We start from the raw sequence: 144,179 nt of genomic DNA, 5'->3' as shown, positions 1-144,179 counted from the left end.
ACTGGGGAAGGCCCCTCCTGGCTCTGTCACCCCTTGGTGCCCTCTGGCACTGGGCTACCCGGGTCCGTCCTCCGGATCCTCAGGCCCCATCCACAACAACTACTACCGGCTCCCAGAGCCCACCTGCGGCCTCACCTGGCCGACATCCTCACAGTGGTGGAGTGCCCAAACCAACTACACACACTAACAGGCTACACGCCCAGCCATTTCCACAACACTAATGCACCCATCCAAACATCATTCTTCCACCCGCACCACAGATGCCAATATCCAACCACAATTTACCTATACCCTCTACCTAACACTTACACTACCCGCCCCGGGTATTCGTGATGGGGGTCCACTCTTCCCCCATTCACACCTTCGCACCATCCACTCCACTCCATAGTTTCCACCATACTCACTCCACGACCATCCATTCCAATACTCCATATACTCCACACTCCATGTCTTCCACACAACCATTTATTCCATTCACCTTTTGGTGCACACCTGTGCACTCACACCTGGTGCCACCTGCACCCTCCTTCCTTCCTGGACCATTTGGTCAACACAACACACATCACCATTACCATCACTCAAACACTGCTCCATACACCTGTTCAGTTGCACACCTGTGCAATCACACCTGTTCAATCACGCCTGTTCAATCCTCACACACTGCTCAATACACTTGAATACACCTCCAACACTCACACGGCATCATCTGAACTACCTGTTGCCCTGCTAACTTAGTGCTCCCCGTCTTCCCTTTAAACTAAGCACATACCACGTCATTATAATCCACACTAATCTACCTGCGTCCCCACTACAGGTATCAGTCACTAACTAATCTTATCGTCACCTAAGGTCAATCTCTAGGGCCCTACACATTATATCCTAACCCTCCCGGGCTAGTTTTCACTGCTATACACCCCATAAGCCTAGTGCTCCTTTGCCCCCCCCCCCCGTCTGTGAGGGATAGTGGATTGGCCATCCCATCACATCGGGGGCGTTCCACTACCAATTTTGCACATCAAATTTCAACAAATCAAAAATTTGCCAATCACTACCCATCATCTGCCAATCATCACTGCCAATCCTTTGCCAATCATCAAATTTTGCTTTTTTCTAATTTTGGGGCCAAAACACTATCCTCATCACCCGTCTACTTACTAGATCCTCTCGGTGCGCCAATTCACTTCTAAAGCTCAGCTTCATACAGCCGAGCAATGAATGCGGGTTCTTTGGTGCCGGCGGCTGGATGCGTCCGACACTCGGCGCAGGGAAGGAGGTTTACCAGGGCCGAGATCCCACACACCACCTCAGCGCGGAGCCATCCAATTGCCCGATCTCGACCTGCTGGAACGCGTCAACAAAAAGGGGTCGCCATGACGACCCTTCCTATCGGGCTGCCCGTTCCGCCTAGCAGAGCACGGACGCGGCCGTTCCAAGCGCGGCCCAGCGTGGATCACGTACGGCGGTCCTTTCGGACCCGCCGTGGTTCGGATCCCCGCTGGTCCTCGCGGCACGCGAAGCTGCCCGACGCGCACCGAGGGCCCGATTCGGCTAAAAGTCGCTCTAACCGCTAACCCGGTTACCGTCGATGCGTCGCCTGCATGCTTACACGCATACGCTACCCCTTTCTTGCTCATACCTCCAGCTGTTCCCATGCTCCTCGTACCTTTACTTACACACCTCGGTACACTCATTCCGCTCACAGACTTGGTCACACACCTGACCACCGAACACCTTGGCACACATTCGTCGCTCGGACACCTTACCAACACACCTCTTCGCGCCCCCTCCTCGGTCACCTCCTCTGTGACAACCACAGGTGTGCTCTCACTCGCACACCCAACCACGTGCCTCACCACCAACTCAAGTGTGCATTCCCACACACGCTCTACCATTCCAGGTGTGCATCCTTCCATTCCAGGTGTACATCCTCGCTCACCTGTCACAACCAACTCACACTCCGTGTCACTCTCACTACTTTCACCTCCATTCTTGACAGCGCACTCACCCTTATTCTCGACAGCGCACTCTTTCCTCATGCACCCGTCCGTTACACACTTTTCTCGCGCACTCTCTTGCGCACACTCTCCCGTTACACCCTCTGTAACACTCACCACAGGTGTGCATTCTTCCTTACTTTTGACAGCGCACTCTTTCCTCATGCACCCGTCCGTTACACACCTTTCTCGCGCATCCTCTTGCGCACACTCTTTCGTTACTTCCTCCGTAACACTCACCACAGGCGTGCATGCTTCCGTTACATCCTCTGTAACACTCCTCACTACGCGCTTCCATGTGCTCCCTCGCACACGCGCTACGACCGACTCACTCTCGACAGCACACTCAATCCTTGGCGCGCACTTTTTCCTCACACACCCCATGGTCGGACATTCTCGCACACCTCTTTTTTCGCACACCGTACCTGTCGCACACTTCACCAACAGCCTCTCACGAACACCCGGGTCCACAACAACCCCCAAGCCGACTGAAGCTCCCCTCACATCATGTACATTTCCAATTATATCGCCACTCACCTTGGCACCTCGTCTCCGCACCTCCTTCGCCACCTGCAAACTCTTTATTTGGTTAGCGAGCACATCATTATGAGTTGAGCACCGACCTTGCACATATTCCATCACCTCCTCCTGGATTTCTCTTTTAGTTTCTGTCCGGCTCTTCTTAATTTCACTCACCTCGTCCTCCACTTCCTCTAATTTTTGCTTCACCTCTTTTATTTCCCGGTGCGTCTCCTCAAGTTCGTCCTCTAAGGCTACCTTGACCGTCTCTATGTGCGTCCTCACCTGCCGGTCCTTCGTCTCCATTACCTCTGTCACCTCTTCCAACCTCGTTGTCAGTCCCTCACGTACCATCTGACATTGCCTCTGTGTCGCTATCAAGTCCTTTTTTATGTCGTTTTGTGTCGCTTTTAACCCTCCTAGTACCGCAGTGTTCCTTTGAACCTGCTCCACTAACTCCGTTTGTCCCTCTGTCAGCTGTTCTACTCCCTTCGTCAGATCTTCTATTCCCCCTTGTAACTTTGCCGTCCCATTTCTCACCTCTTTTTCTATACGCTTTTCGCCTCGCTTTACCTCCTCGCGTACCCCCGAGACCTCCTCACTTACACCTCGTCGTATCTCCTCTTTCATCTCCTCCCTCTCTTTTGTAGATGCCACCCTCATCTGTCCCAATTCGTCCCTCTGAGCATCCAGTTTGGTTTCTACCCCGATTCTCACCTCCTCTATCTGGTTCCCCATCTGTTCGATTTCCCGGGCGGATTGCTCCCCTATTTCCCGCAATTTGTCTTCCATCCTATTTTCTAACCCCATTAACCCATTTTTCACCCCCTCTAACTGATTCTCCTGGGCAGCCATTATATTTTCCACCCCCGTTAACCCATTCTTTACCTCTTTTATCCCGTTGTCTAACCCCTCAAATTTAGCTTCTAGCCGTTCCCCCATTTCTCCCATTTTTCCCCCCATTTCGCCCATTTTGCCCCCCATTTCGCCCCTCATTGCCCCCAATTGCTCACTCTGAGCCCTCATTTGCTCACCATTAGCCCTCATTTTGTCCCTCATTTGTTCCATACTGTCGTTTTTTTCTGCATTTCCACCATGAATTGGGCCATGAAGGCTTGCATTTGGGCCGCGCTCATTGGTTCCACGGCCGTGGCCCCCTCAACCACGTGCGCGAGAGCGCCATTTTGTGCTCCTGATACCCCCTCAACCACACCTTCTTTACTCTCCTCCACCATTTTCCCCACTTCTTCCCTGGGGTCCTGGGTCGATTCTATCCCGTTTATCTATATCTCTCCCACCGGCATCCCGTCGCCTTGACCAGCCATGGCACGATTTCAAAATTCGGGTTTTTCTTTACAACACAAATTTCCAACAGCTCGTAATTTTGAGCGCGTTAAGCGCGCTTCGGGCCTCGTATCTCACTCCCCGACACCAATTTGTTATGGACGCGGTTAAAGATGTTATATTTGCCGAGCGGAGGCTCCGCGACCGAACAGTTATTCCCCGTTTCTAAAACCCGATTTACCCCAAACTTTTGCCGGATCGCGCCACCGCTATTCAATCGGGAAAACTCTAAAGCGACCGAATGCAAAGAGGAAGAAGACGTACAGAAGAGTAACTGGGTTTATTATTTACACATATAAGCAAGAAGAAAGCAGTCACGTTTATTTACAGGCACATGAGACGCAGGTGACACAGTGAAATCTTTAGCTTATACAAGCTTAATTACCTACCCAGGACAGAACAAACAAAGACGACTCACACGGGGAATGATGATAGGAATTGGCTGGAAGGAGAGGAAAGTCCACTGGGTCCGGCAGCACGATCCGCACGTTGGGCAGCCGCCGTTCCTTCGCGGCCCTGCTCCGAACTGCCGTCCAGGTCCCTAAGCGGTTGGCGAGCGTTGTTGCTGCTGCTGCTGTAGACGCTGCCGCTCGCGAGCAAGGTGACGAATAGCAGGCTTGGTGCTTCCTTGGATGATCTCTGCTTGTTGGACCTCACAACTCAGCTCTTTCTTGGACCCTCTCTCTTCTCAGCTCATCTGCCTTGGACCTTTTTGCGACTCTCTTAAAAGCTCCTCTCCTTTCTCAGCCCATCTCATGTCTCTCCCTCCTTGTCTCAACGGCTTGGACTCCCTCTCGTCTCACTTGGGAACGCCCCGCCGGCGGGTTATATACGCCCCGCCCCTCAACCTTTTCGAACCTCCCCCAAACGTTCTCTCTCCGCCCTCTCAAGCCAAACCCCTGGCTCATGGTTGGTCGAGTGGGGCTGGCTCACTCCTCCCCTCTATGACGAGGTGGAGACACGCCTTTCTTCTCCGACCCTGCCTCGTGGTCAATGGCGGCAATTGGAGGGGAGGTAATTGACAATCGACGAAAGGGGGAATGGAGGTTTTGGGAATGGGAATGAAGGGAATCTATCTCTTTCACTGGTGCAATGGAGTATTTCAATTAATGGGAGACACAGCCTTACCCTAAAACACATAATAAGATATAACTATCGAACAGGGGTATTCTATGATTGGCTGACGTGTATGCTTTTGGACTAATTATGGGACGCCCTTTGACCTTTACACAACTCCGGAGGCAGGAGGCGCAGAATAAACAATAATAATAATAAAGCACACAATGAAAAAAATACAGTCCTCATATCCGCAACAATATATATATATATATATATATGTTTGCCTTTTATATGTACAGATGACATAACCTGGGTGAGAAAGCTGAAAGTAAGGAAAATAAACTGTCAGAACACAAGAAAGTCAGGGATAATATTTCTCACAATGGTATCATGTATGACAGCTTGCCAGATAAGGTGATATAACTTGGAACTGTGACAACGTAGAATCAGAAAGAAAGTGAAAAGTACAGAGATGGATAAGAAATACAGTAAAAGCAGATAGGATGTGTATGACATAGTATGGGTGCATGGTGTTCTTCCTCTCTTCCATCACTTGAACTACATTCCTTGTTAAGTTATCCACTGCCTCCTCCATAAAAAACAATCTTCCAAATGTTTGTTTGCTTATCTGCCTGTATATGTCAGCTATTTTGCCACTCATTGTAACAGTCACATATCAAGTTGTGATTGTCGCGTTGTCATGACAATAATTGTGACAAACAGTAATAGCATGAAAGCAAAACTTATGCACAGATAAAATGACAAGAAGCTGTTTCTACAAGCCGAGAAACATTTGACTGATGGATTTCCAAAATGATGAAACAAAATCTGCAACATTCTTTAAACGCCAAGCATTTTATCTGCAATATGTGATCCGCCATTTTATAGACGTCATTTTAAAGAGGTTGGTCACATGTATATTCATCAGATAGGTTTTGGTTGAGCAAGTAAGCAGATTATGGTGGGCTGTGAAGTTCAGTGGGCAGGTTTTGTGGCATTACTGAATAGACAGATACCTACCCTGGGGTAGAATCAACCAGGAAACAAAAAGGTCAATTGGATAAAAATGGAGGATTTTAGAAATTTGAGAATAGTGGTTGACATTAGGCCTATGTTGACCTATTGGCCTATGTTGACCTCAAAATAGTTGGTGGTTGGTTTCAGTAAGCTGATATGAAAATCCTATTCAAATTTCAAGTCAATCGGATGAAAATTGGAGATTTAAAAAATTAGAAAAAAGTAGTTGACCTTTGGCCTATGTTGACCCTATGACCTATGTAGACCTCAAAAATAGTTGTTGGTTGAATTGAGTTAGGTGATATAAAAATCCTATTTAAATTTAAAGTCAATTGGATGAAAATGGAGGATTTTAGTAATTTGATAAAAGTGGTTGACCTTTGGCCTATGTTGACCTTTTGACCTCAAATATATATAGGATTTTGTCATACCATGAACACTACCATTTGTTAAAGTTTCGTGTCGATCGGTTTCAAATTGTGACCTGTAGGCAAGTATCAGTGAGCGGACAGACAAACGAACACACACAAACCGGAGTGATCAACATACCTGTCCCAAAATTTTTTTTGGCCAAGTAACAAACTAGAACGTCACTCAGTAGCGAGCACACCTCCGCCTGTTTGGCCATATCACTCAATGGTGAAGAATCACTTTATAAATTCTACTAACTGGATCCGGAACCGGATCTTCACCAAAATTGAATCGATTCTTCCTTGTCACACACAGAACATGTGCAACAAGTTTTGTCCAAATCCGTCCATAACTTTATGAGATATCCTGCAATGTATCGTTTTTGGCCATATCTCCCAATGGTGAAGAATCACTTTAAAAATTAAATTATTCCCATATCTGAATCCATATTCAGATCGTCACCAAAATCGAATCGAATCGTCCTTGGACCTGGTCCACCAAGTTTCGTCCAAATCCGTCCACAACTTTTTGAGATATCCTGCTATGTATAGTTTTTGGCCCCATCTCCCAATAGTGAAGAATCACTTTAAAAATTCTAGTAGCCGGATCCGAATCCGGATGTTCACCAAAATCTAATAATTTCGTCGTAGTCACATACGCTACCTCTCTGCCAAATTTCGGCCGAATCCGTCCACAACTTTTTGAGATATTTTGTTCACAAACTGACAGACGGACAGACAAACGGCCAGACAGACAGGGGTGACAACATAACCTCCATCCACCTTTGGTGGCGGAGGTAACAAACATTTGTCAATTTCAATTTTAAATTAATAAATAATTTTAAATTAATTAATACATTTTGAATTTTCGTCATAACAAACAGACAGGGGTGAAAACATAACCTCCATCGACCTTCGGTGGCGGAGGTAATAAATCACGAATAGCACAATGTTAATTTCACATGTTACCTAGTTTGTTATTACTCTCGCCTGTGCAGAAGAAAATTGAACAAAATACAATTTACGCTTGACCACCCATATTGCATTTTGGGCTCAGCCATTATTGTTGTTTCGCATGCAATGATGTTTTGAACATTACAATCTGAAGGGTCCAGGGTCATTACAAAGGTCACATTTAGAATAAACAGGCAAACAGGAAAATGAAAGGGAAACTGCCACAAGCAAATAGTTTCTACGAAACTGTTTGTTGTCGTGAAAATAATTTCAAAGAAAAACATAAGTATGAAGAATGATATTTAGGGTGATCTGTTTAGGGGTGATCATCAACAAAACAAAACTAAAATGGCAACCAAGGTAGTCACCAGAAAAAATATATAAAAGTCGGTATAAAATTTTGAAATAATAAAATAGAAAAAAAAAAAAAAAGCAACATGGTTTCTGAATCCCTGAATTAAAAAAAGATGTGCAGCTCTTACCTGACGAAGGAAACATAACCTGATGTATACCTTTTTCTTTGACATGAAGTTATGTCATTTTTTCATGAAGTCATTTTTCTTTGATTTCAAGTGCATCGCATGCATTCATTCAAGTACGGGGTACAGTATGTGCAGCACCTATTGCCCCTGGTTTTATCATTTTCAGGAGGTCCCTCATTTTCAAGGGGTTCCTCATTTTCAGGTGCTGAAGTTGGATCCACCCCTATCCCCACCGTCACCTTTATCATAGATCAGCTCAGGGATTTAGAATTTAACCATGTACATTGCCTTCAGAAAGTATTCACACCCCTTGACATTTTCACATTTTGTTGTGTTACAGCCTCAATTTAAAATGGTTTAAAGTGAGATTTTTTTGTCACTGATCCAAACAAAATACCCCATAATGGCAAAGTGAAAACATGTTTTTAGAAACCTTTACAAAACTAGGAAGAGTACCCATCCCAAGTGATGGGAAAAGCTGGCAAAAGTGGTCCCCCTCCTCTCTCTCCCTCCCCTTCTCCTCCTCCTCTTCCTCCCTCCAGCACTCTCTCCCTCCCTCCCCACTCCCCTGTCCCTCCCCTACTCCTCTGTCCCTCCTCTATCTGCCCCATTGCTCCCTCCCCTCTCACTACCACTCTCATTTCCCTTCCCTGTATCCAACATTCCTCTCTCATCCCATGTCTCCACCACTCCCCTGTCTCGCCACTCCTTCCCCACTACTCTCCCTCCCCAACTCTCTCTCTCTCTCTCTCTCTCTCTCTCTCTCTCTCTCTCTCTCTCTCTCTCTCTCTCTCTCTCTCTCTCTCTCTGTCTCTGTCTCTCTCTCTCTCTGTCTCTCTTTTTTGTATACAAGGTCGAAGCTCGTGTAAGAGCAAACATTGATCACAAAAAGACAAACTGACACATAAAACATAAAACATATGATAAAGGGAGTGGGAGAACACGATGGAGAGCAGAGACATCAGGAGATCTGAGGGAGGGAGAGGGCTTGGGGGGAGGAGGCATGGGAAAGGGGAGGGGTGGAGGGGGAGGGGTGGGAGAGGTAAAAAAAAAAACAACACATGGACACTGCTAGGACTTCTAGGAAAGAAGTCGGCATTTCAAAAAAGTGGATCTGGGGTGAATTAACGGGGGTAGAAAAGATCAAGGTTTTGGATGGGGGATGTGTGGTGGACAGCTGTTTTAAAGACCCGGAGGGAGGAGTGGGATTGAAGAGAGTGAGGGAGTTTGTTCCAGAGGCAGGAGAAAAGAGAAATGAAAGAGTGAAGGTGAATAGAGAGTCTTGATTTTGACAGTTTAACCATAAGAGGGTTGCTGGCAGATCTTGTGTGACCTGTAGGAATATTTGGGGGACAGAGCACAGAGAGAGAGCTGGGGGAGCAAGGCCGGAGAGGAGTTTGTCGAAAACAGAAAGACCACCAACCTGCCTGCGGTGAGTGAGTGAAAGGCCCTCAGAGTTAGCTTCATCGTGGGAGATTCCAACGATTCTGAAAGCTTTGGTTTCAACAGCGTGAAGACGAGCTAGGTGTGAGGCAGGAGCACCGGCCCAGAGGGGAGAACAGTATTCCATTGAGCTGCGGATGAAAGCCTTGTATGTGGTGAGGAGCTCAGGTGTGCCAAGGAAGGACTTCGCACGCCGGAGGATGCCTAGTCGGCGACTGGCTTTGGAGGCCAGCTTGGAAATGTGGTTTTCCCAGGAAAGATCATGGTGGATAGTGAGACCCAAAAGCTTGAGTGACAGAACTTCTTGAAGAGGCTTGTTGAGAAAGTAGATGGGAGGGTTGTCCAGTCGGTCTTTTCGGAGAGACATCGTAAGAGTGTGTGATTTGTCAGGATTGAAAGACATGTGCCACTTGTTTGACCAGTCTGTTATTTTGTCCATGTCTGCAGAGAGTGAGGAGGCAGCAGACTGCCGATCTGAGGGATGAGGTATGGAGCGGCAGAGAGTGGATTCATCAGCAAAGAGATAGAGAGGATTTTCCAGAGAGTCGGAAAGATCATTAATGAAGACCAGAAAAAGCACAGGGCCCAGAACACTGCCTTTGGGAACTCCAGCATGAACAGCAAGGGGAGATGGGAGAAATCCATTCAAGGCCACACGTTGACTACGACCAGAGAGTAAGTCCGCAAGCCATGCGTGGAGATTTCCATATATACCATAAGAGGAGAGTTTGTTGAGCAGAGCGGGGTGCCAGACCGTATCGAAGGCACGTGATATGTCAAGGGAGACCGCTGGGATTTCCTGTTTGGCATTAAGGACCTCCATCCATTGTTGAGACAGCAGAAGCAGCATGTCCAGAGTAGAGTGACCTGGTCTGACTCCAAATTGATGATCCGAGATCAAGCCATTTGAGAAGAGGAAGGATTTGATGTCAGAGGCAATGATGGATTCCATGACCTTGCTAATTATTGGGAGCTAGCTGATTGGTCTGTAGTTGCAAGGATCTGTTTTAGCATCTTTTTTGTGTAAAGTGATAATGTTGGCTGTTTTCCAAGCAGATGACAGATGACCTTGAGCAAAAGAGAGGGTGAAGAGAATAGAGAGAGGGTGAGATAGAGCGGAAGAGCAGGATTTTAGGACCCGTGGGCTGATGCCGTCTGGTCCAGTTGCAGAATCAGAGTCGAGGATTGACAGAAACTTCTCCACCTTGTCAGGAGAGAAAGACACAGAGTCCAGGAGCAGCTGGGTACGACTGGGTAAGGTGCGTACAGAAATCAATACACACCTTTTTAAACGGCTCCATCTCTCCCCACTCCCCTGTCTCTCCCTCATTCCCCTCTTCCTCCTCTCACATCCCTCTCCCTCCTCCACCCCTCTCACTTACTTTCCTCTCCTCTCTACATGTTTGTTCCCTATCCTTTTTAAACAGCCTTAATTTCCTTTTCAGTTTTTTTGCTGACGCTATTCAGTTGTTACTTATACATGTTACTTATACAAACATAGCGACATATTTGATATCTGATGTACCATACTCATTAGAGCGTCTGTGCCGCCAAAGCAGCATCCTGAGCAAGGGTTATACTGGGTGGTTTGCCATTGCCTTCCCAGCAGTAGTTCAGTCAGGAATTTGTAATTTGGCCAGGGTGTCAGTGATAGCTTGCCCACTCTTCATGAAGGACACTGTGGTGATATTTAACATCCATCAACTAATGTTGGAAGACGGGACTCCAGTTTAATGTCCATTGGAGGGATGACACATATGTGAAACACCGTGATGACAGTTTAAAGCTGGGTTGGGATTTAAACCCAGGCTATACAGCTTAGAGGAGTGTGTGGGTACCTCGAGGTCATCCTGTCAACAGAGATCGTACCTTAACGCACTGTTAATGAACAAACTGCGATTCCACGTTGTATGTATCACAACACTTTTTTTTTTTTTTTTTTTTTTGGGATACAAAGTCGAGGCTCATGTAAGAGCTAACACATAAACCACATAAAATCAAAAACAGATACAAATGAAACATATAATAAAGGGAGCGGGAGACAAGATAGGGGGGCGGGGGATGAAGAGGAAAGTCCAACAACAGTGGAGAACAGGGACATCAGGAGATCTGTGGAAGGGAGAGGGATGGGGCAGGGTACATGGGATAAACACGATGGGCACTCCTAGAAATTTCAGGAAAGAAAAACAGCATTTGAAAAGGTGGATTTGGGGTGTATTAATGGGGGTAGAAAAGATCATGGTTTTGGATGGGGGAAATAAATCAAGCAAGGAAATAAGGAGAGAGGAAGGGGGGAACCTACTGCTTTGGGATAGGTTGGGTTGGATATGAGGGTTGATTAGTTCGCCAAAGCAATGGATTGAATAAATAACCAGGAAAAGAGGGAAGAGAGAGAGAGGGATCGGGAGAAGGAAGGAGAGAGAACACACGAACATGCCAGTAATAAGTTTGGTTTAAGTACAGATGATGGGGGTATCTAAAGATCATGGTTATGGATGGGGATCACATGACAAGGTGGTGTAACCCCTGCTTGAAGCTCTGACCGGAAGAGTGGGATTGAACATCCTTTGGAAGGAGGAGGCTCCATGGACGGGATAAAAGTAGTGAGATGCGCTGTCACTGAATTCTCATATCTACACGAATCCTCAAAAAAAAAAAAAAGTATAATAAAATTAGAATCCGAATCCAAAAAGATCGCGAACATTGTCCCTGGATGGTGTAAAATAAAATTGGACGTACAATAATTAACTTTAAAGGAGTGAAAAAAAAGAATGTTGGAGCCTACATAGACTGTTATTTAATTATTTAAATAAATAAAAAAGGGTTTTTCATAATTTTGTTCCGATTTCACTCTAGATTTCGACATAATTATTTAGGCCATGAGTTCCGATCGTGAAATATGGAATCAGATTTCGAATATCAGCTTTTAATAAGCCTATACGATACATTATTCAATCTTGTCAGGAGCCAATCACATTGCATTTAGCCTCACACCAGCCAATCAGCGTAACCGTGAACATACGAACCGACAGCCATCTCTGTTTTATATACTAGCGTGACTCGGCGCGCTCCGCACGCCTCACCCACCACACGTCGTTTCAGAAGGGTAGGCATCTTTGACCATTTCGGTGTCTTTTGGGTCTTCATGGTGTTTTGGGTCTTCAGGGCCATTTGGGTCTTCAGGGTCTTTTTGATCCTCTAGGCCTTTAAGGGTATTTTGGGTCTTTGAGGTGTTTTGGGTCTTCAGGGTCTTTTGGGTCTTTGGTGTCTTCATAGGCTTTTGGGCCTTATGGGTCTTCGGGGTGTCTTTTGGGTCTTCGGGGTATTTTGGGTCTTCGGGGTATTTTTGGTCTTCAGGGTCTTTTGGGTCTTCGGGGTCTTTTTGGTCTTCAGGGTCTTTTGGGTCTTTGGTGTCTTTTGGGTCTTCTGGGTGTTTTGGGTCTTTGTGGTGTTTTGGATCTTCGGGGTGTTTTGGGTCTTCGGGGTGTTTTGGGTCTTCGGGGTGTTTTGGGTCTTTGGGGTGTTTTGGGTCTTCAGGGTGTTTTGGGTCTTCGGGGTGTTTTGGGTCTTCGGGGTGTTTTGGGTCTTCGGGGTGTTTTGGGTCTTCGGGGTGTTTTGGGTTTTTGGGTATTCAGGGTCTTTTTGAGCCTCAGGACTTTGAAGGGTGTTTTGGGTCTCTGGGGGTGTTTTGGGTCTTTGGGGTCATTGGGGTCTTCAGGGTATTTTGGGTCTTCAGGGGTCTTGGTGGTCTGAAGGGTCTTGGGGGAATATAAGTGTTGTCAAAGGTCTGATGGGTCTCAGCAGTCTTAACGCAATTAAGAGGGTTAATTCAGAGGGTGGTAATTTTTTTTTTGAAGAAGAAGACGTTTACGTCGCATATAAACATAACGACAAACATAGCGACATAACCATGTACGTTTGCTCTATTATAATAAGATTTAGATGATATACAGAAATATCTAATTACAATAAGTATTGAGCCACCTGAGTCAAAACTTTGTAAAAGCGCCTTTGGCAGTGATACAGCTTCGAGTCTTCTTGGGTATGTCTGAATCATACTTAAACACCTGGATTTGGAGAGTTTCTCCCATTCTTCCTTGCAGGTTTGCTCAAGCTTCTGACAATTTGGATTGGGAGTGTCAGTGAACAGTAATCTTCAAGACTTTGCATGGATTCTCAATTGGATTCAAGGGCCACTCAAGGACTTTCACATTCTTGTTCTGAAGCCATTCCAGTGTTGCTTTGGCTGTATACTTGGGGTCATTGTTCTCTTGAAATGTAAATATTCGCCACAGTCGAAGGTCTTTTGCATTTTGAAGCAGGTTCTCCTCAAGGATTTGCCTGTATTTGGCTCCATTAATTGTTCCCTTTATCCTTACAAGTCTCACATTCCCTGCCACTGAAAAGCATCCCCAGAGCATGATGCTGCCACCACTATGCTTCACGGTAGGGATGGTTTTAGATGGGTGATGAGCTGTGCTTGGTTTCCGCCAGATGTAGCACTTTGCATTCAGGCCAAGTAATTCAATTTCCATCTCATCAGACCACAAAATATTTTGCCTCATGCTCTCAGAGACTTTCACGTGCCCTTTTGAAAACTCCAGACATGCATTCATGTGCCTTTTTCTCAGGGTTGGTTTTCGTCTGGCCACTCTCCCCTAAAGCCGAGATTTGTGAAGTTCTGCAGAGACTGATGTCCTTCCGGCAGGTTCTCCCCTCTCAACCAAGGAACTCTGTAGTTCTTTCAGATTGGTGATTGGGTTCTTTACTGGACCTTGACTGCGTCTATTAATGACAGACTACTGGAACATACCTTTTAGATATGTAGAGGATAATAGATACTATTTAGACTCCTTTAGACCATATTAGACATTTCCAACCCTTTAAACCCCTTGTCCCTTTGGACCCTTTGACCATATTTAGATGCTTTAGACGACACCTTGTCTAAAGACCTTTGCACCCTTGAGATCACTCAGTCCCCTTGACCCTTAGACCCATTAGTCCCTTTTTGGACACTCTTGACCACTCAGACCTGTAATTATTGTTGAAACTTACCCTTTAGAGTCAACCTTTAGACCCCTTAGACCTTTCGTACACCTTTAGAACTTTTAGAAACTCTTCAATCCATTGACCTTATTCTTAGAGGCCTTGATACTTTTCACTTTTCAGACCACTAAAACCCTTTGAGATGCCTAAGAACATGTAGACCCCATTAGACCCTTAGACCTCCTAAAATCCCATCAGAACCCACACAACACCAATCATCTATAGTCCTGCAAAACAGACTATACTTTTTTCAGTAAGTAATGCACAAACTCTACCCACCCTGAAGGTCAGTACTCTGTTATCTATCTATATAGAGTGGTGTATAATGGAGCAAATGCATGTCCAGCCACTAATCCATGTGACTATATGTCTCTTAATGACATGTACAGTACTGTTTGAATGTCAGTTGCACCATGACAACGTCTATTAATTACGTACTATTGGAATGTACCTTTTAAACATTTAGACCCTGCATTTAGACTCTGACACCCCTGCGACCTTTGAAGGCCATTTAGACATTGTAGACCCTTTCGTTGGACATTTACATAATTTAGACCCCTACATACCTTTAGACCCCTTGAGACCCGATCAATCCCAAAGGTCCTTTAAGACTCCTTAGACCCTTTTTACATTTTAGACACATTTAGTCTCTATAGACCGTCTATACCCTTAAGACATCCAGATCATTTAGACCTTTACACCCCTTAAATCGCTTGACTCCCTTTAGACCCCTTAGACCAGGGACTTCGACCCGAGGACCGGATCCGGTCTGCAGATATTCCGTCCGACCTACATAGACGCATTCAGTTCGGACTTCAGACTCGATGAACGCTCGGCTTTCACTTCCTTTGTAATGCGCTTGAAGCACCACATACAAAAATGCAGATACAGCTCGCACTGACAGAGACCACCATGGACACCATACCATTCCAGGTTTAAACTGTACTAGCAACGGTACCCGCCCTACGGGTGGGGCTTCAATTGGGAGGCCCAAATGAAAAGGTAAAATATCAGAAATTGAAGGCTTAAAAAAAAACACTTTATATAAACATCCTTTAAATCATATCACACGCAAATCATCAAAATCTAAATAGTATTTGTAGAATTTCAATAAAAGCCACATCACTGTTCATATCGGTAAATATTATTCCATCGTGTTTGGAAAAAGTGGAAAATTGGAAAAATTGGAAAAAATTGGAAAAACAATATAGCCTATTTTACTCCAGGGGGTCCCAGGATTACCCACCCAAAATTTCGTTGCGATCAGTTCAGCCGTTTCTACGGTACCTGGGAACAGACAGACAGACATTTGGTGAATTATAGTAAGATACAGACCTCACTTTTGGCAATTGGAGATGGGGATGGTATGATCAATTCAAAATAAGTGGGGATGGTATGAAGCCTTGAGGTTGGCGGTGTGGTTGAAGACTTGGGGGTTGGTTTGGGGACGGGGGAGGGATTTAGGACTTGAAGTCACATTTTACATTATGTGGAATTCACCTGTTTCAAAATAAGCTCCTGATAAATAAAGTGGGATATCCGACATCCGACACCATATACGATCTGAGAAAAAGGGTTTTAAAGTTCGGACTCCCATTTACAATCCCATTAAACTCCCATTGAATGAACAACATTAACATCCTGAAACATTTTCTCGAAATTTCCATTATCACCAAAGGTGGTGTACCTTCACACACTTAACTCAGTTTGGCCCTAAATACGTGATACCTGGTTTATTTCTCGCAAACTGGATACATTTTCTCTCGGGGAGCAACGAAACGTATGTGGACGTCTCTGCAGTTAAAAATGGTGTTGCTGCGATTGAGCTTCGGTAGAGCAGGGAAAGCACGTTTAGTTTGACATGATAACGTTTAGGAATGCTGTCTGATTTCTCATCACAGTAACAGTCATATATACATATCTCGGAACATTGAGTGTTGGATTATCTGTAAAACACACCACGTAGCAAACTGTTTAGCGGAGGATCATCTATTTTTACATTGACTCATGCTGGTGAAAACGTCGAGTGGTGAAGAATCACTTAAAAAATTATTGTATCCAGATCCGGATTCGGATCTTCACCAAAATCTAATCATGGTGTTCTTGTCGCACACCCAACATGTCCACCAAATTTCGGCCGAATCCACAACCTTTTGAGATAGCCTGCTTACAAACAAGGACGAATACGTAACCTCCATGGTGGTGGAGGTAAAAGGTGAAAGAAAACCATAACCTGATCAGTTCATCATCATCATCATCATCATCATCAGACCTTACATAAATTATCAGCACCATAAGCACCATTATCATCATCATCACCAGCACAATTATCATCATTACCAGCATCATTATCATCATCATCATCAGCACCATTATCATCATCATCAGCACCATTATCATCATCATCACCAGCACCATTATCATCATTGTCATTATCTCCATCATCATTATCTCCATCATTATCATCATCATCGCCAGCACCATTATCATCATTGTCATTATCTCCATCATCATTATCTCCATCATTATCATCATCATCATCATCAGCACCATTATCATCATCATCACCAGCACCATTAACATTATCATCATTGTCATTATCTCCATCATCATCAGCACCATTATTATCATCACCAGCACCATTATCATTATCAGCACCATTATCATCATCATCAGCACCACTAGCATCATCAGCACCATTATCATCATCATCATTGTCATTATCTCCATCATCATTATCTCCATCATTATCATCATCATCAGCACCATTATCATGATCATCACCAGCACCATTATCATCATTGTCATTATCTCCGTTCCGTTCCATTTTCAGGACCGAACTCTCTTATCTGTCTCCCTCTTCCAAATCCTGGTGGCGTCTGGTCAAATCTGTTTCTGGTGTTTGTTCCCCCTCCATCCCCTCCCTCACCTCAAATGGCCACACGGCTGACTCTGCACGTGAAAAAGCTGAATGCCTCAACTCTGTGTTTGCCTCTAAATCTTGTGTCCCAAACCCATCCCTCTCTGTACCCACCGTACCCAGTCGTACCCAGCTGCTCCTGGACTCTGTGTCCTTTCCTCCTGATAAGGTGGAAAAGTTTCTGTCAACCCTCGACTCGGATTCTGCAACTGGACCTGACGGCATCAGCCCAAGGGTCCTAAAATCCTGTTCTTCCGCTCTTTCACTCCCTCTCTCTGTTCTCTTCACCCTCTCTTTTGCTCAAGGTCATCTTGCATCTGCATGGAAATCTGCCAACATCACCGCTTTGCACAAAAAAGGTGCAAAAACAGATCCCAGCAACTACAGACCAATCAGCCTTCTCCCAATTATCAGCAAAGTCATGGAATCCATCATTGCTTCAGATATGAAATCTTTCCTCTTCTCCAATGGCTTGATCTCTGATCATCAATTTGGTTTCAGACCTGGACACTCTACTCTTGGACATGCTGCTTCTGCTTTCTCAACAATGGATGGAGGTCCTCAATGCCAAACAGGAAATTAGAGCAGTCTCCCTTGACATATCACGTGCCTTCGATACGTTCTGGCGCCCCGCTCTGCTCACCAAACTCTCCTCTTTTGGTATCCATGGAAATCTCCACGCATGGCTGGCGGACTTCCTCTCTAGTCGTAGTCAACGTGTGGCCCTGAATGGGGTTCTCTCATCTCCTCTTCCTGTTCAGGCTGGAGTTCCACAAGGCAGTGTTCTGGGCCCTGTGCTTTTTCTGGTCTTCATCAATGATCTCTCTGACTCTCTTGAAAATCCTCTGTATCTCTATGCTGATGACTCTACTCTCTGTTGCTCCATTCTTCATCCCTCAGATCGGCAGTCTGCAGACCTGGACAAAATCACAGACTGGGCAAACAAGTGGAACATGTCTTTCAATCCTGACAAATCTCACACTCTTACGATGTCTCTCCGAAAAGACCGACTGGACAACCCTCCCATCCACTTTCTGAATAATCCTCTCCAAGAAGTTCTGTCACTCAAGCTTTTGGGTCTCACTATCTGCCATGATCTTTCCTGGGAAAACCACATTTCAAATCTGGCCTCCAAAGCCAGTCGCCGACTGGGCATCCTCCGTCGTGCGAAGTCCTTCCTTGGCACACCTGAGCTCCTCACCACATACAAGGCTTTCATCCGCAGCTCAATGGAATACTGCTCTCACCTCTGGGCTTGTGCTCCTGCCTCACACCTAGCTCGTCTTCACGCTGTTGAAACCAAAGCATTCAGAATCATTGGAATCTCCCACGATGAAGCTAACTCCAAGGGCCTCTCACTCACTCACCGCAGGCAGGTTGGTGGTCTTTCCGTCTTCTACCGACTCCTCTCTGGCCTTGCCCCCCCCAGCTCTCTCTGGGCTCTGTCCCGCAAATATTCCTACAGGTCGCACAAGATCTGCCTGCAACCCTCTTATGGTCAAACTGCCAAAATCAAGACTCTCTGCTCACCTTCACTCCTTCATTCCTCTTTTCTCCCACCTCTGGAACAAACTCCCTCACTCTCTTCAATCCCACTCCACCCTCCAGGTCTTTAAAACAGCTGTTCACCACCATCTCTTATCTTCCCCCATCCAAAACCTTGATCTTTTCTACCCCCACTAATTTCACCCCAATTCCACTTTTTTGAAATACCAACTTTTGTCCTGGAAGTCCTTGGTGTCCTTGTGTTTTATACTGTTTTTGTTAATTTGTTAATTAATTAATTTGTTATTTGCATCTCAGTCGCCCGCGACCTCTCTAGCACGGGTGTCGAACCAGTTCATTTCCGGTGCGGCCGGGCCGAGTATCGACCTGGCCATGGCCGAAGCCGTTGGTTCCGCCGTAGCACGCTAACGCGTAGGCTCGCGCGTCCCTGGTCCGCCGGGGCTCCGCGGTGTCCTACCGTGCCTGGCACCGCTATTCTCTCGACTTCCGGGAGTAGGTGCCGGTGCCCGGGGATGGATTTCGCTGTCTAAACATGGTAGCGCTAGGCCAGTGGGACCGCCGGGACCCACGTGCACTCACACGTTGTAATGCGCATGGGCGGCAGTATCAGACCGGGGCGCCCAAACGCGCCTCGCGCCCAAAGGCTCCCCGGCTAAAGTTCATCCTGATGCGCCCACATTGTGCAGACAAACCCCACCAAGTCGAGGGCCACGTGGTCAGGAGAACCTCGTCCCTTCTGGTCACACTGTGCCTATCGGCTGGCCTCGAAGACCGAAATTGTGTCGGTTACCGATCCTTTGGGTTCGGAACTATGCCACCCTGAAAACTCGTCTATGTGGACTCGCGACCACGGACGTATGAAACCGGCACGACTCGATTCCGAGGAAATTTTGGTTTTATGGTGCACGGCTCCATTTCACAACGAATTTGAATTCTGTGTACAGTTTTGCCACGAAAATGAGATCCCCGCATCAAGTGTGGTATCTTATTTGGTGAAATTCGGTCGATTTGAAGTGGTGAAAATAAAATGTGATCGTGGAAAATCGTAGCGAGGGGCCATTTTGAATCGGTTTTCAGTGAATTGGTTTTCGATTATCACACCGGGTTACTTGTGGTGGATAGGAACACCACTAGGTAAGTAAGAACAACCTTTATTTAGCAAAGATTGGGCAAAAATTGACCGACTAATTCAAAATCTTAACTTATATCAAATAGGTCTTTTAAGGTGAAAACGCGATGACGTCACCACGTCACGCGGCACGAATGCGCGCCTGTGTCGTTGGAGGTATTGACTTCTACAGGGTTGGTTTTCTAAGGCTTATATCAAAATATTAACTGATATCAAATAAGTCTTTTAAGGTGAAAGCGCGATGACGTCCCCGCGGCACGAATGCGCGCCTGTGTCGTTGGAGGTATTGACTTATATAGGGTTGGTTTTCTAAGGCTTATATCAAAATATTAAATTATATCAAATAAGTCTTTCAAGGTGAAAGCGCGATGACGTCACGCGGCCTTGCCTAGATGTAGGCCGCACCTCATTTTGTCGAATAAAGTGGTATTCGGGTGGTTCCGGTATTTGGGACCGCAGGGACGGAAAGTGCAGGTACGGGGTGCCAGTCACTCCCCAGCCGGCCCGCTCTGAAGGTTCGGATCGGGACACCGGGATTCATTCCGGTCGCCCGGTCGGCCCGGAGGTGAGGGTGCGGGACCTGTCACGGAACGTCAAAACAAACGGCCTGCCGTGGCCGCCCAAAAGTCGGGCGTGAGGGGCTTGTCCACTAATGGAACGCCTCTCGCTTCCCAGATCGAGGGCCACGTGGTCACGAGAACCTCGTCCCTTCCGGTTGCCTTGCCGTCCCACCGTGAGCACCGGTCAGGGTGTACTTCAAACTAAGCTTAAGTGTCAAGTGTTAAGTTCCTCCTTGCCCTCGCAAGGGAAAGGCTAGGGTCGAGCTCTTCCAAATTTCCAAACACTACAAATCGGACGTTTCAAATTAATTAATTAATTTGTTAATACATCTCAGTCGCCCGCGACCTCTCCAGCGCGGGCGTCGAACCAGTTCATTTCCGGTGCGACCGGGCCGAGTTTTGGCCCGGCCGTGGCCGAAGCCGTTGATTCCGCTGTAGCACGCTAACGCGTAGGCTCGCGCGTCCCTGGTCCGCCGGGGCTCCGCGGGTGTCCTACCGTGCCTGGCGCCGCTATTCTCTCAACTTCCGGGAGTAGGTGTCGGTGCCCGGGGACGGATCTCGCTGTCTAAACATGGTAGCGCTAGGCCAGTGGGACCGCCGGGACCCACGTGCACTCACAAGTTGTTATGCACGTGGGCGGCAGTATCAGACCGGGGCACCCAAACACTCCCCGGCTAAAGTTCATCCTGATGCGCCCACATTGTGCGGACAAACCCCACCAAGTCGAGGGCCACGTGGTCAGGAGAACCTCGTCCTTTCTGGTCACACTGTGCCTATCGGCCGGCCTCGAAGACCGAAATTGTGTCGGTTACCGATCCTTCGGGTTCGGAACTATGCCACCCTGGCACCTACTCCCGGAAGTTTGAGAGAATAGTGGCGCCAGGCACGGTAGGACACCCGCGGAGCCCCGGCGGACCAGGGACGCGCGAGCCTACGCGTTAGCGTGCTACGGCGGAATCAACGGTTTCGGCCACTGTCGGGCCGATATTCGGCCCGGTCGCACCGGGAATGAACTGGTTCGACGCCCGCGCTGGAGAGGTCGCGGGCGACTGAGATGTATTAACAAATTAATTAATTAATTTGAGTCGTCCGATTTCTAGTGTTTGGAAATTTGGAAGAGCTTGACCCTAGCCTTTCCCTTGCGAGGGCAAGGAGGAACTTAACGCTTGACACTTAAGCTTAGTTTGAAGTACACCCTGACCGGCGCTCACGGTGGGACGGCAAGGCAACCAGAAGGGATGAGGTTCTCCTGACCACGTGGCCCTCGATCTGGGAAGCGAGAGGCTTTCCATTAGTGGACGCGCCCCTCACGCCAGACTTTTGGGCGGCCCCGGCAGGCCGTTTGTTTTGACGTTCCGTGACAGGCCCCCGCACCCCCACCTCCGGGCCGACCGGGCGACCGGAATGAATCCCGGTGTCCCGATCCGAACCTTCAGAGCGGGCCGGCTGGGGAGTGCCTGTCACCCCGTACCTGCACTTTCCGTCCCTGCGGTCCCAAATACCGGAACCACCCGAATACCACTTTATTCGACAAAATGAGGTGCGGCCTACATCTAGGCAAGGCCGCGTGACGTCATCGCGCTTTCACCTTAAAAGACTTATTTGATATAAGTTAATATTTTGATATAAGCCTTAGAAAACCAACCCTATGGAAGTCAATACCTCCAACGACACAGGCGCGCATTCGTGTCGCGTGACGTGGTGACGTCATCGCGCTTTCACCTTAAAAGACTTATTTGATATAAGTTAATATTTTGATATAAGCCTTAGAAAACCAACCCTATAGAAGTCAATACCTCCAACGACACAGGCGCGCATTCGTGCCGCGTGACGTGGTGACATCATCGCGCTTTCACCTTAAAAGACTTATTTGATATAAGTTAATATTTTGATATAAGCCTTAGAAAACCAACCCTATATAAGTCAATACCTCCAATGACACAGGTGCGCATTCGTGCCGCGTGACGTGGTGACGTCATAGTTTCTGGTCCGTGAGTTTTCATATGTCGTCATACGTATGGTCGCCTCCCCGCCCCCCCCCCCTTCCCACGCATCCTCCCCCCAAGCCCCTTCCACACATCTCCCTGCTCTCAAATGTTGTGTTTGTGTGCTTCCCCTTCTCTCCCCATCTTGTTTTCCGCTCCCTCTTTTTATATATTTTGTTTGTCTGGTTGATTTGTTTGTGAAGTAAATGTTAGCTCTTTCACGAGCCTTGATTCAGTATACAAAAAAAACAAAAAAACATCTCCATCATCATTATCTCCATCATTATCATAATCATCAGCATCATTATCATGATCATCATCAGCACCATTATCATCATCATCATCATCAGCACCATTATCGTCATCATCACCAGCACCATTATCATCATCATCACCAGGACCATTATCATCATTGTCATTATCGTAATCATCATTATCTCCATCATTATCATCATCATCAGTACCATTATCATCATCAGCATCATCATCATCATCAGCACCATTATCATCATCATCACCAGCACCAAATCATCATTGTCATTATCTCCATCATCCTTATCTCCATCATTATCATCATAATCAGCACCATTATCATCATCATCATCAGCACCATTATCATCATCATCACCAGCACCATTATCCTCATCACCAGGACCATTATCAGCATTGTCATTATCTTCATCATCATTATCTCCAGCATTATCATCATCATCAGCACCATTATCATCATCATCAGCAGCACCATTATCAGCATCAGCATCAGCACCATTATCATCATCATCACAAACACCATATCATCATTGTCATTATCTCCATCATCCTTATCTCCATCATTATCATCATCAGCACCATTATCATCATCATCATCATCAGCACCATTATCATCATCATCATCATCATCAGCACCATTATCATGATCATCAGCAGCATTATCATGATCATCATCAGCATCATTATCATCAGCAGCAGCAGCACCATTATCATCATCAGCAGCAGCACCATTATCATCATCATCAGCACCATTATCATGATCATCATCAGCACCATTATCATCAGCAGCAGCAGCACCATTATCATCATCATCATCAGCACCATTATCATCATCACCAGCACCATTGTCATTATCTCCATCATCATTATCTCCATCATTATCAGCATCATCCTCAGCACCATTATCATCATCAGCACCATTATCATCATCATCATCAGCACCATTATCATCATTTTCATCATATCCTTCATCAGTATATCTATCATTATCATCATCATCACCAGCACCGTTATAATCATTGTCATTATCTCCATCGTCATTATCTCCATCGTCATTATCTCCATCATCATGTACCATACTATATGCAGAGCGCTGGTACTGCCGAAGCAGTTGCTAGGCAACATTCCTGGTCGGATCACCACACCTTGGGCATTAGGAATTTGTTCATGGTGCCGGCGATAGCTCGCCTACTCTCTGCAAAGGACCCCGTGGGGTCTTTCACGTCCACAAACTAATACTGATAAGACAGACCACCCAGTTTAACGTCCATCCGAGGGACGACACACACATCGATGAATCACCATCCCTGTAAAACACCAGGATGACAGTTTATAGCTGGGTCGGGATTCGAACCCAGGCTAGAGGGCTTAGAGGCGAGTGTGCGTACCTTGACGGCTAGACCATTCTAGCAGCCCCTGCTTGGTTAGATCTGAACAACATGAGCGTCCTACCTTGCTGTTGGTCTGAATGACTTACCTTTAGTATCTCGGCAAGTGATCAGGATCAGCCAAATGTGTGGCAACCCGGCATTGTTACCTGATGGCCTGCATCACCATCGCACGAAAATGGCTGTTTTGATATGAACACCAGGTAATCCCAAATTCGCTGGTAAATTGCAATAAAATTAATCATATTGATGAAATATACTTTATCCACATTAATGAATCCTCATGTTTGCTTTTTGGGGTTTGTTTTCCCTTTATTTGTCATAGCACCATTGTGATTGGTCGTGTACATGTCATACCTATTCACCCAATACTCCTGCCTACCCATTCCCCGCCCCCTGACCCTCCCCAGCACACCTGTATCCACCTTATATGCTCGAGTCTGGACCTCCTGCTCCTCAGGGGGACGTACGTAATGGGTAGATGGCCTCAGGGGGACGTAGATCAATTGGTATTTTTAACTTTATTTTTTACGTCCAGAAATATGGCTGAATTGAGGTGCTCCCTTCCCATACATTATGGTCCAGACTTGTCCCTTTCTTTCCCTGCTCTTAATTCCCAACTCTTACCAAGTACCGATGTCAAGCATCTTCCTCTCCTCACCTTAATCTTCATTTACTCAAACATTCTTCTCTCTCTGTGCTCTCTGTACTTGCACTGCTGCCTTCCCATACCTATGCCAAGGTAATACATTACAAAGATGGAAATGGTTGTTCCGCAAAAACCTGTAGGAAAAGGTCATAGGTCGGTGAAATGAAATGCATCGATTAAAATAGTGCAAGCCGCAAGGAGATGTTGCAGTTATCGAGCCAGAACGCGAGGGGGTGGAGCTATGCAGTTGTCGAGTGAGAACGCGAGGGGGTGGAGCCAGGAGGATACAATCGAAGAGACGTGGCGTCAGGGGATGGAGGATTGATTGGAGGGGGCGTGGCGTCAGGGGATGGAGGGCAGAACAAAGGGGGCGTGGATTCACGAAAGGTGAGAGGAAAGGGGTGTTAACCAAAGGCGGTGTTGGTTCGGCCATTGTACGTGCTCTCGCCATGGCGGTCGGACGGGTTCTTGAGGCTGTGGTTTGTGCTCTTGCGATACTTGGTAAGGAGTGAATATACGTGCGCGTTTTCAGGTGCTTTTTGGGGATGGTGGTTAAAATGTAACGAAGACGTCAGGGTTCGATAAATCCCGGTGAGAGGAGAGATAGAGATAGAGATAGAGATAGAGATAGAGATATAGATATAGATATAGATATAGATATATAAATATATAAATATATAGGACGGGATCAAGTGGTGACAGAATTGGGAGGGATGATCGGGAGGGAATTGGGCGCCATGTTCCCCGGAACTGGTTCATCACCGTGCTGGGTCTCTCCCCTCGCCCCCAAACTTTATCAGTCATTCTCACGATTGATGTCGAGACCCCGCATTGCCCCCTTTCCCCCCCCCCTTGATTTGCTGGAGTGGTCGAACCCACCATGTCTTGCACCCATTGAACGTTTTGTAGTTTTTGTGGATCTTTTTGACGAGTTTTTTGCTGATTGGTAAACTGATCTTCGACGCCCTTCCTCCTCATCGGTTGACCAATCAAAGGTCGAGGTACCTTAGCACGCGAGCTAAGTTTATCGGCTTGGATTAGGTTGCTTACCTTGGGAAGGGTTAGTAAGAGTAGCTTATGAATTTGAAGCTGCATTACCTGTTTTACCTGACTTGGTTGGTTAAATTTTTAAGCAATATAGTGTTACGGGTTAGCTTCTGCTCCGAGTTTGGGAGGTCGGTTGTTCGAATCCCGTGATTTTTGGGGATTTTTTATTTATTTATCTCGCTATCCTATAAATCATCTTTTCCCGTTTGAACTTGACAGTTGAATGGCTATCTTGTCTGGAAATCGATTCCATAAACTTTGTTTATTTTGCTGTTACTGATTGTCAGGATACGTCACTGCGTGATGACGTCAGTGTGAAACGTCTCATACTGTGCCTGAAGTTTGTTCGTGTAATTCGTACTTACGTCATACCGTGGCGAAACTCATCCTTGTAAAAAAAAAAAAAAAATAACGTTCAATAAGTAAAAAAAAAAAAAATTGTTTAATCCGTGCGTGCTCTCAAATTGTACCACGTGATCTGTGCACATCGTTGGTGGACAATATGAAAGGTTGCACATGGTACCATTATACCAGCGAGGTACAAATGGCATGCTTTATGGTTATGTTATGGACATCCTGGTTATGCCAGACCAAATACCTTTGCAGTCTTCCCACAAATTGAAACGCATGGTCCCAGGTGGATTAAACTCGTCTTACGAAATACAACTTCTCAAACATGTCTGCTGTTGACATTTTGGATTTGGTCCGCAGTGACTTTTTCTGCGTGGACACAACATTCGTCATCCTCTTCCTCTCTTGTCTTGCACCACCTGCTGTCTGCATCTGTGGGTATGCAACACATTAACACCTTCCTTTTCTCTTTTTTTTTAGCCACATCCAGAAATTGAAGCTATTTTACTTCCACTTTTTTTTCTGTACCAACTTTTTTTTTTGGTTTTTTAAAAATAAATTAATTTATTTATTAATAATCCTTGTATTGTGTCGTTGGGCTCATTTTTCGCTGCATGTGCTTGTATAGTGTCGCTGGCTATTTGTGAGTTAATTGGCATTAATTAAGGGGCCATGGTTCTTACCTGTGTATTGGAACCCCTGCCGAGTTGCACCAAAGACTTTGTGCTGCCTCCTTGTTTGCCGCTCAGTAATTGAGGATTGAGCAAGGATGCTGGGAAAGCAATGGCAAACCACCCACTATAACCCTTGTCAAGAAATTGCTTTGGCAGCACCAACGATCTGTGCATGAGTATGGTTCAAAATTGTTTTTTTGGGGGGGAAAGAGATAGGGGTGCTCAGAATCACCATATTCGTGTAATACTTTTATGTGCCATAATTTTCATATGGTATTTCTGTGGGTTTGCTTACCTACTGCTGTAGCCAACAACTCTCTAAATATTATTTTAGGCCATTCTTGAGGTAAAGCTCTTTTTTTTAATTTTCTTTTTATTTATTTAAATAAATTGCTTTTGCAAGATCCACTACCTGGTTACCTGCACCACCAAAGGTGGGCAGAGGTTGTGTTCACCTGTTTGTCATTTGCTTGTCTCCTTGTTTGTCTGTCTGGTAGCAGGATATCTCCAGTTGTGACAGATTTGGACAAAACTTGGTGGACAGGTTGAGTGTTTGACAAAGACGAATTGATTCAATTTTGCTTAAGATCTGAATCCGGATAATATAATTTAAAAGATTCTTCACCATGGAGAGATGTGGCTAAAAACGATATATTGCATGATATCTGAAAAAGTTATGGAAAGATTCGGATGAATCTTGGTGGATTACTTCGGTCTGTGACAATAACAAAAAAAAAACCACCTTTAGAGGCCATTTTTCCCCGCAAAGCGGGGGTTGGCCTTTTTCGGGAACCATGGTTGTTGTTGTTTTTTGGTCCCCTTTTTGAAGCAATGTTTTACGGCCGGATGCCCTTCCTGACGCCAACCCTTTTTGCTGCCTTTAACGACAAACAGGGATTTACCAGTGAACTGGTACTCAATTTGCCGACCTCGGAAGGTCGTTAATTCAGCGTTAATTCAGGTCGTTAATTCAGTTAATTCAATTCAGAAGGTCGTTAATTCAACCCCCCTGGCGTTAATTCAGCGATCGACCGGGATTCGAACCCAGGATCCTAGGATCCTAAGCCGGCACCCTAGCCACTAGCCCAACACCAGGGTTGCACCAGTTGTGTTGCACCAGTTGCACAACACCAGTTGTGACAATAACAAGCCAATTCGATTTTGGTTCAGGTCGAATCCAGATCTGGCCTATCAGTGGGATACAAAACGTAAACTGGTCAGCCTGACAGGTATGAGTGTCGTAGTTAAAAAATGCAATTTTACTTGACAAACTTTGACAAATCATTTGGACCATAATGTATATGCCATATCCACAGCTGAGCACTCCCTCACTGTGCTAGCATGTCTATGGAGAGGTGGTGAGCCAATCTTGGTCTATGATGGCATTCTCAAACAATAGCAGATTCCTTGCGGCATACTCCTGTTTGTTTGTGGCATTTCAAGCCGAAGCGAGGGGGCAGCATTTCCCACTTTCATTGCAGATAAAGGTGCCAACAATGTCTTGCCCTGGGCTGTTCCATTGATCACACTTTACTTAGATGATGTTCTGCCTTTTCTCTTCAAACCGCTTTAAACAGATGTGGATAAAGCCACTCCAGGCTGTTTTGTCAGCAGCCATGTTTTCCCACATGTCGCAGTCACAATGACAAGTTTTCAAATTCCCTTTCAGTTTTTGAACCGCAAACATTGATCGCCAGGCAAGTGCTCGCCTTCTTTCAGTTGGAAGTTGTCCTGCCTGCCGATGGAGAATGTTATCGCAGATGGTGCATATGCAACCCATCGAGCTGCCCAATTTGCTTGTGATACAGGGAGTAGTTTTCTGCACCATACACCACAGTGTGCTCAAAACTACACGCTTAGTCGAGGATTTTTGTTGATTACTTCATGCCGCGTTTATTCCAGAGTTGATTACGACAACTTGCCAAGATGGCAGCTAGCGTTTTGCCACCCGGAAAGATGGTAGAGAAAGGTAGGAACTCAAAAAGCGTTTGGGTTTTATCCTGTCCAGTCTTTTTTTTTACCTCTGCCACCAAAGGTGGATGGAGGTTGTTTTCACCCCTGTCTTTGTTTGTCTGTCTGAACAAGATATCTAAAAAAAAAAAAGTTGTGGACGGATTCGGACGAAATTGGGCAGAGGTTGTGTATGTGACACGGATGAAATGATTAGATTTTGGTGAAAATCCGGATTCGGATCTGGCTTTGTGATTGTTCACCATTGGGAGATAGGGCTAAAACCGATATATGGAAGGATATCTCCAAAAGTTGTGGGTGGTTTTGGCCGAAACGTGGTGGAGAGGTTGGGTGCGTGACAAGGACGAATCTATTTGTTTTTGGTGAAGATTTAAATATGGATTCGGATACGAGAATTATTTAGCTTTTAAGTGATTCTTCACCATTGGGAGATTTAGCGAAAAAAGCGATACAACATATTAAAAAAAAAAAAAAAAAAAAAAAAGTTATGGAAGAGTTGAGAAAACTAAGTGAATGAGTTGGTTAGGTGACAAAGAACAAACGGATTAAATTTTGGTTCAGGTCTGAATCCAGATCTGGCCTATCATTGGGATACAAAACATAAACTGTTCAGTCTGGCAGAGGTATGTGCTCTTCCGAGTGCCGTCCTAGTTTGTAATGTACGTCATCGGGTTCAATACGAATTTTTTTTCTCTGAGAAAGCTATGTCTGTCTGTCTTTCAATATCAAAATGGCTAATAAACTTAATTGGTGCCAGTACTCAAAGCTTTATGAAATGGAAAGTGGACCTACTACTACCACTACCACTACCCAAATTATTCCCACCTTGTGGGGTTGATCGAGGAAAAGTTTTTGGCCCGAGTCTTTCACGAACCACCTGGCCAGGACTGAAGTTCGACCATGTATTAAAATTACTTGCTTTGTTCCTAAAGAGAAGAAGATAGCTATATTTTGTGCAGTACTTTCATTCAAACAATCAAATGTGTTTGATAATTTAAAGCTTGTTTAGATGGAGCAGCCATAGATAGGGTGTTTGCCGGTTGGCAAAATGGTGAACAAGGCCTGTGCGGATAAAAAAAAGGTACTAAGCAGGAACTACCAAACTGGTTTGTCCTGTATGGCACAAAGTAAAAACCTCATAGTATGATGTAATTGTACTTCCTGGTGCTGTGAATCGTTGCTCGAAGGATCATTGTTACTACCTTAGTCATAGATTCTGGGCTTTATTAAAAAAAAAAAATGTAAATCATGCATTATGGTTATGTTGGTCGTTCAAATCCTGGCTGAGTCATACCAAAGACTTTAAAAATGGTACGTGCTGCTTCCTTGCTTGACGCTCAGCATTTAAAAAAAGACAAAGCATAGATAATCCCCACCAATTGGCATCCATTGGGAGGGTGAAATTCCTCCTTGGTAAATACCCAGCTGAGTGTTGAGAAAAGCGCCGCCGTTGCAGTGACGTCCCTGATACCCAGAGTATTCTGGGAAATGACAACACTTCCTCCAAGCTCAGTTGCTGTGTTAAGTGTTTGTCTCGTCAGTATGTCCGTGTGTGTGTGTGGCAGCTCCAGTACGAGCCGTAGTCCTTGTATATTTAAAAATAAAAAAGTCTGAATAGTGTTGTCAAAATTGTGAAGAAAGGAGCAAAATTTTGGGGCACCGTGCATGGTCCTTGCATTTCCCCCTGTCACCCACAATCCGTCCCATCTCTTCCTAACCTGCTTTTCTTTTTCTGTCCTCACACCTCTTTTTCTTTTAAAGGGAATCGAGTTCGAGTTGTACTCCATGTCACACATTTGTATTTGGAGAAAAGAAGTATGTTGAACAAGTTATGGAATTGTGGAGTTATGGAATAGCTTGTCAGGAAGAGTAGTAGGAGCAAGGACACTTCAGTTTAAAAAGAAGTGAGATAGGTACATTGATGTAGCAAGAATGTATTAATATATTTGGTTGGAGGGCAAGGAGTCAGGTGGGAATGTGCTTGTTCGCTTGCCTTGGGAGCCAAAAGATGGAAGGCTGGGCCACTAACAAAAGGTGTCAGCCAACAAAGTTCAGGTTGTTGTGGCATAAATGAAACTGGTGAAAAAGTTACACTTTTTGGCTGGACATTTAAGGCTATTAGGTGCTGAAGGTATTTTGTGGAAAACAAAAGGAGAAGTCATTTTTCGTTTCAATATCTCAGGTACCAACTGTGAGCCTTTAATCGGAGGAGGGAACTGATTTCATGCTGTTGTGAAAGGGAGTCCCAGAATGGCAGGATTGTGGATTTCTCACCATCTTAAACCAGAAAACAACTGCTGTCAAATGTAAATTCTGTTCTGAAACTGAAATATTGAATCTGAGCATGGACGGTTGAACTTGAGGTATGTAACGCCTAATAAAAATACGTGTTATTCTTGCGGCTTTCTAAGATGTCACGATGAGCATAAGATCGACACTAATACAATTTCTCACACTAATACGATACTCGTATAACCACTAACGTCTTCAATTTCTACAAATTTCACTTGCAATTTGCTGTGGGATATTATTCTTTTTTCCTTAATGATTTTTTCTTCTTTACAAGAGCGAGGTTCATGGAAGAGCAAGGTATAACTGACAGTGGGACAAACATCAAGGGAATTGATGAATAGAAAAAGAGGGGAGGAAATGCCAAAACGAGAAAGTAAGATAGTTGTGTTGGGAAAGGTTTATGGGATAATAAAAGATCATGGATCAGAATTGGGGATGGTGGTTCGCGTGCAGCCACCTGGCTGCTGGTTGCATCATTTATGTGGGCGTGTCTGCCGCTGATGCAATGCCTCTCTATAACCAGTTATCTGGTACTCTTTTTGCTGACCTTGGCAGGATGACAGGCTGAGTTAATTCAACAGGATTCGAACTCAGGACCTTAGGATCCCAAGCCTGCCGCCCTAAACATTAGGCCAACACCAGGTGATATAATTGGGGATGACAAGATTGTTGTGCACTGCTTGCTTTTGTAGAAGTGAGACAGAACAGCCTTTGGAATGTGATTCCAAAAGAGTGTGGGGGAGGAAAAAAAAAAAAAATGCAGTAAACATAGATTTTTGGAAGTTTAATCAGGATTAATCATCATCTTTCTCGAGCCATTGGCTCCATGATGATCATTTTTATTGATTAATTTATCATGGTACTTTAATGTATTTCATTGCAATTTTAAAATCTACTCTGGGCAACCCAATACATGGATTTAGGTGCCCAAAAAAAATCTTATAAAGTTAATTTTTTTTAAACAAACAACAAAAAAAAAACATGAAATGAAATGTATTTGTATTGACGGAGGGGTTAAATACCTGGGACTATCTGGGCCCATAAAGCATCCAGTCTGGCTAAGATTGTAGCAGTCTGACAAAACTTGCATGGAAGCCATCTGCGGATTTTACGGGTGTAACTGTAAAACCGGAGTCTACGAACATAACAGGGCTTGTGCCGGAGGGAGACTTTTGATCGGACGTGTGCAAAAAAAAAAAAAAAATTTTTTTTTTTTGGTCTGGCATTTACAACAAGTCGTTCCTCATGCTGTATTTTGCTCTCCCTGGTCAAGGTTTTAGCACTGTTATGGGCGTGCCTGTAACTCTCCCAGCTGAGCTCTGAAGGTAAAAGCATGGAGGCTCTCCAAAGATTGTTGCTACATTTGAGAGCTCTCCTGACGTGACGTCGGGACCAAGGTGGTCTCAAGACTGGGTTTACACGGTGGAGGTAGACATAGATGTTTTCTAGCTGCAGACTGGTGGTCTTGAAAACATTCCACAATGCAGAGACCGATGTATTAGTAATAGAGTGAACACCCCAATGAAGACCAAGCTGCTTTAATAATTGCTGGCTTGTCCATTTTGGTGTATCTCTGCTTGAAACCCATCAATGGCCAGTTGTTTGATGGAGTCTCCATGGTGAAATGGATACAAACATGGCCACTGAGACAAAGGGGCAGAAGTGATCTGGTGTGAGAAAGAGTGATCATCAGTAAAATGAGGTCGAGAGTTAACGACTGCGTCCACGCTTAATCTCATTGGAAAAAGAGATGGTTCTCATTAAACGAGAGCAGCTGAAAGTCAAATTAAATCTGGGAAGAACATGAACCAGCTGACCAATTTGTGAGGGGCATTAAAGTCCCCAAGGAGATGGTGGCCAGGAATTTCGACGACAACATTTGCTATTAGGTGTGTTATAAGCAAATTTTCAGTTTGTGGAACTGTTTGGGGGGGGGGGAGGGGGGGTGTATACAGGTAATATGAAGGGGGATCACAAATTTCAATTGTGCATGTGTTGGATTCAAAGAGTGAAGGTTTTAATTGACAAGGAAGGAGAACTGGATTTTTCTAGAACTTATGTAAAGAAGGATGCCACCACCGATTTGACAATCAGTACGGTCTACTCGAAATGTATGGTACTCCCGGGATACTTAACTCGGCATCCTGGATGCCTGAATGATCCCATGTTTCTGTGATCGCAAGTACATCTGGTGATGTGAAAGTGGCAACTTCTCAAAGCTTGTCGATTTTATTGCAAAGACTTGACACATTTGTGAGCATGACTTGAAGGGAGGATGCCTCGCCAGCTGTAGTCCTGAGAGCGAATGAGGCGATACTCCATTTTTTTTTGAAAATTTGGTGTAATGGTGGTCCTTGGAACATTACTCGAACATTGGGGAGCAAGGTACTTGTGGGTGTGGATATAGTGGTGTTAACAAATAGAGGCTGACATCCAGTGCCAGGAGATGGTGTAGCCGAGTTGGTGGTGGCAGGGTCTCTCGGCAGTACCGGATACGGGATGCATCTCTGAGGAATAGGGCAGCAGTGTTGATGATCTTTGAAATTATTTTACCTGCATCGGCTCTGGGATGTTAGGAAATATATGCCAACCCGATATAGGTGGGATCGGCTGAGCATGTATGATCTTCTTGCTCCTTGGGTATCAAATTCAACCATCATCGGGCGAGGGTCATGATTTCCCAACCAGCGGCCAATCCAATGAAATAGGACAAGTGGAGCGCTTTTTGTGTCCTTTAAGATGGTCTACAGTACATCTGACTACTGACGTATCATGCATCCCCTGCTTTGTCCATCTTCCTCTACCAGTTCGGGGATATTGGTAAAAAATAAGATTCCTAGAAAAGGTCAAGAAGGCAGAGCAACCGGAAACTACAATTTGCATCTGCACCCAGCATTGTAGAACTGCTTCCGTGAGCACCACGATGTCTTCGCTCACCTTGGACAAGGTTGTTGAAAAACTCGACAATTTAGATGCAATGTTTGAAAGTCTGAGATCAAGCATGTCCACCTTTGTGCAAGGCATGTAAAACTAAAATCGGGTGACAGGTTAAGTCTGACAGCCTGTGAAAACACTTCCACTACTTTTACCGAGGAGGGCACATTCAGCTTTACAGGACAGCAGTTCTTCATGCAAGGTATCGTGTGTGGCTTGGGACGTCTTACAGCCAGGACATGACCACAAGAGCCTGAGGTTTAAGGAATGTCTAATATAATCAACTTTAACCGATTTGACACATCTTGGATAAACTGATATCTGATGTCAGCAAGCCCAGGTCTGTGCCCGATGTCGGTAGGCTCAGGGTAAAGTATGGTGGGAGAGACTAGCCAAGGAGGGTGGCCTCACTTTAATAATAATAATAATAATTCATTTATTTTGTATAGCGCTTTTCCAGAAGCCACCACCGGAAGGCCCTGCATGTGGAACTTTATTCACTCTGAACTAATTTGTGGTGGGTGGGAGGGAGCAGGAGCAGTGGTCGTAGGACTGGGAGAGAAAAACCGGAGAATATATGGTAGAAAACAGATCACCAACCAACCTGCAATGTGAGAGCGACAGACCTTGTGCTTTGGCAGTGTGAAATATTCCATTAATTTTGAGGCCTTAAGGGTCCACTGAATCCAGGACACAGATATGAAGCTGGGGTTCCTGCCCATAACGGAGAGCATTATTCCAATGAGCTACAGACAAAGGCCTTGTAGATTGTGTAGCTAATTTTCCAAGGAAAGACTTAAATCGACAAAGGATGCCCAGTATACGGCTTGATTTTGAGACCAGCTTTGCTACATGGTTGGTGTTGTTGATAAAGCATGGAGGAAGCAGGAGAAACGTCATAACTCCAGGGGACTCCAAGAGCAACCATTTAATTTCAAAACTGAAATACAGATTGGAAAATTTCCCACTTCGCAGTCACAATGGCAAGTTTTCAAGTTCCTTTTCAGATTGTCTTTTAACTGCAAACATTGATTGCCAGGCAAGTGCTTGCCTTCCTTGAGTTGGTAGTTGGTCATGCCATTGGTCATGCCTGTCAATGGAGAATGTTAGACTGTGCATATGCAACCCATCGAGCTGCCCGATTTGCTTGTGATACAGGGAGTAGTTTTCTGCACCACACAATCGTGTGCTCAAGACTACACCCTGGTGATTTCGGATTTTTGTTGATTACTAGATGCCACGCTTGTTCCGGAGTCTTTCCAAGAGGGCAGCTGGCGTATTTGCCACATGTAGATGGTAGACAAAGGTAGAAACTCAAAAAGCTTTGGAGTTTTATCCTGTCAATTTTTTATGCCTCCGCTGACAAATTCGACGGAGGCATCATGTTTTCGGGTTGTCCATCCGTCCGCCTGTGCATATGTCTGCCTGCCTGTCCCTCCGTGATGGGTTTCGTTACCGTGCTAAGTTGAGAACACCTGAAGGGATCTACGTCAAATTTTGTGCAGGTATGTATAATTAGGTAAAGATAGATTACATTTTGGGGCATGAGGTCAAGGGTCTCTCCCATCTGGGCTGGTGCTCCTGCCTAGGGCTGTCAACCGAGCCGAGACCGGGACGAAATCCCGGCGGTTTCGGCTTTCGAGACGGTCTCGGGACGGTCCCGAGATAAATTGATTGACGCAATTTCTCGGTAAAAAAATCCCGGTTAAAATTCCAACTTCTTGCAGATATTTTCCATAATAGAGGCATTTATTGAGCCTTGCTTTCATTACTCTGCTTCTGCACAAGCATCATTTTACGCAAGTGCAGCTGAACTGACACAAACGATAATAGATAAAGTAAACTCACTGTTCCAGGATTTTCCCCTCGTCAACAAACAATGCACTGCAAACGAAACCGGATCCGGATCTTCACCAACATCTAATCATGTCGTCCTTGTCACACACGCTGCATCTCCACAAAATTTCGTCCGAATCCGTCCACAACTTTTTGAGATATTGTGTTCACAAACAAACGGACAAACAGACAGGAGTGAAAACATAAACTCCATCCACCTTTGGTGGCGGAGGTAACGAAATCAGGATAAAGATCCCAATGAAAATCCCCCGCATCGCGGCTTTATTTAAACCGTTGAATCCTTCCGCTGTATCACTCCGCCTCGCCCTCACCCCGCTACGGTCACGTGTCCGTCCTTGGAGACGAGTTACGGAATGTGGTTGCTAGGGTCTTTAGCACATTAATATCGAGGGATTCGCTCGAGCCCCGTGAATGTAGGGACGATTTTAATTTAGATTAAAAACACGTTTATAACGGATTATTCTACACACAATGTATTAATACAAGTACAATACATTATGTAGTTTTATGAAATGAGTTTTTGATGAACGTTTATGTTTAATTGCAACGCTAAATCTATAAATTGTAAGAATCCCTCGGGGTTTGGTTTGACGGTTTGAATGTGAAAGTATTTTGGTTATCTTATCTCCACTTTAGGCCTGATACGTTGATTACGTTTACTTTAGTCACAGAGTCAAAATAAGGAGGGTGGGGGGGGGGGGGGTGTTCACTACACCGCCTGCTTTATAATTTACTAGCAGAAGTACCCGGCATTGCCGGGCGGGGGAGGGGAACAGGGGGGGGGGGGGGGGGAGCAAGCCCCTTGACAAAGCGAGCGATTTTTTTTTTTTTTTTTTTTTTTTTTTTTTTTTTCATAGCGTCATAGCGTCATCACGTGATCGCTCTGAGCGAATCAGCGCCCACCTGCTCTGATGCCGTTGATTCCGTGCGCTGAGGTAAATATGAATAAAAAATATTTCGTTGTGTGGCAGGAACTTCTGAAAATGTCTGCCGTCGTCCTGGTGGGGCTTCCCAGGAATTCAGGTAACGCAGTCGGGTTGATCAAAGCATGGGCTCGGATAACTTGGGTGCCTTATCAGTCGACAATTGTTAAAACACGTGAACATTCGATGAAAGGCGTTATTTAGCGGTATTAGTTTCAATTTCTGGAATAAGGGGTCGGTATATTCGATCCGTCCACCGAACGGCTATCAACGGGTTGAACAAAAAATTGTACATTCCGATTTGAGTTGAGGCACGCAACGCTGCGTCATTATAGCCCGCTTAACGGAACTATTAAAAAAAAAGTAACATGCACATGTGCGCAGCAGCAGGACGCGGCAACTATTGAACTATCATGAATATCGAACGGTCGTACGTGCACGCGCGCGAGCTACGAGAACGCTTGACATGCCCGATCACAACTCACAAAATGATAATGAAACTCCAACCGGGACTCGAATATGCCTGGGCAGAAACATTTTCTCCCTCTCTCTGACATTCCGAGCAAGAAATTACACGACAATACAAACTGTAATGAGACAACACCGGTCCCATCGGTGGCCGATCATCTGCATGTAGGCGGTGTATTTTATTTCATCCCGGTAAATGGAAGCTAAGTCGGAATTTAAGTACTCAACATCAGAAATGAATTTTTTTCATTGTTGTTTATATATTGTAATGAAATTCCATTATTTTTGAAGCCTTATTTATTTTTTTATTTTTTTATTTTTTCTATGTATTACTTTGTCAGGAACCGAGCCGATCCGAGATCCCGTTATGAAAATTGAAAATTTATCGAGACGGTTCCGAGACGGGATTTTGAATCTGGCTAACAGCACTACTCCTGCCTCACATCTAGCTCGTCTTCACGCTGTTGAAACCAAAGCATTCAGAATCATTGGAATCTCTCGCGATGAAGCTAACTCCAAGGGCCTCTCACTCACTCACCGCAGGCAGGTTGGTGGTCTTTCCGTCTTCTACCGACTCCTCTCTGGCCTTGCCCCCCCAGCTCTCTCTGGGCTCTGTCCCGCAAATATTCCTACAGGTCGCACAAGATCTGCCTGCAACCCTCTTATGGTTAAACTGCCAAAATCAAGACTCTCTGCTCACCTTCATTCCTTCATTCCTCTTTTCTCCCGCCTCTGGAACAAACTCCCTCACTCTCTTCAATCCCACTCCACCCTCCAGGTCTTTAAAACAGCTGTTCACCACCATCTCTTATCTTCCCCCATCCAAAACCTAGATCTTTTCTACCCCTGCTAATTTCACCCCAATTCCACTTTTTTGAAATACCAACTTCTGTCCTGGAAGTCCTTGGTGTCCTTGTGGTTTATACTTCTCCCACCCCCCACCCCCCTTCCCACGCCTCCTTCCCCCAAGCCCTCTCCCTCCCACACATCTCCCTGCTCTCAAATGTTGTGTTTGTGTGCTTCCCCTTCTCTCCCCATCTTGTCTTCCGCTCCCTCTTTTTATATATTTTGTTTGTCTGGTTGATTTGTTTGTGAAGTAAATGTTAGCTCTTTCACGAGCCTCGATTCAGTATACAAAAAAAAAAGTCAGATGTTAGGTAAAAATCTTGTCACCGCAATAACTTGTGAACCAAACATGGTAAATGTATATATTATGATGCAAAGATGAACTGATTACATTTTGGCATCAAGAGGTCAAAGGCCAGAAGTCCCATTAGGTAAAAATTATGTTACTGTGCTAAATTGTGAACCAGTGATGGGATTTTGACCAAACTTAGTGTAAGTATATATTGTTACGGACACGGCTTTTAGATGTTATATTGACCGAGCGGTGGTGTATTTAACCGCGTCCGAACAGTTACTCCCCGATTAGAACCCGATTCCAACCGAACGTTGACTAATCGCGCTACAGATATTCAATTGGGAAACCTCTAAAGCGACCGAAAGAGAAGAAGAGAGAAGAAAGACAGAGTTTGGAGGAAGAACAGATTTATTATACACACACAAGCAATATTTTAGAGCGACCAATATTATTTACAGCAATAGATGGAAAAGAGCAGTCACACAGTGCATTGTTAACTTATTCTATTTCATTTACTTAATCCCCAAGACAAACGAGTAGGACAGGACGTTCACACTCACACGGTGGATATTGCAGGCAGGTAATGGCTCGAGGTTGATTGCTTGAGAGAGGAAGGCAAGGTCGGAGGCCGCAGCTTTCAACCCCTCGCGGTTTTGGCGGGAAAACCTCCGTCGCGTATCCGCGGCCGTCACGCGCTGGCTCGGCACACCTGCTCCTCTTCCTGGGGTGGAGCCGTCTCCCTCCGTTCAGCGCGTCTCTCCAACGACAGGGGATATTGCAGGCAGGTAGGTAGGTAGGTAGGTAGGGCTTGCGGTGGATTGCGCTCCTCTTCCAGGTCATCCCCCAGCGTATCTCTCAAGGCCTCTTCGTCAAGCAGTTCCTTGCATTCGCTTTTATCACCTCCGGCGGAATTAAGCCGCCGGCTCCGAGGGCACGCCTACCGGGTCACTCACCGCGGTGTTGATTGGCTGTTAGGGCCGGTTCACTCCTGCCCTCTTCTGACGAGGTGGAGACACGCCTTTCTTCTCCAACCTTACCTCGTGGCCAATGGTGGTTGAAGAGAAAAACCGACCAAAATGCGGAAGGCAAATGGAAGGGAGGTTTTGGGGAAATTGGAAGGGCCTACGCTTATTTTGTTTGATACAATGCAAAGTCAATCTAGTGGAAAACACATACTTAGCCTACATGGAATAAGGAAATACACTATTTAAAAGATATATCGTGACCTGCGTGTATGTTCTATGAAATTAATTAGGAGGACGGCTGCGACCATTATTTACATTACCAGGATGTTACCATACCAAAACCATACTCTTCACATCCGTTACCCTTCCTCCAAAATTGTTACACTCCTCAAAACCCGTTACACTTCTCAAAACCCGTTACACTTCTCAAAATCGTTACACTGCACCCTCCTTTCTTCAGGCACGTCCTCGGGCCTACTAGACTTAACTGAGTGTGACATGTAGGTGTAATTCCCTCTACAATTAACCTGACCCTGAGTGTGACAATTTTAAAACACAAATAAGTATGTCCCCCTATTGCATTGCATCCTGTCTAACAGACTCAAGCCCACAGCTAACCGAATTACGGAATTATTCTGAAACTATACATTTACGGTGGGGAGCATTATTTACAATGACGTGATTTCTTATTTACAACGCAACCCAGGACCTGTGTGTTTTTTTCTTTTCTTTTTAGGGAACAAGAGAAAGAAATTCCTGTTGGGAGGGAGGAGACAGCACGCATTGCATCGATGCACCAGTACCAATACCACCAAAGCACCCAAAAGCACCCAAAAGCACCACAAGCACCACAAAGCACCACTCGGTGCGCAGTCACCATGGTTCATAATAAACACAACAAAACAACTGGTGGTGGTCTTCTCCTTGTCTGCTGGGCCGATGTTCTTCCTGACGTCTTCTGGCTTCATGCGGCCTATTTGGACATAATAAAAAGCACAACTTGTGTTCGTTTTTTATTATTATTTAGGGCCTCAGGGGCCAACTAAGGGTGGTCCACCTGTTTGGCATAGGTGCCACCTTACCGAGGTCCGCAAGCAAGATTCCCTGGCCACTATGGCCGGTCTCCAACAGAGGTGCTCTGCCCCAGAACCTGGGGTCCATCAAGTGGTACTTGGCCGCCGAACAGCGGTCCATAAAGTGGTACATCAACGCAATGCGTGCTGGTTCTGGGAATCTCGGGCGCACAATGGCCACCTCACGCACGCTCCCCTCGGCACCCAATGGCGCACAGGTCATGTGGGAGACAAAAGAAAGACAATTGAGCGAGGGGTAAGGTCACAAGGGTACACGTCAAACAAGGCAATGCAAGGTGAAATGCGTACGGAGGGCGAAGTGAGAAAGCTCGTCCCTACCGTACGTCACCCCCCTGTCACCTACACTACCCTTGCTCTTACCCCATATTTACAAAATCTACCCATTTACAAATTCGTCACTACTGTCACGTCTTCCCCATATTTCCCTTATACCAAATTCGTCACCACAATCCCTCTACTTCAAAATTTGCCATCATCAATTCATCATCAATCCTCAAAAGGAGGGAGAGATGGAATTACGCACAATGTCACACCCACGTCATGATGCGTCTCACAACCCAAACATTTGCATCATAAAAAATAATCAAAACATGGCATGGTGTGGAGTACCTGTCACCTCAGGTGAGTGGATGCAGATGGTGCGAGGAGATCCTTCATCCTACCTATCCTCTAAATGACTTTAACACACTTTACACTACCCGGGGTCTTTCCCTGCCAATCCATTGGCCAACTTACACTACGGGTTCTAATAACCAATTCCCATTGGCCAAACTGTGGTGCTCCTCAATTTTGGGGTCTCACTCCCCCGATTCATCTCCCGGTGCTCTAGCACAATTTCTGGGCTGCGACGTGTACCTCTCCCAACAGGTCTACCCACCTGCACACCTCCACCACTGTAGTTGCCACCCGAGCTTACCTAGCTCCTCACCCCAACCTAACTAACTGGGGACAGCCCCTCTCCTGGCTCTGTCACCCCTTAGTGCCCTCTGGCACTGGGCTACCCGGGTCCGTCCTCCGGATCCTCGGGCCCCATCCACACAACTACTACCGGCTCCCAGAGCCCACCTGCGGCCTCACCTGGCCGACATCCTTACAGTGGTGGAGTGCCCAAACCAACTACACACACTAACAGGCTACACGCCCAGCCATTTCCACAACACCAACGCACCCATCCACATACCATTCTGTCACCCGCACCACAGATGCCAATATCCAACCACAATTTACCTGTACCCTCTACCTAACACTTACACTACCCGCCCCGGGTATCCGCGATGGGGGTCCACTCTTCCCCCATTCACACCTTCGCACCATCCACTCCACTCCACAATTTCCACCATTCTCACTCCACGACCATCCATTTCACTACTCCATACCATTTATTCCATACAGCCACATACACCTGTTCTTCATTCACCTGTCGTTGCACACCTGTGCAATCATACCTGGTGCCACCTGCACCCTCCTTTCTTCCTGGACCATTTGGTCAACACAACACGCAATCACCACTACTCCCTCATACACTGCTCCACACACCTGTTCAGTTGCACACCTGTGCAATCACACCTGTTCCATTCTCACCTGTTCAATCCTCACACACACGGCATCATCTCCGCTAACTACTCCCCTCTGAAACTTGCGCTTCCCAGTCGTCCCTTTAAACTATTGCGCTCCCACGTCATTATCATCCATACTAATCTACCTGCGTCCCCACTACAGGTATCAGTCACTAACTAACCTTAACGTTACCTAATGTCATCTTCTAGATCCCTACACACAATATCCTAACCCACCCGGGCTAGTTTTCACTGCCATACACCCCATAATCTAGTGCTCCTTTGCCCCCACCTGTGAGGGATGGTGGATTTGCCATCCCACCACATCGGGGGTCTCTCACTACCAATTTCGCTCGTCCAAATCCAACAATTCAAAATTTTTCCATTTACTGCCAATTCTATTCACTTTTCTAAATTTCGTTTTAAATCACTATCACTATCACCATCACCCGTCTACTTATTACATCCTCTCGGTGCGCCAATTCACATCTACAGCCCGGCTTCGTACAGCCGAGCACTGAACGCGGATTCTTTTGTGCTGGCGGCTGGATGCGTCCCGCATTCGGGGCCGGGGCGGGGGCTTACCCGGGCCGAGATCCCACGCATCACCTCGGCGTGGAGCCATCCAATGTCCCGATCTCGACCTGCCGGCACGTCTCAACAAAACGTGGTCGCCATAGCGACCCTTCCTATCCAGCCGCCCGCTCCGCCTAGTGGAGCCCGGCCGCGGCCGTTCAAAGCGAGGCCCAGCGTGGATCGCGCACGGCGGTTCTTTCGAAACCGCCGTGGTTCGGATCCCCGCTGGTTCTCGCGACACGCGAAGCCCGGCACGCACCGAGGGCCCGATCCGGCTAAAAGTCGACCTAACCTTTAACCCGGTTACCGTCGACGCTTCACCTGCAGGCTTACATGCATACGCTACCTCTTTCTTGCTCATGCATGCAGCCGTTCCCATTCTCCTCGTACCTTTTCTTTCACACCTCGGTACACTCACTCCGCTCACCGACTTGGTCACACACCTGACCACCGAACACTTTGGCACACATTCGTTGCTCGCACACCTCACCAATACACCTCTTCGCGCCCCCTCCTCGGTCACTTCCTCTGTGACAATCACAGGTGTGCCCTCATTCGCACACCCAACCACGTGCCTCACTACCAACTCAAATGTGCCTTCCCACACACGCTCTACCATTCCAGGTGTGCATCCTTCCATCCCAGGTGTACATCCTCGCTCACCTGTCACAACCAGCTCACTCTCCTTGTCACTCTCACTACTCTCACCACCACTCTTGACAGCGCACTCACCCTTACTTTCGACGGCACACTCTTTCCTCATGCACCCGTCCGTTACACACCTTTCTCGCGCACACTCTCCCGTTACACCCTCTGTAACACTCACCACAGACGTACACTTTCTCGTTACATCCTCTGTAACACTCACCACAGGTGTACACTCTCTCGTTACTTCCTCCGTAACACTCACCACAGGTGTACACTCTCTCGTTACTTCCTCCGTAACACTCACCACAGGTGTACACTCTCTCGTTACTTCCTCCGTAACACTCACCACAGGTGTACACTCTCTCGTTACTTCCTCCGTAACACTCACCACACCGCGCTTCCATGTACCCCCTCGCACACGCGCTTCGACCGGCTCACTCCTGACGGCACACTCACTCCTCGGCGTGCACTTTTTCCTCACACACCCCATGGTCGGACATTCTCGCACACCTCTTTTTTCGCACACCTGTCCTGTCACACACTTCACCAACGGCCTTTCACGAACACCCGGATCCAAACCAATCCCCAAGCCGACTGAATCTCCCCTCACATCATGTACATTGCCACTCACCTCCGTACCTCGTCGCACCTCCTCCGCCACCTGCAAACTTTTTATTTGGTTAGTGAGCTTCACATCATGATTTGAACACAGACCTTGTACATATTCCATGACTTCCTCCTTTATCTCCTTCTTAGTTTCCCTCCGTCTCTTCTTAATTTCACTCACCCCCTCTTCCACCTCCTCTAATTTTTCCTTTACCTCTTTCAGCTCCCGGTGCGCCCCCTCGATTTCTTCCTCCATTGCTACTTTAACCGTTTCTATGTGCGTCCTTACCTCCCGGTCCTTCGTCTCCATTACTTCTGTCACCTCTTCCAACTTCTTCGTCAACCCCTCATGTACCATTTGACATTCCTTTTGTGTCGCTATTAATTCATTTTTTATGTCTTTTTGTGTCGCTTTTAAACCCCCGATGATTGCAGTGTTCTTTTCCACTTGGTCCGCTAGTTCCCTTTGTCCGACTGTCAGCTGTTCTACTCCCTTCGTCAGACTCTCTATTCCCCCCTGTAACCTAACCGTATTATTTCTCACCTCTTTCTCCATATGCTTTTCGCCTCGCTTTACCTCCTCGCGTAGCCCAGAGACCTCCTCACTTACACCTCGTCGTATCTCCTCCTTCACCTCCTCCATCTGGTTCCCCATCTGTTCGATTTCCCGGGCGGATTGTTCCCCTATTTCCCGCAATTTGTCCTCCATCCTATTTTCTAACCCCATTAGCCCATTTTTCACCCCCTCTAACTGATTCTCCTGGGCAGCCATTCTGTTTTCCACCCCCGTTAACCCATGTTTCACTCCTTCTATCCCATTGTCTAACCCCTCAAATTTCTTGTCTAACTCCTTAAAATTATTGTCTAACCCCTCAAATTTAGCTTCTAGCCGTTCCCCCATTTCCCCCATTTTTCCCCCCATTTTGCCCCCCATTGCCCCCATTTGGCCCTCTAATCGCTCACTATTAGCCCTCGCTTCGTCCCTCATTTTGTCCATAAGGGCCCCGATTTGTAGCAACAAAAGGTTTGAATCCACCAGGGGCGCTACCACGGTCGCGGGCGTGGCAAAATTTGGTGCCGCTACACCCACGTGCGCGAGGACGCCATTTTGCGCGTCTGACACCCCCTCAACCGCCTCCTCATTGCTCTCCTCCTCCCTTTCTTCCACATACATTTCCCCTGGTTCCTGGGTTACCCCTAACCCGTCTATCTCCCCCACCGACATCCGATCGCCTTGATTGTCCATGGCGCGATCTCAAAATTCGGGTTTTATAAAACAACACAATTTCGTCCGCTTTATAATTTTGAGCGCGTGCAGCGCGCTCCGGGTCGATCTCACTCCCCGACACCAATTGTTACGGACACGGCTTTTAGATGTTATATTGACCGAGCGGTGGTGTATTTAACCGCGTCCGAACAGTTACTCCCCGATTAGAACCCGATTCCAACCGAACGTTGACTAATCGCGCTACAGATATTCAATTGGGAAACCTCTAAAGCGACCGAAAGAGAAGAAGAGAGAAGAAAGACAGAGTTTGGAGGAAGAACAGATTTATTATACACACACAAGCAATATTTTAGAGCGACCAATATTATTTACAGCAATAGATGGAAAAGAGCAGTCACACAGTGCATTGTTAACTTATTCTATTTCATTTACTTAATCCCCAAGACAAACGAGTAGGACAGGACGTTCACACTCACACGGTGGATATTGCAGGCAGGTAATGGCTCGAGGTTGATTGCTTGAGAGAGGAAGGCAAGGTCGGAGGCCGCAGCTTTCAACCCCTCGCGGTTTTGGCGGGAAAACCTCCGTCGCGTATCCGCGGCCGTCACGCGCTGGCTCGGCACACCTGCTCCTCTTCCTGGGGTGGAGCCGTCTCCCTCCGTTCAGCGCGTCTCTCCAACGACAGGGGATATTGCAGGCAGGTAGGTAGGTAGGTAGGTAGGGCTTGCGGTGGATTGCGCTCCTCTTCCAGGTCATCCCCCAGCGTATCTCTCAAGGCCTCTTCGTCAAGCAGTTCCTTGCATTCGCTTTTATCACCTCCGGCGGAATTAAGCCGCCGGCTCCGAGGGCACGCCTACCGGGTCACTCACCGCGGTGTTGATTGGCTGTTAGGGCCGGTTCACTCCTGCCCTCTTCTGACGAGGTGGAGACACGCCTTTCTTCTCCAACCTTACCTCGTGGCCAATGGTGGTTGAAGAGAAAAACCGACCAAAATGCGGAAGGCAAATGGAAGGGAGGTTTTGGGGAAATTGGAAGGGCCTACGCTTATTTTGTTTGATACAATGCAAAGTCAATCTAGTGGAAAACACATACTTAGCCTACATGGAATAAGGAAATACACTATTTAAAAGATATATCGTGGCCTGCGTGTATGTTCTATGAAATTAATTAGGAGGACGGCTGCGACCATTATTTACATTACCAGGATGTTACCATACCAAAACCATACTCTTCACATCCGTTACCCTTCCTCCAAAATTGTTACACTCCTCAAAACCCGTTACACTTCTCAAAACCCGTTACACTTCTCAAAATCGTTACAATATTATGATGATAAGATCAACTGATTATATTTCTGCATCAAAGGTCAGAGGTCATGTCAGATAAAATTGTGATACATGAGAACAGCTGAAGGGATTTAAATTAAATTTGGTGTAAGTATGTATAATGATGTAACAATGTGGGTGGTGGCATATCGGTCGACATCGTGACATTGAAGAGTGCTGTTCTAGTTGTTGTTTGCAATGTATGTCATCGGGTTCAATATAAATTTCTGAGAAAGCCAAGTGAATGTCTGACATTTCAATATCAAAGTAGCAAATAAAATTAAATGGTGTCGGTGTTGAAAACTTTATGAAATGTGGAATACAGATTGCAAAATATAATGTGAAAGTACATTGAAGCACATCAAATAAGTAGTTAATTAAATGCAGAGATTACTACATTTATGGTCTCCTGGAGCATTGGATGTTTTTTTTTATTCATTCCAATGTCTGGAAGAAGACTTCCGACTTCCGATCCCTCGAGCGACGGGGCTTGCTTCGATCTCTCCACGGCATCAAAGTTTGAGTGTTTTCCCGTTCGTGTCTTTGTCAGGTTTCCGTTGGGTATTTTGTTGTGTATGTTATTGTGTGTTTCTATTTGGTTTTAGTTTTGTGGTTGTTGCAGATTTGTGTGTGATTAGTCGTTTTTTTGTTCACGCCTCGTGCGGCCTGGTCTCTCCAGGCTCCCTCCCCCCCCCCCCCCCCCCCGTCAGTGTTTTGTGAATATGGGTTCTTTCCTTCATAGTATTTGCTTGTTTCTATGATTTTCTTTTCTCCCCCTACCTCTCACGAACATCTTACCCTTTGTCCAGCGTTTTGAAGACAGAACAAACAAATAAACAAACAACAAAAAATTCTATATTAATTCTTTCTCCTCCCGGACACGTGCTTGTTCGCTCTCCTCCTCGTCTCGACTTGTGCCCCACCCCCTATATCTCGTTTTCTTCCACCTCTGCTCCTGCTTTCTCAAATCCACGTTCTCACTTAGACTTTTCCCAGATTGTTTTTCATGGTTTTGTTTAAATATTATTTAAATATGTTTAAACCGCAGCCGTGATGCTGACGACGCCGCCCCCCCCCCCCCCCCCATAATTTCCATGTTTTAAACGTTTCCCAGTGTACGCTGGATTAGAATAGGTACACCATATCCCTGCGTGTCGTAAGACGACTAAGAGAGTTGGCGTCAGGAAGGGCATCCGGCCATAAAAAAACATTGCCTCAAAAAGAGAATCATGACAATTACAACTACATATGGGCAGGGTACAACCCGAAGTGGAGATTGGTTTCTGAGGTTTGGGACATGGAATGTAGGGACAATGACAGGGAGATAAGGAGAAGTGGTGGAAGTATTGGTCAGAAGAAGAGTGGCCATATGTTGTGTGCAAGAGACGAGATGGAAGGGAAGTGGTGTGAGAATGGTGAAGGGTAGGTAGGGACAGAAATACAAGTTTGTGTGGCAAGGGTGCCTGGAGGGCATGAATGGTGTTGGTGTCATGTTTTCTGAGGAGTTTGTAGACAGTGTGACGAGAGTGAGTGATAGGTTGATGATGGTGAAAATGATGATTGGAAAGCTCTTGGTGAATGTCATCTCGGGATATGCTCTGCAGGTTGGTCGAAGCGATGAAGAGAAGGACAAGTTCTGGTGTGCGATAGAGAAGCTGATGGAAAACGTGAAAGATGAGGAAGTTGTTGTGGTAGGAGGAGACCTAAATGAACATGTGGGAAGGAGTATGGATGGTTTTGACGGAGTTCATGGGGGTTACGGATATGGTGTGAGAAATGGAGAAGGTGAAAGGATTTTGGAGTTTGCTGATGGAGCTGATTTGTTGATTTGTAATACTCGGTTCCAGAAAGAGGATAATAAGCTTGTTACATACACGTCAGGTGGGTCTACGACAACCGTTGACTACCTGATGGTGCATAGGCGAGATAGGGGGCACCTCCGGGACACAAAGGTGATCCCGGGGGAGGAGGCTGTTTCACAGCACCACTTGGTTGTCTGCGACATAAGGGTGAAAGGTGCGAGGAGAGCTCGGCGGGTGAAGTACCAACCGAGAATGGAGGTGTGGAGGTTGAAAGAGGTGACAGTAAGGGAGGCATTAAAATAGAGGCTGAATCGGGTAGAGGATGATGTGGTTGAGCTTGAAAGTGGTTGGATGTCAATGAAGGGTATTTTGTGCATATAAGATTGTTCACGGTTCTGTTTAAATATTATTTTAAATATGTTTAACCTTTCCCCTTCAGTGGTTTATTCAGTGGTATATTACAACACGCTGTTTTTCTTCCTATTTAAAAGGCTTTTCTCAATTTCCTCTCCAACTCATTCCACGTCAAAAAAAAGAAATTCAATATCTTATACGTCTCCCTCACTACATGGTCTAAATTCACATTCATTCCATCCCTCCTCCATCGTTCTGAATCGGATTGCTAACTTGAAAATCACAACAAACCCAATTTGTTATCAATGTTCGTCTTTCATTAATCATCCATTTTCTAAACTCCCATCTTGCCCCTCCCCTCCAAATCTCCCCCCTTGCACCTACACTCCTAAACTCCCCCCTTTCCCCTCCACTCTTAAACTCCCCCCTTGCCCCTCCACTCCTGAACTCCCCCCCTGCCCTTCCCCTCCTAAAGTCCCCCCTTGCCCCTCCCCTCCAAATCCCCCCCCTTGCCCCTCCACTCCTGAACTCCCCCCTTGCCCTTCCCCTCATAAACTCCTCCCTTGCCCCTCCCCTCCAAATCCCCCCCCCTTGCCCCTACACTCCTAAACTCCCCCCTTGCCCCTCCGCTACTAGACTCCCCCCTTGCCCCTCCCCTCCTAAACTCCCCCCTTGCCCCTCCCCTCCTAAACTCCCACCTCACTCCTCCCATTCAAATCTCCCCCCATACCATTCCTCTCAAATTCTCCCTCCTCCCCCCTCCTCAAAGTTGCCTCCTCCCCACCTCGTCTCCCTTCTATCTCATGCCTCCACCCCCCCCAACCTTCTACTGTCCCATGCCCCCCCTCAAACAACCCCTCACTCTGCCTCATCCCTTCACCACCAAACCTTTCATCCTCCTCATCCTTCCCTTTCTTGGAACTCTTCTGTAATCTCTGACACACTATCAACTGCTCTCCCTACCTCCCCCTCTCATCCTTCATCTTACCCTACTCCTCCCCTCCCCTGTCCTGTACCCGATGCTCCCCCTCTCTCTTCTTTAACGGTATGGACCTCAAACATCCGGGGCCTTCGCTCAAACCTGACTGATCTCTCCATACAGGTTGCTTCTGACAATCCAGACTTGATCTGCTTAACAGAGACTTTCCTCCTTCAAGATGTCTCTGATTCCTCAATATCTCTTCCTGGTTACTCCCTCTTCCGGTATGATAGACCTGAGCCTCGTCCTGGTGGTGGGGTGGCTATCTTTATCAAAAACTCTCTTCCTCATTCTCCTTGCACTGCCCTTTCTCCTCCTCACCCCCAGGAGTACCTCTGGCTACGGCTTCCTCTCCGCTCCCACCTTTTGTTCATATGTGTTCTGTACCGTCCCCCAAACAGTGATGACTCAATTTACATTTCACTCTCTGACGACATGGACCAACTTCTATCCACTCATCCCAACTCTCTCTTCCTCATATGTGGTGACTTCAACTGTCATCATGCCACCTGGTTGGGTGTGGGTTCCTCTCTCACCAGTCATGGCACCTCAGCAAAGGACTTCTGTGACTCACTGGGATTGACACAATCTGTCAATTTCCTGACCCGGATCTCAGCCAATGGAATTTCTTCTCTTCTAGATTTGGTTATGACAAACTTCCCTGCTAATGTCTGCTGCTCTTCTTCTGCTCCAATCGGTTCTTCTGATCATGTGCTTGTCAAAGTGGACATCTCTCTGGCCATTCTCAGAGAGCCTCCTCAGCGTCAGAGTCTGGCATTTCACTCAGGCCGACTGGGACGGGCTTCAAGCAGCCATCAATCGCCTGGATTGGTCTCCCATCTCCACTGCCTCTGACATCAATTCTTCCTGGGAATTCTTCCAAAGCAAACTGATCTCTCTCATGCACAGATTTATTCCATCTCGTCTTCAGTTGTCTTACCCTTCCTCCCGTCCATGGTACACCAAATCTTGTGGTGAGGCAGTTGCCCTGAAACAACTTGCCTTTGCCTCTTGGAAGGCTAATCCAACTGAACGCAATCTCAGTTCCTTCCACCAAGCTCGGAACAAGTGTGTCTACCCTCAGGAGTGCCAGGAAGCACTATCTCTCCTCACTCAAGAACGAACTCTCAAACCTGTCTCCTTCCTCCAAATCCTGGTGGCGTCTGGTCAAATCCGTTTCTGGTGTTTGTTCCCCCTCCATCCCCTCCCTTACCTCAAATGGCCACACAGTTGACACCGCACGTGACAAAGCCGAATGCCTCAACTCTGTGTTTGCCTCAAAATCTTTAGTCCCAAACCCATCTCTCTCTGTTCCCACCTTTCCCAGTCGAACCCAACTGCTCCTGGACTCTGTGTCCTTCTCTCCTGACAAGGTGGAGGAGTTTTTGTCTAACCTCGACTCTGATTCTGCAACTGGACCAGACGGCATCAGCCCACGGGTCCTAAAATCCTGCTCTGCTGCTCTATCTCACCCTCTCTCTGTTCTTTTCACCCTATCTTTTGCTCAAGGTCATCTGCCAGCATCCTGGAAATCAGCAAACATTACCGCTTTACACAAAAAAGGTGCAAAAACAGATCCTTTTAACTACAGACCAATCAGCCTGCTCCCAATTATCAGCAAAGTCATGGAATCCATCATTGCTTCGGATATGAAGTCTTTCCTCTTCTCCAATGGCTTGATCTCTGATCATCAATTTGGATTCAGACCAGGTCACTACTCTGGACATGCTGCTTCTCCTGCCTCAACAATGGATGGAGGTCCTCAATGCCAAACAGGAAATCAGAGCTGTCTCCCTCGACATATCACGTGCCTTCGATACGGTCTGGCACCCAGCTCTGCTCACCAAACTCTACTCCTATGGTATCCATGGAAATCTCCATGCATGGCTTGCGGACTTCCTCTCTGGTCGTAGTCAACGTGTGGCCCTAAATGGATTTCTCTCATCTCCTCTTCCTGTTCAGGCTGGAGTTCCCCAAGGCAGTGTGCTGGGCCTTGTGCTTTTTCTGGTCTTTATCAATGATCTCTCCGACTCTCTGGAAAATCCTCTCTATCTCTTTGCTGATGACTCTACTCTCTGCCGCTCCATTCCTCTTCCCTCAGATCGGCAGTCTGCAGCCTCATCACTCTCTGAAGACCTGGACAAAATCACAGACTGGTCAAACAAGTGGAACATGTCTTTCAATCCTGACAAATCTCACACTCTTACTATGTCTCTCCGAAAAGATCGACTGGACAACCCTCCCATCTACTTTCTCAACAATCCTCTCCAAGAAGTTCTGTCGCTCAAGCTTTTGGGTCTCACTATCTGCCATGATCTTTCTTGGGAAAACCACAATTCCAAGCTGGCCTGCAAAGCCAGTCGCCGACTGGGCATCCTCCGTCGTGCGAAGTCCTTCCTAGGCACACCTGAGCTCCTCACCACATACAAGGCTTTCATCCGCAGCTCAATGGAATACTGTTCTCACCTATGGGCTGGTGCTCCTGCCTCACACCTAGCTCGGCTTCACGCTGTTGAAACCAAAGCTTTCAGAATCATTGGAATCTCCCGCGATGAAGCTATCTCTGAGGGCCTTTCACTCACTCACCGCAGGCAGGTAGGTGGTCTTTCTGTCTTCTACCGACTGCTCTCCGGCCTTGCTCCCCCAGCTCTCTCTGTGCTCTGTCCCCCAAATGTTCCTACAGGTCACACAAGATCTGCCAGCAAGCCTCTGATGGTTAAACTGCCAAAATCTCGGCTCTCTGCTCACCTTCACTCCTTCATTCCTCTTTTCTCCCGCCTCTGGAACAAACTCCCACACTCCCTTCAATCCCACTCCTCCCTCCAGGTCTTTAAAACAGCTGTTCACCACCATCTCTTATCTTCCCCCATCCAAAACCTTGATCTTTTCTACCCCCACTAATTCACCCCAGATCCACCTTTTGTAATTCCAACTTCTTTCCTGGTAGTCCTGGCAGTGTCCATATGTTTTATGCCTCTCCCACCCCCTTTCCCATGCCTCCCCCCAAAGCCCTCTCCCTCCCACAGTTCTCTCGATGTCTCCATGTCTCTCGGTTCCTGCTCTCAAATGTTGTGTTTGTGTCCTTCCCCCTCTCTCCCCATCTTGTCTACCGCTCCCGATGCTTTTTGTTTTATGTGTCGGTTTGTCGGTTATGTGTCGGTTTGTCGGTTTGTCTTTCTGTGTGATAAATGTTCGCTCCTTCACGAGCCTCGATCTTGTATACAAAAAACAAAAACAAAAAGGTAGAAAAGCGGGAGGGCCGACAGGAGTTGTGGGAGATGTTGAAGGCAGCAGGAAGTTGGGGTGTGAAAAGAATGAGAGATCTGTAATCTGGTGGTGAAAGAAGGCCCCATTCCAGTGGATTGGGAACTGAGTACCCTCGTGCCTCTATACAAGGGGAAAGGTGACCCTCTGGAGGAAGAAAGGAAGGAGGAACGACGGACGCGCTTTTCATTGTGAGGCAGTTGCAGGAGAAGTCATGAAGAGGAAGAAGTTGTTTCTTGGGTTTGTTGATCTGGAGAAAGCATTCGATAGGGTTCCACGCAAAGTATTGACATGGGCATTGAGGAAGTTAGGAGTGGGGGAATGGTTGATCAGAGTAGTGATGGCAATGTACAAAAGAGCGCGCACAGCCGTAAGGACGAAGGACGGGAACAGTGGTGCTGGTGAGTTTGAGGTGAAGGTGGGAGTGCATCAGGGGTCGGTACTAAGTCAACTACTATTTGTAGCTGTGATGGAAGTGCTGGCTCAGAACGTAAAGGAGGGTTTACCGTGGGAGTTGTTGTATGCAGATGATCTGGTGTTAATTGCGGAAAGTATGGATGGACTGAAGGAAAAGATGAACAAGTGGAAGGAATGTATGGAGACGAAAGGTCTGAAGGTGAATATCGGAAAGACGAAGGTGATGGCAAGTGGTAAAGCATGTGGTGAGGTGGAAAGAACTGGGAAGTGGCCCTGTGCTGTGTGTAGGAAGGGTGTCGGAGTGAACTCCATTCAATGTACAATGTGCGCTGAGTGGGTTCATCAAAAATGTTGTGGTTTGAGAGGGTCATTAACCAGTGTGGCAGCTACATTCAAGTGTAAGGTGTGCACAGAGGGAGCTGCAGATGGAGGAAATGTTAAGTTGGATCTTGGAGACGGCGTGAAGCTGGAAGGTGTGAAAACATTTTGCTACTTCGGAGACATGCTGAATGGAGAAGGTGGATCAGACTCCAACGGTTGCTAGTGAGATGTGCATGGAAGAAGTTTCGGGAACTGAGTGGCGTGCTGATGATAAGGGGAGTGTCGTTGAAGCTGAAGGGAAAGGTGTATGCTGCATGTGTGAGAAATGTTATGATTTATGGGAGCGAGACATGGGTAATGAACGTAGAGCAGCAACGAAGGTTGGAAAGGGTGGAAATGCGAATGGTTCGACGGATGTGCGGAGTATCGTTGAGAGAGAGGAAGACAAATGATGAATTGCGAAAGATGATGGGAATAGAGCCTGTGATTGATGCTGTGAAGAGGAACAGGTTGAGATGGTTTGGTCATGTGTTGAGGAAGGATGAAAGTGACTGGTTGAGAAGAGTGATGGAAATAAATGTAGAAGGAAGTAGAGGACGGGGAAGACCGAGAAAGACTTGGCTAAATATGGTGGAAGAAGAAATGCAGGCAAGGGGGTTAACAAGGAGAGATGCAGAAAATAGGGCAAAATGGAGAAGATTGTCATGGGGACCGCAAGGCTAACCCCCGCTCTAGTAGGGAAAATGGCCCTTAAAATGCTTGTTGTTGTATTCCAATGTCTGGCCCTGGCATTGCTGTTTGCACAAGCTGGTATGGGACTTTTGCCCGTACCAGCTTTCAATATTTTCTCGTTGGCAGTATGGACAGATGGTGTATCAAGCCCTGCTTTAACCACGTTTGTAGGTTTCAGGAAGACATTGGTGATGGTGGTTCATATGCAGCCTGTGGCTGCTTGGCTGCATCATTATCTGGGGGTATGGCTATGCCACTGATTCAATGTCCCCATTACCAATCATTTGCTCCTTATTTCGACCTTGGAAGGATGACAGGCTGAGTCAACCCACCTAGTGTTAATTCGTCGACCGGGATTCAAACTCAGGAGTCAGAATCCTAGGATCCCAAGCCGGCACCCTAACCGCTAAGCAAACACCAGGAGGGAGAGGTGTACAATAATTGATTGATTAATTGCATAATTAAAATCAATAAAAGATTATCATGAAATATTTTCTTGATCTATTGGCAGGGACTCAGTCAGGGCCCAAAGGTCACCTTACCCATTAATTTAAGCCAACACCAGGCTTAGGAAACATTGATGTTTGCTTCTTTTGAAACCTGCTTCAAATAACGAAGAATCATACACATCAGACATTTTACATTGAATTGTGGATGCTGAATTACAGTACTGGAGTTGCGAATCGTGTAGACCTGCACTACATGTGCTGGCTGAGCACGTTGCTTGCTACTCACTATGGCAAGACTGGTAACCTGTATGCATAAGGCACTTGCATTTTTTTTGTGTGATCTGGTACTCTAATGTCTCAAAAAAAAGGCAAATATATTTATGCATTGTTAAATTCACACTTCTCTGTTGTAGTGCAAAATGCATGAAAATTTCCACTTCTATATTAGTTAATTTCATGCGACGGGAAAATTTGAGTTGAGAGCCAAACCTGGCTTGACTTGGACTCAGCTCTGAATAGCAACTCGCCGAGTTTGAGGTTCAGGTACAACAATGAGCCTGGATTTTGGGAAGTTCACATAAAGGGGCTTCCTGGCAGAACATGTGACATGCATGAAGTGGAGTAAATGGGGAGGGATAGAGCAGAGGGAGCAAAACTGGGGCGACGGTAGAAAACCAGTCTGTCAAGAGAGCAGCAAGCCCTGCACTTGTGCTTCTTTGTGGGAGAGACCAATGATGGTGAGAACTTTGGATTGTATCATATACGTCAAAGACAGGTGTGACGTGGGGGATCCCACCCATAAGGTCGAGCAGTACTCCAATGAGCTAAAAGTAAAACCAAAATAAAACTATGTCTAAATTTAATAATAACAATGTATTGTAGGGATGGAAAAATGAGTGTGATAAAAGTGGATTTGCAAGGCGAGTTGCAGGAATTTTGTGCCTTGTCGTGACTTGATCATATGCTCACCTTGTCTCCCACAGTGGTGGCTATTGAAGGCCTTTCGATCAATACAAATGATAAAAATCCCATTGTCGATGAGGGGCAACGTAAGTTTTTACTTTGTTGATGGTTTGTATGGGGAAATGAGTATTTGCTTGTGTTAAAACAGACAAGGATAGTAGGACTGGAATTTGTGACATTGAAACAAGTTTGTGTTAAGAAAAATGAACAAATTATACAGTGCCTTCAGAAAGTAGTCACACCCCTTGACGTTTTCACAATTTGTTGTTGCAGCCTGAATTTCACATTGGTTAAACTTAAAAAAAAAAAAAAAAAAAATTCTCAACAATCTACACAAATACCCCATAATGACAAAGTGAAAACATGTTTTTAGAAATTTTTACACAATAATTGAAAATGAAATACAGAAATATCTACTTTACATTTGTATGTATTCAGCCCCCTGAGTCAATACTTGGTAGAAGTGCCTTTGGCAGCAATTACAGCTTCGAGTATTTTTGGGTATGTCTATCAGCTTTGCACATTTGGATTTGGGGAGTTTCTCCCATTCTTCCATGCAGATTTCCTCAAGCTCTATCAAGTTGGATGGGGAGCATCGGTGGACAGCAATGTTCAAGTCTTTCCACTTTTCCACAGATTCTCAATGGGATTCTTGTCTGGGCTACTCAAGGACTTTCATGTTCTTGTTGAGAAACCATTCCAATGTTGCTTTGGTTGTATGCTTGGGGTCATTATCCTGAACTAGGGCATGCCCGTACTATATATATATCTAAAATTATATCCCCCCCCCCCTCTATTTACATGAAATGGTTTGGTCCATGAAATGTTTTGGTCCATTCGCAACGCCAAAGCGAACGGCGAACGCTTTACATGAAATGGTTTGGTCCATGAAATGTTTTGGTCCATTCGCAACGCCAAAGCGAACGGCGAACGGCTTGCGAGTACAGTGACAATCCCCCCCCCCCCTCTATTTACATGAAATGGTTTTAATTAGTTTTAAAACATAGTTTAACGCCAACATAGCGGCAACATAGTTTGCCAACGTGAAATAAATGAATACGCTCTCAAATGTGCCGTCCGAGGCAGAGTGTGTTCGCCACGTTTGGCACACGCGATAGCTCGCTGCTCTCTGATTGGTTGAATCGTTTTTTGGACATAGCTCGGTAACTACTTCTGCGATTAATTTAAAACCTTGAAAAGGCACATCCTCGGGTCCCCAGCAATATACCTGGCAAGTTTCAAGTATATCGGACCCGTGGTTGTCGAGAAACAGCGGTCACAGACAAACAAACACACACACAGACACACACACACACACACACACAGACACACACACACACACACACACACAGAGATTGCTGGAATTATAGATAGATGAATGTAAATCTTCACTATAGTCTAAAGATTTGCCTGTATTTGGCTCCCTTCATTGTTCTATCCTTACAAGTCTCCTCATCACTGCTGCTGAAAAGTATCCCCATAGCATGATGCTGCCATCACCATGCTTCATGGTAGGGATGGTGTGAGATGGGTGATGAGCTCTGCTCGGTTTCCACCAGATGTGGTCGTTGGGTTCTTGGTCACCTCCCTGACCAAGGTCCTTGCCCAGTTGCTGAGTTTGGTCAGATCACCAGATCTCGGAAGAGTCTGGTTAGTTCCATATTATTTCCACTTCCTAATTGCCACTTCCTGGAGCTCACGGTGCTCTTGGGAACTCTCAACACTAGAAATTGTTTTATACCTTCTCGCAGTTTTATATATCCTATCCTGCAGTTCTACGGACATTTCCTTGGACTTCATGGTGGAGTTTCAGCTCTGACATACACTGTCAACTGTGGGACCTTGTATAGAAAGGTTTTTTCCTCCCCCCTACTAAATCATGTCCAATCGATTGAATTGGCCATGGGTGGACTCCAATTAAGTTGTAGACATTTCAAGAATGATAAAAGGAAATCTGCACCTGAGCTCAATTTGAAGTGTCATAACCAAAGGGGTTGAATACTTGTTGACTCAAGACATTTGAGATTTTCATTTTTAATTGATTTGTAAAAAAAATTCGAAAAATAAATAAACAAAAAAACCCCCACTAACATTATGGGGATCGGTGACCAAAAACGACTCATTTTAATCCATTTTAAATTCGGTCTGTAACAAAACAAAATGTCAAAGGGCAGGGGGGGGGGGGGTTAAATACTTTCTGGAGGCACTGTACATACATACAACAACATGCATTTCAAGGCCATTTTCCCTGCTAGAGCGGGGGTTAGCCTTGCGGTCCCTATGACGATCTTCTCAATCTTGCCCTATTTTCTGCATCTCCTTGTTAACCCCCTTGCCCGAATTTCTTCTTCCACCATCTTTAGCCAAGTCTTTCTCGGTCTTCCCCATCCTCTACTTCCTTCTACATTCATTTCCATCACTCTTCTCAACCAGTCACTTTCATCCTTCCTCAACACATGACCAAACCATCTCAACCTGTTCCTCTTCACAGCATCAATCACAGATAGCATGCATACATACATATATATACTGTATATACATGCATGCATGCATGCATACATAGATAGTTGACAAACAAAAATGGAAACATCAATGTAAAGTCACTTAATAGGGCATTGGGCCACCACGTGCTGCCAATATGGAATTCTGAGGGAGGGTTGCACCACCATTCTTCCACGAGAAAGCCAATCAACTCACACCTGTTTGATGGAGGTGGAAAATGCTGTCTCGGGTGTCGTTTTAGAATATCCTATAAATGCTCGATTTGGTTCATCCATATTATAAAAGGAGCCGTGTCTGTCTGTTTGTCTGTTTGTCGTGTTATAACTTGAGAATGGATTAACGGATTGCAATAAATCCAATTACGTGGATTCGGGTAACTCCCGGGAGTTTGTGATACAATTTTTTTTATGGGTACATGGACACATGTTAACTGCAAATGCCAACACGTGATGTTGGTTATCCCTGTAGGATCTTCCAGGATTTTTTTCTTCTTCTTCCCCCTATAGATTAGCCATCGTAGCAAAGATTGGTATTTCCATCAGTGAAGCGACGGGTCTTATATTCTAGTATTTGGTGAATGAGAAGGCCATGACGTATGGATAACATCAGTGCCATGCTCATCAAACCATTGGGCAACCACACATGTTCTGTTGATGGGGGCATTGGGGGTCTCCTCTTGCAGCCATGCTAACCATAATTATAGGCAACCAGGCCTGTGCAGCATTTTTATACATGCCCCATAGCATGCTGGGATGTTATTTGCTTCATTAACATATGGGTCACACTTGTGTGGAAGCCATTGTTTGGTGCCCCTCATTTACCCAGGTGTTTCCATTTTTTGTCCACTACCTGTTGTACGTACATTCACACAGAGAAAAAAAAAAAAAACCTATGTCACCCACAGGGTGAACCGTATCTTGCCAAAATGTGAACATGAGTGACTTGCTTCAGGTCACACTGAGGTGAACAGAACTGCTATCCACTAGAAGCGACTCTTTGAGGAATGTCTGCCCACGAGATATTGAAAGATTTTGATGAGAACTGAGGAAATAATTTTTTCATGAAAATTCCGTTTTTTCGTCATGACGTCATCAAATGACGTCATAGCGTCAAACTGTTTACAGATCTGGGAAGCACTCATCAAGGGCATTCATATGAGGTATTACTCGATATGGTACCTACGATTTCAAAATTTGACCTTGGGGTCAATAATTTTCGACCTCCAGCGCTAACCATGAAGGTCAAGGCCGATCGCCACCAAAAACTAATCAGCTGAGCGCCGGACCATATACTAGATTCCCATGAAGTTTGGAGACGATCCGATCAAAGTTACTCAAAAAATAACGATTTCAACATTTGACCTTGGGGTCAATAATTTTCGACCTCCAGCGCTAACCATGAAGGTCAAGGCCGATCGCCACCAAAAACTAATCAGCTGAGCGCCGGACCATATACTAGATTCCCATGAAGTTTGGAGACGATCCGATCAAAGTTACTCAAAAAATAAGGGTTTCGTCGACCTCCATGATTGACCACAAAGTGACCTTGACCTTTGACCTTGACCTTCAAAATTTTGTGTGCTGAAGGTTATCTCTATAGGACTCTGATATGCGAAGTTACAGGAGTTTCCAATAATAACTGTGGTCTACAGAGTGATCTGAAGGTCAAGGTCAAAGGTCAAGGTCGACCTCCAGCGCTAACCATGAAGGTCAAGGCCGATCGCCACAAAAAACTAATCAGCTGAGCGCCGGACCATATACTAGATTCCCATGAAGTTTGGAGACGATCCGATCAAAGTTACTCAAAAAATAACGATTTCAACATTTGACCTTGGGGTCAATAATTTTCGACCTCCAGCGCTAACCATGAAGGTCAAGGCCGATCGCCACCAAAAACTAATCAGCTGAGCGCCGGACCATATACTAGATTCCCATGAAGTTTGGAGACGATCCGATCAAAGTTACTCAAAAAATAAGGGTTTCGTCGACCTCCATGATTGACCACAAAGTGACCTTGACCTTTGACCTTGACCTTCAAAATTTTGGGTGCTGAAGGGTATCTCTATAGGACTCTGATATGCGAAGTTACAGGAGTTTCCAATAATAACTGTGGTCTACAGAGTGATCTAAACGTGGAAAAAAAATGATTAACCACAAACAAAAAAACAAAAAAAAAAACAAACAAAAAAACAAACATACAAGCTGACTAATACATCTTGCAAAAACTTCGTTTTGGCAAGATAAAAACCACCACTTTGCACTGGAGGTCTAAATACCTCATGAATGACCGAACTGATGTTTGAATTTATCGTATACTGCATTCGTAACCATTTACGATCCCCGAAAGGATTGCCCAATAAATAAGCCAAAAGAAAATGGGGAAGAATGCAAAACACTAACTTGTGTACAAAAACAATACCCCAACGAAGATGTCCAACTACTCGACTCAAACCAGATACAAAGGGAACAGGTGAGGACTATTGCAGGCACAAGCTGGTTTTGGTTCGGAACGACCGTGGTCATGCAGTTGGTGTTGCATGGGGCGGGCTAGGAGAGGATGGCCTGATGGTGGGTAGATGGTGTGTGCATTTCTTGGTGTGAGACAGAGGTTTGTATTTTGAACGCCATTTTTTGCATTCAAAGCCACAGTATAATCCCTATTTACAAACAATACAGGAATAGAGGGAGAGAGGGGGGGGGGGGGGGGAATTAAAAAAAATAAAATAAAATAGAATAAAAACATTTTCAAGAAGAAAAGGAAAAATGCCAGTTTTAAGGAGATTATAAAGTTTTGAATTATTCACAGAACACAAAACATTGCCAATACACATGTTCTCTCAAAAAGTTTAACTTTGTCATTACTCAAGAAAAAAAAAATCGAATTCTAGGCTGATTTGTGTTGAGACAAACCCTTTGAAAATAGAAATAACATCAGCGCCATAACATTTCCCTGGATTTATATATTTCATATTTTGCAACAGCAACCATAAAATCGAGAACATCCATGTCTCTACATATGGGCCTAAAAGATACACCAAATATAAACATATGTAAATTAAAAGGAAAAGACAGTTGGTGAAAAAGATATTCAGGTAGAAGAAAAAGAGGTTGTTCTACCATACTGTTCATAAGCATGAAATGAGTCCTTCTGATCATAAAGGACAAGTGGTAAGATAGACGGATGTGAACCAATTGCTTAACCCTCATTTTCACTTCGTGTGTGTTACGTGTTCCTCCCCGACCTTCTGGGTTCTGTATACCCCCGAACCCCGAGAAGGGTCATGGCAGAAAGAATAGTTATTCAGTTTCAAAATCGATCTCTAATGAAACCATCCATGAAACCATCAGATGAAACGATCAAATCAATAAGGAAACCACACTCTTGGTTGTCAATGAACAAATAATATATTAAAAGCACACAAAAAGAACCATATAACAATGGTGGCAATCAACCATTCAATCAAGAATTTAAGAGGGTAACCTAGCTCAAACTCACGGTTCCCCCCCCCCCCCCCTCAGGGACTGAAACCGAGCCCTTCTCAATGTCTCTAACTCCACGGAGCTGAGGCGACGGGGTGATGGCGAGTAAGGAGGTCTAGGCAAGGCGTGGACTGTCACGTGATCCACACTAACAGCAAACGGGCAGTGGAAAGGGAACTCCAAAAGATGCGATCCAGACGTGCACCTGCACCGTTCAATCAGTGAACTGCAGGGCAATCTTCAGACGCCGCTGTATTGCACAGCCGTCCCCGGCAAACCACCGGAGGATAAGCCCAGCCGACGCGACAAACTTTTTCCGATGAAGGTTGTGCGCGGGGCAAAATGGCGGATGGCTCTCACTCGAGCCGCGGCCTCGAGACAAATATTCCTCGGAACCTCACGCCTGTACCTGGCTTTGCAGGCTTTTCCACCACTCCAGCGATAACACCGATCGCACAAGATTCCTTTCAAGGACTCAAAGTTCACTCGCCAGGTACGCTCGACCACGCTAGGTACGGAGCTCCGACGTCACCTTCTCTGACTTTGCTCGCGCCGCCTCTTCCGGGTCATGATCCCTGTATCATTTTCTGTTAACCTTTTTAACTTTAGATAGCTGTTCCTGAATACTAAACCTTTTGAAGATAATAATAGTACATAAGATCAGAACTACGTCAAGTGGGTGAAAACCACGAGTCCGTAACACTTCCCCCCCTCAAGAAAGAAAGTTTGAACACAGCGAAAACTTTCTTTGCATGCAAACTCTTTAGACAAACACAAATAAACTCACAACCCAAATCACCAATTCCCATGAGCAACAATTATCAACATCTCAAAAATAAAACAACAAAATTTCACCCAACCCACAGAGATTTCCAAAGTTAACTCACTCTGGACAAAGCATCAGCAACGACATTGTCCCTGCCCTTTACATGTTCAATTTCCAAGTTGAACTCATGCACAGCCAAACTCCATCTCATCAACCTCTGATTTTTATCTTTCATTTTTTTGAATGAAGGTTAAGGGGCTGTGATCAATATCCAAAGTCAAGCAAGTCTACCACTTTTCCCCGGGAGGCCGAGCTGAAAGCCAGGTTCCATGGTGGTGGGGTGGTGAGACCTGGAAGTATTCACTACATGGACGCCTTTAGGAACGTGGAGTTCACGGTTAATCCGTGTAGGGAAGTTCACTACATGGACGCCTTTAGGAACGTGGCGTTCATGGTTAATCCGTGTAGGAATCTTGGCTCGGCGGCTCCGCAGCATTCAGTGCTTCAACTTTTCCGGACTTTCATAATAATTACGGTGGGACCGCTTGTCACTGTGGTCACATGAATAGTGGTCTCCTTCTCGGCCACTACTCTGATAATCCTTCCTTCGGGAGCTGCCGTAACTCTGGGAGAATCAACCATTATATCGATTGCGTACACCACCAAAACGACTACTCTGTTGTCCTCTTCTGTAGCCCCCACGACACCTATGAAATGCCTTCCCTACTGTTATGGTCCGACCCTCCAACTCCTTGCTATTCAGATCCTTTTCTGCATCTCTGGCGTCCTTTGAGTTTTCAAACGTGACAAAGCCAAACCCTCTTGACTTTTGTGTCTCCCTGTCTTTTATCAGCAGCCTTTCCAAAAGCGGTCCATATTTGCTGAAGGCAGACTCCAGAACATCTTCCTTTGTTTTGAAGTTCAGTCCCCCTACAAAGAGCTTGCTAATATTGCCTCCATCCCTGACGTGCGTGTGCTGACACTTAGTTTCAGGGTATTTCCTCTTCTCTTCAGGGTGCTTCATACTAGGCTTTTCAACAAACATCGGGTTACCAGAAACTTGACCACTGGCCAAATCATTCCCGATGACAAAATATACTCCTTCTACAGGAAGAGTGGTTTGTAAACCGACGGTGACCGGTCCTGAGACCAAATCGGACTCCAAATGGATGACATGAAGTGGAGCACTAACACAGCCACCAATCCCCTGTAAACGAACACTATCACCAGTTGCCGTCTCCTCTGACAATGGCAAGATGCCTTCAAGCATTAAAGATTGATGTGCTCCTGTGTCCCTCGATACCCTAACAGGTCTCCGGTTAGTCGAGGCTCCATCCAGTGACACAAACCCCTCTGAAATAAATGGTTGGTAACCCTTTTGAGGGCGATTTCTCACAATGGCCATTGCATTTGGAGTTGTACTAGTCGAACTCCGCTCCTTATTTTCCCTTTTCAGGGCATAACATTGGGACATCACATGTCCAGGTTTCTTGCAAAAAGCGCAAGTAGGCCCGGAGGAAAAACTCGTGGTCTGCCTCGGGCCCCCCGGAGGATACGTCTGCCTTGGAACTGTTGTCTTCTGATTTCTGGAAGTCGTGGTATCAGAGTGGTCCTCATAGTCATCTCGAGGCCACCCCATGAATTTTCGTTCTCCGCCCCTGAGGTACCATAGCTCCCCTGGCTAGGTCTAGGTGAGAAGTTAGGCTTGTGGAACCCCCTCCTGTGGGTTAAGGCATAGTCATCTGCCATGGTTGCTGCCTCATACAACTTTGGTACTTTCCTTTCCTCCAGATGTACTTTAATGTCCTCGTGGACACACTGCTGGAATTCCTCCACCAGGATCAATTGTCGCAATAATTCGAAGTCTTTCCCAACCCCTTTTGAATCACACCACCTATCAAACATGGTTTCTTTCATTCTGGCAAACTCCACATGGGTCTCACTCTCCCTCTTCCTGGCATTCCGGAATTTTTGTCGGTAAGCTTCCGGGACCAATTCATCGGCTTTGAGAATGTTTTTCTTCAATACCTCATAATCTGCACATTAGTCGATCGGTAAAGCCGAATAAATATCTTGAGCTTTACCCACCAGAACACTTTGCAATAATATGGTCCAGGACTCCTCAGGCCAGTTTAGCAGTTGAGCCACCTTCTCAGTGTGAAAAAAAATAAATAAAATTGGCTACCTCCTTTTCATTGAAGGGTGGAACCAGCCTCACATGTCTGCCAACATCCCAGGTGTTCTGACTAGGTGTCGAACCAGTCGGCATGGATGGTACCTCTCCCCGTTCTTTCATTACATCCAGCTCCTTGGCTTTAATTTCCTGCTGAAGCACCATTTCGTGTGCCTTTAACTCCCTTTCAGCTTTTTTCTCCTCTGCTTCGAGTTCCCTTGCCACTCTCCTTTCCTTTGCTTTCATCCTTTCTAACCTTTCCTGGAGTTCTCTTTCCTGTGCTGCTCTTCTTTCCTCGAGTTCTCTTTCAACTCTCCTTTCCTCTGCTTGTTTCTCTTCTCTTCTCTCTTCTGCTTTCCTTTCCTCTGCTTTTAACCTTTCCTGGAGTTCTCGTTCCTGTTCTGCTCTTTCCTTTTCTGCTTTCCTTTACTCTGCTCTTTCCTTTTCTGCTTTCCTTTCCTCTGCTTTTAACCTTTCCTGGCTCAGTAATTGCATCTCCAGTTTCCGGAGCTCCATATCTTCTGGTTCCTCGGGTAACCAATCCCAGGCTACCTCTTCCCATGTTCCTAATCCCACCATAGATTGTATCACCACTGTCTGCATCTCTGCCTTCCTCATATTAGTTCGGACCTCCAAGCTAAAATGTTTGGCCAATTTCAAGAGGTCTGATTTTACTAACGCTTTGAACTGTGCTTCACTAGGGGTCACTGCAAACTTCTCTGCGTCAAACTCCATGGTGACTATTGTTAACACCTGTTAACCTTGGCACAATAAATTTTAAAAAATTATTTTTTTTTTTGGGAAAAATTTGCGAATGTTGGGGAATTCTTTCCCGGACTAAATTTAGGGAATTTTAGATCCTGGACGCAGACCCAATTTCGAGCCCACGAGTCAATTGGACGAGCCCCCAATTTCTGTTATGTGTTCCTCCCCGACCTTCTGGTTTCGGTATACCCCCGAACCCCAAGAGAGGTCACGGCAGAAAGAATAGTTATTCAGTTTCAAAATCAATCGCTAATGAAACCATCAATGAAACCATCAATGAAACCATCAATGAAACCATCAATGAAACGATAAAATCAATAAGGAAACCACACTCTTGGTTGTCAATGAACAAATAATATATTAAAAGCACACAAAAAGAACCATATAACAATGGTGGCAATCAACCATTCGATCAAGATCTTGAGGGTAACCTAGCTCAAACTCACGGTACCCCCCCAGGGACTGAAACCGAGCCCTTCTCAATGTCTCTAACTCCACGGAGCTGAGGTGACGGGGCGATGGCGAGTAAGGAGGTGTAGGCAAGGTGTGGACTGTCACATGATCCACACTAACAGCAAACGGGCAGTGGAAAGGGAACTCCCAAAGATGCGATCCAGACGTGCACCTGCACCGTTCAATCAGCGAACCGCAGGGCAATCTTCAGACGCCGCTGTATTGCACAGCCGTCCCCGGCAAACCACTGGAGGATAAGCCCAGCCGACGTGACAAAAACCTTTACCGATGAAGGTTGCACGCTGGGCGACCTTTTTAACTTTAGATAGCTGTTCCTGAATACTAAACCTTTTGAAGATAATAATAGTACATAAGATCAGAACTACGTCAAGTGGGTGAAAACCACAATAACGGAAGTTACGAATCCGTAACAGTGTGCATGGGTTTAAAAAAAAGAAGTGTTTTCCTACCTTCCTGCCTTCATGTGCGAGCATCCCCCAAATTTGGTGTATGTATTGGGCGATCGTAAATGGTAATGAATACAGTGTAAATTCAAATATCTTTTCGGTCATTCGTGGATATCTTTAGAACACCGGCGCAGAGAGTCTGCATTATCTGGACCTCTGATGTGACAATATTATGTACATTCTCCAGTGTCCTGTCTTTTTTTGCATTCTCTATTGTGTTGCTCTTCCATGGGCTTTGCTGTGGACCAAAAAAGCTTCCCTCTGCTATCAGCTTTCTCTGTCTGAAACCTTTAATGTACCAATCTTAATAAAGGAGAACATTAAATTCCATAATTGAGTTTAACCAGATTAAATATGAAGCATATTAGAAAGGTAAAATCTTTTGTTTTGCCTTCTCTGGTCCTTGTCAGAAAAATTAATATTTAAACAAGATGGTTAACCATTTTATAGTTTCTACTGCCCTGGCTGGCATACCTCTGTTTTATTTAATATTCTGCACATCTTTGTAAAACTGCTGCCTAAATTTCTCTCCGTTCTCCTCACTCCCATGCCTCAGCTGCGACACTTTCCTGTTCGTATACAGGCAATCCGACCATTTCATGGAAGAAGAAGGTTGGTGACAATTTGATGTTTGTCTTCCTGGATGGAAACCTCGTGGGTAAGATTAACCCTTGCTCACTCACATACCTCGTATATCTCAACCTCGTATTTTTATTAAAATCATGATGTGCGTTTTTGTAAATAATATAGGAACTGGACTTACTACAGCCACTATTTATATGTTGAATGCCCTCCTACTCTACTCGTACACAACCATGCATATATGTGGAGGTCTGAACTATCCCCTTCTTATCTGGTGCATTTTCATTCTTAAAACATTTTCCAACGATGCATCCCCAATTATTTAAATAGTGCTGCTTTTGAGATGTGAACTTCAGCCTTTTTATAGGTAGATAAAGCCCTAATATGTTAAGTCCGTAGTCGATGAAAACCAGGCTTGGACAGAGCCGAACAGTTAACTCCGAGGCATATTTCTAACTTGGCGGGATTATCTTTTCATGCACGCGAGAAAGGCCCGAAGCCTTATCTCGAACCTACAAACAAGTAAACGGACACGACTCAAAAGTCAAATGCAACAAATAATGAATTTAATGCAATAATTGTGAGACGATAAAAATGAATGTGAGGTAAAAAGTATTTCCTAATTTGAGAGGTCTCCACTCATTTACAAACAAGAGGAATGATTAAAGAAAATATAAGGAAAATCCCCCCTTTGATTTGGCACTCAGCTCTGTGGTCTTGACTTGTGCCCTGGTGGGATCGGTCTGAGAGGACCGTGCGGTGAAGCGCCCAAACAATGGCGCTGGTTAAGTGCACCCACACTGAGCCAGCAGCAGGCAGCCAAACGTCCCACTCCCCCACCCCTCCCCCCCGTTCGATCCCAAAGCCGCCACAAGAGAGGGCGAGTCTTCTGCCTCCTCCTCTCCACAATCGCACATGAGAGCTAGGAACAGCCAAGCCAGGAACAAAAGACTAGAGCGACTGCCCGATCCGATCGCCAGAACCAAGGAGAGTCAAAAAATGCACCCATTCGCCATGCACACCAGGACCAAGAGAGAGCGAAGGGGGTGGGGGGGGGTAGGGATGCATCCTCCTTTGTCCCTCGCTTACGTCACACCCCGACCAATCCTGACGTCCCATTACATCATCTCATGGCTCCTTAACCAGTCACGAAGCTCAGGGCGTGGTTTCTCCGTTAGGAGTCATCAAGGCAGAGTCTAGGTGCCGTTTGGAAATGTTTGGCTGGATGGGGTTTACTTGCCGACCGGCAAATGTTTGGATCTCTGTCGGCATGATGGTGTGATGGCCGTTGTTATAATTATTGTTGTAGCAATGGGGCCAATTGCATGGCTGGTCGACATTTTGTAAGAACATCAGGGGAAAAAAATCACAGGGGGCCAATTACGCACTGAGGTTTATTAATCTTACGCCAGAGAACTAGTTAACACAAAAGCCACGCCCCTTGTGGCGACATGCAAACACTTAACCTCAACGTTTACCCTGCTTACGAGGTGGGCTTCTTCTTTGTCACACGGTCCATGCTAATTTAGATAATCCTGACTTCAATAAGGTATTTCCTCTCTACCCCCACAAACGTAACTATCAGAGAGTACGCTAGTACTCTCTATGTAGTGATGGCGAGGAAAAGAATGTCGCCGGGTTGTTTGCAGTCGGTCCGCAGGCCCATCTGCTACATACAAAACTAAAGTTGGATTATCTTCTTTAACCCTTTGAGTACGGATGACGTCCAGTGCCGCAACCCGCGAAAAAGTTTTGTGTAAGGATGACGTTATTACACGTCATCGACTATACCTATAAATAGGTAGTCAGTACGTGGTTGCATTCCCGTACCAAAATGACAAATTAATCCCGTACCGGGGGTATTTTTATCAAAAAAAATCCTGTACTCAAAGGGTTAAAAACTCACTTAGGCTACACTACCGGTCAAAAGTTTTAGAACACCTCAATTTTTCCAGTTTTTATTGAAATTTAAGCAATTCAAGTCCAGTGAATAACTTGAAATGGTACAAAGAAAAGCAGTAAACTGCTCGAGGTAAAAAAAAAAAAAAAAAAAAAAAAGTTTAGGTTAGCAAAAACGGGAAAATAATGTAAATTACACAGTTATATTGTAAAAAAAAAAAAAAAAAAGAAGGCCTTCAGGGAACAAGTAATGGGTTAACAACTTACAGCTGTTCTGCAGCAATGTAAGTAAATTAAGCCTTGAAAGTTGATGCAAACAATTCCTACAGGTGTCCCAACCTCTGCTGATTACTTGATTACAAACCCCCTGTCTGTATAAAAGCAGTATTGGAACAGACTGTTAGTACTCCCTCTGAAGCATTATTTTGACAATATTGCACTGCAGGAAGTAGTATATTGCTATCATAATGGTGAGAAAAAGGCAATTAACAAAGGAAGACAGACCATTATAACCCTTAAGTGCAGGTCTCCTTTCGAGAAATTGCAAAGAAAGCCAAGGTGTCGGTGAGTACAGTTTCCTACACCATCAAAAGGCACTTGGAAACTGGAGGAAACTCTGAGGAAGAGGTCTGGCACACCCAAAGCCACAACAGAATCAGAAGACAAGTTTCTGAGAGTCAACAGCTTGCGTGATAGATGACTCACAGGACAACAGCTTTACACTCGTCGAAGTAAGCAAGTCTCAGTTTCAACTGTGAAGAGAAGACTTCGAGCTGCAGGTTTGACAGGTCAAGTGGCAGTAAGAAAGCCATTGCTAAGATGGCAAAATAGGAGAAAGGCTTGCCTGGGCAATGAAGCACCGCCAGTGGACTACTGAAGACAGGAAGAAGGTCTTATGGACCGATGAATCAAAATTTGAAATCTTTGGTTCATCACGCAGGGTTTTTGTACGCTGTCGAGTTGGTGAAAGGATGGTTCCTCAGTGTGTGACACCAACTGTCAAATGTGGAGGAGGAAGCATGATGGTCTGAGGCTCTTTTGCTGGATCCAGTTGGTGACTTGCACAGAGTGACTGGCACCCTGAACCAAAAGGGCGACCACAGCATTTTGCAGCGCAATGCATTACCCTCTGGTATACGCCTAGTTGGTCGGGGGTTCATCCTATAGCAAGATAATAACCCGAAACGCACCTCCAGGCGGTGTCAAAACTGCCTTCGAGGAAAAGGACAAGACGGTAGGCTTCAAATCATGGGATGGCCAGCACTGTCTCCAGACTTAAACCCCATCGAGCTGGTTTGGGATGAATTGGAGAGAAGGGTGAAAGCAAAGCAAACTTCAAGTGCAACACATTTGTGGGAACTTCTGCAACAGTGTTGGGAAGAAATTCCCGAACAATATTTGATTTCCATTGTAGAAAGAATGCCACGAGTGTGTTCGGCGGTTTTATCTGCAAAAGGTGGCTACTTTGCTGAGTCAAAATTTTAAATTAAATTTTGTTAAACAAAATGATTCTATGATTTCTTTATATCTCTAATTGTTTATTTGTTCTATGCTTAATTTCAGAGTACATTGAGACATTAAACTGCGTAAATTTCAATATAAACTGGAAAAATTGAGGTGTTCTAAAACTTTTGACCAGTCATATACATATGAGAGCCTGCCTGGTCTGTTCAGCTGATTGTCGAGATAGGGATCATTTTTCAGTTCTCCAGACCATGGCAAAAGCAAAATAAACCGAAAAAAAACGATCGGTCAAAACCGGGAGTTCATCTTCTTGTTCATAATAATAATAATAAATGAATAAAAAAAATGTATGCTAAATTATAACGGCAATGTAGGGATGACGAACTAGTCTTAAAAAAAAAAAGGTCCTAAACAAGTAAAGATACTTTCAAAGTACACCGCCCCCATGCCAAATAATTAAATATCTTCCATCGCGGCATTGCCGGGGCGCCTCCGGCACCCGGCAATACCGCAGTGCAGTTTGGAGAATCTGCATTGGGAGGGAGAGGTGTACAATAATTGATTGATTAATTGCATAATTAAAATCGACAAAAGATTATCATAAAATATTTTCTTAATCAATTGGCTAATAGCATGACTAAACCACTAGTGCTTCATCTGAAGATGTATCTTTCAGAACTTTAATTAGTCATTAATAAAAAATTAATTGATTAATCGATTAAATTATTAATCAATACATCAAAAATATCCTTTATAGTCATCACTTGGTCACTATCATGTCCAAATATTAGCTTCCTAGCTCAAAAAGTGCCTGAGATATTGCCCAGATGAGAAAGAAAATAGATTAATAATGAAAATAAATAAATATCATAAAAATATTAAATAGTTAATCAATTCACTAATAGAACACATAAACCACCACCATATCATCAAAATCTGAGTTGAAAAAAAACCAACAAATTTTAGTCATTAATCGAATAATTAAATAATTTATCGATTGATTAATCGATTAATCAATAAATCAAAATTAGCCTTTGCAGCCAAATCACTTGGTCATTGGCATGTCCAAATATCATCTTCCTAACTCAAAATGTGCCTGAGATAATGGCCAGAAGAGAAAGGAAATGTTTTTAACTACTTCATCGCTAATAATTAAATAACTCAATTAATTGATTGATCAAAAAACAAAAAATATCGTTTTGAAAAAGTACTTGCTCATTATTGTGCCGAAATTTCAGCTTCCAAGCTCATAGGATGGCTGAGATATTGCCCGGACAAACAAACAATGAAAACAAGAAAACAACCAGAGTGAAAACTGAGTACTCCCTTTCAGCGTGCGTCATTGCCAAGCCCCCTTCAGTGCCTGGCAATGATGATATGCAGCGCCTGGAGATGGCATAGGAAAGGAGTGGTGTACAACAAGTACAGATACATTCAAAGTACACCGCCCCCATGCCAGATAATTAAATATCCTACAGCGCGGCATTGCCGGGGCGCCACAGGCGCCCGGCAATACCGCAGTGCAGCTCATAGAGGCTGCATTGGAAGGGAGAGGTGTACACTAATTGATTGATTAATTGTGTAATTTAAATCAATAAAAGATTATCACAAAATATTTTCTTAATCAATAATTGGCTAATAGCATAACAAAACCACTAGTGCTTCATCCGAAGATGTATCTTTTATAAATTTAATTAAATAAGTCATTAATAAAAAATTAAATAATTAATTGATTAATCAATAAATAATTAATCAATTAATCAATAAATAATTAAATGATTAATCAATCAAAAATATCCTTGATAGCCACATCACTTGGTCACTGTCATGTCCAAATATTAGCTTCCCAGCTCAAAAGGTGCCCGAGATATTGGCCAAATGAGAGAGAAAATAAATAAATGATTAATAATGAAAAAAAAAAAAAAATCATTAAAAAAAAAATTACAAGTACAGATACATTCAAAGTACACTGCCCCCATGCCAAATAATGAAATATCCTACAGCGCGGCATTGCCGGGGTGCCTCCGGCACCCGGCAATATCGCAGTGCAGCTCATCGAGGCTGCATTGGGAAGGAGAGGTGTACGCTAATTGATTGATTAATTGTATAATTAAAATCAATAAAAGATTATCACAAAATATTTTCTTAATCAATTGGCTAATGGCATAACTAAACCACTAGTACTTCATCCAAAGATGAATTTTTTATAAATTTAATTAAATAAGTCATTAATAAAAAAATAAATAATGAATTGATTAATCAATAAATAAATTAATCAATTAATCAATAAATAATAAATCGATGAAATGATTAATAAATAAATCAAAAATATCCTTAGCCACATCACTTGGTCACTCATGTCCAAATATTAGCTTCCCAGCTCAAAAGGTGCCTGAGATATTGGCCAAATGAGAAAGAAAATAAATAAATGATTAATAATGAAAAATTAATAATCATTAAAAAATGAAATTATTAATCAATTCGGTCACAGAACACATAAACCACCACCATTTCATCAGAATCTGTAACTGATTTTTAAAGTTTTTTTTTAGTAATTAATTAAATAATTAAACAATTAATTGATTACTTGATTAATCAATAAATCAAAAATATCCTTGATAGCCACATCACTTGGTCACTCATGTCCAAATATTAGCTTCCGAGCTCCAAAGGTGCCTGAGATATTGGCCAAATGAGAAAGAAAATAAATAAATGATTAATAATGAAAATAAATAAATAATAATCATAAATTTTTTTAATTATTAATGAATTCGGTCAGAGAACACATAAACCACCACCATTTCATCAGAATCTAACTTTAAAAAAAAATTTTTTTTTGTCATTAATCGAATAATTAAATAATTAATCGATTAATTGATTAATTAACAAGTACACATACATTCAAAGTACACCGCCCCATGCCAAATAATTAAATATGCTGCAGCGCGGCATTGCCTGGGCGCCTCAGGCGCCCGGCAATACCGCAATGCAGCTCATTGAGGCTGCATTGGGAGGGAGAGGTGTATATAAATATATATTTATATTTTGGGAGATATTGGGAGGGAGAGGTGTACACTAATTGATTGATTAATTGTATAATTAAAATCAATAAAAGATTGTCACAAAATATTTTCATAATCAATTGGCTAATCGCATAACTAAAACACTAGTGCTTCATCCGAAGATGTATCTTTTAGAAATTTAATTAAATAAGTCATTTATAAAAAATTAAATAATTAATTGATTACTCAATAAATAATTAATCGATTAATCAATAAATAATTAATAGATTAAATGATTAATCAATAAATCAAAAATATCCTTGATAGCTACATCACTTGGTCACTCATGTCCAAATATTAGCTTCCCAGCTCAAAAGGTGCCTGAGATATTGGCCAAATGAGAAAGAAAATAAATAAATGATTAATAATGAAAATAAATAAATAATAATCATAAAAAAATTAAATTATTAATCAATTTGGTCAGAGAACACATAAACTACCACTATTTCATCAGAATCTGTAACTTAAAAAAAAAAAATTTGGGTCATTAATCTAATAATTAAATAATTAATCGATTAATTGATTAATTAATAAATCAAAAATATCCTTTGCAGCCAAATCACCTGGTCATTGGCATGTCCAAATATCAGCTTCCTAACTCAAAAGGTGCCTGAGTTAATGGTCAGAAGAGAAAGGAAATTTGATTAATTAAATAAGTACTTAATTAATCGCTAATAATTAAATAACTCCTCAATTTATTGATTATTCAAAAAATACCGTTTTTGAGAAAGGACTTGCTCACTCCTGTGCCGAAATTTCAGCTTCCTAGCTCAAAGGATGGCTGAGATATCATCCAGACAAACAAACAAGAAAGCAAGAAAACAACCAGAGTGAAAACTGAGTACTCTTTCAGCGTGCGTCACTGCCAAGCCCCCTTCGGTGCCCAGCAATGACGATTGGCAATGCCTGGAGATGGCATAGGAAAGGAGCGGTGTACAACAAGTACACATACATTCAAAGTACACCGCCCCCATGCCAAATAATTAAATATCCTACAGCGCGGCATTGCCGGGGCGCCTTTGGCGCCCGGCAATACCGCAGTGCACCTCATAGAGGCTGCATTGGGAGGGAGAGGTGTACGCTAATTGATTGATTAATTGTAGAATTAAAATCAATAAAAGATCACAAATTATTTTCTTAATCGATTGGCTAATAGCATAACTACACCACTCGTGCTTCATCCGAAGATGTATCTTTTAGAAATTTAATTAAAGAAGTCATTAATAAAAAATTAAATAATTAATTGATTCACCAATAAATAATTAATCGATTAAATGATTAATCAATAAATCAAAAATATCCTTGATAGCCACATCACCTGGTCACTGTCATGTCCAAATATTAGCTTCCCAGCTCAAAAGGTGCCTGAGATATTGGCCAAATGAGAAAGAAAATAAATAAATGATTAATAATGAAAATAAATAAATAATAATCATTAAAAAATTGCATTATCAATCAATTCGGTCACAGAACACATAAACTACCACCATTTCATCAGAATCTGTAACGGGGAAAAAAAAAAAATTGTCATTAATCAAATAATTAAATAATTAATCGATTAATTGATTAATTAATAATTGATTAATCAATAAATCAAAAATATCCTTGATAGCCACATCACTTGGTCACTCATGTCCAAATATTAGCTTCTGAGCTCAAAAGGTGCCTGAGATATTGGCCAAATGAGAAAAGATAAATAAATGATTAATAATGAAAATAAATAAATAATAATCATAAAAAAATGAAATTATTAATCGATTCGGTCAGAGAATAAATAAACCACCACCATTTCATCAGAATCTAACTTAAAAAAAAAAAAAATTGTCATTAATCGAATAATTAAATAATTAATCGATTAATTGATTGATTAATTAATAAATCAAAAATAGCCTTTGCAGCCAAATCACCTGGTCATTGGCATGTCCCAATATCAGCTTCCTAACTCAAAAGGTGCCTGAGTTAATGGTCAGAAGAGAAAGGAAATTTAATTAATTCAACAAGTACTTAATTAATCGCTAATAATTAAATAACTCCTCAATTAACTGATTAATCAAAAAACAAAAAATACCGTTTTTGACAAAGGACTTGCTCACTACTGTGCCGAAATTTCAGCTTCCAAGCTCAAAGGATGGCTGAGATATCATCCGGACAAACAAACAAGAAAACAAGAAAGCAAGAAAGAAACAACCAGAGTGAAAACGGAGTACTCCCTTTCAGCGTGCGTCACTGCCGAGCCCCCATTGGGTGCCCAGCAATGACGATTTGCAATGCCTGGAGATGGCATAGGAAAGGTGCGGTGTACAACAAGATAGGGATGATGTTGGTTTAGAGAGTAGCTAACAGTATTGCCATCACATAACAATCCCAACATCAGTGCCTCATTTAAACTTCATCAGTTATTGCTTCAAGCTTCTACAAACACTCCACTGGTTACAACAGTACTTGATTACTCTTGTAGTGTAGCCACATAATGAGACTACACATTATCAGTCCGAGTATCGTGTTATAATATCGGTACATGATCACCAACTTCTTGTAAACTGCATGAACATCTCTAATAGCATTCTATAATTATCTCTATTTGTGATTGATTACTCAAAGTTGATAAAAAAGAAAGTAGGAAAGAACTGAAGCTGCAAGAAGCCCCTGAAATTATATAGGAGCTTCTTGTACTTGTGCAGAAATGAAATATCCCAGCTTCTAATACATTTTGCTCGGTCTAGCCCTAGACAATAGTCTGGAGGCAGTGCTGTAGGGATTGTTATGTGATGGCAATACTGTGAGCTACTCTCTAAACCAACATCATCCCTATCTTGTTAAGGACCTTTTTTTAGACTGTAGTTTGTCATTCCTACATTGCCGTGCGTGCGTGCGTGCGCGCGTGACTACTACATGGTGAGAAGTATGCGGACACCCTTCTAATTGGTGGATTCGGCTGTTTTAGCCACACCCATTGCTGACGGATATATATAAATCAAGCACACAGCCATACAATCTCCATAGACAAACATTGGCAGTAGAATTAGACAAGACGGATTTCTGAGAAATGTGAATGTTCAGTGCATTTTGGGGTAAAAGTTGGGAATCTCACTTTTTAACATAATTAGGGTATGCTGAATTCGATTAACCCAGTTCCCAAGCCAGATTTTGAGTTTTGACCTAATTAGCATAAACAAAATGGCCACCAAATTGCCATTTTTGGACAATTTATTTGAACAAGCATTTGTATATCATGTATATACATGTAGCTCTTTTACTTTAACTTTTACCCCAAAATGCACCTAGAAGCTTATACATGGCCTCTTTTTCATAAATCCGTCTCGTCTATATTATGGCTGGCGACATTGAATGACATTCAAACTGATATTGAAATTGCACTCTATAAAATGGGAAATGGTTTTAATAAGACAATGTTCCATACAACCATTTATTCTAAAATTAAGTAGACATGGCAATGAAGCACAAACATTCAGGAATGTCACATGTTGTTTTGCCAAACTACATCAAATTCATACATGGGTCTGATCATCACTCTGTTGCTGACAGGCACACATTGATGTGCACCTCAACTCTGAATAGCGACATTTGCAGCGGCGAGTCTTGCATTGCTTCTGGCATGCACAACAAATCATCTCGAGGCAACTTTCTGGGATTGGACTCGGTGACATCAGAATAGGCTCTAGTCCTGAATCGCCACGTTTCCATCCCATTTCCACAGATGCAGGAAGGTCAGGTATGGCACAATGAGCATTTCTCCAAACCATGGCTCGATAGTTTACTCGCATCAAATGGAAATGAAGAGCGTCACTTGTCGGTGACATTGCTTTTGGTTTACCAGTCTTGGAGAACAACATATGTCGTGCTGAATCAACAGAGGTTGTTCTGTGCACATTATATATTCTGCAGACGAATGCTTCTGCAGATTTGATTGTCTTCTCTGTGAGTTCACCAATGGCCAAGTTCTTCAGCAGTTTATGGTGCTCTTTGAAGACTTTCCATGATGTTCGTTTGGTGTGATTTGCAAAATAGGAGGTGGTGTCACACCCAGTTAATGCGTGAAATGGTAGCAGTGCTGTGGACAAACTTCTCGGTAGATTGTTTAAAACTGTGGGTTGCACTGGAACGAAGATTAGATAGATTACCAGATAGATAAGATTAGATTACCACAAAGAGCTGCATGTATATACATGATTTATAAATGCTTGTCCCAAGAATGTGTCCCAAAAAATTTGGCAATTTTGCGGCCATTTTGTTTATGCTAATTAGAAGGTCAAAAACTCAAAATTTGGCTTGGGAACCGGGTTAATCAAATTCAGCATATCCTAATTATGTTAACAAGTGAGGTTCCCAACTTTTACCCAAAAATGAACCTAGAAAGCTTATACATGGCCTTTTCCCATAAATCCGGCTTGTCTAAATGGGCCATATTGAAGAGCTCAGTGACTTTCAACGTGGCACCGGCATCGGATGCCACCTTTCCAACAAGTCAGTTCGTCAAATTTCTGCCCTGCTTGAGCTGCCCCCGTCAACTGCAAGTGCTGTTTTATGAAGTGGAAATGTCCAAGAGCAACAGCTCAGGCGCAAAGTGGTAGGCCACACAAGCAGAACAGGACAGCCGAGTGCTGAAGCGCGTAGCGCGTAAAAATCGTCGGTCCTCGGTTGCAACACTCACGATCAAGTTCCAAAGCAATGTCAGCACAACAATTGTTTGTCGGGAGCTTCATAAATGGGTTTCCATGGCAGAGCAGCTGCACACATGCCTAAGATCACCATGCGCAATGCCAAGCATCGGCTGGAGTGGTGTAACGCTTGCTGCCATTTGATTGGAGCAGTGGAAATGCGTTCTCTGGAGTGATGAATCGCGCTTCACCATCTGGCAGTCCGACGGACGAATCTGGGCTTGGCGGATGCCTAGAGAATGCTACCTGCCCCAATGCATAGTGCCAACTCTAAAGTTTGGTGGAGGAGGAATAATGGTATGGGGCTGTTTTTCATGGTTTGGGCTAGGCCCCTTAGTTCCAGTGAAGAGAAATCTTAATACTACAGCATACAATGACATTCAAGACGATTGTGTGCTTCTAACTTTGTGGCAACAGTTTGGGGAAGGCCCTTTCCTGTTTCAGCATGACAATGCCCCCGTGCACAAAGCGAAGTCCACACAGAAATGGTTTGTTGAGGTCGGTGTGGAAGAACTTGACTGGCCTGCACAGAGCCCTGACCTCAACCCCATTGAACACCTTTGGGATGAATTGGAATGCTGACTGTGAGCCAGGCCTAATCGCCCAACATCAGTGCCTGACCTCACTCATGCTCTTATGGCTGAATGGAAGCAAATCTCCGCAGCAATGTTCGAACATGTAGTGGAAAGCCTTCCCAGAAGAGTGGAGGCTGTTATATCAGCAAAGGGGGACCAACTCGATATTGATGCCCATTATTTTGGAATTGTTTGATGAGTACATATGGGTGTGATGTTTGGATGTCCACATACTTTTGGCCGTGTGTGTGTGTGTGTGTGTGTGTGTGTGTGTGTGTGTGTGTGTGTGTGTGTGTGTGTGTGTGTGTGTGTGTGTGTGTGTGTGTGTGTGTGTGTGTGTGTGTGTGTGTGTGTGTGTGTGTGTGTGTGTGTGTGTGTGTGTGTGTGTGTGTGTGTGTGTGTGTGTGTGTGTATAAATAAATAATATATATATATATATATAATCTTACTATAATTCACCAAATGTCCGTCTGTCCCTTCAAAGATACCGCAAAAATGGCTCAACCGATCGCAACGATATTTTGGGTGGGTATTCCTGGGACCCCTGGGAGTTAAATCGGCTATATTGTTTTTCCAAACACTGGAATAATATTTACTGATATGAACAGTGATGTGGCTTTGATTGAAATTCTACAAATACTGTTTAGATTTTGATGACTATTATGAACCTGCCGTGAATGCGGACGTGGACAGATGACAGCAATGCGCGGGTTTGATAATATCCAAATACAACCATCATTCAATCGTAATGTTAAATCGTTAAACGTTAATCGTTTTGTTAAAGTATCAATTGATGATTGGAATTGAGTGAATACAATTACGATTTTGAATTCGTAATTGCATTCACCCAACCGTATGGAACTTCACATCAGGATTTAAATATTTGTCACGAATGTTGTTAAAAGTTAATTTTTTTAATATTAATGTTATTTCATTTGTGATTGGAGTTATGCTGTTTGGAATGAAAAAGAGATATTGAGTTCAAGTGAATGACAATGCCGTGATGGTTTCCACTTTCTAAACGTGAATTCGCGGATCGCCATATGCAGATTCGCCATTGACTGGGTATGGAACAAACGTATCCGTTTGTTTGCCAACGGGTACGTTTTTCATGGAAGTCCTTCACGCACTTACTGTCCATGTCTGACGTGCGACTGAAGGTGCTACAGGAATGTGTAATTTATTGGTTTCATGCTTTAGCATTCGCCGTTTCTGCATTGTCTGTTTGCTTCTGGCCTCCCACCTGTGTGTAGCACGGGTCCCTCACTAGTTGCTATAATTCAACAGGCCCTGTGAAGGGTGGATGGATTTTTTTTTCTTCTTCATGAAAATGGTATTTGTGGATACGAGTACACCCGCAGACTCCGTGAGGGGCAGGAAGGGTCATTCCTCTTTGGGGTATATAGATTACAGTCGATCTATGGGCGGGGCCTCAAGAACATTGGGTGTGTTCATTTACCAACTTTCTTGTGAAGAGATCGCCAAGTGGTTTAAGCATTTGAGCAAGCCCTCTATTCAAAACTGTTAAGGAATGGCTGGCTTGGCAAGTGCTAGCTAGCTGCTTGGTAAAGGAGCACAACCTGAGCTTCCTTTCAGTTTCGTATGAAACAGCAAGAGCGAGTTTCAAAAGTTCGTGACGAAAAATGCCACGGTGGCGGCAGAAAGGGCCATGTTATTAACCCAACTTTTGTTGGTTATATAGAGTACAGTAGATCTTCGCTCAGTTCTGTGAGTAAACCTTACTTCATGGATGTCGGGATTCCTCCAAATTTCTTCATTTAGTGTTATAAAGGGCATTAGCGATTGTTTAAAAAGCTAAGCATACGTGTTGTGTATAATATTTTTACTTCCTGTAGAAGCCATTGCTCCCACAGAAATGCCATTTTAACCATAAGCTATTTATACACGTTATCACTGCAGGAAAAACGCCTTGGGAAAGTGGGACATTATTAGTGTTTTGTAATAACATTAACAATATGTGATTATCAATTTTCTTATTAAAAGCGTATTTGGAAAAACGCCACGATAAATCTTCTTTGGGGTAAACCTTCTTTGGCAATACGCCACGATAAAGCTAATTTAACATTCATATACACCTCAACGTGCGACCCCATTCATGGCAATCACGGGCAAACTCGCTTGGGGGGTTGGGGGGGGGGGCAAATGAATGTAACCCTTCGTCATCCTGTCAAGTTTGGTTGAGATTGGATAAGTAACGACAGGATGTATTGGCGTCAAAAATTGATCAGACAGACACAAATGGCGTATTTTAGTATGATAATTAAAACATTTGCCTTCAATCAAGAGCCAGATTCAACTCAAACCAGAGCTAAGAGAGGAAAAAAGGGACAGCTATAAAAAAAAAACCGTGAAGAACACGAGAGCATTGAAGCATGAGCATTAACAATATAACATAACAGGGGAAAACAAATGCCATTCAGCAGCAGTATGCACCAACTGGTCTTGCACGTTTATTTTTATTATTCTGAAGCTCAGAATTAACTTGTGAAATATCATCAACAAAACAATCGTCTAAAATTACTTTTTTCACTGCAATTTGCAGATCTTGGTGGATTAGGGAAGTGTTTAACAAGATTATGTGTTACAGGTCTTGTGGGGATTGTATTAGTTTTGATTTTTCATGTCTCTATTTGGTCATTTGAAGTTTTTTTTGGTGTACGGAATCGAGGCTCGTGTAGGGGCAAACACTTTGAACATGAAAACTTGCACAGACACAAAACAGGCAATGAATGGAGCGAGAGACAAGAGGGGGAGAGAGGGAAGCATACAAGCACAACAACAGGAGAGAACAGGGGCGTCGGTAGATCTGTGGAAAGGGGAGTAGGGAGGGGTACATGGTATAAAGCAAACGAACACTTCTAGGAATTTCAGGAAAGATGTTGGGCATTGAAAGAGGTGGATTTGGGGTGTTTTAACTGGGGTAGAAAAGAAAGGTTTTGGATGGGGGAAGATAAGAGATGGTGTTGAACAGCTGTTTTAAAGACCTGGAGGGAGGAGTGGGATTGAAGAGTGTGGGAGTTTGTTCCAGAGGTGGGAGAAAAGAGGAGTGAAGGTGAGAAGTGTCTTGATTTCATAAATAACTTGTTCATAAAGTTCCTTATTCATAAAGAACATAAAATCCAAAATTGGAACCAGTTCCCAACATTGTTAATTTTGTTTTCTGCTGCTTGTTAACAAGAGAATTTTGTTGTTGCCTTCTTTGCATCAAACACTGCCTCCTCGCATCACAGGTGATCTGGAAGGCCGTGCTGAAGTGCATCTTGGAGGAAACCTTGATATACAGAAGACTGTCCGTACTGATAGTGCAGAATATCGCTGTGAGGGGATTGAAGGAACGCAAGTCGGGGAGGCAGTAGTGAATCTGGTTGTTCGTGGTGAGTATTTGAATATTTTTCTTTTTTTAAAGCATGAGATAAGTTGTTGGATTTGAGTATGGGTATCTGCAGAGATGTATGTAACACTGCCTACATCTTGTTTCTTTTTTCTTCATATTCTTGTCTGTTTTGTCAGTCTCGGTCAAGCAATATTCTTCTATTGATCAGTTAATCCGATCTGAGGCAAATTATAGTACATCCTGCTTCACTTTGATTGCAGGTGCAGTTTAATCCTGATTTATAAATATGCAGCATAAAAAAATTTGGTACAACACCGAGTAATCTCAGGGTCATGTCATAGCATAACGACCAATTTGAAGTTCGGTATAAATAAGAGCAAAAGCATTGGGGTGGGAGGGAAAGCCACCGAATCAATCAAACCAACAATGAGAAATAAGTGCCATCATGACAGCAGCAAGGACAACTTCATCACTTAAAAGGATTTTTTTTTTTTTCCCCCTTCAATTGTGCAGCCAAATGTGAGCTTGTCAGTTGCTTGAGATTCAGTTCACATACTTAAATAAAGATGTTTTGTTCGAAATTCATTTGGACAAGTCGAGCAATCCAATGTCTGATATTGTATTGCATTGTTTTGTATTGGGCATGACTGCTGATGTTTAGTAATGTACGAGTAAGGTAACCTCTAAATGATAGTCCGGCTCCCCGTCCCTGTCTGGCTCCCTGTCCCTGGCATATGCAGTTTACTTGTCTCTTTGGCTGTCTTTCATTTGAGTTGCCATACCATGCCATACACTACATTATAACTACTTCTACACTACCCCCCCTGGCTACCTGCCATGTCTCATCCCACTTTACCGGGGTGGGAGAGATTAGGCAAATTCCCCGAGACTCAAAAACCTAGCCCCACCCCTAGTCCAAATACAGCCCAGGGACCAATTTGTCTCCCCCCGGTGCAGGCGCGATTCGGAGTGCCGGCCCGATCCAACCCTTGCGAGGTGATGTCTATGCCACCATCGCAATGCTCCTGGTTGTTGTGCTAATTAATATCCTATGTGGTCCTCACTCTTGGTGACCTCATGTTCACCATCAAGCACCACCGAGTCCACCAATCTGCTCCTGCTTTTACTTCAGATAAAAAGTTATTTTGAACTTTAAAATATTTAAACGCTCTTCCACAGAAAAAAATTGAATTTTCCCTGACCGTGGTTAGAGGGCCAAATCCCACTCTCCTGAACACCAACTGTCGTATTTACGGCTCCTCACCATGACTAGTCGGGTGTGAAGCCGCAAACCTCGAGGTCTATTGCTGGCTTAAAGCCAAATCTAGTTGCTAACGCATCCGAGCGGAGAATGCATGCGTTGGTGTGCCGAAAAGCTGTAAACCCTGTCTGTCATAAATCAGGTTGACTATTTTAGACATACCCTAGGGGAAAAACAGTTTGCATGCATGAGCAGTGGCAGCTAGACACATACATGGGCCTTGAAAATAATAAATACAAGTAGAGACCTACATTCAAAGTACACCTCCCTCACGCCAAATAAATAAATAACATATCATCTAGCTCGCAACCTTGCTGGGGTGCCTTAGGCGCCCAGCGATACCGTTGTGCAGCACATGGAGACGGAATTGGAAGTGAGAGGTATGCAATAATTGACTGATTAATTGCATAATTGAAATATATTAATATTCGTTAAATAATTAATTTAATAATTGTCTAATATAACTAAACCACCAGTGTTTCATCCGAATCTAACTTTTTGAAAATTAATGAATGAATTAATATAAATTTTAAAATAATTAATCGATTGATTGATCAATAAACAAGCGATTAAGTGATCAATAAATCAAAAATATACTTTATAGCCAAATCACTTGGTCACTGTTGTGTCCAAATATCAGCTTCCTAGCTGAAAAGGTGCCAGAGATATTACAAAGATGAGAAGGGAAATAAATAAGTACTTAATAAATCGACAATTAAGTAATTAATCAATTAATTGATTAATCAAAAAATAAAAAACTGTTTTTGCCAAAGCACATGCTGAATAATGTGCCCAAATTTGAGCTTCGTAGTTTAAATCAGAGTTTTTCGAAACCCTCAAACTCAGTCCACTGGGTCTCGACAATCACCGGTTCGGAGATTTCAGTAAGGACACCGTGCCGTTCAGATTTAATCTGGTGTCTTGAAGTGGGACCAGTCTGGTGACAGCGCTCTCAGACTGTTCCAAATAACAATGAGTATAGTTGAATCTAGTTTGCCAAGTTGCCAGGTATGGCCATCCTCTAGGGGTGCACAAGCACACAGGACGACTTGTCCTTTCTGCACAGGTCCTTATTACAGGGCTGAAAAACGCTATAAACGATGCAAACACAAATTGGGGTCTATTCCTTAATTCTGGCTGACCATCCCCTAACCCCTCTTCCCTCGTGAATGTTATGGAACTGACAGCAACATGTTGTGATATACATACTGTGACCCTCAGTGGTCCACCAAGCAGTCTACCAATCCTTCACAGGTAATGGTTCAAAACGCCATAAGCAGAGAAACTAGCACAGCTGCAGCTTTGTTTTGCCATTATTAGAACTAATCAGTACAGAATAATTGTCAAAATCGTCTGCTTGGACTGAACTTCTTTTCGGAATAATAGATGGTAAGACACCCTAGTAGTCTAGTAAGGACAGTACAAATTGTGTCCCATTACAGCCATTGCTGCACAATTTGACGAACAAGCTTCGATTGCCATACTACAGGATCGTTAGGAGGACATAGTTTTGTGGTTGGGAACAAAGCTGCAGTGGGACATAATTTCTTATTATACACATACACCTTATTTGTGACTGACATCTCTTTGCTTATTATTATTTTTTTGATTACATTTTACTGCTTTGATCCATATACTCGATGTAATTCACAATATCTCAACTAGTCCGTCATTAAATAATACTGCATCATTCATATATCCAAACAGTACCTTAAATACAGAAACTGCAGGGATTGTTTGAAAGAATGTATTTTGACCTTATGTCCAAGAAGCAGGTGGTTATTTTCTGACCATGCATTTTGACCTTTGTATATTATATTTGGCCAAGCTTTACAATGTACTTTGGTCTTTAGGTTAAAATTATTGTAATAATTCTTGGATTTCTGCCTTGTAATTTTGTTTGTTCCATTTCCCAGTGGCTCCTGTTAAAGTCGAAATCTCTGTCCCATCCTCTGCTCAAATTGGTGGCTCTGTTACATTCACTTGCTCAGCGCCTCAGGTAAGGCTTAAATATAGAGACTTCACTTGCGGTCACACAATACCTTTCTCTATATGATGTCAAATTAATATGGCTGGAGAGCTACGGGAAGGCAAGAGTTGGTACAAAAGAGGCTTTGATCTGTACTGTAAATGCTTGCAGAATTTAATGAATAAAATTATTTTTTTTTAACCCCCAAAAAACTGGATTACAGAAAGGTATTTTTGGAGGAAAACAGATGTGAAATGACTTCTAATATTGACGAATGTACCTCACCCTAAGGCGTACCCTTCACCAACTTACACGTGGCATAGGAACGGTGTTCCATTCCCGACTGTACCTGGGAACAACCCTAGTTTCAAGAATGTTTCCTACACGATGGACAGTGCTGCTGGAACATTGGTATTTGATGTTTCTTTGATGAAGATGTTTTGATTTCTACTGAGGATTTTTGCTCTCATTCCTTGATTCTTAAGCTTACAATATCATCTTTTCCTATTTTGGCTTAGACGTTGAAGGAAATCAGATCCACAGACTCGGCCGACTACATGTGCGAGGCCAAGAACGGGGCTGGCTCTGCAAAATCATCGTCTGTTCACATGGAGGCCTGTATGATGCTGCTCCCATAGTCCATTTCACTTGGAATACTCTGTTTTGCCAGTATTTATAACTTTACTCTCTCCTATCCACCAGATAAAGTGAATTCTGGTGCAATAGCTGCTGCTGTGATCATTGTTCTTCTCATCCTTGTACTACTTGCCCTTGGGCTCTTCTACGCTTATAAAAAAGGCTACCTCAAGGGCATGTTGTCTTTTTTATCGTCTGTTTTCACCACAACCATTGCATTTCAATTTGGAGAATTTTTTTGCTGCAACTTTTAAAATTGTGGTTGTAAGATCATATCGATGGTCTACTTATTCTTTGTCCATCTATCTTTCCCCATGGTTTTTCCCTCCACAACAAACCCTCTGCAGACAAGCTTCCAAAAATATCGTAAGTTATTTATTTTAATTTTTTTGATCCATCAAATATAGTGGGATTATTTATTTGTCATTCATAGAATTTCTATACCAGCATAAGAAATGTAAATGTGTGGCATGGGCTCCTTTCCAAATACCAGGAATCATTTTTTTATTTTGTTGATCTTGGAATTTTCATTTTGTTGATCTTGCAGGTATGTTTGTTCTCATGTGTTTTTGTTTGTTTATGCTTTTGTTTTATATGTTAGCTCTTACACGAGCCTCGACTTTGTATACAAAAAAATAAATAAGTTTTATCTCTAGTCACTCCCTAACCTGGAAGAATGCAGAAAATCACTGTTTTGCATTCATGGGAAACACTGAAAACTACAAATTACTTTAGTTGGTTTTTTTCCCCATTAATGACCACAAGGATCCTTACTTTGGTGGATGGTCGCAATCCCAGAATTCCATAAAACAAACAATTTGAAGAACAGTGCTTTACCTTACTTCATTCATATTTTAAATGAAAAGTGGATTCAACATTATCAGAATTGTGCCAGCTGAAGTAGCTTGATACGAAAAACCAAATACTACATTTGAGTCATCAGAAGGAACCCGAATAAGCAAAGAGCAAAGATGGCGTTATCAGGAGGAACCTGGATAAGATTCTGGTTTCGGCCGCTACTCCTCTACCCTCAAACCCATCCAGGCACAGCCAAGTGAACCTTCCAGAAAATTCACTTCTCCTTCGATAGATAGATGGAGATGAAGAAAGAGAAAAAGTAAGAACAAGCAAGAATTATAATGAATAAGGAGAAATGTGAAAAGGTATCAAGAAATGTGAAGGAAACAGATTCCTAACTCCAAGCCCCAACTCTAAGCCCCAACTCCAATAATTGTATATTTGTTTAATTGTGTTCATGATTTTAGGTAATTACAGGTAATATATATTGTTACGGATTCAGGGGTAGGCTCTCCCCTTATCAAGGTGGGGGGGGGCGGGGGGGGGTTAATCCCCTTGTCCTTTTAAGCTGGCCGTCCCGAGTCCTGGAATCTACAACGCTCTTCCCGGTCGGTCTTGGGTAGGGTGATTGATCAATTTGGGTCCCAAATACCTAATTACCAACACCGACCGTGAGCAGGGAAATAACTCACGCTCGAACCACGTATATTGATGAAATATTGCCGAGCGGTTAGCAATCCGCGATGCGAGCCATTAACCAAGAGACTAAACCTGATTCTAGCGGTTCCAAAATCATGCCACAGGTACTCGATGGAAAGAAAGGACGGAGGCGATGGGATTGGGGAAAAACCAAGAAATAACAAGGTGAATTTATTTCCAAGCCAAAAAGAAGAGGAAAGGAAAGAATGTACAGGAAGAAGAAGAAGGACACAGGGCAGGCTTAACTACACAGTCTTAACTTGACACCCCAGGACATACATACACACTCACACGGGATTGTAGTGGGTAGGGTGGAAGGTCCAGGTAGATGATCCAGGCTCCAATCGACCCCCGTCCAGGCCCCGGTTCCGCAGGCGAAACCCGGCAGGCCGCTCTGCGTATTGTTGGCGCGCGACCGGACCTTACATATGGCGCGGGGGAAGTCCTTCGCAAATGTGCGCTCTTGGATCGGTCCTTTCAATAAGCGCCTATACCCACAAGTTCGTTATCAGCCCTCTCTCCCAACGAGTCCATTGTGCGCAGTTCTTTCGAAAGGAGTCCGTTTGCAAAGTGCGTATATCCTCCAGTCCTTCAATAACGACGGTCCCCTGCGCAGTCTGTTACAATCGAGCTCCCTCATGCAGTCCGTTACAATCGAGCTCCCTCACGCAGTCCGTTACAATCGAGCTCCCTCGTGCAGTCCGTTACAATCGAGCTCCCTCACGCAGTTCGTGAAAGGGCTTGGCGCTCGCGCTTATATAACGCGCTTTCAGATCAATCCGCGCGCTTGGAAACCATGCCTGCCAGCGAGCTCACCTCAGCCCTGGTTGGCTGGTAAGGGCTTACCGGCTCCGCCTTTGGCGGCTCGTTGACAAGCCACACCTTGTTCTTGGGGTTCCGCCCCCTTCTTCCTCGAGCCGACCGCATGGTTAATGGCGGCGCTTGGGCGGAAGCTCAGCGAACGCTGCTAACAAAAGGTATGTAATAGAATTGGGAGAGAGAGATCGCAAAATGGACGAAAGGGCCTACTCCTTATTTGATTGATGCAACGCAGATTCAAATATTGGGAACACGGCCTTAACTAAAACACATAATAATGAAATAACTGGGATTTCTAAGGTGACCTACGTGTTGCTGTGGCCTAACTATGGGTGCTACCTTTGACCTTTTAATGATGAGAATTATTTACAAGTATTTACACAATTTTTGTAAATTTGCGACAAGTATTTGCGACAAACAGGGTTGGCGGCAGGAAGGGCATCCGGCCGTAAAACATTGCTTCAAAAAGGGGACCAAAAAAACATCAACAACCACGGTGCCCGAAAAAGGCCAACCCCCGCTTTGCGGGGAAAAAATGGCCTCTAAAGGTGGTTTTTTAATTTATTATTATTTACACAAGTGAGGGTGTACAAAACCTCATCTGATCAAGATGAATTTTCTTGAGCATCATCTAGGGATAAATTGGTGGAGAAAACAATAATGACGTCATCGGTCACGTGGTTCGGCCGTCATATTTGACAAAAAAAGCCTTAAAACCCCACTGAAAACACATCCTGGCGAGGGTCTGCAATCTATGATTGCTTTTTCTAGTTTCTACTTGTTACTGCACTTGTTCTTCACACTTTGTTTCAAAAGCCCATTTTCCCCAGTTTAACAATATCTGCTTTGATGGAGAATGTTTTCCAAAGCGTTTCAGGAAATCCATATGCACTTAAGCAATTGTTTTACCTGTCAGTGCCTTATCATAACACCGAAACAAGCAACCAACTGCTCTTCTATACTGCAACAACTTGTGTCCGCCATGCTTTCTAACTTCTTGCTGACTCCCACATCATTGAGTTAGTGTTGCCATATACCACGATGGGGGTGGGGGGTGGGGGAGGGTGGAGGAGAAGGGAGGGATGGAAGTGAATCGGTTCAAAAGTTCTTACATAATAATGACTTGCATGTGATGTGATCGTGTGATGTCATTCACATTTTAGTATATCAGACGAGTTTATGCAAGTCTTGGCTCATAGAAGATCAAGGTGATAGGCTAAAAAGGCAATGTACTGACAGTTGGACAATAGTTGGCCAAGACCGAGGAGGACGACGACAACGATGATTATTTACAGGTAGAGATGGAATGAGATATTGGTGCACTGCTTGCTTGAATTATTGGAGTAAAGAGGGCGATTTAATCCACCTCTAATAGGCAGTTCCACAAATGGAAAAAATGATTACCAAGAATGAATGTGTGTGGTAAACCTAGGTTTCAAGAGTTAAACCAGGAGGGGGGGGGTTATTGGAAGAACATGTATATTTTGAAGAAGCTGGTTGAACCTTCACTCATAGTAATAATTGAACTACCCACAATGTCTGAGAGCAGAGGGAGCTAGACTGGAGAAAGTTTTGTGCATCATGTTCCAAAAGTACATCATTCTGTTCTGCGTATTGACGATAATCAAATCTGATTGTTTTTTTTTGTTTTTAAAAATACTTCAGTCTGCTCATGAAAGCTCTGAGGAGCTAGTAAATGTTGACCAATTAATCTAACAGTCGGAAACAAGACGTTAGTATGTCTTGTGGCATTGAACGAGATGGAAGATGGTGTGTCATGAGGGCTTTTAAATATTTTTATTTATTTAATTGAGGGAGGTGATTTTGATGTCAAACTGCTAAATCAAGTACTAACTTGCTGATAAAAGATGGGAACGAAATTGAATGCAAGGAATGAGAGAGAATGTGTACTCTTACCAAACAATTTGATCATATATGAGTGCGTGTCTGGCTATTCGAAGTGAGATTTGTAAGATTTTGGATTTGCGCTTTAATATTTGAGTAGGTAAAAGAGGAAACGTTGGAGAGCCAGCTTGAAATGAGAAGGTAATTTGGGGGAGGATTTAGGAGTAATTGTGTAAAAGAAGTCGGCAAATATCACAGATTAATCAAAATACCAGTCTTAAGAAGCTGTGTGTGTGTGATAAGTGTTAATCCAGCTATTAATACCTAACAGTATTTGAGCAAGTTGGATAAACCACAAGTTATCTGTTTTTAACCCCATTCTGACCAGAATTTATCAATGCAGATTGGTGGGAATGTTTCATTATCTTTCCACCATGCCTGCTCAAGTCTTGCAATGATTGGTAGCTTCAAATACCAAAGTTTTATTTCACCAAAATCGTATTGCAGTTTCAGCTGCACTTTCATGTTTAATTGCCTCAGAGCCTCCACACGTGTATGCAATTAAATTGAAATTGCTCAAACGTGAAGGACAAGACTTGTATTTATGAAACTTGATTTTAAAAAATAATAAAATTTTTTTTTTTTAAAGCTGAAGAGCATCTGTGTAAGTGGTAGCTTTGTTCAGTGGTAAAAAAATACCATAGAGCTGTGTGGTGTGTATTTAGGAACTGCTTTACCCCTTACTACACTGGAGGTTGGGGGAAGCACAGCGATCGCCCCTCATCATTTTTCTCAATTTTTTTTCACAACTGCTGGGGATTTCGAAATCTCCTCATGACTTTTTCTCTTGGGTCTTGTGCACATTTTAATATAAACATCCGTCCAAATCGGACTTACCGTTCCAGTGGCACATAACAATTGGTAGGTGTCACATGTCCTATAAAACTGCAATTTTTGCATATGTTAATGTACAACAAACACGTGAATAAGGGTTACATGCATTAGGACACTGAAGGTGTAAATTAATTTGTGTCATTTCTTCTGAGTGTTTTAGCATGTTGTGTGACATACTGAATAATTATAGAACAATATAATTAGGCAATCATTGGACAACTTAACTGATTTTTTTTACCATCACATTTATTCCGTGATCTATGCGTGTGCGAATTTTCAAGTTCCTCGGACCATCGACGACCGAGATCAGTCGGGGAAAGAAAGCTAGAAATCACCCAGTGTGCAGTTCAGGTTAAGTTTGAAAGCCCTTTGTTGTTGATGTGGTTCTCCAAATGACAAATGTGGCCAATTTAGGTGGTCGAATTTTAAACACGATTGCATCATCACTATCGGGGGAAGTTGTAAAAGACGAGACGGACGTTTTCTGAGCATGTCCCACAAAGGTTTAACTGGCAAAACATCTTTAACAAGTTTTGAGGCAATTTTTCTGGTGTATGCCAGACACAGACTATTATTTTTCATTATGAACGTCATTGCATTGACTCGCAAAATAAATGTTTCTTAATCCCATCAAATACCATTTGTATTGGTAAATAAAATGATTATAGATCTTAAAATGAGTATTTGTATTTGAATATAGTTAGAGGACTCGTGCAGTTCTAATTTCTGATACTAATTTATACATCAATTTGAAGATGTATCAAAGTTTTATCATTGTTTTCAGTCCAACATTTTAATATTTCTAAATGGCATTCACACAAAGTTGCTCCAAAAACGACTGTCGTCCAATCATGATTGCAATTGCAAAGATCCAAATTGGAAAGGGCAATAATTTCTGGAGGGAGATGTCTTGTTAAACGTTGTTCTCGGGCTGCCATTTATTTACGTCCACTCTTGCATGGTGTGATGGAAATATGTGAAACCTTCTCAAAAAAACGTATTTCTTTTTGGAAGAGGTGTATAGTTGTGGGATGCAGCACGCAGTTGTTGGGTGGCCATGCAATGTTTGAGTGGTCAAAAGATCGCAAGTTGGTGGATATTTGGACCGAAAAGATGCAGATTTGTTACTGACATGTGGTTGGAGTTCCAGTAATTGCTCATTTAACAGCCTTCACTTGGATTTCCTTTTGATCGACATTTGCATATGAATGGTATGCTGTTTTCAGCACCCAAAGGTCAAATCGGTTTGAAAGCCAGGGCCACGAAGATGCAGTTGTACATGTCACATCCCTACACTGCGGTTGAGAGATGCCGCATTTGGAGATTTGCTTTTGTAGAAAGTTCAAAATGCTGTCCTTTTCTTTATGAAAACTATGGATTTCATCCAAACAAGGCAGCAGATGAAAAAAAAAAAAAACATTTTCACAAATGGTTTTCTGAAACTGTACCCTAATTCATTAATAAATAAATAAATATCCTGAGTGCTCCATCAACCCTTGAATGATTCCTTTTGTCAATCTGATTCCAGTGACTACAGAATACACAATACCAATATCTGATATGGGATTTGTATCTGAGGCCACATGAAAAAGTTGTGATCATCGTGTTCTGTTGCCATCCTGCTTCATGGAAATTCTAACTGACGTTTGTACATGCATGACATGCATAACAAACATTTGCGGACATTAGTTTACTTTAAAGTGAATTCCACGGACAATTACAAGTCATATTATTGGAACTTTTAAAATGTCAATGGATCGAAATTGGTCGTTTCTCAATCACAATTTCAGTAATCACCACCTTGTTCTTATCCCCCTTAGACTTTTTGCATTTTATTTTCCAGTCCAGGGCCAGCACTATCCCTTATGTTCAGTGTTTTGGTGCCAATACCAGAGTAGCAGGCTTATGGAAGTCAAGCGGCTGGGCTAGTGGCACATGTAGAACAGACCAGGTAGGCCAAGTTGATTTCCCCCACCCACTACCTGAAGATCGTTATCCTGCGTCGGAGGGGCGAGCCATCCAGAATTGTTCCCCCAAGCCAAGGAAAAGCCCCAGGCGAGCCATCCAAAAGACGTGAAAGGAGTGCTTATTTTTCTTCTCCTTCTTATTTTTCTTGTTCTTCTTGTTCTTCTTCTTCTTCTTTTTATGAAGATCATTCGACTTCATTGTATTTTCCCTTGGGGGAGCTGCAATATCCAATTCGGTTCAGGTCCAATAAGGTTTCTTAATAATCAATGTAATAGTGTTCAGGTAATTCTCCAGAGACTCACTTAGATTCCAGAATGTTGCAATGCAAATCTTTTATACTGCTGTTTTCAGCTGGAATTAAACACACACTCTGGGAAACTATTCCAGTGTCCTTGCAACCAAGGCCAACACACCCACATTTCCAGCGTTGGTACGAGTTTGTGGTAACGAATATCCAGTATACTAGTAAAACTCGAGTAATTCGCATGGTTTGAACACATCCCAAAATGAAATATATTGGCTTTCCAAGAGAATGTGGAAATTTAAATTTTAGATTTGGCAAACTTGGAAGCTGCACATGTGTGAAGACACGAGGCCAATCAGTCCAGTTGTAGCTCATCATTGGCACCAGTAAAACTCAGTTTCTTTTCATTCTCCTCTGTTTCAGAAAAAAGAAAAAGACGGCAGCTACCCCAGCCAGTACACTCTACGAACAAGCTGATGATGATGAGGTAACTATTGCCAAGAGTTTAGATAATTGTTGATATCACTAATGGTTATCATTGCATTCTTCACTTCAAGTGTGCGTCTTCCATTCATTCACGTTCGAGATGATCTTTAACATCAACTTTTAATGGGTTATTTTCAATGCAATTGAAGTCGTATTAATGGCAACCATAACGTGTGTGCGTGCGTTCGTTCGTCTCAGTTTATGAAAGAGCTGATGTACAGTATGGATGCTTTTGTAATATTTGCAAATAGCTGGCAAGGATGGGTGATAGGATGGTCTAGATTCCAGAAATATAGGACGGAAGGGCCTCAGCAATCCCTTGACGAACACCACAACAACAATCTGCTGATTGGGCTTTGAAGCACAATTCACTGGACTACCTTGTCATCTGGCATGGTGAACACTTTGACAAAAAAAAAAATCTACTTTTGACTGGGCTGAACCGAATCTATGGAGGTGTGACTGTATAGATGCTGTAAGCAGACTTGTAGGATATTGTTAATTTTGACTTTAAAGGATGAGGAGAGCGGAGCAGTGAGAGATAGCGGTCTAACAAAGATATTGTCCATGATATGTACTGGTTTCGCTTTGATTTGTCATTATTCATTGCTGATGTTGGCTTCCCAGTATTCCATGATTGAGAGGGGAAGACAAAGACCAAGTCAGATTGGGAAGGGAGTGGGGGTGGGGGAGAAGAAGTGGGGGGGGGGGGTGGGGAAAGGAGCAGCAGGTGGCAGGGATTGTGTGGAAGAATTACGTAGTGCAACACTATTACTATAACGCAAACTGGATCTGTTAAGGCTTAGGATGGAGTAGCTAGGGAGGGAGACAGAAAAGTTGTGACATCCTGTTTGAGAAATGTTTCTGTCAAACAGGAAATGCTGGAAGATGCAGAGTCGACCTGGACATAGATCTGAGGAATCTGTTTGAAACCCTCTGATCTTAAATACCCACAGAGTGAAACATGTAGGAGAAATAGACTGGAAAGGGCTGAAGGAGGGGATGGAGAGACATGGGGAAGATAGGGTGGGATCGTGATCTGGGGGGAGGAGTGGGAGAGCTGCCGCAAAGGTGTGCACGTGGACGGTTTCTCAGTCGGATGCAAGCTTTTACATCAACCTCGTTTGCACTTTTGCAGTCTGATCTAACATGCGGTCTTGAACATTGTGGCATTGTTGTCCACAAGAAAACAGTGCTATATGTTTGTTTTTTTTTTTTTGTTTTTTTTAACAATGCGCAACATTTGTTTTTGTGCTAAGGAAGGGGAAAAGCAAAATTTGGAGGTGTAGGAAGGTAGCAAGAATAGGATAGTAGGAGAATAGGGGCATGGGAGAGTGGGGTGGAGGGGTATGAAGGGAGGGAAAAGGAGGGAAGATTGGAATGTGAAAAGCACAAAAGATGTGGAGGAGATTGATATAATATTGGGATTTTGTAATTTTCTCAGCTTTTCATTATGTAATCGATAGCTAGATTTTCAGGGTAAATTCAAATTACCATGTCTCATGGGTTGCTCCTCTTTTTATATGAAAAAAAATTCATTTATGGAGTTTTCTGGTTCCTTTGCGAAATGGCTCTCGCATTTGCCAGCATGTCATAAGCCATCATCTCCTGGTTACTTGTTTTGTGATGATCTTGTAATAATATCACAGCACAGAAATGTATTTGAGCATACACGAGTTATTTTACATGAGTTATCTTCATGCTTCCTACATCTTCGACTTCCTGACTTGTACACCGTTTCCTTTCAGGGAGATTTCAGACATAAACCTTCTTTCAACGTGTGAGAAAAGCAACGGCGTCGAGAGTCGAAACCCGTCAATCTTTCCCAAATGATAAAATTGTGATCTTTTTCATTTATTTTAATCCCATTTCATTCCCATTTACCTTTTATCTCTCTGGCTTTCCAACCGCATCAGCCTCTGGTTTCATTTCTCATTGCTCACCAAATTGTAGACTCCCCCAGCTGCTCTCGCTAAGGGAGTAGAGTACAATGAAAACAAATAAGCAGGTATCCTTTGGAATTTGCACTTTGTTATTCATGGAGCATTTTGTTATCGTTTATGAATATAGGTAATGTATGTTTGTTTAATACAGGTGTGGGATTGCTTATTTTTTGTGTGATGTTGCAGTTTGTAAATAATAAAATTCCATTTGGGATTTTTTTATGATGAATGTTTTGATATAAAGTGCTGATCTTAGGTGAATTGTGTATTGTGTTTATTCCTGAAAGTGTTCAGTAGAAAATAGAGAACCACCATGTTTGAGCATGTACAAAATACTTTAAATTGTGTCGAGGGATGTTTTTCTGTATATTCGATTGAGGTGTGTGGAAAAGCTAGAACAGAACAACAACAACAACAACAACATGCATTTTAAGGCCATTTTCCCTGCTAGAGCGGGGGTTAGCCTTGCGGTCCCCATGACAATCTTCTCCATTTTGCCCTATTTTTTGCATCTCTCCTTGTTCAGCTAGAACAGAAGAACAGAAACAGAACTAGAACTGCTAGAACAGAACAGAAGTAAACAAAATGGAAAGGGGGAAACACCAACAGTAGAGTAGAAGTGAGATAAAGGGGATGGGGAGAAGGACACATTGGGGGTGAACAAGCTGAATAAAAAACCACCTTTAGAGGCCATTTTTTCCCCGCAAGCGGGGGTTGGCCTTTTTCGGGAACTGTGGTTGTTGTTGTTTTTCGGTCCCCTTTTTGAAGCAATGTTTTACGGCCGGATGCCCTTCCTGACGCCAACCCTTTTTGCCGCCTTTAACGACAAGCAGGGAATTACCAGTGAACTGGTACTCAATTAGCCGACCTCGGAAGGATGACAGGCTGAGTCAACCCCCCTGGCGTTAATTCAGCGATTGACCGGGATTCGAACCCAGGATCCTAGGATCCTAAGCCGGCACCCTAGCCGCTAGCCCAACACCAGGGACTATGTTGAATGAAAGGGAAGCTGAATGAAACAAGATAATATTATTTCCCAAGCAAGATCATTCCCAAGCACTGAAATCATTCCCAAGCAAGAAGAGGACGAGGATGAAACGGAAAACGAACAAACAGACAAATTGAGAGGTGCGGGGAGGGGGAGGGGGGAGGAAGGCACAATAACATGGAAAAAGGAGATTGCTTGGGAATAATTATCCATCCCTCTCCCACAGCACCGCTGTCTTTGTCTGCAACGTGCCTATTGGAAGGACTAAGAGGGATGCTTGGATTTGATGGAATAGGTTGCCCCATCGTTCACCTGCTTTTTAAAGAACGTTTTTGGTCTTGAAAAACATGTTTGCATCCAAAAAAGCCAATGGACTATTAACACTTGAACACTAATCAACCAAAAAAAAAATTCTGCCAAACACCATTGGTCAGGGGCATGATTGCTGTTTCTGCAGGTTTAAAATGATAACGTAGCTTTGTGGTGTATGTAGATCCTGATGTATCTGGAAGGTAAATTTACCAAGATGACACTCGGTGTCACAAAACCCAAGGTTCTTTGGTCGATTGATGTTCAACAGGTAAATAGTGTATTTTTTGGTAAACAGATAAAACTAAATATTGTTGCGGTTTTGGGAACACTGAGGTGTAATGGCAACCACCATACAGGTCCCTTAGAATAGTTATTACATAGCAGACCATTATCTTAGCCCCTTCCCCTTATTTCGGGTTGGTATGTCTTTATGCGTTGGGGAGAGGAAAGATCGGACCTCCATTCGTAAGGGATAATTTACCAGGCAGATGCACAAATATTGCATCCACAGATTAATTGAAAGTCTGAAGGACAGAAGACAGACCAAAGACTATTGGGATATACCAATATCAGAAGACAGACCAATCGGGGCCTGAGGGACTTCAGGGGAGCTTGTGGGGGTGAAGTGACAATCTCGACCAATCGGGAGCACGGGAAACACTCCATTCCTCCCCCCCCCCCCCCCTCCGTGAGGGCTGGACAAAAAGGCCTCGTACACTTTTTTTTTTTTTTTTTTTTTTCTTCCTCTGCCGGGTTTACTCAGCATGTGCCTGCATCACTCTTGGTTTTGGCCATTGTTGACCTAGCATGTGCCTGCATTATTCTCTGCCAAATTCACCTAGCACATGCCTGCATTATTCTCTGCCAAATTCACCTAGCACGTGTCTGCATTATTCTCGCTCTTGGCTTTTGGACTCTGTCGGTTGTACACGTGTGCTCCTTTCTTGGTCGGACTCTCTCACAGGCCTCAGTACATGCCTGCATTACTCTTCGCACGTGGCTGTACACGGTGAATTGGCTGTACACCTTGGATCCCCTGTGAATGTGTGATGGGCCCATGTCGTATTTATTTGTTGTAATCGTAATAAGGTGTAGGATAAGCTAAGTTCCTGCTTCTCGCCCTTTTTTCTTTCCTATTGAAAAGATGCACTGCAAGTATTTGTAAATAAATGAAATCGTTAAACGTTTCCTTTTCTCTGTCCGTGCATGGCCTTTCTTCCATTGGTCTTCCATGGCCTGCACTCAGAGTAGCGATCAGCCGTAACAAAATTGGCATAAGCCTGGCGGGTACCAACGGTTTTGCTCGGCCATCTAAATTTCTATCCAGGAACCAAAGAAAGTGGTACACCGTCGGATGGAAGGTACATAGGTACGTTCCCCAATTGTGACTGTCATGTAGTACAGGTAAGCTATTGCGCGGCAGACCAATTGGTGTTCCTAGTTGCTGGTTCACAACCTGCCAAAATACAAAGTTGTTCGTGTGCGGCAGCCGCAGGTCCGGTATGTTCAGGAGGGAACGGAGGCTAACCCCCGCGGAGTAGACCCGAACCCTGGGCCATAACAATATTCAAGTCCATAACAACAGGTAAAGTCCAAACTTTCGTTTTTTAAGGGGTTAAACAAAAGCGATACATTAACAGGCAAACAGAGCAATCAGATTGCAGACACTTGCCAGGATGTTTTGGTTGTTTTTAAGGCTTTTGTGTTAAAACAAATATGGCGGCCGAACCACGTGACCAATGAAGTCATCCCTTTTATATTTTTTACTTCTTTTTTTTGGTCCAATGTATCCCTAGATGGCGCTCAAATTTCATCCTGATCAGTTGAAGTTTTGTACTTGTCAAATTATAATGTCATAATGGAGGCACCTATGACATTAACATATTTTATTCCCCGTGGAGGGTTCTTTACAGAGCCATGTCTCAATTTAATTTTTTTTTTTTCTGTGCAGCGCTTTTGGAGATATAGAGGTGCGAAGTTTTTCGGTTTTTCCAAGATGGTGCCCGTACCACGTGACCTATGACGTCATAATTAAAAATTCTACAGGTGGAGTTGCAGCTGTGGTGACGATTTCCTGTCAATTGGACCAACGGTTGCAGAGAAAATCATATTTATTCTGCACAGACAAACAAACAAACTGACTCAAATGCAATACCCTCTCCTCTGGTGAGGGTAAATATGATTGGCAAACCCAACCCTAACCGATTGGCTAAATAATTGACTCCACGCCTTTCTTACCATTCAATCTTACACACAGACTAAAAACAGGAACATGAGAGAGATAGAGGAAGGTGGCCTTAATAGTGAGAATTAAGGTGAAAATGGGAGCATGAAGCGAGTTGGTCAGGACTTGGAGGGAAGCCATTTGGTGACATACTGGGCTGAACTCTGCACACTCTTAACTCCCACACTGAATGCTTGCAGACTTTTCTGGCCCAAACTGCCTATCACACTAATTGCTCCAGACTCGTACCAACTGCAGACTCAAGACTGGTGCAGCAGGGGCATGCTTGATCTTTTAACTCATGGGAGCATGACATCACTGTGGCTCCTCAATTGGCTGCACTCTTACCATATGACCTCCCTGCAAAGAGCTTAGGTCATGGTAACATCACATGCCGAAAGTCCCACACCTTCATGTGCCATTACCTTGGAAGTGCACACCTTGCCACACACTAATACCTCGCCACACACTTTCTCAACACCCTTGATTTAGTTTTATGCTCATTAATTATACATTATGACCCTCCCAATCCTCTCACTTCAGACTTGCCCTCCTTCAAAACATGGCCCAAACGTGTAATATACCACGTGGGGACTCAAGTTCACGTCCAGCCTAGTGTGTTTGAGAACACCGCGAGCGTTAAAGTTCGCTCGCCGAGGTGACATTCATTGCCATTTAATGTGTGTTCCACATGGAAGCCCAATAAAATGAAATGTAGTTTTTCATTTCAAGTTTTAAATCAGACATTTTGAAAGCTTTTTAGAATGGCCAAGGACATGCTTAATTTTCTTTTTACTGTATACACTTTTATTAATCATGATTGTTATTTATTCATAAGCACAAATATGCTTTAAAACTTATGTTGGGAAAAATCCTGGTCCTCATTCAGGAACGTGCATCCAACTTGTAATACTATTCTTAGAGTTTAAACGGTTTACATTTTGTATCCAAATGATAGACCAGACCTGGATCCAGACCTTAATCAAAATCTAATCGGCTTGTTCTCGTCACCCAACCAACTCGTCCACCAAGTTTTGTCTTAACTCGTCCACAACTTTTTCACATATTGTACTATATATAGTTTTTGGCGCTATCGCTCAATGGTCAAGAATCGTTTAAAATGATGGTATCTAGATCCGGATCTTCACCAAATTCAAAACAATTTGTCCGTGTTAAATACCCAACCTCCAACAAATTTCGTCCGAAGCTGTCCACAACTTTTTGAGATATACTCTGCAAAGAGGTCACGGTTTTTCGAAGTTGTACACGGTCTCCACATTTCGAATTTAAGTAATTGTTCACAATTGTATTTTTGTCGAAACTATTTATCTTTCGATGTGTACCTATAGTGTGTCCCTAGGAAGATACTCCGTGTTAATCTTTCATAAATTAATTGTTTGTTTGCCCGGGGTGTGCGGCCTTGTAGCCTCGGGCTTCCCCGGTCCCCCGTCGAAGTTTATTCACTTAAGTTTCTTCCTTCGCTGTTTTTGTTTGGTTCTTAGATTTTTCCCTTCTCCCCCGAACATCGACTCTTTCTCTAACGTTTTAACCCCCCCCCCCCCCCCACCCCAAAAAACAAACAAAAAACAAACAAAACAAAAAAACAACATTTACTTCCCTTTCTCCACGTGTCTCGTGTGCTTCTCATCGTATGTGCTTTTGTCTCATCGTGTGCTTCTGTCCACGTGCGCTGTGTTGCCCCGCCCCCATTATCTCATTGCATTCCACCTTTTGCCCTGTTCAAGTGACTCGTGGTTGTCACTCGAGGCCCTCTCCCCATTGGTATTTTTGTGAATATAAGATTGTTCTTCACGGTTCTGTTTAAACATGTTTAAACTTTCCCCTGCAGTGGGGAAATTCATTAATTCATTGGTATATTACAATGAATGAATGAAATTCATTCATTGGTATATTACAACATCCTGTTTTTCTTCCTATTTAAAAGGCTCCTTTCAATTTCATCAACTCATTCCACTTCTAAAAAAAAATTCAATCTCTTATGATTCTTTCTCACTACATGCTCTAAATTCTCATTCATTCCACCCCCCCTCCATCGTTCTTAAACGGATCGCTAACTTGAAAATCGCAATAAACCCAATTTGTTATAAATGTTCGTCTTTCATTAATCATCCACTTTCTAAACTCCCCCCCTTGGCCCTCCCCTCCAAATCTCCCCCCCCCTTGCCCCTCCCCATCTAAACTCCCCCCTAGCCCCTCCCCTTCAAAACTCGCCCCCAACCCCTTCCCTTCAAATCTCCCCCCCTACCATCCCTCCTAAACTCTCCCCTTGCCCCTCCCCTCCTAAACTCCCCCCTTGCCCTCCCCTTCAAAACTTGCCCCCAACCCCTTCCCTTCAAATCCCCCTCCCTCCTCCTCCTCAAAGCTGCCTCCTCCCCACTTCATCTCCCTTCTATCTCATACCTCCACCTCCCCCAACCTTCTACTTTCCTCTGCCCCTCCTCAAACAACCCCTCACTGTGCCTCATCCCATCACCATCAAACCTTTTGTCCTCCTCATCCTTCCCTTTCTTGTAACTCTTCTGTAATCTGACACACTATCAACTGCTCTCCCTACCTCCCCCTCATCCTTCATCTGACCCTAACCCTCCCCTCCCCTGTCCTACACCCGATGCTCCTCCTCTCTCCTCCTCTCTCTCCTCATTAACGGTATGGACCTCAAACATCCGGGGCCTTCGCTAAATCGTGATTGATCTCTCCATTCAGGTTGCTTCTGACAATCCAGACTTGATCTGCTTAACAGAAACTTTTCTCCTTCAAGATGTCTGATTCCTTAATATCTCTTCCTGGTTACTCCCTCCTCCGGTATGATAGACCTGAGCCTCGTCCTGGTGGCGGGGTTGCTATCTTTATCAAAAACTCTTCCTCACTCTCCTTGCACCGCCCTTTCTCCACCCCACCCCCAGGAGTACCTCTGGCTATGGCTTCCTCTCCGCTCCCACCTTTTGTTCATATGTGTTCTGTACCGTCCTCCAAACAGTGACGACTCCATTTACATTTCGCTGACTGACAACATGGACCAACTTCTATCAACTCATCCAAACTCTCTTCCTCATATGTGGTGACCTCAACTGTCATCATGCCAGCTGTCTGGGTGTGGGTTCCTCACCAGCCATGGCACCTCAGCAAAGGACTTCTGCGACTCATTGGGACTGACACAATCTGTCAATTTCCTGACCCGGATCTCAGTCAATGGAGTATCTTCTCTTCGAGACTTGGTTATGACAAACTTCCCTGCAAATGTCTGCTGCTCTTCTTCTGCTCCAATCGGTTCTTCTGATCATGTGCTTGTTAAAGTGGACATCTCTCTGGCCATTCTCAGAGAGCCTCCTCAGCGCCGACGAGTCTGGCATTTCACTCAGGCTGACTGGCACGGTCTGCAAGCAGCCATCAATCATCTGGACTGCTCTCCCATCTCTACTGCCTCTGACATCAATTCTTCCTGGGAATTCTTTCAAAGCAAACTGCTCTCTCTCTCGTGCACAGATTTATCCCATCTCGTCTTCAGTTGTCTTACCCTTCCCTCCCGTCCATGGTACACAGAGTCTTGTGGTGAGGCAGTTGCCCTGAAACAACTTGCCTTTGCCTCTTGGAAGGCAAATCCAAATGAAGGCAATCTCAGTTCCTTCCACCAAGCTCGGAACAAGTGTGTCTACCCTCAAGAGTGCCAGGAAGCACTATCTCCAACCTCAAGAATGAACTCTCAACCTGTCTCCTTCCTCCAAATCCTGGTGGCGTCTGGTCAAATCCATTTCTGGTGTTTGTTCCCCTTCCATCCCCTCCCTTACCTCAAATGGCTACACAGTTGACACCGCACGTGACAAAGCTGAATGCCTCAACTCTGTGTTTGCCTCAAAATATTTTGTCCCAAACCCTTCTCTCTCTGTTCCCACCTTACCCAGTCGAACCAAACTGCTCCTGGACTCTGTCCTTCTCTACTGACAAGGTGGAGAAGTTTTTGTCAAACCCCGACACTGATTCTGCAACTGGACCAGACGGCATCAGCCCACGGGTCCTAAAATCCTGCTCTGCCGCTCTATCTCGCCCTCTCTCTGTTCTTTTCACCCTCTTTTGCTCAACATCATCTGCCAGCATCTTTGAAATCAGCAAACATTACTGCTTTACACAAAAAGGTGCAAAACAGATCCTTGCAACTACAGACCAAACAGCCTGCGCCCAATTATCAGCAGTCATGGAATCAATCATTGCTTTGGATATCAAATCCTTCCTCTTCTCCAATGGCTTGATCTCCGATCATCGATTTGGATTCAGACCAGGTCATTCTACTCTGGACATGTTGCTTCTGCTGTCTCAACAATGGATGGAGGTCCTCATTGCCAAACAGGAAATCAGAGCCGTCACCCTTGACATATCACGTGCCTTTGATACGGTCTGGCACCCAGCTCTGCTCACCAAACTCTCCTCCTATGGTATCCATGGAAATCTCCTCGCATGGCTTGCGGACTTCCTCTCTGGTCGTAGTCAACGTGTTGCCCTGAATGGATTTCTCTCATCTCTCCTGCCTGTTCTGGCTGGAGGTCCCCAAGGTAGTGTTCTGGACCCTGTGCTATTTCTGGTCTTCATCAATGATCTCTCTGACTCTCTGGAAAATCCTCTATCTCTTTGCTGATGACTCCACTCTCTGTCGCTCCATTCCTCATCCCTCAGATCGGCAGTCTGCAGCCTCCTCACTCTCTGCAGACCTGGACAAAATCAGACTGGTCAAACAAGTGGAACATGTCTTTCAATCCTGACAAATCTCACACTTACTATGTCTCTCTGAAAAGACCCACTGGAAAACCCTCCCATCCACTTTCTCAACAATCCTCTCCAAGAAGTTCTGTCACTCAAGCTTTTGGGTCTCACTATCTGCCATGACCTTTCTTGGGAAAACCACATTTCCAAGCTGGCCTCCAAAGCCAGTCGCCGTCTGGGCATTCTCCGTCGTGCGAAGTCCTTCCTTGGCACACCTGAGCTCCTCACCACACAAGGCTTTCATCTGCAGCTGCTCAATGGAATACTGCTCTCCCCTCTGGGCCGGTGCTCCTGCCTCACACCTAGCTCGGCTTCATGCTGTTGAAACCAAAGCTTTCAGAATCATTGGAATCTCCTGCGATGAAGCTAACTGAGGGCCTTTCACTCACTCACCCCAGGCAGGTTGGTGGTCTTTCCGTCTTCTACCGACTCCTCTCTGGCCTTGCTCCCCCAGCTCTCTCTGTGCTCTGTCCCCCAAATATTCCTACAGGTCGCACAAGATCTGCCAGCAACCCTCTTGTGGTTAAACTGCCAAAATCGAGGCTCTCTGCTCACCTTCACTCTTTCCTTCCCCTTTTCTCCCGCCTCTGGAACAAACTCCCCCACTCCCTTCAATCCCACTCCTCCCTCCAGGTCTTTAAAACAGCTGTTCACCACCATCTCTTATCTTCCCCCATCCAAAACCTTGATATTTTCTATCCCCGTTAATTTTCACCCCAGATACACCTTTTTGAAATTCCAACTTCTTTCCTGGAAGTCCTTGCAGTGTCCATATGTTTTATACCTCTCCCACCTCCCCCCCAAGCCCTCTCCCTCCCACAGATCTCTTGATGTCCCTGCTCTCAAATGTTGTTTGTGTCCTTCCCCCTCTCTCCCCATCTTGTCTACCGCTCCCCTTATTTTGTGTTTTGTGTCGGTTTGACTTTTTGTGTGATTAATGTTAGCTCTTTCACGAGCCTCGATCTTGTATACAAAAAAAAAAAAAAGGGTGAAAACATAACTCTCGATCCATCTTTGGTGGTGGAGGTATCTAGAAAGTCCTTCCACATCCACTTTGTATTTACATTTCTTCTTCTGTATGCTAAAGATTACAAACAGCTAAAAGGAAATACAAAAAAATTGACTTTTAGATGGCGTTGACCTTTTGACCTCAAACTGAACTTTTGACAACCAATCGGCTTCAGTGACCCAATATACAAATACTGCTCAAATTTCTCGTTGATTGGATGAAAATTGATGATTTTATGCAACCTTGACCTTTGATCTTTTAATCTATCTATAATTCCAGTAATCTCTGTCTGTACGTTTGTACGTCTGTACGTCTGTTTGTCTGTGACCGCTGTTTCTCGACAACCACGGGTCCGATATACTTTTAACTTGCCAGGTATATTGCTGGGGACCCGAGGATGTGCCTTTTCAAGGTTTCATATTAATCGGACAATTACTTACCGAGCTATGTCCAAAAAACGATTCAACCAATCAGAGAGCAGCGAACGATCGCGTGTGCCGAACGTGGAGGACACACTCTGCCTCGGATGGCACATTTGAGAGCGTATTCATTTATTTCACGTTTGCAAACTATGTTGGCGTTAAACTATGTTTTAAAACTAATAAAACAGAATTTGCGATTCATTCGCTTTCCTGCGCGTTTGTGCACGCGATGGCGATTTCTTTACCAAACTCCGGAAGCCGTTCGCTTTGGACCAAACCATTGCATGTAAATAGAGGGGGGGGATTGTCACCGTACTCGCAAGCCGTTCGCTTTGGACCAAACCATTTCATGTAAATAGAGGGGGGGGATATAATTTTAGATATAGATATAGTACGGGCAATGCCCTAGTATTAAAAAAAACAACCAAAAAACGAACAATGTGGCCGTCACCAATATGCCTCCGTATAGTCCCACAACGGGTGGATGCCATCACTCAAACCATATGAAATATGACCTTTAAAATGTACACTCTGCATATGTATGGGTAGGGGATCACGTTTGTGAAGTTTCGTGTTGATCGGATAAGGTTCGTTTTTCTATCCAAGATGGCTGCCAAACCACGTGACCTATGACCATTTTCAAACTATATGCAACAGTGCTGTTAGATGTTTGTAACATTTTGCATCGATAGGGTGAGCGGTTTCAGAGATAGAATTATTTAATATTTACCTTCAATCCAATATGGCTGCCAAACCATATGACCTATGATGTCATAAATTTACTATTTCAATACAAATGGGTCATAGATCATGTGCGTGCAATTTCAGATTTTTAGGACAAGGAATTAGATTAAATTTTTTGGCTGGTATACGACTTCAACTATGATATCATTATCTTGCTTTTGTTCCCCCATTGGGAGTACTTGATGTACCAACCTTGATGTACTTGTTTAAAAAATTTCCATTCAGTAGTTTCGGAATTTTTTTTTTTTTTTGCTTTTAATCCAAGATGGCTGCTATACCACGTGACCTATGATGTCACAATTATCAAACATTCTGCATGGGTGTCTCCTACCCTGAAAGTTAGTCTCAATTGGACATATGGTTGCTGAGAAAAATGAGGTTTAGCTGGGACGGACAACTCAAACATAATGCCTCCGGTGACTGTCGGCGGAGGCAAAAAACGATCTGCTTCTAGGTTGTACAAAAACAATCGGCTTGTTTTGCGAGAACAATTGGGTTGGGAGGATTGCTTGAGGAAGGACATCAGTAAGGTGGGGGTGGTTGGAGAGTTGCCTGAGGACAGAAGGAATAGTCAGGTTCACTATGTTAACAAATATAATTTCGTTCAGAATTTTGGGAGATTAGCAAACCTGCACATTTTTGGAATCAGAGCATGGAGAATCCGAAAATCAATGTTGGCATTTGCACAGAAACCTGCATGGCCGCCATTTTGGATTTTCAAAATGGCCGCCATAAAATACATATTTTGCACTATCTCGGCTTCGAGTCGAGGCTCTCTGCTCTCCTGACAAATCTCACACTCAACCTAGAAGTCAACTAGAAACTTAATTAAATATGCTAACTTATGTTTTCTGGGTCAAGGAATCCAATAAAGGCCTCAAAATAGTGCTCAGGATTATAGAAAAGCAACAAACAAAGGTCATTGAAAACCATTGTCTTTATATTTGTGATATAACTATTACATAATACATGATATTGCAAGTCCTTTGAAGTTATAGGTATGGGTTTATAAAGCAAAAAAGCAGCCTTATTAGTATCAGATTGAACTACAAGTCCTATACACAGGATCTACTCGGTCTATACCGTTCAGGAATATGCTTTTACAGATCTTCATCACTGTCCTGAGTGTCATTTTCGGCATTACAGTCCGCGTCATTTCCGCCGTCACTTCCACACAAAGGTCTGTGCAAGCCAAGTTGTGTCTCCTGCATGAACACCTCTGGGTTGTGCAATGGGCTTTACACTGACATCTGACCAACTCTACAATGGCCTGTGGTGCAGGTGGAACCTTCGTGGTGGGAGGTAGTATGTTTGAGTGGGTCGAACAGACGTTGCCACATCACGGTGGCTTGGCACCACACCCTACTCTGTACGGCATATATTATACACCTCCACCAAGATAAGTGTTCAGTTAGAAAGATAAACAACTGCTGCCAAGATACATATTTCCTGAAAATGAATAACGTGTTAGAATAATTAGGAGTCTAGCTATACTACAACTGGATTCCTTGTCTCTGGAAACATGGAATAGGCATATTCAATGAAAAGTTTATAGGTCGGAAGATGTGAGCGGAATATTTTTTGTATCACTAACATCTGGAAAGTCCTAAAAGTGAAGCAAGTGTTAGGATTAGAAGTCTAATGATCCCACCAATGGTTTTCTTGACCCAGAAAACATAGGATTAGCATATTTAAATAAGATTCTAGGTTGACGAAGCCGAGATAGCGCAAGTTATGTATTTCATGGCGGCCATTTTTAAAATCCAAAATGGCGTCCATGCAGGTGTCTACGCAAATGCCAACATTAATTTTTGGATTCCTCATGCTCTGAATATTCCAAAAATGTACAGTTTTGCTAATCTCCAACAATTTTGAACGAAAAAACATAGTGAACCTGACTAGAAATGGGGTATCGTGATCAAGACAGGGCAGACTTTGTGCTATAGGACCTCAACCCTTTTCAAGGGAAAAGGAGGAGAACTACAACAACACCACCACTTCTAGCTTTTGATTGGTGAACCAATTCAATAACCGAATATGCAAATTCTTAAAATTTCAGGTCAATTGATGATCTTGTGTTTTTAATTTATTTATTTTGAAGGCTCCAGTCATGGACTATATCGTCCTCATCGAGGCCGGGCCTGAAATAAAATAGCTGCATTGATAGAAAAGTGAAGAAAGAGAGAATAGTCTGAGTTTTTGAGGAAGTAAAAAAATCTGCTTTTTGAAAAGGGAAAGGTTGTTAGTGTTTGGAAATACCGCACATAGGAAGGTAGAGATTTCCAGAATGTGATGCTGACATTTTGACCATAATTATTAATTTGCCTTCTCCATATTCTCGTAATAAAGCTTTGTTGAAAATTTGATGACAAAACTCAAATGGTAAATTAAAATTTCATGTCAATTTGATGGAAATTGATGGTTTTATGTGATGCTGATCTTTGACCTTTTGACAAAATTATTAATGTCTTTTCTATATTCTCATAATAAAGCTGTGTTCAAAATTTTATGACAAAAGCTGAAATGATGAAAAAAAAAAAAAAGTTACGGGGTCCTCTCACACGCATGTGGGGGATGGGCTAAGAAGGCTGCACATTCGACAATGCAGCGAATTTTTTTTTTTTTTTTGGTATACAACATCGAGGCTTGTGTAAGAGTTAACATTAATCACAAAAAGACAAACTGAGACATAAAACATAATAAAGGGAGCGGGAGACAAGATGGGGGAGAGGGAAGCAAACAAGTACAACAGCAGAACAGGGACATCGGGAGATCTGTGGGAGGGAGAGGGCTTTGGGGGAGGAGGCATGGGAAGGGGGGTGAGGGATGGGAGGTATAAAACACATGGACACTGCTAGAACTTCCAGGAAAGAAAGAAGTCGGTCTTTCAAAAAAGTGGATCTGGGGTGAATTAACGGGGGTAGAAAATATCAAGGTTTTGGATAGGGGAAGATAAGAGATGGTGGTGAACAACTGTTTTAAAGACCTGGAGGGAGTTGTTATAGATTACAGTGGATTATAACATATAGAATCTGTTATAGATTAGCTTGGTTATAGATTACAGTGGATCTGAGAATGATCGATCTATATTAAACTAGATCTATGTGTGGACACTCACTGACACTGTCCCATTACAAGAGCTTCCGCTGTCCCTTCAGGTTACTACCTTGCCATTTGGCCATTATGATGCCACTCTGCTGCTCAGGTTTTTGGATGTACAAGTGCAGCTTGGCAAGCGATGGCCCACTCTCGTGGAAAGACACTTTCAAATCCATAAGTGATTGCTCTCATGTAGGAAAACTGGTTTAATGTCCCCTTCGAAAGGAATACTCCATTACAAAACAGCTTCCGAAGCACAACAGTTTGTCATCACATCCCATTATATTGGGAATCGAGTCCATGTTGGAGCCACGTGCTGTTCTGCTGTATGCATAGAGTATGATGTTGGGCTCCATGGGACAGCCTATACATAACCACCATGGACAAAGACATGAGATGTTGGTGTCCTTGAACATGCATTACAAAAACACTACGAGACAAAATACAAATTCAAACATTATATGGGATCTCACAATCATGGCCAGGTGCTCAATTAGGTCTCAATAGGTCGTGAAAGACTTGACTTTCAAATTTGATTTCTTGCATTAACCTCGTGCTGCTGTTGCTTGCAGCTGCTGGGGGAGGGACGAGAAAAGCCATTAACTTTCATAAACCCGCGGAATATTGCCCTGAGATTGCATAGATGGAAATCGGGAATAAATGTTCATTTCTTCTGATTGCAATGTCGTGATTTTTGTAACAATCCGCAGAGGTAATCCGACCAAGAGCCATAAACCGGTGAAGTGACCAGCAGAGGGGGATGGAGACTTAAGAGTTCTCTGCTCTTAGATTTTAAACATGATTGATTGTTACTCTTATTAATACTTTTTTTTTTTTATCACCACACGGTGAAGGTGGACACACGTTGTGCATACACTCCGATTTGTTACTTGGCAAAAGTATATCGCGAATTTTGTTGTTTTTGTTTGTGACGTTTTTTGTCCAGTTTTGAAGCAATCGTTCTGAATTTGTTTTGTGAATGTACAAGGTGAGTCACAAGTCCCAAGAGTAATAATATATTGCAGTAATAACAGCAATACATAATAACAGGAGTAATAAGATATTACAGTTATACAACAATTAAAAAACCTCCTTAGTTACACATTGAGTGCATCCATATGACATCCCTCGTTGTCACCACAAGATAATTTTTCTACACGTGCCGGGTGAAAACCGATGCAAAATACCGTGTTAGGGCACCCAAATACCGTGGGTTATGTGCCAAAATACCGTGTGTTATGTGCCAAAATACCGTGTGTTATGTGCCAAAATACCGTGTGTTATGTGGCAAAATACCGTGTTATGTGCCAAAATACCGCGAGTTATGTGGCAAAATACCGTGTGTTATGTTCCAAAATACCGTGGGTTACGGTGACAAAATCCCGTGTTATGTGGCAAAATACCGTGGGTTACGGTGACAAAATACCGTGTGTTATGTGCCAAAATACCGTGGGTTACGTTGCCAAAATACCGTGTTATGTGACAAAATACCGTGTGTTATGGTGCCAAAATACCGTGTGTTATTTGCCAAAATACCGTGTAATGTGCCAAAATACCATGGGTTATGGTGCCAAAATACCGTGTGTTATGTGCCAAAATACCCTGGGTTACGGTGACAATATACCGTGTTATGGTGCCAAATGCTTCCTGAATGCATTGTTTCAGTTCATCAGCAGATTCCATGCAATGTTCTGCAACCGTAGATTTGACATGCCCCCACGGAGCATTGTCGCAGCGGTCAGGACCGGGCGGTGGACACAGAAGTGTTGGCGAAGCCCTGCCAATCCAACAGTTGGGAAAATTTTGATTTAGGTAATTTCATACAACACATGCATGATGTGCAGGTGCCTCATCCTTCTGGATATGAATCTCATGGACTAGTCCACGTTGTTCAAGTTCAGGTGTGCTGTCCATCTCCAACATATGCTCCTCTCGTGGTACCACACCAATGTTACCAGCCTCTCTTCCACTGTAAATGGACTGGTGTCCACCATCTTGGTTTAATGTATTATTTGTATTATTATCTGGAACTAGAACAATGTGACTGTGTCACCAATATGCCTTGGCATAGTCCCACAACGGGTAGATGCCATTATTCACTGTCCTAAAAATAAACAAGTTTGATTTAAATCCCTTCAGCTGTTCTTCTCAAGTATCACATTTTCACCAGCCATGACAGGTTTCACATTGATCGGTGAAGCAGTTTCAGAGAAGGGATTTTTTTAACTATCGGCTTTCAAACTAATATGGCTGCCATACCACATGAGATATGACCTTAAAAATGTACACTCTGCATATGTATGGGTAGGGGATCACGTTTGTGAAGTTTCGTGTTGATCGGATAAGGTTCGTTTTTCTATCCAAGATGGCTGCCAAACCACGTGACATATGACATCATCATTTTCAAACTATATGCAACAATTGTGTTCGATGATATTTGTAAAACTTTGCATCTGTAGGGTGAGTGGTTTCAGAGATATAATTATTTAATATTTCCTTCAATGCAATATGGCTGCCACACCATGTGACCAATGATGTTTTCATGATCATCTTTTAATCGCCATGCATAGTCAATGCCACATGTAAAGTTTCGAGTCAATCGATTTCGTGGTTTGGGAGAAGATGTTATTTTAAGGTTTTAGGTTAAATCCAATATGGCTGCCACACCATGTGACCTATGATGTCATAAATTTAATATTCCAATACAAATGGGTCATAGATCATATGCATGCAATTTCAGATTTTTAGGATAAGGAATTCGATTAAAACATTTTTGGCTGGTATACTACTTCACTATGATGTCATCATTATCACGCTTTTGTTCCTCATTGGGAGTACTTGACATGTGTTTTTGTGTTTGTTTGTTTTTGACATGTGTTTTTGTTTGGCGGATGTGTTAGTTTGGCGCATGTCTTAGTTTGGCGCATGTGTTAGTTTGGCGGATGTCTTAGTTTGGCGCATGTGTTAGTTTGGCAGATGTCTTAGTTTGGCGCATGTGTTTGTTTGGCGGATGTGTTAGTTTGGCGGATGTCTTAGTTTGGCGCATGTGTTAGTTTGGCGGATGTCTTAGTTTTGCGCATGTGTTTGTTCGGTGGATGTGTTAGTTTGGCGGATGTCTTAGTTTGGCGCATGTGTTTGTTTAGCGGATATGTTAGTTTGGCGGATGTCTGAGGTTGGCGCATGTGTTTGTTTGGCGGATGGGTTAGTTTGGCGCATGTGTTTGTTTGGCGGATGTGTTAGTTTGGTGGATGTGTTAGTTTGGCGGATGTCTTAGTTTGGCGCATGTGTTAATTTGGCGGATGTCTTAGTTTGGCACATGTTTGTTTGGCGGATATGTAAGTTTGGCTGATGTCTTAGTTTGGCGCATGTGTTTGTTTGGCGGATGTCTTAGTTTGTCGCATGTGTTAGTTTGGTGGATGTCTTAGTTTGGCGCATGTGTTTCTTTGGCGGATGTGTTAGTTTGGCGGATGTCTTCGTTTGGCGCATGTGTTTGTTTGGCGAATGTGTTAGTTTCACGGATGTCTTAGTTTGGCGCATGTGTTTGTTTGGCGGATGTGTTAGTTTGGCGGATGTCTTAGTTTGGCACATGTGTTTGTTTGGCGCAGGTGTTAGTTTCGCGGACGTCTTCGTTTGGCGCATGTATTAATTTGGCGGATGGCTTAGTTTGGCGCATGTGTTTCTTTTGGCGGATGTGTTAGTTTGGCGTATGTCTTAGTTTGGTGCATGTGTTTGTTTGGCGGATGTCTTAGTTTGGCGCATGTGTTAGTTTGGCGGATGTGTTAGTTTGGCGGATGTCTTAGTTTGGCGCATGTGTTAGTTTGGCGGGTGTCTTAGTTTTGCGCATGTGGTTGTTTGGTGGATGTGTTAGTTTGGCGGATGTCTTAGTTTGGCGCATGTGTTTGTTTGGCGGATATGTTAGTTTGGCGGATGTCTTAGTTTGGCGCATGTTTTTTATTTTTTTTATTTTTTTTATTTTTTTTATACAAGATCGAGGCTCGTGAAAGAGCGAACATTAATCACACAGAAAGACAAACAGGCACACAAAACAAATAACATCGGGAGCGGTAGACAAGATGGGGAGAGAGGGGGAAGGACACAAACACAACATTTGAGAGCAGGGACCGAGAGACATGGAGACATCGAGAGAACTGTGGGAGGGAGAGGGCTTTGGGGGGGAGGCATGGGAAGGGGGGGGGGGGTGGGAGAGGTATAAAACATATGGACACTGCCAAGACTTCCAGGAAAGAAGTTGGAATTTCAAACAAGGTGGATCTGGGGTGAATTAGTGGGGGTAGAAAAGATCAAGGTTTTGGATGGGGGAAGATAAGAGATGGTTGTGAACAGCTGTTTTGAAGACCTGGAGGGAGGAGTGTGATTGAAGTGAGTGTGGGAGTTTGTTCCAGAGGCGGGAGAAAAGAGGAATGAAAGAGTGAAGGTGAGCAGAGAGCCGAGATTTCGGCAGTTTAACCATCAGAGGGTGGCTGGCAGATCTTGTGCGACCTGTAGGAATATTTGGGGGACAGAGCACAGAGAGAGCTGGGGGAGCAAGGCCGGAGAGGAGTCGGTAGAAGACAGAAAGACCACCTACCTGCCTGCGGTGAGTGAGTGAAAGGCCCTCAGAGATAGCTTCATCGCGGGAGATTCCAATGATTCTGAAAGCTTTGGATTCAACAGCGTGAAGCCGAGCCAGGTGTGAGGCAGGAGCACCAGCCCATAGGGGAGAACAGTATTCCATTGAGCTGCGGATGAAAGCCTTGTATGTGGTGAGGAGCTCAGGTGTGCCTAGGAAGGACTTCGCACGACGGAGGATGCCCAGTCGGCGACTGGCTTTGGAGGCCAGCTTGGAAATGTGGTTTTCCCAAGAAAGATCATGGCAGATGGTGAGACCCAAAAGCTTGAGCGACAGAACTTCTTGGAGAGGATTGTTGAGAAAGTAGATGGGAGGGTTGTCCAGTCGATCTTTTCGGAGAGACATAGTAAGAGTGTGAGATTTGTCAGGATTGAAAGACATGTTCCACATGTTTGACCAGTCTGTGATTTTGTCCAGGTCTTCAGAGAGTGAGGAGGCTGCAGACTGCCGATCTGAGGGAAGAGGAATGGAGCGGCAGAGAGTGGAGTCATCAGCAAAGAGATACAGAGGATTTTCCAGAGAGTCGGAGAGATCATTGATAAAGACCAGAAAAAGCACAGGGCCCAGCACACTGCCTTGGGGAACTCCAGCCTGAACGGGAAGGGGAGATGAGAGAAATCCATTCAGGGCCACACGTTGACTACGACCAGAGAGGAAGTCCGCAAGCCATGCATGGAGATTTCCATGGATACCATAGGAGGAGAGTTTGGTGAGCAGAGCTGGGTGCCAGACCGTATCGAAGGCACGTGATATGTCAAGGGAGACAGCTCTGATTTCCTGTTTGGCATTGAGGACCTCCATCCATTGTTGAGACAGCATAAGCAGCATGTCCAGAGTAGAGTGACCTGGTCTGAAACCAAATTGATGATCAGAGATCAAGCCATTGGAGAAGAGGAAAGATTTAATATCCGAAGCAATGATGGATTCCATGACTTTGATGATAATTGGGAGCAGGCTGATTGGTCTGTAGTTGCAAGGATCTGTTTTTGCACCTTTTTTGTGTAAAGCGGTAATGTTTGCTGATTTCCAGGATGCTGGCAGATGACCTTGAGCAAAGGATAGGGTGAAAAGAACAGAGAGAGGGTGAGATAGAGCAGGATTTTAGGACCCGTGGGCTGATGCCATCTGGTCCAGTTGCAGAATCAGAGTCGAGGTTTGACAAAAACTCCTCCACCTTGTCAGGAGAGAAGGTCACAGAGTCCAGGAGCAGTTTGGTTCGACTGGGAAAGGTGGGAACAGAGAGAGATGGGTTTGGGACTAAGGATTTTGAGGCAAACACAGAGTTGAGGCATTCGGCTTTGTCACGTGCGATGTCAACTGTGTGGCCATTTGAGGTAAGGGAGGGGATGGAGGGGGAACAAACACCAGAAACGGATTTGACCAGACGCCACCAGGATTTGGAGGAAGGAGACAGGTTTGAGAGTTCATTCTTGAGTGAGGAGAGATAGTGCTTCCTGGCACTCCTGAGGGTAGACACACACTTGTTCCGAGCTTGGTGGAAGGAACTGAGATTTCCTTCAGTTGGATTAGCCTTCCAAGAGGCAAAGGCAAGTTGTTTCAGGGCAACTGCCTCACCACAAGATTCAGTGTACCATGGACGGGAGGAAGGGTAAGACAACTGAAGGCGAGATGGGATAAATCTGTGCATGAGAGAGATCAGTTTGCTTTGGAAGAATTCCCAGGAAGAATTGATGTCAGAGGCAGTGGAGATGGGAGACCAATCCAGACGATTGATGGCTGCTTGAAGACCGTCCCAGTCGGCCTGAGTGAAATGCCAGACTCGTCGACGCTGAGGAGGCTCTCTGAGAATGGCCAGAGAGATGTCCACTTTGACAAGCACATGATCAGAAGAACCGATTGGAGCAGAAGAAGAGCAGCAGACATTAGCAGGGAAGTTTGACATAACCAAGTCTAGAAGAGAAGATACTCCATTGGCTGAGATCCGGGTCGGGAAATTGACAGATTGTGTCAATCCCAGTGAGTCACAGAAGTCCTTTGCTGAGGTGCCATGACTGGTGAGAGAGGAACCCACACCCAACCAGGTGGCATGATGACAATTGAAGTCACCACATATGAGGAAGAGAGAGTTGGGATGAGTGGATAGAAGTTGGTCCATGTTGTCAGACAGTGAAATGTAGATGGAGTCATCACTGTTTGGGGGACGGTACAGAACACATATGAACAAAAGGTGGGAGCGGAGAGGAAGCCGTAGCCAGAGGTACTCCTGGGGGTGAGGAGGAGAGAGGGCAGTGCAAGGAGAGTGAGGAAGAGAGTTTTTGATAAAGATAGCCACCCCACCACCAGGCCGAGGCTCAGGTCTATCATACCGGAGGAGGGAGTAACCAGGAAGAGATATTAAGGAATCAGAGACATCTTGAAGGAGGAAAGTCTCTGTTAAGCAGATCAAGTCTGGATTGTCAGAAGCAACCTGTATGGAGAGATCAGTCAGGTTTGAGCGAAGGCCCCGGATGTTTGAGGTCCATACCGTTAATGAAGAGAGAGGGGGAGCATCGGGTACAGGACAGGGGAGGGGAGGAGTAGGGTAAGATGAAGGATGAGAGGGGGAGGTAGGGAGAGCAGTTGTTAGTGTGTCAGCGATTGCAGAAGAGTTCCAAGAAAGGGAAGGATGAGGAGGATGAAAGGTTTGAAGGTGAAGGGATGAGGCACAGAGAGGGGTTGTTTGAGGGGGGGCAGAGGAAAGAAGAAGGTTGGGGGGGGGTGGAGGTATGAGATAGAAGGGAGACGAAGTGGGGAGGAGGCAGGTTTGAGGAGGAGGGGGGAGGAGGGAGAATTGGAGAGGAATGGTATGGGGGGAGATTTGAATGGGAGGGGTTGGGGGGGAGTTTTGAAGGGGAGGAGTGGCAAGGGAGTTCAGGAGTGGAAGGGCAAGGGGTGAGTTCAGGAGTGAAGGGGTAGGGGGGGAGTTTGAGTGGCGGGGCAAGGGGGGAGTTTAGGAGTGTAGGTGCAAGGGGAGGGATTTGGATGGGAGGGGCAAGAGGGGAGTTTAGAAAGTGGATGATTAATGAAAGACGAACATTGAAAACAAATTGGGTTTGTTGTGATTTTCAAGTTAGCAATCCGGTTCAGAATGATGGAGGAGGGATGGAATGAATGTGAATTTAGACCATGTAGTGAGGGAGACGTATAAGATATTGAATTTCTTTTTTTTGAGGTGGAATGAGTTGGAGAGGAAATTGAGAAAAGCCTTTTAAATAGGAAGAAAAACAGCGTGTTGTAAAATACCACTGAGTAAAACACTGAAGGGGAAAGGTTATACATATTTAAATAATATTTAAACAGAACCGTGAACAATCTTATGTGCACAAAAATACCAACGGGGGGAGAGCCGAGAGGGACCACCACGAGTTTGTTTGGCAGATGTGTTCGTTTGGCGGATGTCTGAGGTTGGCGCTTGTGTTTGTTTGGCGGATGTGTTAGTTTGGCGCATCTGTTTGTTTGGCGGATGTGTTAGTTTGGTGGATGTGTTAGTTTGGCGGATGTCTTCGTTTGGCACATGTGTTAGTTTGGCGGATGTCTTAGTTTGGCGCATGTTTGTTTGGCGGATATGTTAGTTTGGCTGATGTCTTAGATTGGCGCATGTGTTTGTTTGGCGGATGTGTTAGTTTGGTGGATGTGTTAGTTTGGCGGATGTCTTAGTTTGGCGCATGTGTTAGTTTGGTGGATGTCTTAGTTTGGCGCATGTGTTTCTTTGGCGGATGTGTTAGTTTTGCGGATGTCTTAGTTTGGCGCATGTGTTTGTTTGGCGGATGTGTTAGTTTCACGGATGTCTTAGTTTGGCGGATGTGTTTGTTTGGCGGATGTGTTAGTTTGGCGGATGTCTTTGTTTGGCACATGTGTTTGTTTGGCGCAGGTGTTAGTTTCGCGGACGTCTTCATTTGGCGTGTGTGTTAGTTTGGCGGATGGCTTAGTTTGGCGCATGTGTTTCTTTTGGCGGATGTCTTAGTTTGGCACATGTTTGTTTGGCGGATGTGTTAGTTTCACGGATGTCTTAGTTTGGCAGATGTGTTAGTTTGGCGGATGTCTTTGTTTGGCACATGTGTTTGTTTGGCGCAGGTGTTAGTTTCGCGGACGTCTTCATTTGGCGTGTGTGTTAGTTTGGCGGATGGCTTAGTTTGGCGCATGTGTTTCTTTTGGCGGATGTCTTAGTTTGGCACATGTTTGTTTGGCGGATGTGTTAGTTTCACGGATGTCTTAGTTTGGCAGATGTGTTTGTTTGGCGGATGTGTTAGTTTGGCGGATGTCTTAGTTTGGCGCATGTGTTAGTTTCGCGGATGTGTTAGTTTGGCGGAGGTCTTAGTTTGGCGCATGTTAGTTTGGCGGATGTCTTAGTTTTGCGCATGTGTTTGTTTGGTGGATGTGTTAGTTTGGCGGATGTCTTAGTTTGGCGCATGTGTTTGTTTGGCGGATATGTTAGTTTGGCGGATGTCTGAGGTTGGCGCATGTGTTTGTTTGGGGGATGTGTTAGTTTTGCGGATGTCTTAGTTTGGCGCATGTGTTTGTTTGGCGGATGTGTTAGTTTCACGGATGTCTTAATTTGGCGCATGTGTTAGTTTGGCGGATGGCTTAGTTTGGCGCATGTGTTTGTTTGGCGGATGTGTTAGTTTTGCGGATGTCTTGGTTTGGCGCATGTGTTTGTTTGGCGGATGTGTTAGTTTCACGGATGTCTTAGTTTGGCGCATGTGTTTGTTTGGCGGATGTGTTAGTTTGGCGGATGTCTTAGTTTGGCACATGTGTGTTTGTTTGGCGCAGGTGTTAGTTTCGCGGACGTCTTCGTTTGGTGCATGTGTTAATTTGGCGGATGGCTTAGTTTGGCGCATGTGTTTCTTTTGGCGGATGTGTTAGTTTGGCGTATGTCTTAGTTTGGCGCATGTGTTTGTTTGGCGCATGTGTTAGTTTGGCGCATGTGTTTGTTTGGCGGATGTGTTAGTTTCAGGGATGTCTTAGTTTGGCGGATGTGTTTGTTTGGCGGATGTGTTAGTTTGGCGGATGTCTTAGTTTGGCACATGTGTGTTTGTTTGGCGCAGGTGTTAGTTTCGCGGACGTCTTCGTTTGGTGCATGTGTTAATTTGGCGGATGGCTTAGTTTGGCGCATGTGTTTCTTTTGGCGTGTGTGTTAGTTTGGCGGATGGCTTAGTTTGGCGCATGTGTTTCTTTTGGCGGATGTCTTAGTTTGGCACATGTTTGTTTGGCGGATGTGTTAGTTTCACGGATGTCTTAGTTTGGCACATGTGTTTGTTTGGCGCAGGTGTTAGTTTCGCGGACGTCTTAGTTTGGCGCATGTGTTAGTTTGGCGGATGGCTTAGTTTGGCGCATGTATTTGTTTGGCGGATATGTTAGTTTGGCGTATGTCTTAGTTTGGCGCATGTGTTTGTTTGGCGCATGTGTTAGTTTGGCGCATGTGTTTGTTTGGCGGATGTGTTAGTTTCACGGATGTCTTAGTTTGGCGGATGTGTTTGTTTGGCGGATGTGTTAGTTTGGCGGATGTGTTAGTTTGGCGGATGTCTTTGTTTGGCACATGTGTTTGTTTGGCGCAGGTGTTAGTTTCGCGGACGTCTTCATTTGGCGTGTGTGTTAGTTTGGCGGATGGCTTAGTTTGGCGCATGTGTTTCTTTTGGCGGATGTCTTAGTTTGGCACATGTTTGTTTGGCGGATGTGTTAGTTTCACGGATGTCTTAGTTTGGCAGATGTGTTAGTTTGGCGGATGTCTTAGTTTGGCACGTGTTTGTTTGGCGCAGGTGTTAGTTTCGCGGACGTCTTAGTTTGGCGCATGTGTTAGTTTGGCGGATGGCTTAGTTTGGCGCATGTGTTTGTTTGGCGGATGTGTTAGTTTGGCGGATGTCTTAGTTTGGCGCATGTGTTAGTTTCGCGGATGTGTTAGTTTGGCGGAGGTCTTCGTTTGGCGGATGTGTTAGTTTGGCGGATGTCTTAGGTTGGCGCATGTGTTTGTTTGGCGGATGTGTTAGTTTGGCGGAGGTCTTCGTTTGGCGGATGTGTTAGTTTGGCGGATGTCTGAGGTTGGCGCATGTGTTTGTTTGGCGGATGTGTTAGTTTGGCGCATGTGTTTGTTTGGCGGATGTGTTAGTTTGGCGGATGTCTTAGTTTGGCGCATGTGTTAGTTTGGCAGATGTCTTAGTTTGGCGCATGTGTTTGTTTGGCGGATGTGTTAGTTTGGCGGATGTCTTAGTTTGGCGCATGTTAGTTTGGCGGATGTCTTAGTTTTGCGCATGTGTTAGTTTGGCAGATGTCTTAGTTTGGCGCATGTGTTTGTTTGGCGGATGTGTTAGTTTGGCGGATGTCTTAGTTTGGCGCATGTGTTAGTTTGGCGGATGTCTTAGTTTTGCGCATGTGTTTGTTTGGTGGATGTGTTAGTTTGGCGGATGTCTTAGTTTGGCGCATGTGTTTGTTTGGCGGATATGTTAGTTTGGCGGATGTCTGAGGTTGGCGCATGTGTTTGTTTGGCGGATGGGTTAGTTTGGCGCATGTGTTTGTTTGGCGGATGTGTTAGTTTGGTGGATGTGTTAGTTTGGCGGATGTCTTAGTTTGGTGCATGTGTTAATTTGGCGGATGTCTTAGTTTGGCGCATGTTTGTTTGGCGGATATGTTAGTTTGGCGGATGTCTTAGTTTGGCGCATGTGTTAGTTTGGCGGATGTGTTAGTTTGGCAGACGTGTTAGTTTGGCGCATGTGTTAGTTTGGTGGATGGCTTAGTTTGGTGCATGTGTTTGTTTGGCGGATGTGTTAGTTTTGCGGATGTCTTAGTTTGGCGCATGTGTTTGTTTGGCGCATGTGTTAGTTTGGCGGATGTGTTAGTTTGGCGCATGTGTTGGTTTGGCGGATGTCTTAGTTTGGCGCATGTGTTTGTTTGGCGGATGTGTTAGTTTGGCGGATGTCTTAGTTTGGCGCATGTGTTAGTTTGGCGGGTGTCTTAGTTTTGCGCATGTGGTTGTTTGGTGGATGTGTTAGTTTGGCGCATGTGTTTGTTTGGCGGATGTGTTAGTTTGGCGCATGTGTTTGTTTGGCGGATGTGTTAGTTTTGCGGATGTCTTAGTTTGGCGCATGTGTTAGTTTGGCGGATGTGTTAGTTTGGCGCATGTGTTGGTTTGGCGGATGTCTTAGTTTGGCGCATGTGTTTGTTTGGCGGATGTGTTAGTTTGGCGGATGTCTTAGTTTGGCGCATGTGTTAGTTTGGCGGGTGTCTTAGTTTTGCGCATGTGGTTGTTTGGTGGATGTGTTAGTTTGGCGCATGTGTTTGTTTGGCGGATGTGTTAGTTTGGCGCATGTGTTTTTTTGGCGGATGTGTTAGTTTGGCGGATGTCTTAGTTTGGCGCATGTGTTAGTTTGGCGGATGTCTTAGTTTGGCGCATGTTTGTTTGGCGGATGTGTTAGTTTGGCGGATGTCTTAGTTTGGCGCATGTGTTAGTTTGGCGGATGTCTTAGTTTGGCGCATGTTTGTTTGGCGGATATGTTAGTTTGGCTGATGTCTTAGTTTGGCGCATGTTTGTTTGGCAGATGTATTAGTTTGGCGCATGTGTTAGTTTGGCGGATGTCTTAGTTTGGCGCATGTTTGTTTGGCGGATATGTTAGTTTGGCTAATGTCTTAGTTTGGCACATGTGTTTGTTTGTCGGATGTGTTAGTTTGGCGGATGTGTTAGTTTGGTGGATGTCTTAGTTTGTCGCATGTGTTAGTTTGGCAGATGTCTTAGTTTGGCGCATGTGTTTGTTTGGCGGATGTGTTAGTTTTGCGGATGTCTTAGTTTGGCGCATGTGTTTGTTTGGCGGATGTGTTAGTTTGGCGGATGTCTTAGCTTGTCGCATGTGTTAGTTTGGTGGATGTCTTAATTTGGCGCATGTGTTAGTTTGGCGGATGGCTTAGTTTGGCGCATGTGTTTGTTTGGCGGATGTGTTAGTTTTGCGGATGTCTTAGTTTTGCGGATGTCTTAGTTTGGCGGATGTCTTAGTTTGGCGCATGTGTTTGTTTGGCGGATGTGTTAGTTTGGTGGATGTGTTAGTTTGGCGGATGTCTTAGTTTGGCGCATGTGTTAGTTTGGCGGATGTCTGAGGTTGGCGCTTGTGTTTGTTTGGCGGATGTGTTAGTTTGGCGCATGTGTTTGTTTGGCGGATGTGTTAGTTTGGTGGATGTGTTAGTTTGGCGGATGTCTTAGTTTGGCGGATGTCTTAGTTTGGCGGATGTCTTAGTGTCGCGGATGTCTTAGTTTGGCTCATGTGTTAGTTTGGCGGATGTGTTAGTTTGGCGGATGTCTTAGATTGGCGCGTGTGTTTCTTTGGCGGATGTGTTAGTTTGGCGGATGTCTTAGTTTGGCGCATGTGTTTGATTGGCGGATGTGTTAGTTTCGCGGATGTTTTAGTTTGGCGCATGTGTTTGTTTGGCAGATGTGTTAGTTTGGCGCATGTGTTTTTTTGGCGGATGTGTTAGTTTGGCGGATGTGTTAGTTTGGCGGATGTCTTTGTTTGGCACATGTGTTTGTTTGGCGCAGGTGTTAGTTTCGCGGACGTCTTCATTTGGCGTGTGTGTTAGTTTGGCGGATGGTTAGTTTGGCGCATGTGTTTCTTTTGGCGGATGTCTTAGTTTGGCACATGTTTGTTTGGCGGATGTGTTAGTTTCACGGATGTCTTAGTTTGGCAGATGTGTTAGTTTGGCGGATGTCTTAGTTTGGCACATGTGTTTGTTTGGCGCAGGTGTTAGTTTCGCGGACGTCTTAGTTTGGCGCATGTGTTAGTTTGGCGGATGGCTTAGTTTGGCGCATGTGTTTGTTTGGCGGATGTGTTAGTTTGGCGGATGTCTTAGTTTGGCGCATGTGTTAGTTTCGCGGATGTGTTAGTTTGGCGGAGGTCTTCGTTTGGCGGATGTGTTAGTTTGGCGGATGTCTTAGGTTGGCGCATGTGTTTGTTTGGCGGATGTGTTAGTTTGGCGGAGGTCTTCGTTTGGCGGATGTGTTAGTTTGGCGGATGTCTGAGGTTGGCGCATGTGTTTGTTTGGCGGATGTGTTAGTTTGGCGCATGTGTTTGTTTGGCGGATGTGTTAGTTTGGCGGATGTCTTAGTTTGGCGCATGTGTTAGTTTGGCAGATGTCTTAGTTTGGCGCATGTGTTTGTTTGGCGGATGTGTTAGTTTGGCGGATGTCTTAGTTTGGCGCATGTTAGTTTGGCGGATGTCTTAGTTTTGCGCATGTGTTAGTTTGGCAGATGTCTTAGTTTGGCGCATGTGTTTGTTTGGCGGATGTGTTAGTTTGGCGGATGTCTTAGTTTGGCGCATGTGTTAGTTTGGCGGATGTCTTAGTTTTGCGCATGTGTTTGTTTGGTGGATGTGTTAGTTTGGCGGATGTCTTAGTTTGGCGCATGTGTTTGTTTGGCGGATATGTTAGTTTGGCGGATGTCTGAGGTTGGCGCATGTGTTTGTTTGGCGGATGGGTTTGTTTGGCGGATGGGTTAGTTTGGCGCATGTGTTTGTTTGGCGGATGTGTTAGTTTGGTGGATGTGTTAGTTTGGCGGATGTCTTAGTTTGGTGCATGTGTTAATTTGGCGGATGTCTTAGTTTGGCGCATGTTTGTTTGGCGGATATGTTAGTTTGGCGGATGTCTTAGTTTGGCGCATGTGTTAGTTTGGCGGATGTGTTAGTTTGGCAGACGTGTTAGTTTGGCGCATGTGTTTGTTTGGTGGATGGCTTAGTTTGGCGCATGTGTTTGTTTGGCGGATGTGTTAGTTTTGCGGATGTCTTAGTTTGGCGCATGTGTTTGTTTGGCGCATGTGTTAGTTTGGCGGATGTGTTAGTTTGGCGCATGTGTTGGTTTGGCGGATGTCTTAGTTTGGCGCATGTGTTTGTTTGGCGGATGTGTTAGTTTGGCGGATGTCTTAGTTTGGCGCATGTGTTAGTTTGGCGGGTGTCTTAGTTTTGCGCATGTGGTTGTTTGGTGGATGTGTTAGTTTGGCGCATGTGTTTCTTTGGCGGATGTGTTAGTTTGGCGCATGTGTTTTTTTGGCGGATGTGTTAGTTTGGCGGATGTCTTAGTTTGGCACATGTGTTAGTTTGGCGGATGTCTTAGTTTGGCGCATGTTTGTTTGGCGGATGTGTTAGTTTGGCGGATGTCTTAGTTTGGCGCATGTGTTAGTTTGGCGGATGTCTTAGTTTGGCGCATGTTTTTTTGGCGGATATGTTAGTTTGGCTGATGTCTTAGTTTGGCGCATGTTTGTTTGGCAGATGTATTAGTTTGGCGCATGTGTTAGTTTGGCGGATGTCTTAGTTTGGCGCATGTTTGTTTGGCGGATATGTTAGTTTGGCTAATGTCTTAGTTTGGCACATGTGTTTGTTTGTCGGATGTGTTTGTTTGGCGGATGTGTTAGTTTGGTGGATGTCTTAGTTTGTCGCATGTGTTAGTTTGGCAGATGTCTTAGTTTGGCGCATGTGTTTGTTTGGCGGATGTGTTAGTTTTGCGGATGTCTTAGTTTGGCGCATGTGTTTGTTTGGCGGATGTGTTAGTTTGGCGGATGTCTTAGCTTGTCGCATGTGTTAGTTTGGTGGATGTCTTAATTTGGCGCATGTGTTAGTTTGGCGGATGTCTTAGTTTGGCGCATGTGTTTGATTGGCGGATGTGTTAGTTTCGCGGATGTTTTAGTTTGGCGCATGTGTTTCTTTGGCAGATGTGTTAGTTTGGCGCATGTGTTTTTTTGGCGGATGTGTTAGTTTGGCGATGTCTTAGTTTGGCGCATGTGTTAGTTTGGCGGATGTCTTAGTTTGGCGCATGTGTTAGTTTGGCAGATGTCTTAGTTTGGCGCATGTGTTTGTTTGGTGGATGTGTTAGTTTGGCGGATGTCTTAGTTTGGCGCATGTGTTAGTTTGGTGGATGTCTTTGTTTTGCGCATGTGTTTGTTTGGCGGATGTGTTAGTTTGGCAGATGTCTTAGTTTGGCGCATGTGTTTGTTTGGCGGATGTGTTAGTTTGGCGGATGTGTTAGTTTGGCGGATGTCTTAGTTTGGCGCATGTGTTTGTTTGGCGGATGTGTTAGTTTGTCGGATGTCTTCGTTTGGCGGATGTCTTCGTTTGGCGCATGTGTTTGTTTGGCGGATCTGTTAGTTTGGCGGATGTCTTAGTTTGGCGCATGTGTTTGTTTGGCGGATGTGTTAGTTTGGCGGATGTCTTAGTTTGGCACATGTGTTTGTTTGGCGCATGTGTTAGTTTCGCTGACGTCTTAGTTTGGCGCATGTGTTTCTTTGGCGGATGTGTTAGTTTGGCGGATGTCTTAGTTTGGCGGATGTCTTAGTTTGGCGCATGTGTTAGTTTGGCGGATGTGTTAGTTTGGCGGAGGTCTTCGTTTGGCGGATGTGTTAGTTTGGCGGATGTCTTAGGTTGGCGCATGTGTTTGTTTGGCGGATGTCTTAGTTTGGTGGATGTCTTAGTTTGTCGGATGTCTTAGTTTGGCGCATGTGTTTGTTTGGCGGATGTCTTAGTTTGGTGCATGTGTTTGTTTGGCGGATGTGTTAGTTTGTGGGATGCGCATGTGTTTGTTTGGCGGATGTCCTAGTTTGGCGCATGTGTTTGTTTGGCGGATGGGTTCGTTTGGCGCATGTGTTTGTTTGGCGGATGTGTTAGTTTGGTTGATGTGTTAGTTTGGCGGATGTCTTAGTTTGGCGCATGTGTTAATTTTGCGGATGTCTTAGTTTGGCACATGTTTGTTTGGCGGATATGTTAGTTTGGCTGATGTCTTAGTTTGGCGCATGTGTTTGTTTGGCGGATGTGTTAGTTTGGCGGATGTCTTAGTTTGGCGCATGTGTTAGTTTCGCGGATGTGTTAGTTTGGCGGAGGTCTTCGTTTGGCGGATGTGTTAGTTTGGCGGATGTCTGAGGTTGGCGCATGTGTTTGTTTGGCGGATGTGTTAGTTTGGCGCATGTGTTTGTTTGGCGGATGTGTTAGTTTGGCGGATGTCTTAGTTTGGCGCATGTGTTAGTTTGGCAGATGTCTTAGTTTGGCGCATGTGTTTGTTTGGCGGATGTGTTAGTTTGGCGGATGTCTTAGTTTGGCGCATGTTAGTTTGGCGGATGTCTTAGTTTTGCGCATGTGTTTGTTTGGTGGATGTGTTAGTTTGGCGGATGTCTTAGTTTGGCGCATGTGTTTGTTTGGCGGATATGTTAGTTTGGCGGATGTCTGAGGTTGGCGCATGTGTTTGTTTGGCGGATGTGTTAGTTTTGCGGATGTCTTAGTTTGGCGCATGTGTTTGTTTGGCGGATGTGTTAGTTTCACGGATGTCTTAATTTGGCGCATGTGTTAGTTTGGCGGATGGCTTAGTTTGGCGCATGTGTTTGTTTGGCGGATGTGTTAGTTTTGCGGATGTCTTGGTTTGGCGCATGTGTTTGTTTGGCGGATGTGTTAGTTTCACGGATGTCTTAGTTTGGCGCATGTGTTTGTTTGGCGCAGGTGTTAGTTTCGCGGACGTCTTCATTTGGCGTGTGTGTTAGTTTGGCGGATGTCTTAGTTTGGCGCATGTGTTTGTTTGGCGCATGTGTTAGTTTGGCGCATGTGTTTGTTTGGCGGATGTGTTAGTTTCACGGATGTCTTAGTTTGGCGGATGTGTTTGTTTGGCGGATGTGTTAGTTTGGCGGATGTCTTTGTTTGGCACATGTGTTTGTTTGGCGCAGGTGTTAGTTTCGCGGACGTCTTCATTTGGCGTGTGTGTTAGTTTGGCGGATGGCTTAGTTTGGCGCATGTGTTTCTTTTGGCGGATGTCTTAGTTTGGCACATGTTTGTTTGGCGGATGTGTTAGTTTCACGGATGTCTTAGTTTGGCAGATGTGTTAGTTTGGCGGATGTCTTAGTTTGGCACATGTGTTTGTTTGGCGCAGGTGTTAGTTTCGCGGACGTCTTAGTTTGGCGCATGTGTTAGTTTGGCGGATGGCTTAGTTTGGCGCATGTATTTGTTTGGCGGATATGTTAGTTTGGCGTATGTCTTAGTTTGGCGCATGTGTTTGTTTGGCGCATGTGTTAGTTTGGCGCATGTGTTTGTTTGGCGGATGTGTTAGTTTCACGGATGTCTTAGTTTGGCGGATGTGTTAGTTTGGCGGATGTCTTTGTTTGGCACATGTGTTTGTTTGGCGCAGGTGTTAGTTTCGCGGACGTCTTCATTTGGCGTGTGTGTTAGTTTGGCGGATGGCTTAGTTTGGCGCATGTGTTTCTTTTGGCGGATGTCTTAGTTTGGCACATGTTTGTTTGGCGGATGTGTTAGTTTCACGGATGTCTTAGTTTGGCAGATGTGTTAGTTTGGCGGATGTCTTAGTTTGGCACATGTGTTTGTTTGGCGCAGGTGTTAGTTTCGCGGACGTCTTAGTTTGGCGCATGTGTTAGTTTGGCGGATGGCTTAGTTTGGCGCATGTGTTTGTTTGGCGGATGTGTTAGTTTGGCGGATGTCTTAGTTTGGCGCATGTGTTAGTTTCGCAGATGTGTTAGTTTGGCGGAGGTCTTCGTTTGGCGGATGTGTTAGTTTGGCGGATGTCTTAGGTTGGCGCATGTGTTTGTTTGGCGGATGTGTTAGTTTGGCGGAGGTCTTCGTTTGGCGGAGGTCTTCGTTTGGCGGATGTCTGAGGTTGGCGGATGTCTGAGGTTGGCGCATGTGTTTGTTTGGCGGATGTGTTAGTTTGGCGGATGTGTTAGTTTGGCGTATGTCTTAGTTTGGCGCATGTGTTAGTTTGGCAGATGTCTTAGTTTGGCGCATGTGTTTGTTTGGCGGATGTGTTAGTTTGGCGGATGTCTTAGTTTGGCGCATGTTAGTTTGGCGGATGTCTTAGTTTTGCGCATGTGTTAGTTTGGCAGATGTCTTAGTTTGGCGCATGTGTTTGTTTGGCGGATGTGTTAGTTTGGCGGATGTCTTAGTTTGGCGCATGTGTTAGTTTGGCGGATGTCTTAGTTTTGCGCATGTGTTTGTTTGGTGGATGTGTTAGTTTGGCGGATGTCTTAGTTTGGCGCATGTGTTTGTTTGGCGGATATGTTAGTTTGGCGGATGTCTGAGGTTGGCGCATGTGTTTGTTTGGCGGATGGGTTAGTTTGGCGCATGTGTTTGTTTGGCGGATGTGTTAGTTTGGTGGATGTGTTAGTTTGGCGGATGTCTTAGTTTGGTGCATGTGTTAATTTGGCGGATGTCTTAGTTTGGCGCATGTTTGTTTGGCGGATATGTTAGTTTGGCGGATGTCTTAGTTTGGCGCATGTGTTAGTTTGGCGGATGTGTTAGTTTGGCGGACGTGTTAGTTTGGCGCATGTGTTAGTTTTGCGGATGTCTTAGTTTGGCGCATGTGTTTGTTTGGCGCATGTGTTAGTTTGGCGGATGTGTTAGTTTGGCGCATGTGTTGGTTTGGCGGATGTCTTAGTTTGGCGCATGTGTTTGTTTGGCGGATGTGTTAGTTTGGCGGATGTCTTAGTTTGGCGCATGTGTTAGTTTGGCGGGTGTCTTAGTTTTGCGCATGTGGTTGTTTGGTGGATGTGTTAGTTTGGCGCATGTGTTTGTTTGGCGGATGTGTTAGTTTGGCGCATGTGTTTGTTTGGCGGATGTGTTAGTTTTGCGGATGTCTTAGTTTGGCGCATGTGTTTGTTTGGCGCATGTGTTAGTTTGGCGGATGTGTTAGTTTGGCGCATGTGTTGGTTTGGCGGATGTCTTAGTTTGGCGCATGTGTTTGTTTGGCGGATGTGTTAGTTTGGCGGATGTCTTAGTTTGGCGCATGTGTTAGTTTGGCGGGTGTCTTAGTTTTGCGCATGTGGTTGTTTGGTGGATGTGTTAGTTTGGCGCATGTGTTTGTTTGGCGGATGTGTTAGTTTGGCGCATGTGTTTGTTTGGCGGATGTGTTAGTTTGGCGGATGTGTTAGTTTGGCGGATGTCTTAGTTTGGTGCATGTGTTAGTTTGGCGGATGTATTAGTTTGGCGCATGTTTGTTTGGCGGATATGTTAGTTTGGCTGATGTCTTAGTTTGGCGCATGTTTGTTTGGCAGATGTATTAGTTTGGCGCATGTGTTAGTTTGGCGGATGTCTTAGTTTGGCGCATGTTTGTTTGGCGGATATGTTAGTTTGGCTAATGTCTTAGTTTGGCACATGTGTTTGTTTGTCGGATGTGTTAGTTTGGCGGATGTGTTAGTTTGGTGGATGTCTTAGTTTGTCGCATGTGTTAGTTTGGCAGATGTCTTAGTTTGGCGCATGTGTTTGTTTGGCGGATGTGTTAGTTTTGCGGATGTCTTAGTTTGGCGCATGTGTTTGTTTGGCGGATGTGTTAGTTTGGCGGATGTCTGAGCTTGTCGCATGTGTTAGTTTGGTGGATGTCTTAATTTGGCGCATGTGTTAGTTTGGCGGATGGCTTAGTTTGGCGCATGTGTTTGTTTGGCGGATGTGTTAGTTTTGCGGATGTCTTAGTTTTGCGGATGTCTTAGTTTGGCGGATGTCTTAGTTTGGGGCATGTGTTTGTTTGGCGGATGTGTTAGTTTGGTGGATGTGTTAGTTTGGCAGATGTCTTAGTTTGGCGCATGTGTTAGTTTGGCGGATGTCTGAGGTTGGCGCTTGTGTTTGTTTGGCGGATGTGTTAGTTTGGCGCATGTGTTTGTTTGGCGGATGTGTTAGTTTGGTGGATGTGTTAGTTTGGCGGATGTCTTAGTTTGGCGGATGTCTTAGTTTGGCGGATGTCTTAGTGTCGCGGATGTCTTAGTTTGGCTCATGTGTTAGTTTGGCGGATGTGTTAGTTTGGCGGATGTCTTAGATTGGCGCGTGTGTTTCTTTGGCGGATGTGTTAGTTTGGCGGATGTCTTAGTTTGGCGCATGTGTTTGATTGGCGGATGTGTTAGTTTCGCGGATGTTTTAGTTTGGCGCATGTGTTTGTTTGGCAGATGTGTTAGTTTGGCGCATGTGTTTTTTTGGCGGATGTGTTAGTTTGGCGATGTCTTAGTTTGGCGCATGTGTTAGTTTGGCGGATGTCTTAGTTTGGCGCATGTGTTAGTTTGGCAGATGTCTTAGTTTGGCGCATGTGTTTGTTTGGTGGATGTGTTAGTTTGGCGGATGTCTTAGTTTGGCGCATGTGTTAGTTTGGTGGATGTCTTTGTTTTGCGCATGTGTTTGTTTGGCGGATGTGTTAGTTTGGCGGATGTCTTAGTTTGGCGCATGTGTTTGTTTGGCGGATGTGTTAGTTTGGCGGATGTGTTAGTTTGGCGGATGTCTTAGTTTGGCGCATGTGTTTGTTTGGCGGATGTGTTAGTTTGTGGGATGTCTTCGTTTGGCGGATGTCTTCGTTTGGCGCATGTGTTTGTTTGGCGGATCTGTTAGTTTGGCGGATGTCTTAGTTTGGCGCATGTGTTTGTTTGGCGGATGTGTTAGTTTGGCGGATGTCTTAGTTTGGCACATGTGTTTGTTTGGCGCATGTGTTAGTTTCGCTGACGTCTTAGTTTGGCGCATGTGTTTCTTTGGCGGATGTGTTAGTTTGGCGGATGTCTTAGTTTGGCGGATGTCTTAGTTTGGCGCATGTGTTAGTTTGGCGGATGTGTTAGTTTGGCGGAGGTCTTCGTTTGGCGGATGTGTTAGTTTGGCGGATGTCTTAGGTTGGCGCATGTGTTTGTTTGGCGGATGTCTTAGTTTGGTGGATGTCTTAGTTTGTCGGATGTCTTAGTTTGGCGCATGTGTTTGTTTGGCGGATGTCTTAGTTTGGTGCATGTGTTTGTTTGGCGGATGTGTTAGTTTGTGGGATGCGCATGTGTTTGTTTGGCGGATGTCCTAGTTTGGCGCATGTGTTTGTTTGGCGCATGTGTTAGTTTGGCGGATGTCTTAGTTTGGCGCATGTGTTTGTTTGGCGGATGGGTTAGTTTGGCGCATGTGTTTGTTTGGCGGATGTGTTAGTTTGGTTGATGTGTTAGTTTGGCGGATGTCTTAGTTTGGCGCATGTGTTAATTTTGCGGATGTCTTAGTTTGGCGCATGTTTGTTTGGCGGATATGTTAGTTTGGCTGATGTCTTAGTTTGGCGCATGTGTTTGTTTGGCGGATGTGTTAGTTTGGCGGATGTCTTAGTTTGGCGCATGTGTTAGTTTGGCGGATGTGTTAGTTTGGCGGATGGCTTAGTTTGGCGCATGTGTTTGTTTGGCGGATGTGTTAGTTTTGCGGATGTCTTAGTTTGGCGGATGTCTTAGTTTGGCGCATGTGTTTGTTTGGCGCATGTGTTAGTTTGGCGGATGTCTTAGTTTGGCGCATGTGTTTGTTTGGCGGATGTGTTGGTTTGGCGGATGTCTTAGTGTGGCGGATGTCTTAGTTTGGCGCATGTGTTAGTTTGGCAGATGTGTTAGTTTGGCGGATGTCTTAGTTTGGCGCGTGTGTTTCTTTGGCGGATGTGTTAGTTTGGCGGATGTCTTAGTTTGGCGCATGTGTTTGTTTGGCGGATGTGTTAGTTTGGCGGATGTCTTAGTTTGGCGCATGTGTTAGTTTGGCGGATGTGTTAGTTTGGCGGATGTCTTAGTTTGGCACATGTGTGTTTGTTTGGCGCAGGTGTTAGTTTCGCGGACGTCTTCGTTTGGCGCATGTGTTAATTTGGCGGATGGCTTAGTTTGGCGCATGTGTTTCTTTTGGCGGATGTGTTAGTTTGGCGGATGTCTTAGTTTGGCGCATGTGTTTGTTTGGCGCATGTGTTAGTTTGGCGGATGTCTTAGTTTGGTGCATGTGTTAGTTTGGCGGATGTCTTAGTTTGGCGCATGTGTTAGTTTGGCGGGTGTCTTAGTTTTGCGCATGTGGTTGTTTGGTGGATGTGTTAGTTTGGCGCATGTGTTTGTTTGGCGGATGTGTTAGTTTGGCGCATGTGTTTGTTTGGCGGATGTGTTAGTTTTGCGGATGTCTTAGTTTGGCGCATGTGTTTGTTTGGCGCATGTGTTAGTTTGGCGGATGTGTTAGTTTGGCGCATGTGTTGGTTTGGCGGATGTCTTAGTTTGGCGCATGTGTTTGTTTGGCGGATGTGTTAGTTTGGCGGATGTCTTAGTTTGGCGCATGTGTTAGTTTGGCGGGTGTCTTAGTTTTGCGCATGTGGTTGTTTGGTGGATGTGTTAGTTTGGCGCATGTGTTTGTTTGGCGGATGTGTTAGTTTGGCGGATGTGTTAGTTTGGCGGATGTCTTAGTTTGGCGCATGTTAGTTTGGCGGATGTCTTAGTTTTGCGCATGTGTTAGTTTGGCAGATGTCTTAGTTTGGCGCATGTGTTTGTTTGGCGGATGTGTTAGTTTGGCGGATGTCTTAGTTTGGCGCATGTGTTAGTTTGGCGGATGTCTTAGTTTTGCGCATGTGTTTGTTTGGTGGATGTGTTAGTTTGGCGGATGTCTTAGTTTGGCGCATGTGTTTGTTTGGCGGATATGTTAGTTTGGCGGATGTCTGAGGTTGGCGCATGTGTTTGTTTGGCGGATGGGTTTGTTTGGCGGATGGGTTAGTTTGGCGCATGTGTTTGTTTGGCGGATGTGTTAGTTTGGTGGATGTGTTAGTTTGGCGGATGTCTTAGTTTGGTGCATGTGTTAATTTGGCGGATGTCTTAGTTTGGCGCATGTTTGTTTGGCGGATATGTTAGTTTGGCGGATGTCTTAGTTTGGCGCATGTGTTAGTTTGGCGGATGTGTTAGTTTGGCAGACGTGTTAGTTTGGCGCATGTGTTTGTTTGGTGGATGGCTTAGTTTGGCGCATGTGTTTGTTTGGCGGATGTGTTAGTTTTGCGGATGTCTTAGTTTGGCGCATGTGTTTGTTTGGCGCATGTGTTAGTTTGGCGGATGTGTTAGTTTGGCGCATGTGTTGGTTTGGCGGATGTCTTAGTTTGGCGCATGTGTTTGTTTGGCGGATGTGTTAGTTTGGCGGATGTCTTAGTTTGGCGCATGTGTTAGTTTGGCGGGTGTCTTAGTTTTGCGCATGTGGTTGTTTGGTGGATGTGTTAGTTTGGCGCATGTGTTTCTTTGGCGGATGTGTTAGTTTGGCGCATGTGTTTTTTTGGCGGATGTGTTAGTTTGGCGGATGTCTTAGTTTGGCACATGTGTTAGTTTGGCGGATGTCTTAGTTTGGCGCATGTTTGTTTGGCGGATGTGTTAGTTTGGCGGATGTCTTAGTTTGGCGCATGTGTTAGTTTGGCGGATGTCTTAGTTTGGCGCATGTTTTTTTGGCGGATATGTTAGTTTGGCTGATGTCTTAGTTTGGCGCATGTTTGTTTGGCAGATGTATTAGTTTGGCGCATGTGTTAGTTTGGCGGATGTCTTAGTTTGGCGCATGTTTGTTTGGCGGATATGTTAGTTTGGCTAATGTCTTAGTTTGGCACATGTGTTTGTTTGTCGGATGTGTTTGTTTGGCGGATGTGTTAGTTTGGTGGATGTCTTAGTTTGTCGCATGTGTTAGTTTGGCAGATGTCTTAGTTTGGCGCATGTGTTTGTTTGGCGGATGTGTTAGTTTTGCGGATGTCTTAGTTTGGCGCATGTGTTTGTTTGGCGGATGTGTTAGTTTGGCGGATGTCTTAGCTTGTCGCATGTGTTAGTTTGGTGGATGTCTTAATTTGGCGCATGTGTTAGTTTGGCGGATGTCTTAGTTTGGCGCATGTGTTTGATTGGCGGATGTGTTAGTTTCGCGGATGTTTTAGTTTGGCGCATGTGTTTCTTTGGCAGATGTGTTAGTTTGGCGCATGTGTTTTTTTGGCGGATGTGTTAGTTTGGCGATGTCTTAGTTTGGCGCATGTGTTAGTTTGGCGGATGTCTTAGTTTGGCGCATGTGTTAGTTTGGCAGATGTCTTAGTTTGGCGCATGTGTTTGTTTGGTGGATGTGTTAGTTTGGCGGATGTCTTAGTTTGGCGCATGTGTTAGTTTGGTGGATGTCTTTGTTTTGCGCATGTGTTTGTTTGGCGGATGTGTTAGTTTGGCAGATGTCTTAGTTTGGCGCATGTGTTTGTTTGGCGGATGTGTTAGTTTGGCGGATGTGTTAGTTTGGCGGATGTCTTAGTTTGGCGCATGTGTTTGTTTGGCGGATGTGTTAGTTTGTCGGATGTCTTCGTTTGGCGGATGTCTTCGTTTGGCGCATGTGTTTGTTTGGCGGATCTGTTAGTTTGGCGGATGTCTTAGTTTGGCGCATGTGTTTGTTTGGCGGATGTGTTAGTTTGGCGGATGTCTTAGTTTGGCACATGTGTTTGTTTGGCGCATGTGTTAGTTTCGCTGACGTCTTAGTTTGGCGCATGTGTTTCTTTGGCGGATGTGTTAGTTTGGCGGATGTCTTAGTTTGGCGGATGTCTTAGTTTGGCGCATGTGTTAGTTTGGCGGATGTGTTAGTTTGGCGGAGGTCTTCGTTTGGCGGATGTGTTAGTTTGGCGGATGTCTTAGGTTGGCGCATGTGTTTGTTTGGCGGATGTCTTAGTTTGGTGGATGTCTTAGTTTGTCGGATGTCTTAGTTTGGCGCATGTGTTTGTTTGGCGGATGTCTTAGTTTGGTGCATGTGTTTGTTTGGCGGATGTGTTAGTTTGTGGGATGCGCATGTGTTTGTTTGGCGGATGTCCTAGTTTGGCGCATGTGTTTGTTTGGCGGATGGGTTCGTTTGGCGCATGTGTTTGTTTGGCGGATGTGTTAGTTTGGTTGATGTGTTAGTTTGGCGGATGTCTTAGTTTGGCGCATGTGTTAATTTTGCGGATGTCTTAGTTTGGCACATGTTTGTTTGGCGGATATGTTAGTTTGGCTGATGTCTTAGTTTGGCGCATGTGTTTGTTTGGCGGATGTGTTAGTTTGGCGGATGTCTTAGTTTGGCGCATGTGTTAGTTTCGCGGATGTGTTAGTTTGGCGGAGGTCTTCGTTTGGCGGATGTGTTAGTTTGGCGGATGTCTGAGGTTGGCGCATGTGTTTGTTTGGCGGATGTGTTAGTTTGGCGCATGTGTTTGTTTGGCGGATGTGTTAGTTTGGCGGATGTCTTAGTTTGGCGCATGTGTTAGTTTGGCAGATGTCTTAGTTTGGCGCATGTGTTTGTTTGGCGGATGTGTTAGTTTGGCGGATGTCTTAGTTTGGCGCATGTTAGTTTGGCGGATGTCTTAGTTTTGCGCATGTGTTTGTTTGGTGGATGTGTTAGTTTGGCGGATGTCTTAGTTTGGCGCATGTGTTTGTTTGGCGGATATGTTAGTTTGGCGGATGTCTGAGGTTGGCGCATGTGTTTGTTTGGCGGATGTGTTAGTTTTGCGGATGTCTTAGTTTGGCGCATGTGTTTGTTTGGCGGATGTGTTAGTTTCACGGATGTCTTAATTTGGCGCATGTGTTAGTTTGGCGGATGGCTTAGTTTGGCGCATGTGTTTGTTTGGCGGATGTGTTAGTTTTGCGGATGTCTTGGTTTGGCGCATGTGTTTGTTTGGCGGATGTGTTAGTTTCACGGATGTCTTAGTTTGGCGCATGTGTTTGTTTGGCGCAGGTGTTAGTTTCGCGGACGTCTTCATTTGGCGTGTGTGTTAGTTTGGCGGATGTCTTAGTTTGGCGCATGTGTTTGTTTGGCGCATGTGTTAGTTTGGCGCATGTGTTTGTTTGGCGGATGTGTTAGTTTCACGGATGTCTTAGTTTGGCGGATGTGTTTGTTTGGCGGATGTGTTAGTTTGGCGGATGTCTTTGTTTGGCACATGTGTTTGTTTGGCGCAGGTGTTAGTTTCGCGGACGTCTTCATTTGGCGTGTGTGTTAGTTTGGCGGATGGCTTAGTTTGGCGCATGTGTTTCTTTTGGCGGATGTCTTAGTTTGGCACATGTTTGTTTGGCGGATGTGTTAGTTTCACGGATGTCTTAGTTTGGCAGATGTGTTAGTTTGGCGGATGTCTTAGTTTGGCACATGTGTTTGTTTGGCGCAGGTGTTAGTTTCGCGGACGTCTTAGTTTGGCGCATGTGTTAGTTTGGCGGATGGCTTAGTTTGGCGCATGTATTTGTTTGGCGGATATGTTAGTTTGGCGTATGTCTTAGTTTGGCGCATGTGTTTGTTTGGCGCATGTGTTAGTTTGGCGCATGTGTTTGTTTGGCGGATGTGTTAGTTTCACGGATGTCTTAGTTTGGCGGATGTGTTAGTTTGGCGGATGTCTTTGTTTGGCACATGTGTTTGTTTGGCGCAGGTGTTAGTTTCGCGGACGTCTTCATTTGGCGTGTGTGTTAGTTTGGCGGATGGCTTAGTTTGGCGCATGTGTTTCTTTTGGCGGATGTCTTAGTTTGGCACATGTTTGTTTGGCGGATGTGTTAGTTTCACGGATGTCTTAGTTTGGCAGATGTGTTAGTTTGGCGGATGTCTTAGTTTGGCACATGTGTTTGTTTGGCGCAGGTGTTAGTTTCGCGGACGTCTTAGTTTGGCGCATGTGTTAGTTTGGCGGATGGCTTAGTTTGGCGCATGTGTTTGTTTGGCGGATGTGTTAGTTTGGCGGATGTCTTAGTTTGGCGCATGTGTTAGTTTCGCGGATGTGTTAGTTTGGCGGAGGTCTTCGTTTGGCGGATGTGTTAGTTTGGCGGATGTCTTAGGTTGGCGCATGTGTTTGTTTGGCGGATGTGTTAGTTTGGCGGAGGTCTTCGTTTGGCGGAGGTCTTCGTTTGGCGGATGTCTGAGGTTGGCGGATGTCTGAGGTTGGCGCATGTGTTTGTTTGGCGGATGTGTTAGTTTGGCGGATGTGTTAGTTTGGCGTATGTCTTAGTTTGGCGCATGTGTTAGTTTGGCAGATGTCTTAGTTTGGCGCATGTGTTTGTTTGGCGGATGTGTTAGTTTGGCGGATGTCTTAGTTTGGCGCATGTTAGTTTGGCGGATGTCTTAGTTTTGCGCATGTGTTAGTTTGGCAGATGTCTTAGTTTGGCGCATGTGTTTGTTTGGCGGATGTGTTAGTTTGGCGGATGTCTTAGTTTGGCGCATGTGTTAGTTTGGCGGATGTCTTAGTTTTGCGCATGTGTTTGTTTGGTGGATGTGTTAGTTTGGCGGATGTCTTAGTTTGGCGCATGTGTTTGTTTGGCGGATATGTTAGTTTGGCGGATGTCTGAGGTTGGCGCATGTGTTTGTTTGGCGGATGGGTTAGTTTGGCGCATGTGTTTGTTTGGCGGATGTGTTAGTTTGGTGGATGTGTTAGTTTGGCGGATGTCTTAGTTTGGTGCATGTGTTAATTTGGCGGATGTCTTAGTTTGGCGCATGTTTGTTTGGCGGATATGTTAGTTTGGCGGATGTCTTAGTTTGGCGCATGTGTTAGTTTGGCGGATGTGTTAGTTTGGCGGACGTGTTAGTTTGGCGCATGTGTTAGTTTTGCGGATGTCTTAGTTTGGCGCATGTGTTTGTTTGGCGCATGTGTTAGTTTGGCGGATGTGTTAGTTTGGCGCATGTGTTGGTTTGGCGGATGTCTTAGTTTGGCGCATGTGTTTGTTTGGCGGATGTGTTAGTTTGGCGGATGTCTTAGTTTGGCGCATGTGTTAGTTTGGCGGGTGTCTTAGTTTTGCGCATGTGGTTGTTTGGTGGATGTGTTAGTTTGGCGCATGTGTTTGTTTGGCGGATGTGTTAGTTTGGCGCATGTGTTTGTTTGGCGGATGTGTTAGTTTTGCGGATGTCTTAGTTTGGCGCATGTGTTTGTTTGGCGCATGTGTTAGTTTGGCGGATGTGTTAGTTTGGCGCATGTGTTGGTTTGGCGGATGTCTTAGTTTGGCGCATGTGTTTGTTTGGCGGATGTGTTAGTTTGGCGGATGTCTTAGTTTGGCGCATGTGTTAGTTTGGCGGGTGTCTTAGTTTTGCGCATGTGGTTGTTTGGTGGATGTGTTAGTTTGGCGCATGTGTTTGTTTGGCGGATGTGTTAGTTTGGCGCATGTGTTTGTTTGGCGGATGTGTTAGTTTGGCGGATGTGTTAGTTTGGCGGATGTCTTAGTTTGGTGCATGTGTTAGTTTGGCGGATGTATTAGTTTGGCGCATGTTTGTTTGGCGGATATGTTAGTTTGGCTGATGTCTTAGTTTGGCGCATGTTTGTTTGGCAGATGTATTAGTTTGGCGCATGTGTTAGTTTGGCGGATGTCTTAGTTTGGCGCATGTTTGTTTGGCGGATATGTTAGTTTGGCTAATGTCTTAGTTTGGCACATGTGTTTGTTTGTCGGATGTGTTAGTTTGGCGGATGTGTTAGTTTGGTGGATGTCTTAGTTTGTCGCATGTGTTAGTTTGGCAGATGTCTTAGTTTGGCGCATGTGTTTGTTTGGCGGATGTGTTAGTTTTGCGGATGTCTTAGTTTGGCGCATGTGTTTGTTTGGCGGATGTGTTAGTTTGGCGGATGTCTGAGCTTGTCGCATGTGTTAGTTTGGTGGATGTCTTAATTTGGCGCATGTGTTAGTTTGGCGGATGGCTTAGTTTGGCGCATGTGTTTGTTTGGCGGATGTGTTAGTTTTGCGGATGTCTTAGTTTTGCGGATGTCTTAGTTTGGCGGATGTCTTAGTTTGGGGCATGTGTTTGTTTGGCGGATGTGTTAGTTTGGTGGATGTGTTAGTTTGGCAGATGTCTTAGTTTGGCGCATGTGTTAGTTTGGCGGATGTCTGAGGTTGGCGCTTGTGTTTGTTTGGCGGATGTGTTAGTTTGGCGCATGTGTTTGTTTGGCGGATGTGTTAGTTTGGTGGATGTGTTAGTTTGGCGGATGTCTTAGTTTGGCGGATGTCTTAGTTTGGCGGATGTCTTAGTGTCGCGGATGTCTTAGTTTGGCTCATGTGTTAGTTTGGCGGATGTGTTAGTTTGGCGGATGTCTTAGATTGGCGCGTGTGTTTCTTTGGCGGATGTGTTAGTTTGGCGGATGTCTTAGTTTGGCGCATGTGTTTGATTGGCGGATGTGTTAGTTTCGCGGATGTTTTAGTTTGGCGCATGTGTTTGTTTGGCAGATGTGTTAGTTTGGCGCATGTGTTTTTTTGGCGGATGTGTTAGTTTGGCGATGTCTTAGTTTGGCGCATGTGTTAGTTTGGCGGATGTCTTAGTTTGGCGCATGTGTTAGTTTGGCAGATGTCTTAGTTTGGCGCATGTGTTTGTTTGGTGGATGTGTTAGTTTGGCGGATGTCTTAGTTTGGCGCATGTGTTAGTTTGGTGGATGTCTTTGTTTTGCGCATGTGTTTGTTTGGCGGATGTGTTAGTTTGGCGGATGTCTTAGTTTGGCGCATGTGTTTGTTTGGCGGATGTGTTAGTTTGGCGGATGTGTTAGTTTGGCGGATGTCTTAGTTTGGCGCATGTGTTTGTTTGGCGGATGTGTTAGTTTGTGGGATGTCTTCGTTTGGCGGATGTCTTCGTTTGGCGCATGTGTTTGTTTGGCGGATCTGTTAGTTTGGCGGATGTCTTAGTTTGGCGCATGTGTTTGTTTGGCGGATGTGTTAGTTTGGCGGATGTCTTAGTTTGGCACATGTGTTTGTTTGGCGCATGTGTTAGTTTCGCTGACGTCTTAGTTTGGCGCATGTGTTTCTTTGGCGGATGTGTTAGTTTGGCGGATGTCTTAGTTTGGCGGATGTCTTAGTTTGGCGCATGTGTTAGTTTGGCGGATGTGTTAGTTTGGCGGAGGTCTTCGTTTGGCGGATGTGTTAGTTTGGCGGATGTCTTAGGTTGGCGCATGTGTTTGTTTGGCGGATGTCTTAGTTTGGTGGATGTCTTAGTTTGTCGGATGTCTTAGTTTGGCGCATGTGTTTGTTTGGCGGATGTCTTAGTTTGGTGCATGTGTTTGTTTGGCGGATGTGTTAGTTTGTGGGATGCGCATGTGTTTGTTTGGCGGATGTCCTAGTTTGGCGCATGTGTTTGTTTGGCGCATGTGTTAGTTTGGCGGATGTCTTAGTTTGGCGCATGTGTTTGTTTGGCGGATGGGTTAGTTTGGCGCATGTGTTTGTTTGGCGGATGTGTTAGTTTGGTTGATGTGTTAGTTTGGCGGATGTCTTAGTTTGGCGCATGTGTTAATTTTGCGGATGTCTTAGTTTGGCGCATGTTTGTTTGGCGGATATGTTAGTTTGGCTGATGTCTTAGTTTGGCGCATGTGTTTGTTTGGCGGATGTGTTAGTTTGGCGGATGTCTTAGTTTGGCGCATGTGTTAGTTTGGCGGATGTGTTAGTTTGGCGGATGGCTTAGTTTGGCGCATGTGTTTGTTTGGCGGATGTGTTAGTTTTGCGGATGTCTTAGTTTGGCGGATGTCTTAGTTTGGCGCATGTGTTTGTTTGGCGCATGTGTTAGTTTGGCGGATGTCTTAGTTTGGCGCATGTGTTTGTTTGGCGGATGTGTTGGTTTGGCGGATGTCTTAGTGTGGCGGATGTCTTAGTTTGGCGCATGTGTTAGTTTGGCAGATGTGTTAGTTTGGCGGATGTCTTAGTTTGGCGCGTGTGTTTCTTTGGCGGATGTGTTAGTTTGGCGGATGTCTTAGTTTGGCGCATGTGTTTGTTTGGCGGATGTGTTAGTTTGGCGGATGTCTTAGTTTGGCGCATGTGTTAGTTTGGCGGATGTGTTAGTTTGGCGGATGTCTTAGTTTGGCACATGTGTGTTTGTTTGGCGCAGGTGTTAGTTTCGCGGACGTCTTCGTTTGGCGCATGTGTTAATTTGGCGGATGGCTTAGTTTGGCGCATGTGTTTCTTTTGGCGGATGTGTTAGTTTGGCGGATGTCTTAGTTTGGCGCATGTGTTTGTTTGGCGCATGTGTTAGTTTGGCGGATGTCTTAGTTTGGTGCATGTGTTAGTTTGGCGGATGTCTTAGTTTGGCGCATGTGTTAGTTTGGCGGGTGTCTTAGTTTTGCGCATGTGGTTGTTTGGTGGATGTGTTAGTTTGGCGCATGTGTTTGTTTGGCGGATGTGTTAGTTTGGCGCATGTGTTTGTTTGGCGGATGTGTTAGTTTTGCGGATGTCTTAGTTTGGCGCATGTGTTTGTTTGGCGCATGTGTTAGTTTGGCGGATGTGTTAGTTTGGCGCATGTGTTGGTTTGGCGGATGTCTTAGTTTGGCGCATGTGTTTGTTTGGCGGATGTGTTAGTTTGGCGGATGTCTTAGTTTGGCGCATGTGTTAGTTTGGCGGGTGTCTTAGTTTTGCGCATGTGGTTGTTTGGTGGATGTGTTAGTTTGGCGCATGTGTTTGTTTGGCGGATGTGTTAGTTTGGCGGATGTGTTAGTTTGGCGGATGTCTTAGTTTGGCGCATGTGTTTGTTTGGCGGATGTGTTAGTTTGGCGGATGTGTTAGTTTGGCGGATGTCTTAGTTTGGCGCATGTGTTAGTTTGGCGGATGTCTTAGTTTGGCGCATGTGTTAGTTTGGCGGGTGTCTTAGTTTTGCGCATGTGTTTGTTTGGCGGATGTGTTAGTTTGGCGCATGTGTTTGTTTGGCGGATGTGTTAGTTTGGCGGATGTGTTAGTTTGGCGGATGTCTTAGTTTGGCGCATGTGTTAGTTTGGCGGATGTCTTAGTTTGGCGCATGTTTGTTTGGCGGATGTGTTAGTTTGGCGGATGTCTTAGTTTGGTGCATGTGTTAGTTTGGCGGATGTCTTAGTTTGGCGCATGTTTGTTTGGCGGATATGTTAGTTTGGCTGATGTCTTAGTTTGGCGCATGTTTGTTTGGCAGATGTATTAGTTTGGCGCATGTGTTAGTTTGGCGGATGTCTTAGTTTGGCGCATGTTTGTTTGGCGGATATGTTAGTTTGGCTAATGTCTTAGTTTGGCACATGTGTTTGTTTGTCGGATGTGTTAGTTTGGCGGATGTGTTAGTTTGGTGGATGTCTTAGTTTGTCGCATGTGTTAGTTTGGCAGATGTCTTAGTTTGGCGCATGTGTTTGTTTGGCGGATGTGTTAGTTTTGCGGATGTCTTAGTTTGGCGCATGTGTTTGTTTGGCGGATGTGTTAGTTTGGCGGATGTCTTAGCTTGTCGCATGTGTTAGTTTGGTGGATGTCTTAATTTGGCGCATGTGTTAGTTTGGCGGATGGCTTAGTTTGGCGCATGTGTTTGTTTGGCGGATGTGTTAGTTTTGCGGATGTCTTAGTTTTGCGGATGTCTTAGTTTGGCGGATGTCTTAGTTTGGGGCATGTGTTTGTTTGGCGGATGTGTTAGTTTGGTGGATGTGTTAGTTTGGCAGATGTCTTAGTTTGGCGCATGTGTTAGTTTGGCGGATGTCTGAGGTTGGCGCTTGTGTTTGTTTGGCGGATGTGTTAGTTTGGCGCATGTGTTTGTTTGGCGGATGTGTTAGTTTGGTGGATGTGTTAGTTTGGCGGATGTCTTAGTTTGGCGGATGTCTTAGTTTGGCGGATGTCTTAGTGTCGCGGATGTCTTAGTTTGGCTCATGTGTTAGTTTGGCGGATGTGTTAGTTTGGCGGATGTCTTAGATTGGCGCGTGTGTTTCTTTGGCGGATGTGTTAGTTTGGCGGATGTCTTAGTTTGGCGCATGTGTTTGATTGGCGGATGTGTTAGTTTCGCGGATGTTTTAGTTTGGCGCATGTGTTTGTTTGGCAGATGTGTTAGTTTGGCGCATGTGTTTTTTTGGCGGATGTGTTAGTTTGGCGATGTCTTAGTTTGGCGCATGTGTTAGTTTGGCGGATGTCTTAGTTTGGCGCATGTGTTAGTTTGGCAGATGTCTTAGTTTGGCGCATGTGTTTGTTTGGTGGATGTGTTAGTTTGGCGGATGTCTTAGTTTGGCGCATGTGTTAGTTTGGTGGATGTCTTTGTTTTGCGCATGTGTTTGTTTGGCGGATGTGTTAGTTTGGCGGATGTCTTAGTTTGGCGCATGTGTTTGTTTGGCGGATGTGTTAGTTTGGCGGATGTGTTAGTTTGGCGGATGTCTTAGTTTGGCGCATGTGTTTGTTTGGCGGATGTGTTAGTTTGTGGGATGTCTTAGTTTGGCGGATGTCTTAGTTTGGCGCATGTTTGTTTGGCGGATATGTTAGTTTGGCTGATGTCTTAGTTTGGCGCATGTTTGTTTGGCAGATGTATTAGTTTGGCGCATGTGTTAGTTTGGCGGATGTCTTAGTTTGGCGCATGTTTGTTTGGCGGATATGTTAGTTTGGCTAATGTCTTAGTTTGGCACATGTGTTTGTTTGTCGGATGTGTTAGTTTGGCGGATGTGTTAGTTTGGTGGATGTCTTAGTTTGTCGCATGTGTTAGTTTGGCAGATGTCTTAGTTTGGCGCATGTGTTTGTTTGGCGGATGTGTTAGTTTTGCGGATGTCTTAGTTTGGCGCATGTGTTTGTTTGGCGGATGTGTTAGTTTGGCGGATGTCTTAGCTTGTCGCATGTGTTAGTTTGGTGGATGTCTTAATTTGGCGCATGTGTTAGTTTGGCGGATGGCTTAGTTTGGCGCATGTGTTTGTTTGGCGGATGTGTTAGTTTTGCGGATGTCTTAGTTTTGCGGATGTCTTAGTTTGGCGGATGTCTTAGTTTGGGGCATGTGTTTGTTTGGCGGATGTGTTAGTTTGGTGGATGTGTTAGTTTGGCAGATGTCTTAGTTTGGCGCATGTGTTAGTTTGGCGGATGTCTGAGGTTGGCGCTTGTGTTTGTTTGGCGGATGTGTTAGTTTGGCGCATGTGTTTGTTTGGCGGATGTGTTAGTTTGGTGGATGTGTTAGTTTGGCGGATGTCTTAGTTTGGCGGATGTCTTAGTTTGGCGGATGTCTTAGTGTCGCGGATGTCTTAGTTTGGCTCATGTGTTAGTTTGGCGGATGTGTTAGTTTGGCGGATGTCTTAGATTGGCGCGTGTGTTTCTTTGGCGGATGTGTTAGTTTGGCGGATGTCTTAGTTTGGCGCATGTGTTTGATTGGCGGATGTGTTAGTTTCGCGGATGTTTTAGTTTGGCGCATGTGTTTGTTTGGCAGATGTGTTAGTTTGGCGCATGTGTTTTTTTGGCGGATGTGTTAGTTTGGCGATGTCTTAGTTTGGCGCATGTGTTAGTTTGGCGGATGTCTTAGTTTGGCGCATGTGTTAGTTTGGCAGATGTCTTAGTTTGGCGCATGTGTTTGTTTGGTGGATGTGTTAGTTTGGCGGATGTCTTAGTTTGGCGCATGTGTTAGTTTGGTGGATGTCTTTGTTTTGCGCATGTGTTTGTTTGGCGGATGTGTTAGTTTGGCGGATGTCTTAGTTTGGCGCATGTGTTTGTTTGGCGGATGTGTTAGTTTGGCGGATGTGTTAGTTTGGCGGATGTCTTAGTTTGGCGCATGTGTTTGTTTGGCGGATGTGTTAGTTTGTGGGATGTCTTCGTTTGGCGGATGTCTTCGTTTGGCGCATGTGTTTGTTTGGCGGATCTGTTAGTTTGGCGGATGTCTTAGTTTGGCGCATGTGTTTGTTTGGCGGATGTGTTAGTTTGGCGGATGTCTTAGTTTGGCACATGTGTTTGTTTGGCGCATGTGTTAGTTTCGCTGACGTCTTAGTTTGGCGCATGTGTTTCTTTGGCGGATGTGTTAGTTTGGCGGATGTCTTAGTTTGGCGGATGTCTTAGTTTGGCGCATGTGTTAGTTTGGCGGATGTGTTAGTTTGGCGGAGGTCTTCGTTTGGCGGATGTGTTAGTTTGGCGGATGTCTTAGGTTGGCGCATGTGTTTGTTTGGCGGATGTCTTAGTTTGGTGGATGTCTTAGTTTGTCGGATGTCTTAGTTTGGCGCATGTGTTTGTTTGGCGGATGTC

The 144,179-nt window shown here is 44.5% G+C and overlaps 1 protein-coding gene across 2 annotated transcripts; it reads left to right on the top strand.

Annotated features, from left to right (window-relative positions):
* Window positions 1–25,039: 25,039 nt before the first annotated feature.
* LOC137412432 (junctional adhesion molecule C) lies at window positions 25,040–95,656 on the top strand. Of its 2 annotated transcripts, none has more exons than XM_078782557.1 (11): window positions 25,040–25,176; window positions 55,633–55,698; window positions 66,774–66,875; window positions 81,730–81,873; window positions 85,011–85,093; window positions 85,355–85,474; window positions 85,582–85,681; window positions 85,766–85,873; window positions 86,047–86,065; window positions 93,390–93,453; window positions 95,201–95,656. In XM_078782557.1, the coding sequence occupies exons 1-11, from the start codon at window positions 25,125–25,127 to the stop codon at window positions 95,234–95,236; spliced, it is 894 nt and encodes a 297-aa protein (XP_078638683.1). In that variant the 5' UTR covers window positions 25,040–25,124; the 3' UTR covers window positions 95,237–95,656. The 2 variants fall into 2 exon arrangements, with proteins under 2 accessions (XP_078638683.1, XP_078638688.1); XM_078782562.1 differs by having other exon boundaries at window positions 25,056–25,176; window positions 66,801–66,875.
* The last annotated feature ends 48,523 nt before the right edge of the window (window positions 95,657–144,179 follow it).

Source organism: Myxine glutinosa, chromosome 1 (assembly GCF_964187855.1).
Source record: "Myxine glutinosa chromosome 1, kmMyxGlut1.1, whole genome shotgun sequence".
Lineage (NCBI taxonomy): Eukaryota > Metazoa > Chordata > Myxini > Myxiniformes > Myxinidae > Myxine > Myxine glutinosa.
This window is presented reverse-complemented; position numbering and strand designations above follow the sequence as displayed.

Bases quoted from the DNA above. Each gene is read 5' to 3' on its own strand.
- LOC137412432 (XM_078782557.1), top strand. From the start codon at position 25,125: ATGGCGGTCGGACGGGTTCTTGAGGCTGTGGTTTGTGCTCTTGCGATA. The intron at 66,876-81,729 runs GTAAGATTAACC...CTCGCATCACAG, and splicing joins CCTGGATGGAAACCTCGTGG to GTGATCTGGAAGGCCGTGCT. The intron at 85,094-85,354 runs GTAAGGCTTAAA...CCTCACCCTAAG, and splicing joins TCACTTGCTCAGCGCCTCAG to GCGTACCCTTCACCAACTTA.